The following is a 144,179-nucleotide window of genomic DNA, read 5'->3' as shown; positions in this document are numbered from 1 at the left end:
CCTACACCTGCAAGGATTTGAGCCACTACTTGCTCCCTTTTCTAGAGTTCTGCCTGTACTCACGTATTTTTTTACTTTGACCATAAATATCAATCTTCTGACTGTCTAAAAAGTATTGATCACATACTTGTCTTAGTTTAATTACAGCACTGACAGTTACTAAAAATTAAGCTTGTGAGATCAAAACTACCAGATAAACAAGAAAGCACTTGCTGAAAGTAAACAGCAAAAAAAACCCCAAAACTTTCTATCAAGTAAATATACCCTTACATTTTGAAGTGCTGTTGCAGGAAGAAACAAAGCAAATCTATTCTTAATTGTTGCCAGAGCAGAATTAAGACAGTAATAATAATTAATAATTAATAAATTACTCTGCAGGTGCAAACAATATTTTCTTGTTATGCCAGCTCTCATTAATTGAACAACACTTTCCTTCTCAGGTACAATCACCTCTCCTAATTTATGATTTAAGTCAAAAACATGGAGAACAACTTTGAAGGAACACTTTTACTCCCCTGTGCATGACAGTCTTGTCCTTTTGCTTGTTTTGTATTTCTTTCTTATGGCAATTGATGGTTACTGCCTGGGATAAAAATACAGTACTAGACTATCCATGACCCCACTTCTTATGGCATACACTGTTCTTTTCAAAGTATTTCGCAGAAGAACCATTAAAAAAAAATAATACTATATTACACTCAACTATCTCAAACAAGAAGCTGGGGTACACTATCTGCGTCATAAAAAAATAATATAGTTATTCTAAGAATGCAAGGACTCTGGTAGTGCAGGCATGCAGGAAGGAAAAATCCTAAGTAACAGAGATAAAAGCTTGCAAGTGAACCCATTCAATGGTTCCACATGTGCTGAAAGTTTAATTTCTTGTGTTTTGGTTAGAAATTCGCAAGGAGTAAACCTCAGTATTGGCCAGCCAAGTCAATATCAGAGATAAGAGCCAAAGTATCCCAAACTATGCTTTAACATCAAGGTCAGAAAAGCTTTGTTATTTCCAAGCAAAGAGTGTCTGCTGCATGTCTGTTTTGACTTGTGATGCAGTTTGTCCAGGTGGCCACTCTCATTATAAAATAAAGCTACCTCAAGACCTAATTTGCTCATTTACAAGATCTACAAAAGGGTTGAGAAGTACCAACTAAAGCTGAACATATCTCTGAGCTTTGAAAAACTGTGCCTCTTTCCCCTTTCTCTAAAGCAAAGCAGAATCTCGGAAAAGATGGTACTGGAAAATCTGAACCCAATGCACTACAACATCACCAGCCTAGTACCAAATGCAATGCCAGTGGCCACAGTTCCCATTGTCATTCTCATGTGTTTTCTGTTTCTGCTATGGAATCATGAAGAAACTTCATCAATACCAGGTAAATTAACTTTAGTTATAGTATCAGCTAAAAGCTGTTAAGAGTTGAGGGTTTGGGGTTTGTTTGGGTTTTTTGTTTGTTTGTTTCTCAAATTTAAGTGAGAAAGTAATACTGAATAATGATTTTATGCCAAGAAAATTTACTAAGAGTCAGTTTAAATTATACAGCTTTTTTAGTAGATTATGTATTTTTTTTTCTCCATGCTTGCCACTGGAGACCCTCCAGAACAAAACGTTAAATTGTTTCCCTTTCAGAGGGCCCCTTCTGTAATGGTTTGAAGGCTTATGCTAAGTATGTCTGATTCAGCCTATCTTTCATTAGATGCAATGGAATGAGCTACTGCATGCATCCCATGAAGGTATTTGACAGGAATAATCCTAAACCTGTGGCACCTGAATGAAATTCTGAGAAAAGATCCTTGCCAAACATCCTTCAATATGAGTTCATCAGAAGTTAGAGAACTGGGGAATTATTCACAGAAGGTTATGCTTTCTATTTGAATACTTGATTGGATCAACAAGAAGATTGAACTAAATTAATATGCTTTAAGTTTATATGTCTTTACGTCTGGGGTCTTGCAATTCCTGTTAGTAAACAGGGTAGCTATGAGCAACTTTTAAATTTTTGAACAGCATACTAAAGTTTTGTAAGTACTTACTTTGTTTTGGTTTATGGAATTAAATTTGTGTTTTACAGACAAAAGGGGCAAATTTAGCTTTTCCTGAAGAAGGAAGCTTCCTTTTAAAAGTAATAAAAGGCAAATTCTCTCCTGCTCTCTCCATCTCCTTTTTAGGGAAACTAGGTGCTGGGTTACAGCAGAAAGCTTTAGTTTAGAACTATATTGACAAAATGCTTATTAATCCATTATCAGCTCCTGCTTAAGCATGTTTTCCTAAGGTCACAGCAGTTAAGTACTTTTTCCCTTCAAATATTTCTTTTCTCACTCTAGTATTAATGACTTTAAAAGAAATGTAATTAATTACATGAAAAGTATTGACTGTTACTCTGACACCAGCATAGAATCTCTTTCAGGATCTCTCTCTCCTTCTCTGGAGACTTTCAAAACCCAACTGGATGTGCTCCTGTGCGGACTATCCTAAGTGATCCTGCTCTGGCAGGGGGGTTGGACCTGATGATATATTGAGGTCCCTTCCAACCTCTGATATACTGTGATACTGTGATCTGTGGCAATCAAAAATGAATAAACCATGTGCATTTTTTCTAGATAATTTCTGCTTTCTAATATCTAGCTATGTCCCTCCGAGTGTAAGCAAGGCAACTTGAAGTTATATAAAGAAGTAATGATTGTCATTAGTTGTATATAAAGGACTATAGGCTTCCACAGGTAGTATGTGAGGCTTCAACAACATGGTTGGTTTTCCTAAGAGAGAACTTCAGAACAGGACTGTGTATGTGAATTGTCCAATGCAGACTTTGACAGTCATGCTAAAAAACTCCTTTCAAGTGTAATGCTCAGAGGTATATACTTGTCAGTGAGCACTGTGGCACCAAACTTCTCTTACCCTACTTCTTAGGGCCAGGATACTGCATGGGCATTGGTCCCCTCATTTCACATGGGAGATTTCTCTGGATGGGAGTAGGTAATGCCTGCAACTACTACAATAAGACATATGGAGAATTTGTGAGAGTTTGGATCAGCGGCGAAGAAACATTTATAATTAGCAAGTAAATCCTTATTTTCTATCCTTAATAGTATAAAGATTTTTTTCATATTTTTACAACCTCTTTACTACTTTTTTTCCCTAAAGCAGAATTGAAGTTATTATTTTCAGCAATTATCCTAATATAAACTTCTTACTTCCACTGATCAAAGATCGTTTCCTAATCTTTTGTTTCTTTAAAGACTCTGCTATGGAAGTCCACGAATTCTTTGATTTTCTTCATGGAAAGGAAGACTAAGAACTGTGGCTCAATCCTAAAAAAAGTGAACTCTTTTACTATCCCGTTTAATACAGGCACAGGAAGCAAGGCTGACTGCAATGCAGGATCAAGCCTAATTTTAGTTTCCTGTATTCTAAAGTTTCTTCTTCAATTGCTTGAAGATTATGGCTTCAATTGAACAAGTTAATTAAGCAAATGCATGTCCAGAAGTAAAGGATGATGAGTAATTCCACTCCAATTAATGGGATTACTCATAGACTTTGATTACACAGTATTAAACAATGCTAAACCAGTCTGTCATTTTATTTGCTCTACGGGATGGGTGGTTGCTTCTTACATTGGATCTTCTGGGTTCTTGTGAATTATGCCTTGAAAAAAAAAAGTAAATTGTTTATCATGTGTAATTGATAAAGGATCACAATCTTTTTATCAGCAATATCAATATCAGTCAATCCCTACTTAGCTTTTATCACATAGAAGCTTTTGAAAGACAATGTAGTATAAATGACTGACACAGGATTTGCTGTGTGAAGCAAGTCAGCTTCATCTCTGTGGTTTTACCTCTGTAAGAAAAGGTAACTCTGACAGGAAAACTACATTCCTATTCTACATAGGTGTTGCATGTATCAACTAATGCACCACAACGTTTTGATAATGTAAAATTCTATGCACTCTTATTGCTGTCTTCCACTTTCTCCACTACTAATACATCAGAAATAAATCGGGTTTGCTGATAATGCTACAGCTGCATGAGACTTTACACCCAAATACATAATTTTGCTTCAGACACGTTTTTCTTGAAAGCATTGGCTGTATGTGGAGAACTAGTGTTTAACTTTTTCTAAAAACACAACAACATAAAGCTTTCAGTGGATCATAAATTCCCTGCAAAACTAAACATAACCTGAATTTTGTAAAAGCATACAATTCCCACCAATGTCATTTGAATTTTTGCCATCAGGTCTAATCATACTGAGACGCTAATACATAGAGAGAAGGACCTGCAGTCTTGGTTACAATAGATGTCATCATTTGAAAGATTTTATTAAATAGTTTCATAACGAAAATCTGCTTATGCAAGGTCATGTCCAAATCCGACCTTAAAACATCATTATGTCCTTTGCCTAGACGTGTGTAATAGAAGGAAGTAAAATCCTGCACCTTCCCATTCCTGAGGACAGCTGCCATAATTTAATACCATCTTTTTGTGTTATTAAAAATACAGGTGATGTTCCTCGAAGTGCAAAAAGCCTTTAAGGAAATTAAAAAAGACAGCATATGTGAGGAAGTGTAGAAAAAAAGAATATGCTGAGTTCCTTGGAAGGTTTGCCCTTCAGACACTCTCCTCAGTTTTTTTACACCAATCCACATCTGTCTATTTGTACTATAAGGCATCTCGTTGTTAACTTTACCTCTGGACATGCAAAACTGGTGGACACCAATACTGCTGAAGTCAATAGCAAAAGTCCCATTTCCATTGCCTGACTGAAAAAATAAACTAAAACCACATGAGAAGCCTGGGATGTGCTCCACAGAGTATGCCACATGGTAAAGAAAGTAGCATATTGTTTCATTTCAATCTCTGTTTGGATTTTCTTTCTTTTTGATGGACTTCATTTAATAAGGTTTTCATCATCTCAACATTTCTAAAATACTGCCTCCCTCTAAAAAAAATTATATCTTAAAACAATAAAGCTGGTCACTACCTGTTTGCCTGCATGTGTTAATAAACCTTGCCAACATATCTCCTTAATAAGTCTGTTTAGTAATATTTATCCTACACATATCATCATATTTTGATGATGTATATTTAAATGATGCATGTATATTTACATTTTCTGCATGTGTCTGGGAATGACCAAATGGCTACAAAAGCATAGCTGTAATTTAATATCTATCATAATGAGGTTATCAGCTGCCAAATATTTTAGACCTCATCTGAAATATCTGACATTGGTCATTGCCTGGGTAAATCTTATATATCTACATGTTCCTATGTACACACACTATTCAGACTCAAATCTTTTGGTAGGCCTTTGAACTTTAGCTGAAAAATAATTTAAGATCTGAGAGATCATTGCTCTAATATACATTCTGAAGGCATTTATCATCAAGACTTTTAATCATGTAAAAGAAACAACATTTAATTTCAAGCATTGTACATCTTGTCAGAGCAAGTATAAAATGTCAGAACAAAAATTCTGCATACAATCCAGGAAACTGTGTTTTTGTGTTGGGCTTTTTTCTCTCCTTGTTTCTTTCTCAGATCTTCAAGTGTGTTCCATGTAATGAAACACTGGCATTATGTTTCTCGATTTGGGAGCAAACTTGGATTACAGTGCATCGGCATGTATGAAAATGGGATCATATTTAATAACAACCCAGCACACTGGAAAGAAATTCGACCCTTTTTCACCAAAGGTAAATCAGCGTGCATCGATACACCATATCACTACAGCACACAATCTATCTTTTCTGAAATGTTGGTTGTCCTTTTCATAATGAAATTACAGAAATCAGTTCTCTTTATGTGTCCCATATAATTATTCTATTGCATATGCTCTTTCACCCTTTTCCTGCATGGTATGCTATTTTACATCATTATCACCAATGGATAAGTTTTATATTTTTATATATATATATATATATGGTATGAAAGTTAACCAGTCTTTTGATCATCTTGCACATATACACATATATTTCAGCTCTGTCTGGTCCTGGTCTTGTGCGCATGATAGCAATTTGTGTTGAATCAACAATTGATCACCTGGACAAACTACATGAAGTAACCACTGAAGTAGGAAACATCAACGTGTTGAATCTTATGAGACGGATCATGCTTGACACATCTAACAAACTTTTTCTCGGGATCCCTTTGGATGGTATTAACAAGTTTATTTTCACACCTTATGATGGATCTAAAGCACATGTTCAAGGAAAACTCATTTACATCCCTCAGAAGTTTTGTTTCAGACAACAGAGCAAGAACAAACTCTTATATCATCTTATAAATAACTGGAATTGATTTATGACTAATTTTAGTTATAAAATAATTTTATGTGGCCAAAAATATAGATTAGCTTGTCACACTCCCTTTATAAATAGTACCGTTTAAAGCAATTTTTATGCAGAGTGGTACAATTTCAGCATAACATGCAAGTAATAATCTGAAATCTTTCCACCAAACTAAATGATTGCCTTGAAAGTTCACCTGACACTACGTCCTCTGTTATTTCTTCATCCTCAAAATCCATATGACACAAATAACATTATCATGATGTCTAAAATATCCCATTTTTATATGATGCAAGAGTTCTGCTTCTACTCTTCTGTGGGAAACTATTAGTTGTAGTTGACTCACCAATACCTCCTTTTAGCTAGCTATCAAGAGGGGTTTTTAATATTTTTAATACCTTTTCTACAGTGTACTACAAGGGTTTCCTAATACAATCTACCACTATTTATCCATTTATCAAATTCCTGTGAACTTACATAGAAAACACAGCCCTATTATTTTTTTTCTGAAGCATTTGTGTTATTTAACTATTAAGATTCATATTTTATACTCTTTTTTGTTAACCTTTATTTCAGAACATGCCATTGTACTTAAGATTCAAAACTACTTTGATGCTTGGCAAGCACTTTTATTAAAACCTGATATCTTTTTTAAGATTTCTTGGCTGTGCAAGAAATATGAAGAAGCAGCGTAAGTATCAAGAGTTTTACAAATCATTTGCATAAAATTCTTTCTTTCTACAAAGAAGATATTCCTTGCTGTTTTATCTGCCTCTTAGAAAATAAATCATGGAACTTGCAAAAATGGCTGGCTGCAGCCATGCATCTGCAGAGCCAAGACATCAAGAAATCAAGATTTACCACTGATGCTACAAGTGACTCAGAAAACAATTTAAGCCCCTGGTCTATTCAATTCTAGTTTACTCACCAAATATTAGTTAATGCCGGCTCAGATGTGAAACTAAATTTAAATCCCTGGTGCAGTTGAAACAGACAAGGAAAAGTGATTGGGGGCACAGGTGAAGTTATATTTGCTATCTAGTTGAAGGTAGTCAAACAGTAGGCCCATCTCCAGTCACAGCACTGTCCTAGAAAAGCTAACCCCTGAGCATAATCCTGGTTTTTGGTTCTCAATCTGCATTTTTGAGTCAACAACTCATTTTTGAGTTAAAATTTGGTGCTCAGCATAATAATTCATTTCAAGTGTTTTCTTCCGGAATAAAAAAGGAATAAAATCAGTTTGCCATCCAAAATGCCTCTTCTATTTTCATGATCTCATTTGCTGTCTTCTGCTGAAAAAAGACTGGCTATAAAAAGAATTAGCTATCAGTTTGTTCAATTATTTTATTGGAATTCCATCTAGTAAGAGAAAGTACTATTTATAAATCATATGTACTAAATTGTTTTGATAGTGCTATATTAGAAAAGTTTTAAAGGAAAGATGGAGATTCAAATAAGGTAATTGAGGACCTTCATGAACTAGAGACAAGACCTACCTTCTCTAACATTTGCTTGCTACTTTTATTACAGTACTAATTAGTGCTTTATCCTGTAATTCTAACAATGGCCCTCTGTGACTTTTACTAGAAAGCCCCTGCAGGTAAATATTGATGTTGCAAAAGCAATCCAATTAAAATGAACTTAAAGCAATACGAAGAATCACCACAGATATGATGTCTTCTGATACTCTTCTAGTAAAGTTGTAAAAAAGGACTATATGCTATTTTTAAAATATGGAATATGTTATAAATTATGATAACGAGGTTTAAAGTTTTAAATGCATTTACTCCTTCAAATTTCACTACAAGCCTAGTGAAATTTTCTGTCCCAACAATAAAAAATAACAATGGTAAGTCTAAGGATTGCAATCAAATGCTTTACAAAGGACTTTTTAAAAATAATTGCCTTCAAATATATTGCTAATTGAAAATCCCAAATAAGATTATAAACTTGTGGACCTTGCCTTTTTCCACCACAGAAATCCAAACTGTTGACGGTTATTACTATTTGAAAGTTATTACTATTTAAATATGGAAAATTTAGATCAAAATTTTGTTGACAGTTGTACATATTTTTAACATTTATCTACATTTTTCTAACAATTATGCCTTGCATTCTCTATGTATATTTTATTCGCTGATAAAATACAGTATAAAATAGAAGGGAATAAATTCTTTGGAAGTCTTAATAAATCTTTTAAAGCTTCATTCATTAATAGGATTTTCATCCTTTTCAGTCTATCTTGTAGGAAGAAAATAAGATTTCATTCCAAATTAACAAGTAATTATTGAATAACATGAAAATATGCCTTCCCTTGGTATTACCATACTAAACTATATAACTACTCTTAGGAACACTTAATTTCTGCCATTTTTAGAATTTATTTATTTATTTATCATTAATCTCTATGTTTCTAATCATATCTTAATCTGAAGACATTTAATATGTTGGATTCAATCTGTTTTCAGCAAGGATTTGAAAGGAGCAATGGAGATCTTAATAGAGCAGAAAAGGAAAAAGCTTTCCACTGTTGAAAAGTTGGATGAACATATGGATTTTGCATCTCAGTTGATTTTTGCACAGGTATTGGCAATGTACTTGAAATACAACTACCTTTGATATTATTTTTATTGGGTTTTACATTCTCCTGTCACTAAGAAAACAGGGTTTGCAACTTAAAATTTATGTGTCTAAATCTGAATGCCATTGTAAACGGATACAAATTAGCTGGATTTTTTGAAGTCTCCTTTCATATATTGAAAAGTATTTTTGGAAATAGGTGCTTGTTTGGCATTTTTCATGGCTTAAATAATATCTATCTTGCATCTATTCCCAAATGTCCTCTAGTCTTCCCCTAATCCCTGTATTTTATCTTGATGTATTGCCTTTTGTTTGCAAAGGCTTCAAATGCTACTTAAATCTTATCTTTTTAAATCACTGACAGCTCACAAACTCTCTGAGGAAAGACAATAAATCAGTAAGAATCCAAGCTAAGAATAAACTCTTGCTTCTCTGTAATATAATATACACCCATCAAAACATGAATTTTCTGGTTTTCTCTGAAAGAGAAAAAAATAAATGCTATTTAACCTATGAGATATAGAGATTGTGAAGATTTTTGCTTCTGTTTAAAGCAGATATTCTAGGTCCTTCCCTTTCTACTGCTACAGGACCTTTGTTGACATCTGAAGGCAGCAATCAACATTTTCCACAAAATTTCAATTTTTTTTCAGAACAGAGGGGATCTGACTGCTGAGAATGTGAACCAGTGTGTGCTGGAAATGATGATTGCTGCTCCTGATACTCTGTCTGTGACTCTCTTCTTCATGCTAATGTTGATTGCAGAGCACCCCACAGTGGAAGAGGAGATGATGAGAGAAATTGAAACTGTTATGGGTAAGCAGAAGCTGTAAAGTCATTAAAGTGGGAATGTAAATTTACTTCAGCAGTGATCTAATTTTGATTATTCAAAGGCTGAAAATTCTAAGTGTTTCCTTCTAACAGAAGCATTTGCCATAAAACATGATCTAGCATTATATATAAAAGATTTTGTTCAGGATCAAATGAAAGAAGAGGAGCAATTTTGTACAATAAATTCAAATAGAACTCATGAGAACTGACGATCTATTAGAATGTCCTCACCCCCCAGAAACAGCAGCGCAAATCACCTCCTAAGTCCCACTGAGATGATTGTCCGTTTTCCTTGAAATAGCAAAAAGGGACAGTTATTTCAAGTATTTCTAAACACCAACATTTCTCTGTGTATGTATAGAGTTTGTCTAAGTTTCATTACAACTGCAGAATAGCAAGATTAGAGAAAATTAATGTGACATTCTGCTGTCACTTGTTTTTATACCAAACTGGTTCTCTCTCATGTGCTAATTACTAAGTATTTAAAACACAATCAAGATATTCCAAATTTGTATTCTCCCCTTATCTAGACTTCATTGCAAGCCAGACACTGAACTAATATAGAAACTAATTTCAACGACTCTTATTTTAGATCTACTTCTGGTCATTTAAATGCTGGAAAATATGCAATAAAATATTTTAGTCTTTTTTTTTTTCCTAAGGTACTTTTAATAAACATTGTTTTATTGTGCTCATGAAAGTCGAGTACTCAAGTATTCATCTTCCATACTTCTTTTGATAGCCTTGATTTCTAAGGCAGTAGAATATTATTGCCTTTTCCTTGAGCAAATGACCACCTGGGGTAGCAAAGCTCCTTTTACCGTGAAAACCTACCACTGCAGTGTTCAGCCTGTATTGAACTGCTTGTGGCTTCAAAGTTGACATAAGGCTCCCACTGGCAGTACATTATGCCACTGAAAATGCTGCAGATGGAATCAAGCTGGAAGTAAGTTACACGTAGCAACTGTAGTCAGTCCACAGCAAGACCTAGTTGTACATCCAGCCAAACCGAATCACATGGTTAAAATTTCAGGTCCCTAGACAGTTATCTTCCATCTACAGGCTATTCCCAGGTTTCATTTGCTGTCAGCTCTCAGAAAATTTCTCTCGTGTCTTGCTGCTCTCAGTCACACAAAAGTCAGCAAAAGACTTTCAGAGATTTGTCACTGACGAGAAAGCAGAACAAAGATTCATAACACATTAAGAAGGAAAGATCATAAATTAATTAAAGTTTATGCTAATGAACAATATACCAGGTTTCACAAATATGTAAAGCTACATAAAGCTCCTCAGAAGTTGTTAGATCCTTCCTACCATTTCAAAAACTGAAAATCTTTGCAAAATGATTTGGTATTTGTACAATGAATTTACTAAAATCACAATCAACTTCTTCAACATCTGTTTTATTCTATAAGGTGACAGAGATATACAGAGTGATGACATGCCAAACTTAAAAATTGTGGAGAATTTTATTTATGAAAGCATGAGATACCAGCCAGTTGTGGACTTGATTATGCGAAAAGCTCTACAAGATGATGTGATTGATGGCTATCCTGTGAAAAAGGGGACAAACATTATTCTCAATATTGGACGTATGCATAAGTTGGAATTCTTCCCAAAGCCAAATGAGTTTTCTCTTGAAAATTTTGAGAAAAATGTAAGTTTTCTATCTTATTTCTCACAGGAAATTATTATTTATTGCCATGGTCTCTTCCTCTTACTTTGATTGTAAGCGTTTGTGACCATAAGACTGTTTGTCCTTTGTCTAAGTCCTTAGCTATACAACTTGCTTATTACTGTAATTAAAAATGGACAGATATTATCCTATCAAAGAGTCTTGTAGTTAAAAGTATTGTATAGTATAGTACAGTTAAAAGTATAGTATAGTAACTCTTGAGAGACTGAGAATCTAGCACTCATTTTATTCTTTTGTTTCTTTTTATTTAGGAATTTTTAAAAATATAAAATATATAGACCAAACAGAAATTGTAACCAACTCAATACTGCAGCTGTTAAACATTTCAGTCCCAGTTCTGCACAGCATTCCAAATGAACTTATATTCTACTTGCAAAAAGAACTAGAATTTTCTTTAAGCTACATTATTGAGTCCTGCATCAAAAGCAATAGGTGAACTTGTTTTCCTACTTGTAATGCCCTACTACCATAAATCATCCTTCAGATTATTTACTTTCATTTAGACCTCTGCTCTTTTGATTAAGCAACTTGTTTTGCAAAGCTGTATTTTTTCAGCAATAATCATCTGGAGAGCTAAAACTGTACTGAAAGGAAACAGACTGATTCCATGGCACACTTGACTCTTGGTTTTTGCATGCCAAGCAGTGCAGATGGTAGCAGAAGATACCACTACCCATGTGACAGAGAGCACGAAATATGAAATACTAAACTTTGGTTAGCACTCCCGTGAGGGAACTAGAAAGATCTCTGGAATTAATAGCTGAACTAGACCGCACAATCAGCTTAGCTCTATGAAGAGCTAACTGTAGAACATTAGCCTTATTATCACAGAAGCACACGTTTTCCTGACATGCAGGCTTCTCATAAATTTTCTAGTAGCTTGTCAAATATTAAGGTTGAATGGGGATGACAATAAAGTGTTAATGTTTTCTACAGCTTAGTTCTCATTTTGCTTAGGAAATAATTATATTATCTCACCACTTATTTTTTTCTTTTGAGATGTTAGCAGTTGCACACATAAGTGTCCACGGACAGCAATTTCAAAGAAACAGATGACAAAAAATGGACTTCCTAGTAAAAACACCTGAAGAAATAATTAAGAAAATAAAGAAACAAAAGATAGGAATGTTCAAGCAAGAAACATGCCTCTAACTTTTACGTTTTTCCTATCAAAAATCTAGAAGTACTGTGCATGCCACACACAAATTGGTTACCATTTCTAAACTACTATTTGATTATCCATAGCAAACTCTGCATGCAGTATTAAAAGCAGATCAAGAAAAAAATTAAGAAAAAAGTTTGTAGAAAATTCAAGAAAAGAGTACGTGATTAAGTTTATTGCACTAACTATTCACTGTGAATAGTTTCCATTTTGCCATCTGTTATTTTCACTCTAAGTATTTCTATCAAAACTAATTTCTTACTTATAAATACACTTTCCTATTGTAAATACTTCCCCTTGGCTAAATATTTAACATATTTTCTATCTGACTTGATGCATTCTGTTTGGCACATATTCTAGCAGGCACAATTTTCACACAGTTCCCCAAGTGAATAGCAACCCACACCATCATTTTTTTCCATTTTCCCAGGCTGAGCAGTTGCCTTTGAGCTGTACTGCCAGCTGCTATCCTTGCTCTGTGTTATAAACACTTGAATTTACCTATCATTTTTCCAAAAGTACAGCTCAGTTTCTTAAAAAAAAAAAATTAAACAAACTATTTTTCTCAGTGTGAAAATTTTGAAAAATGAACACTTTTCCCAGATAATAAAGCAAACTTTTCTACTCTATTCTTTGGTTAAGTAGGAAGTCAGACACAGCTAGTATCTTCTTACATTTAGAAGAATGCTACACAGATGAAGAAAAATAATTTCTTTATAGTCCAACTTGCTTTTTCTTACTTATAACAAGTACCTTTGTACCTCATGAGCAGTACTGTTCATGCTGTTTGGACTATTTTGGATACCTGATCTATTCAGAGTCAATAAAAGTAGCAGAAACTGGCTGTGCATTCTTCAATAGTACTGGTAATCCTGCATTTCATAGTTTAGTTGATAGGAGAGGAAACAATCATTTTATGTGTTATCAATTACAAAATTTTCAGCATTGCATTTTATGCCAAATTAATTTTCAGGGACACTACTTTTGTGGTAGATGTATGACTTGATTATCTTTAGACAAAGCATCAGCTTGTATCTTAGACTTTTATAAGCTTTGTAATGAACATTTTCTGAAAAAGTTTTAAATTATACTAATGCATATCAAAGGGCAAAAGTTTCACTCCATTTCACAGCTTGTGGTAAAAATTTCTGTAGTTTGAAGGATGAACAGACTGAAATAGATGGGCTTCAACTGTTTAACAACATTCCCTGCTATTTTAGCATTTAAAATGGCAAACCTTCTGTAGGTGTTTGTATTTCAGCCTGACTCAGGTGGGAGGGCTGTTCACTGTAAAGGCAAGTAATTGCTCCTAAGAGATTCTTTATACAAAATTTTTCAGAATATATTTACTACTAATTTCCATCATAATTTTATTTACTTTTACAAAGAAAAAACTGTCTTAAAGTTTATTGCTCATGTTATTCTGTGCAGGTTCCTTCACGCTATTTCCAACCATTTGGATTTGGCCCTCGGGGCTGTGTAGGAAAGTTTATTGCCATGGTAATGATGAAAGCAATTCTGGTGACACTTCTGAGACGGTGCAGAGTGCAGACAATGAAAGGAAGAGGTCTTAACAACATCCAGAAAAATAACGACTTATCCATGCACCCAGTAGAAAGACAGCCTCTGCTGGAGATGGTTTTCACACCTAGAAGAAACCCAAACAGCATTCAGGGTAACTAAAAGGGATCAGCATCAGCATTATAGTTAGAGGGTTTTCTCAGCAACAACCCCTGAGAAATATTCCTTGGTAAAGATATAGAGTACAACATTTTCTGCCCTAAAAGACTACTGCTTCAGATGACAACTTGTTCTGCCTGCACAGCCAAACCATCTTCTGAACACAACTTCAATGTAATAAAGACTAAAATTACAAAATAGTCCTGTGATGCCACACTATATGCAGAATTCCTGGCATCAAGTTCAGACAAAGTTATGCTTTGCTTTTCAAACAATATAAGTTCAGTGGTTTGGGAGTCAACAAAAGAATATGCCTGAGGTGTGTTTAATTCCAGAACTGTGTGTGTCCCCTTTCCCACCACCTTCCCAAAGCTAGACCTAGCAGTATTTAACTACCACAAAACCTCCAATTATCTGGTTTATGCAAACATCTGGATATTATTAAAGATGATTTTAAGACTATGAAACAATTTCAAATGTATAACTCATATATAGGTTTGCACAAGTCATTCAAACATTTTTCTTCACTGTGTTCTGCTGTCAATTTACAAACAGATACCAAAGACTGACAGTGTCAGATTTTATTGATGGCAGTAGTTTTCATAGCACTAGGTAACGTGACTGCTTCTTGCTACAGAGGTACAGAGGACCTGTAAACATCTTAGTGAAGACCATCCATGAATAAGGCAATAAATACAAAACATTACTAATAGGGTAGTATTACACATGTTGTGGGGGACAGCACTCAGCTCCACCTATCTGCTTAACTGTAGAAATTTTCCAATTCATCTCACTTTGGTAAAATTCTAATTCTCTCCAGTACCAATCCTGTTTCAGCCTGTTTTCAATTATTCAATTCTAATTTAGAGAGTAAGATTTTGCATTGTTGCCCATGTTTCTACACCACAGAAGGGGAGAAAGTCTCTCTCTAACTGTCCATATAGCTTTTCCTGCTTCTCCTAAAAGAGGACTAGGCTGTATCCTGCTTTCAAGCATCTTGCTGCACGCCTACTGATGTAAAGAGACTCAGCAGCAAAAGATGAGTATTACTGGCTTGACAGGTAGCTTGGTTTGTTTGGAGGGTTTTTTTAAAGGTAGTATTAGCTTCATTCACCTACCCCAGCAAGATGCAAATTTCATTGGGTAAATGCTCGGAGTTTTGTAGTGGCAAAGGAGAAAAGTTCTCAAATAAAAAGCAGTTTTATAGAAAATATTTTTTTAGGATTTTTGCATACACAGATTTTACTTGTGATTATAAATTACAGGCTTAGCTTTTTTTTACATAGTCCTTAACAGGAAAGCTACAGAACTACCCATTTCTTGTTGAAAGCAGACCTATCTTAAATCTGTAGAATCTTGACATTCATTGATATCTCTGCTAGCATAATTATGAGTTGTTCATTTGCTTAAGAAAAACAAACAAACAAACAAAAAACTTCCTGGCTTAATGACAACATTCCTCAACAGAGACTTTCCATTTTCAGTAAGCCTGAGTTTTCATAGTGTGTAACACAAAGAAAAGGGTTTTCTGGATAAAGTGCCTTGATAAAGCCAAACAACTAATGTACAACAGGCTTTATATTAACCTTTTCTTCCAAGTCACTTCAACTATAAAAAGAAAAAAAGGAAAAATTGTTTAAGTTCTTACTTAGAAAATCTAATTAATTAATTAATCTGTTCCCTCAGACCACTGCTCTCGGGTGCAGGTCAAGGAGAGGAAGATCTATATCTAGAGTAATTTAAAACAAACAAATAAAGGAAAACAAACCAACTAACAACATCAAAACAAAAAAAAAAACCAAAAAACCAAACCCACACACAAATAATAATCAACCTTGAAAGCAGAATCATTTGTTGTAGCTAGGTTATTTTTGCCTGTAAATACAGACAAAATTGGGAATTTAAGATGTATAGATGTAGTATTCAATGGTTAGACTCAGTGATCTTAAAGATCTTTTCCAAATTAAATGACTCAATGATTCTAGGACTTCTATTTAAGTCATGAAGTGACATAGTGATATGTAGTGGAATATCTAATGTAAACTCCATTTCTACATTCTCTATCGTCTTTAAACTAGGAAATTGTTAGAACAATTGGGAAAAGGGAAAAATTAATTAAAAACAAAAACCACAAAGAAAAATAATTGAAAAACACCTCCTGATTAAATACTGTTCTTGCTCATTCTGTATTGAAAAGCACCCAAAAAGGTACTTCAATGGACAGACATTTCTCATTTGTATGAGAACTTTAAAAAGAAATCCACTGTAAGGTCTTTTCTGGGGGTGAATAAAGTACTATTTTATACACAGTCTCATCTTCACTTCTTTCACACATTAAAATATTTTTATAGTGATAATTTACTCCCTGATTTTTTCATCTCATAATTCTAGGTCTCCACCAGAGTAAAATTTTTCACAAGGTTGAAATTATTGCTTTTATCATTCAAATTTTGAAGTAATTTTATGAAATCATATAGATACATGGAAAATGCATGCTGCTGTGACTTCTTTAATGTAATATATATTGCTGAATTTGTAGGCTGGAATTTCAGAACCATGATTACCATAATTATTCTATGGGTAAAATAAAGCAGTTTCAGTTTTTACTTTTTGTAAGCAAGCCTGCAGAATAATTTCCTGTTGTATTTTACATAATTGTTTCTGATAAGCTTTGCACAGTATTTCTGGGCCTCAAATTTCTACACTACTTAGTTTTATCCACATTTGGACTGAGACCTGTTAATAAAACTGAGCTGTAGGCTAACCTGTGCCCACTCTTTATTATGGCTGTTATGCAGTGGTCTATTTGCATGATTTGCATGATAAGGTTCAACTCCCTTTCTCATATACTTACTCATCTGAGAACTGCAGTTGGTGAAGCAGTGTTTCAAAGCTTGCCATGTAGACATAAAGTTTAAATTTTTTCAATGTTTATATGCTGTTGTACAAAACAGAGCTCTGATTTTAAATCATGTTTTATTACCAGGTACTGTAAAAATTTAAGTGACTTTTAAAACCACATCAAATCTATCATCATCGACTAGTCCATTAATGTTCAATACATCAACAGACCAGACTTGAAGACTATATTTTATACATTGCTGTGATTATGGGCTGCTCATAGCACATAAATGTAGATGTTGTTGAAAATAAAATAATCATTAAATAAAAGTTGTATGCACAAAAGTTTAGTTTTAAATCATGTCTTGCAATCAAAGAATCACAAAAAAAGTACTTAAATGTATGAAAATTGAGCTGATTATTAAAGCATTAGATACAAGGATGAAATCTGGGATATTCAAACTTGAATTTCCCACAAATTTCAGAGGATATAGTGTTGCAAAGATATTTTTAATAACAGTAAGAAAGTGGAAATAGATTATTTCACTCAAGACTGCTTGCCTAGGCATGCACACTATTGAGGCTTTTTTAAAAAGTGAGAAGAGGTAGTTAAGGGTGATTCTTAAGATAATAGGGATTCCTGGATGTAACTAAAAGATTAGCTTCATGATACAATCAAAGGACTCAGCTATCTGTGAAAAAATAATCTAAAGTAATAAAAAATGAGACAAAGTAAAGAAGTAAACTGACTATGTAGTTCAAAGTATAACATATATTTCACTTTCAAACAAAAGCATTCAGAGCCATAATTCTTGGCTAAGTGACAGGAAACTGAAAGATGGTAAATGGCAAACTTTGTTATTGTAGGTCTTTAACTTTTGATATCTATTTATAAAAGTGAGGGGTCTGCACAGTGCTTGAAGTCCAATGTTTAGAAACATAGACCTTTATTTTCACAATATAGACAAGCACTCCATTCCACACATCTACACTACTGTAACATTCAAATGCACAGACACATTTAAAAACGTGTCGTTTTTAGAATTATATATTGTGAACTACAGTAAAAAAAATACTGCTTTCATAAAGGGCTAGGGTGTTATGCTGTTCATATTTTTGCTTCACGTGTTGATGACTTTAATTTGGTACAAACATAATAGAAAAGATCTGAATTAACACTGCACTCTGAGCAAGGTCCAGCAGGTGGCACACACAGAAAATTTATTCATGCATCAAGAGCCGCTTATGTATTATTATCAAAGTCCCTCTTGATATATAACAGCCAATAGACTCCTACGGTCTTAGTTATTAAACACTGTTTGAGAAAGAGGTGGAGTAATCCGTGAGTCATTGAGGAGGTGGAAAGAAAACTAACCATCATTTATTGGCATTTTTCCAGTTAGTACTGGGATTAGAATATTATTATCAAATATCACCTTTTACTTCCACTGTAGTGGAATCTGTATGCATCATTTGGCATCAATATTGAGAAAACCCTGTCTAGTAAGTTTCAAAATGTTTTCTGAGAAATTGCATGTCTCTGCTGGTATTTAAGTATAGTTCAGTTAAATTTAATTTGAAGCATTGGTACTAACTCATTTTCTCTTTACTTTTGTGGTATTTTACACTATTGCTTGGTTAATTTCATTTAATGCCTCTATAACATTCTTCCACAGCTCACAGTAGAACAGGAATCTCTAATCTGCCTTTCAAGGAGAGCTGATTTTTTGTATTGATCCTTCAGTGAGTAATGCAGGTCCCAATACTTCATGAAGCCTCACCACAATTCTGCAGAAGTTATGAACTTATCAGTCCAAGAACTGAGCAGGCCTTCATAATACCTCTTTATTCTTTAAATAACTGCTGGTCATAATCAAGAACCAGTCACTCAGCTACAAAAAACAAAACAAAACAAAACAAACCCAACCCCAACAACAACAAAAAAAACAACAACAAAAAAGGACACATTTGGCACAAGGTGCACAATTCTATTAAACTGTCTGATCTGAGATGATGGGCAAGCTGGATCAATGGGCTAAGGCCAGTCGTATGCGATTCAACAGGCCAAGTGCTAGATGCTGCATTTGTGTCTCAACAACCCCATTCAATGCCACAGGCTTGGGGAAGAGTGGCTGGAAAGCCATACAATGGAAAAAACACTTGAGGGTGCTGGTTGACATCTGGCTGAACATGAGCCTGCAGTATGCTCAGGTGGCCAAGAAGGTCAACAGCATCCTGGCTTGTATCAGGAATATTGTGGCCAGCAGGACTAGGGCTGTGATTATGTCCCTGTACTCAGCTCTGGTGAGGCCACACCTTGAGCATTGTGTTTAGTTTTGGGCCCTTCATTACAAAATGGACAGAGAGGTGTTGGAGAGTGTCTAGAGAAGGGCAATGAAGCTGGTGAAAAGCCTAGAGAACAAGTCTTATGAGGAGTGGCTGAGGGAACTGGGGTTGTTTAGTCTGGAGAAGAGGGGGCTGAGGAAGAGGCTCAGAGGAGGCTCTCTTCAACTACCTGAAAGGAGGTTATAGTGAGGTGGGGCTCAGTCTCTTCTCCCTAGTATCAAGTGATAAAATGAGAGGAAATGGCCCAAAATTTGTACCAGGAGAGGTTTAGATTGGATAATAGAAAAAATTTGTTAATGAAAGGGTGGTCAGGCATTAGAATAGGTTTCCCAGGGAGGTGGCAGGGACACCATCCCTGAACGTATTCAAAAAACATGTGGACATGGCACCTTGGGACATGGTTTAATGGCCCTGGTAGTGTTAGTTTGATGGTTGGACTTGATCTTAGAGGTCTTTTCCAACTGAAATAATTCTATGATTCTATGAAAACCTATTCCATCAGATTGCAACCATTTAACTCCCCTTTAGTTCTTAGAAGAGACGATTAGCATCTCACTCAATAGTTTATACACATATCCTTACCTTGTAATGATACATAGATGGAGCTGAATTTCATTCTCCATTTAGCAGCCATGTAAAGACCTCTAGCAAGTAATTATAGAGTAATAAATATACACGCAGAAACTGCATCTTCTAACAGATATATCAGAATTGTACAATCCTAGCATGGCTTAGGTGGGGCAGGACCTTAGAGATCATCTACTGCAACCTTCCTGCCATGGGCAGGAATGCCTCTCAACTAGACTTGGCTGCTCAAGGCCTCATCCAACCTGGCCTTGAACACCCCAAGGCAGGAGGCATCCACAACCTCCCTGGGCAACTTATTTCAGAATCTCACCACTCTTGTAGTGTAGAACTTCTTCCCAAGATCCAGTCTATGCATATTTGTATTTATAGTCAGTATTTCATTCCACCAAATGCTAGAATATTTTTCAGTGTTAAACGATATATCAAGAAAGACATGAGAAGAGTATAAATCAGTATTATTATAGTATTAAGTATAGTGCTAACAGCATTAAGAAAATTGCTGCTTACTTCCATTTTAGAAAGCACATAATTAAATTTTGGTAAAGGATTAGATCCAACTACTGACTGAATACTAAAGCAGCTGCAAATGGATCTTTTTCTGTTTGATGTGAAGTGAAATGTGTTCAAATGAAATTTCACCATCTCAAACTATATTAATTGGTCTTCCACCTTACATGAAGAATAATGCAAAAATGATAAATTCATACTGCAGAAATGTTATAAATCCATTATATTACTTCACCTAACAATCTCAAAACATGTTACGAGTATCAATTAAGTCCTCAAAACAGAGCTTGCAAAACTCATGCCAGGGTAACCCAGGTTACAGTAAAAAACAATTTACTGTGTAACTCTGGAACTAATTAACTGAGGGCCTCTTCACTCAGACAACAATCTTTCATCAAAACCTCAAGACACTAAGACTATAAACTAGTTAAATTGTCTTTGCTTAGATGCCAGGATATATGGCCAGAGTCTGCATCTATGAGGATGCATGTATAGTGTGAATAAGTAAGATTACGTATACCGTAACTCTATATCAATGACATTATCTAGCAATTTAACCCAAGGTTAGTAGTACAGGAAATATATAATAAATTATAATATTTTGGTTAGAACATACAGTAAAACTCAGAGATAGCAGAAAGTTGCAGACTAAAGTAAGCAAACTGTTACTTCAAACGTGTACACAGATCTCCAGAGAACCTACAGGTGAAGAAGATAAGACCACCATAAGGAATAACATCTTGTCAGAATTTGGGACACTAGTGTTTTGCAACAGTCAACCTAGGGAAGAATAGCCATCAACCTTAGGACTTCACAGATAATCAAGATGCAAGAACACTTCAAGAGGGATAGATACTGCTTGCTAAAAAATACCAGCTGTGGTTTATTATTGCTTGCTTATTGTTGTTACCTAGGTTACCAGTAAATTATTGACTCTATACTGTGTATTTTCCTTCGTTGCTAGCAAGTACCCTGCTTAAAATAACAAGTGCAAGAATCTCTGGGTTTTTTCAGCTGGTTGTTTTTTAACAGCTACTTAAAATCGTATCAAAGAATGACAATTCCCAATTTTCAGTTCCAGCTATGCACTAGAGTTCTTTGCCATAACAGGATAATATCACCCAGATAAACAAAAACTTGTTGCAATTCTTTTAAATTTGAGTTGTTTATCATCAGTCATTTCTGAAAAGTGCCATGGGAACTGTATCACAAAGAAGAAGTTTATGCAGACACAAAAAGTATACTCCCTAGCAAGTATTCTCTCCTGGTATTCTCTCCTGGCACTTTCTGTGCTGTTTGGAAACCATGCTCATCCTGAAACACCCTGTGGAAGAGCTTGAGTTTAAGAAGGCCAAGGCCAAGCTGCTACCACGAACAACAGAATCCACGTTTGGGTCATTGTAAATAAAATATTAAAAAAAAAAAGAATGATAAAGATAAATACAAATATACCAACCCACAACCCACCACATTTTTTGAAAGAGAGAGCAACGATACAGTATGCAGTATTGATGTGCAGGAATAGTCACCAATCTCTATAAACTATTGAAAGCTCATATTTGTCATGTTCTTTAAAGTTGTTAAGCTACAGGTCATCAGTTTGTGAACAGCTTAAAGTGCGATATTCAACCTACTTAAATTTCAAACCATGTAATTAGTTTTCTGTTTGAAGTCGGCTAACACGACTCTATATTGAATTTTTTTTAATTAAACAATTACATTCCAATTATTTTCCAATAATTCAAGGAGTTCTCTGTAGAAGAGAGTGTAGAGGCACCATGAAGAGCAATAGGAGATTAAACCAATCCAAAACACTGCTTCAGAATTTGGCTTCTGAAGAGGCTGATTAATTAGCATGGTGTTTCTGTGACACCATAGGCTTTCAAACAAAATACTGCAGACTGAACTTGGATCAGAGTAAAAGCCTTTAATGAATATTACTGCAGTGGAGCTTCTGCAAGTCTCCACTATTTATACATTAGACTATTTATACATTAGTCCACAGTTTGAAAAGTTGAAAAATAAACTGTGGCATTTATTCGCCAAGTTTTTTTAGAACTTACAGCATGTGGTTTACAGGGGTTCATTTCAGTATTTTGAGAAGAGTCTAATGACATGGCATCATTAGTCAGTGGGATTTAGATGTTTAAGTGTTATGATCACTCCTGAGAGCAAGGACAAATTAATTCTATTTTAAAATTCATAGTGAAGTTACCACTTTCTTCTAATTGATTAGTAATAAACAGCAGTACCTATGTACAAGAAAAATCCTAGAGTCATCTTTCATCCTGTCACAGGAGATATTTTTATGATTTGCTTCATCTCCAAAGCTTTGCCCTTATTACCTCATAGTATTTCTGAAATACTAAGGCTGTACTTTGTGCCACAATCTGGGTTTTTTGCACTAAGTCCAAGCATTTTGGTTTTTTTTCTTTCCTTTTGCAGTGATCACTCTACAGCAATACATATTTTACTATTTTATAACTACTTACTATTTGTAGCTTCATTGTGCTATTTCATTATACTAATATTTTTATATAGCATTCTGAATCCTTTCATGTACTTATTCATCCATTTTTCAGTTATGTAACAAAATACTGCTTTATCAAGGGAGAAACCTTCAAGAGCAGAGGCTTAGGCCACACACTACACAGTATTTAGTCCTTAATCTGTCTTTTCCACTTATGAATACCTGAAATAACATAAGTGGTGTATTGGAGCCTTCCAAAACAGTATGCTTTTTATTCATATGGTTTTAATGTATGCTTGGAGATAAAAAAGAGATCACAAGAAAGAAGTCTGTTGGTATAATGGAGAAAACAATACTTCGATTCTGGGATTCTGTCACAGTATGCATCTGCCCTGGAGAGAGTTAGTTGAAGCTCTGAAAAATGCAGCCAAGGGACAGACTAATACTACTACAGCACAAGCAAAATGAGCCCTACTGCTGGAGCTTATTCCTTAGCCTTCTCAATCAGCAGCAGATAATTCCTAAAATCAGGCAATTGCTGATGCACCAGTAAAGATTCCCAAACACTCAATCATTTAATGCACTGCAAAAGGAAAAAAAAAATAGAATTCATTAGGAAGAACGTGTGATAAGAAATAAATACATATTTTGAAGATTTTAGAAGGTGTTTTGTTGTCCTTAGGAATGAAATCCACTTACAATGGAATTCATTATATTTTACCAAGCTTCCTCCCAATCCGACTGAATTACATTTAAGTGGCCTGCTGAGAGAAGAAATAAAATCCAATGAACCCGAAGCCTTTCTGTTTAAGCCTAGTTAAATTTCTTTAGTTTTGGTTGAAAGTAGATTTTAAATTAGCATGTAAAATGGGTTCAGATTCTGAACTTCCTTTGAGAAAAAGGTACTCATGTCTGATATTGGCTTCAGATCCATTTCCAGCAGATAAAACAAACAATCAAACAAACAAAAGAATATTTAAACCTCTTCAACTCTCAGGAATTTAACTTCTGGTTAACATTCAGTGGCACATTTTTACAGGTTCCTGTAGTAGCCAGACATCTAGATTAATCTCTATTTAAAATTTAAGGTATGCTACCTAGAAAAGCTAAGAATTCAATTAACACCTCTTAACAGATATTTCTGAAATCATTTTATGAACACAGATAAGTTCTAACCCTGCAACATGTATCGTTTTATGTGCTGCACACATAGATTAGAGCAGAAATCAAAGAATGGCACATACATTGTTAATCCCATTTATTCCAGAAATAAGGATTATACAGTTGTCCGTTCTTTCTGTTTTCTCTCTCCCCACGTTTTTGCACTAAATATTTAAAGATGAAGGGAAGAAAATTTTACAAATATTCTCATTCCTACACATTTTAAAAAATATGCAGCAAGATAAAAGGGAGAAATGCTGCAACTAAAAAACAACCAATGAACCAAATTAAAAAAAAAAAACAAACAACAAAAAACAAACAACCAAAAAAAACCCAAACAACAAAACCCAAATAAATCCAACCCCACTCTTAATTTACTATGCATTGGAACACGTCTAATGGACATGTGATGGAAACTTAATAAATCCAACTTTCTTGCTCACAGTTCATTAAACAAGAGAAAGTTGAAGAAATAAATCGGACTTTCCCAGTCCGATTGCCTCAGAATTAGTTGGTTTCACCAAACAGAACTTTTGTGTCTTCTTTCAGCCTTTTATGTACCAGAAACTGAAACTGACTTTGTAATCCCCAAGCAGCAGCAAAGACTGAAATGAGATAGCTAGACAAAGCACTGAACTTCTTGAGTAAAAGGAATTACTTATATTGAGAAGAAACTGTAAGGACATTAGAACCTACCTGTTAGCTTCTAGAAGATGACAGAGCACCACATGGATGAAATTAGACATCAAGAATCGTGCTTAGACAACACACTTCTCAAACATCCTTCAGTCTAACAACCCCTCACTAGTTAAAATACCAGATAATAAATATAAAGCTGGGCCAACCGTGCATTAAAAATTAACTGTACAAAAGAAATTACATTAAGACTTTTTAAAATTAATTAAGGAACAAGTTCTGCCAGATCTGTTTTAAACCCTCAGCTCCCCAATATCTCTCTAGAATGAAATACCTTTTAAAGACAAACAAGAACAAAGCATTCATTGAGAACTGATGTAAATTATTTTTCAGAGCAGCCATCATTATTAATAGCAATGTTTTTTCCAAGTGGGCATAATATCTTTGCGCATAGAACAATGACTCATAAAAATAATTATTTTTGTGTAGACTAATGCTTGTGTACAAGATACACAGCTGATAAGCAACAGAGTTGTCCATGACAACTCTACTGTTAGCTTATTATTAAAGAATATCAAAGGACTGATTATGGAGTAGTGATTCTATTAAGTATGTGTATGTATGTAAAAGATTGGACGCTTTTTATTTACCTGTTACAGTCAGTACCAAAATCCCACGCGACTTCACTGCATGCTTGGTCAGGATACACACAATAAGAAATACTTTTTGGAAAGCAAAACTTTCCAAACATTGCACAAAAACACTGGTGGGGGCTGGGGAGGTGGGGTGTGCAGAACCAATCACAAGGTCTCAAAAAGTATTCTTAGAGATGCAATAAAATTTTTGGCTCAAGACAGGCACCAAGACAGATAATCTAAGACATCCTGGCTGTAATTATTTTCTAAAGCTAAGTAAAAAAGCAATACAAAAGCCTAACCAGACTTTATCCTGCTCATATCTTAACGAAAAGGGGTTTTAGCAGTACCTTTACTAATGATATTATATGGTTACTCTTTTGCAAGAGGAAAGCCTTATGTTCATAATTCTGCAGCAATATTTTCTCACAATATAAATTATATTAGAGAAATATATGTTTCTATAGACCTCTCCTTCTCAGCAACAAAGGGCCTTTTTCATATTTTCATATCTAAAATTGAAACTGAAAGCAACTCTCTGCTTATTTACTCCAATTCACCAGTTTTAAGCCTTTGGAAGAAGATATTGGAGAAACTGTAACTATAACTGTACCTGAATCAAAAGAGGCCTTATTTACTCATGCAAGACCCATAATTGTTACTATATTTTATTCCTCATCAGCTTTCAAATTTTGCATTTTTTTACTTCATATCCAGCATTGTGTAAATAACTAAGGTTGCCATTAACATTTAAATAAGCAAAGGCACCACAATTTTTTTTTTTAAAAATAAAACCCAGATTTTTACTCTTCCTTAAAAATGTCATTGATGTATAAGCCAGTACTCCATATATATACTACTCCATAATGCTTCAGCAGAAGCTGACAATTGTATTATGCTTTAAGCTATTTTATGCTTAATGCTTAGACAGTGGATCAATATATACCTATTTGCCTGCTGCATTTCCAGTGCTCCATACACGGCAAAGTATTACAGCTGTATTTAGTGCAAATTACTTTTGCATACAATACACTGAGCAGACTAATATTTCAATGTCAGTTCTTCTGGTAGCAAAAAGAGGAGGGTTTTCCTTGTCTAGGTCCATGACTAATACCCATTCACATTTAAATCCTATTCTTAGCAGTATGAAATGAGTTTAATGGTGAAAACCTTTGAACTTAACTGTCTATTCTTTACATCACTGTCTAAAAGTTATTTGGAAGGCAGGTGTGAGCATGCTTTGTCCATGGTTCTGAACTGGGAAGGAAACAAGCCATTTCATGAGATCCACAGTGAATCACTCCTCAGATATTATTTCCTGATACTCAAAATGTATCACTCTTCCCCAAAGGCTCAAGATGTGAATCACATGGACATAGAAAGATACAGACGTCACTGCTACAGCACCTATCTTCTAGGTAGCCTGAATCTATCTTCTAGGTAGCCTGAATCTATCGTTTCCCAAGCCCTATTCAATGCTGCTTCCCCAACACTTGGACTTGAAATCATTTCTCACAATCAGACACATGAATGGAAATTTTCAGATAGGCTCTAGATAAATGAAGACCAGATAATCCAAAAACTTGCCATATCAAACTTTCTAAGAGTTTTTGGGTTTGTTTTGGTTTGTTTGTTTTCAGGTAGATGATCAAAAGTGTTGAAATTTGAAACTTCTTTATGCTTGAACATAATGAATTATCTAAAACAATAGCATTGAGTGCTCAGGATTATTATATCCAGGAGAAGGTCTAATCAATGCAACTACTAGAAAAGGAATATTGCATCTTTTGATAACTAAGTTTTATTAGAAAGGGAGGAGCAGAGGCATAGGATTAATTTGAATTATTAAATTGATCTATTATTTCCTCAATCAGAAAGAACGATAGCAAATGCTTGGCACTCTAAAGGAAATGTAATTTTTGAGAGAAAAAGTTAATACTCCAATAAATCTTGTTAAAAGAAAAAGATCTTTCTAAAATCAATCTTTAAAAAAAAATAAAATAAAACATTTAAAATTGCATTGAATAGTCTATTACATTTCTTTTCTGGCTGGTCATCTCACCAGAGATGGTTGGTCAAGCTCACCAAAGCATTTCCCACCTACTGAACACAGTAGAAATGCTATCTTTTCAGACTAACAATATAGTTAAACAATCTCTAAACTATGGATCAAGCTGGAAAATTCTGATATCTTGGTAAATAGGTAAATAAGATTATTCAGATATGCAACATTAATCACACTTTCTTGACTCTGTAAGTCCTAAAAAAGACTGATAATCAACACTTTGATAATGAAGCCAGAAATAATAGTTCAACTGTCAGTCCTTACTAGGCAGCAAAATAATTGCTCAGTTGGAGATAATTTAACAGTATATATTTGGTTCTTTCACATGAAAGAAAAACATTTGTGTAAGAGTTTTTCTGCATTTCAAAAACAGTCCTTACTTGTGAGGTTAGTAGCTCATTGTCTCTTCAGAATAAAACACAGTGTGAAAATAAAACCCCCATCAAGGTAGCTAAGATCTACATGCACACAAAAAAGGGCTTTGCGTGGCATTTCCTCTTAAGCATTGTGCTGTGATATTGCTGACTTGAGATTTCAATATCAAGTAAGGAAGAAGAGTTTTGAATACTAACTATGTGTATAAATTTACTTCTGAACTATGAGGAAGGCCAAACCCTGCAAATTTACAAAGTTACATTGTGTAAAGCCACTCACATTTTTTCAGGAACAGAATACAGTGGACATTTTTTAACATAGTTGTGATTTTCCCTCCTCTCTACTTGAAACAGTACAGGCCAAACCTGAAATAATTTATCTAAACTTTCTAATTTTCCAAGTTTTGTTGAATTCAAACAATTTCAGAGACATAAAAATTTAATGAGATAATGGCTCATGGAAAGATTAACAATGTCCTGAAAGTGGAATTACGTTGCATGCCTTTATATATTGCATTTATGCAATTACGAGTTGTGCGTCAGAGATTAAAGGTGAGCTCAATTCATTGGCTATTATGCAAAGAAAACGGACCAGCAAAGAAATTCTGCTACAGGATAAAAACAAAACACATCGACTGAGCTTTTTTTATCAGTTTCTATTTTTATTGTGTTCCTATTTCCCTTTTTGTTCAATAATGAAGGGGAGGGGATGTAGATGTCCAAGCTTGAGCCCCCATATGTAGAACAAAGTTTCCATTGCTGCACATTAGCAAACTGGATATTAATTTCTTCCAATTTTATTTAAACTTTGCCATGGGACATCTGTTCTTGTGTGCTGTGTTACATTGTTAACACTTTCTACATACTATTACAGGAACATGAACAATCATTCTGAAAGAATGTTCCTGCATTATCTGAAGTATTCTAGAATGTGCTTTTTAAAAATTAAAATGCCAGCACAGCGCTCTCATTATGGTAACAGCTGAATTTATGTTTCTAAATTGAGGATGTAAGAAGAAACCAGATGTAGCGCAAGACATACTGCAGTAACAAACATAGGAACTTAATGGTCATGTTATAACAGAACAAATAAGAGACACTTTCTCCCTGCTAAATCCGTGGATTTTATGAAAAGCAAATGGGACCTAGCACAAAATCAGATTCTTCTCCGGGTTATTTATTAGGAGCCAAAGCCCAAGTGCAGTACACTTTTGTACAGCAACATTAGCCCTATTTGTTCTTTTTTTGGTGAAAGGGAGATTGATCAAAGGTGGAATCAATCATCCTGATTCCTTTTTCACTTTAATGTCAATAAATTTCAGTTTATATAATCGAGGCTGAACCCAAACCAGATTTTTGTCTGAAGTGCCAACATTAACACTGCAAAGAAAACCTTATGGTTTAATCCATCATACAACATTCAGTTAGAGATGGGTGTCAATTTCTAACAAAGTACCATTTTATCAGAAACTGTTATTTGCCTAAACTGAACATCCTTAGAACAACATCATTATTTGAGAAAAGGAAGACAATCACCCTCAAAGTAAGGTTGGCTTATTTAAACCTGTTCTCTCTGTTGGCAGAAACTTAGACTGAAGTCTCTAATGATCATTTCCATGATCTTTTATTTTATAGTTTGGGGTTTTTTTTAATGACAGTATAAAAAGGTTTCCAGACTAATATGGATTGTGCTAAAACTCAAATCGGGGAAAACAATGACAAAACATTTTGATTAGATTCCTAAGCATCAGTTTAAGATTGCAAATATCTTTCACTGATGAGATCAAGAACAACTGCATTGATAGCCTAAATCCAAGGCTGTATGCCGGATTAAATGTGTTCAGGGTTTTTACCAGTGCATCACTAAAGCCACTAGGTCAATGGACCAGGGCAGGAAAGAAAACAAAGATCCAGCTTCCAAAACATCTTTATTTGGATCCTTAAATATTATATCTTCCGTGGCAATTTGCTTATGCACAAAAGAAAGAAAGTGTACAGAAAAATATGCTTATGCCTGTTTTGTCCAGTTTATAGGAATCAGGCTCTGGATTTTTATGTTGGAGTAATAATAATGAATACAAATGTGATCCCATATTTCAGAAGTGAAACAAACCAACAAGCTCTACATTAAAACCATCACATTTGCCATGCTGCTCCATGCAGTAGGGAACCTGCCCTCTAAGCCTGCTTTCCCCAGCCCCTCTCTAGTTCCAAACTGATCTCTTTCTCCCTACCACACCACTATATATATTCCCACAGTCACCCTCAATCACCATTTCACATTGTGTTACTCACTACCCTGGTTCCTCATGCTACATCTCAATCCACTAGCTGCTTCTCATACACCACTGCTACAGTGCCCAGGCCCTGGTGCCAGATTTAGCTGGTTATTTTTGCCATCTGCTGAATGACTAGGATACTTGCAGAGGGGCAGGCAGAGCACAGTACTGTAACAGGTGCACATGATGGCCAAGTCAAGTGACCCGTTACATCAGAGGGTCACCATTCATCAGGCTTCCTGACAGAAGCAGTACTAAGGCTTCAGTTAAAGTTACCCAACCACCCCAACTCATCCCTCACCTCCAGTGCTGCCCTACAGCTTACTCTTCCCACAGTATGCCACCTCTATTTACAAGTTCTTTGGCTCTGAGTTTTAACAGCAGTGAGAGGGTCACAAACATTCTACCTTTCTGCGAGACCAATAGTTCAAACAAATCCTGATTTCCAGGAACCGCTCCACAAGAAGGTCCTGCTTCTATCTTTACCAGAAGAGCTGTTATGGCTTTTAAAGGAAAACTGATAAACTCTTCAAGCATTTGTAGCAAGCCATTGCTGCCCACTCCAACTTATACACCAACAGAACTTTGGGCTGGCACCAAAAACGATGAGCTATGCTCCTTTTTAAAACAAATTTGGTACCACACAACAAAACATTTGCCATCCCCAAGTGTTACTCTGAGGAATAAGGCAAAGAATATTATTCCACATTTTACTTTTGATAAAGCCTTGTCATACATTCAGACCAAAAGAATGAATAACTGCAGGAGAGAATACATAATTAAATTTAAAACTTTGGGGTTCTTTTTTTTTTTTTTTTTTTCCCAGAAAACTGAGTGCAGAAATTGGCCAATGTTCTACTGAATTAGATTCTCAACTTTTTGGTAGAGGAGTCAGGTCCTGGTTTATGTGTTAGAAATCCTCAAGCTGTTACGCAAATTATAAAGACATACTTTGATACTACTATGTCAGGTATGATTAAAATGTGGCAAAGTCAACGCAGTGTATTTGCTCAAAGCAGGTATAGCTTTAAAATACAATATCTATGACTAATGAACACTCTCTGTGGACATCTATTTTAATGTAAGAGAGATTTACCCAAAACAGGTTTAATTTTTTTAAAAGTCTGATATAATTTAAATAAAACAAAGTTACTTTAAAATACCAGTAGTAAAATAAGTTTAAAGCTTTTATTTGATTCAAATACATTTTTCAACAAGTAGAAAACTGGGGAACATCTTTCAGGCATTCATAATTCACTGAATTAATAGAGTGGCTGAAGCTAAAAGTAGAAGATTACAAGGCAGCTGAGAACTTTGAACCACATATGTATAGAATGAGAGCTAATCCTCTTCTACACAGATATCTCTGCATTGATCACTCCACTGTAGCTAGGATACAAGAAAGGTGCATACAGTCTGACACATGAGCCAAGGACATAGTCGTTGTTCAAAATAAAGTACTACTTACATTTTTCAAATAGCATTCACAGCTGCCTTGTGGCATGTACCTAACAAGCATTCTTTATTGCTGTACTTACATTACAGTCTATTCTAACTGATTTAAAGTTGATAAAAGTCTAATTCAATTGAAGTTGCATTATCAGTAGCACTCATTTGTATTGCTTTTTGCTGAAGGAGTTTTATGTTAGCAAAAAGTAAAAGCTGAAAAGTTTTGGAAGATATGCTGAAAAAAATCCTGTCAAATCCGACTGGACTTTGCCCACCTCCACTACAAGACAAATGTATAGTGCAAAGAGTTAACATTTCCACTGAGAGACCCTCATCTGGACAAGAAACAAACTAATTAGATATGCCTTTAAACTTGCTAGCCTGCCAATAATCCAGCTGTGTTAAAATGGCAGACACAATGGTATGGGAGTGACATCCCCATCATAATAAACAGCTAAAACAGAGACAATTTCATTACAAAACAAAATGAACATTTTGTCAGCTGTTACTATAATACACAACTGCTGAAAATAGGGTTTCACAAATAATGATAAATATTCATTAGGACATCATTGAAAAACATGGCTCTAACTGAGCTGCCATTGCCAGTGTGTCCTTTTTACAAGTCATGATACCTTGTCCCTGGATACTAACTCTTAAGTGATTCTGAGCAATCACTTGTCCTAAACATCAGTAGAAAATGTGCATGTTTAGCACTTCACTACAGAATCTCAATGTCTCACAGCACTGTGCTTTTAAAGAGGAACAAAAGGAGAATAGGGTCTACAAAGGCAGATGGTAGGCAGCCAGGGAGAAGTCATGCTGGGTTGCTGACCAGCTAAAAAAAAACAGAGGAAGATGGTCCAGTAGACCCATTGTGGAGAAGACAAGATGAGGACTTGGCAGGAGGTAGGAGGAAATCACACAGTTTGCCTCAGTTGCTGCTACCTCCATTCCCTGAAGTACAAGGGGTCGGAACAATGTGGAAATTGGCAAAAAAAATGGTAGCCTTGGCCAATTCACATGACCAACAACACTTGGCACAACTGCCTCTTTCCTCTCTCCTATTGTCATTGCTTAGGCTGCCACAGTTCCCATAAATTGCTTTAGCTATTGAAGGAATATGCAGGTTGAGCATGCTTTCAAAGAAGGGATTAGCATATCAACAAGTATTATATCCATTTGATCAGGTGTAATGACGTTCTTGAGAAGACAAGAACAACAATGTCTGCATTGAAGGTCTGTTACCCCTCATTATGTGAGAACTGCAAATACAAGTATATGCTTATGTACTTATACTGCTCCTGCAATCTCATAAATCTATTCATTAACTCTGAGCTATACTGATGGCACCTTTTATGCATAGATAAAACTAAAACAGGAGTTCCTGCTGTTTCCTTAACCTGCCTGAGAGAGGCAAATGCCTGTCTCTCTCTCTGACAGTTGTGTAATCTCGTATTAACATTTTAAAGGAACTAAAGTAGTAGAAACCTCCTCAATTATTTTAGCATGACATTTTTCTGCCAGTTTAGCTGTCCTTACTGATTCCTGGGTGGAGGTGGCAGGTCTTAGACAGCATCGTGACAATAACAGCAGAAGTAGAGTGACAGCACTTACAGAGAGGGAGGGCAGAAGCAGGCCTGCTCCTTTCAAGCGACATGAGGTAGGCTTAGCTCTGCTACCACTCTGTATGCTGACACACTGTGTAAGGAAAACTCATTTTGTGTGGTGAATTACACTGGTCCCTATTTATCAAAAAAAGAAAACAGAAAAGCCCACATGCCATGGCAGAACATATTGCAGCATTTCTATCACTGACTTTCGAGTTCTCCCATTACAAAGAAATGCAGTCAATCTGTCCTGGCTTCCACACAGATAATATATATTTACATATGTACATATGAAGACATGTGTGTATATGCCCTGGTTCTGCAATGATCACCTGGTTTCTATGTGCCACCACCATGCACAAAGGTTTAAAAGATGCAGATGGAGCTATACATCATTATGAAAAAAAGATAGTTCAAATAATTATAACAGCATCCCATCCTTTGAAACATAGGTTCTTACTTTGTAAGAAATATGAAGCATCAAAACTGCCACAGCTGTCAGACTGTCTGCCATGGATAGCCGGACAGGTACAATTCTAAGCAGCTAGCACAGCCCTCCATCTGCTGGCTACCCTTAGTGTAGGTGGTTTGCAAGTCACTAATCAAAAATTGAAGTGGGAACTCTCAGTCAGAACTTAGACCTACTACAAGACAAGTTACCTTCTTTGTACTATACTCAAGGAGATTTTTATCAGCCAATGGATTATACAAATTACAGAACCTAAAATTTATAAAGATACAGATCTTAATAAGAAAAAAGTATGCTGGAAAATTGAATAGACTATTTCATCTATTTACCAATCAAGACCAACATCACTGTCAAAACTATTTTTTCTTTTCCCTATATTTTTTGCATAAACATTCTGCACTGTGTCCTAATTGGCCACTGTCTTATCAAATAGTCTGGCAAGGTAACAAAATCAGAATACTTAGAGAATACATAATTCATAAAAGGCCTCTCTTTCTCAATAAGCTTTACCTATGAAAACACTTTAATGATAGCATGTAAAATTTGACAGAGAAGAGGGTAGGTAAAACCTCCCCGTTACCCTGAGTAGATTACCAAGAAAGAGAGTGAAGAAATGGGGGAGAAAAAAATAGATCACTGTCTGTGACAGGAGGTTGAATTTTCAACAGTCAAATATCTGAGACACAAAATTCTCCAGATTGTTCCAGGAAGCAAATGTAGTACATTCCTCACCGATCCCTGGAACTCCACCAATCTAAGTGCACAGGCAAGAACAGAATTTCTTCATAAATCAGAAATAACAGAAACAGTGAATAAAGGCTGAGTCATCACAACTAGAACTTCAGCTTCCACCTACACCTCTTACACATGCACATAGAAGATGAACATCATTGTTTATGAACACTGACACATCTTAATATCAGATGAGTCATTACACAAGGTATTTCAGGATTCATTTTATCATTGCATGTGAGAGGGATACAACAAATCGACTGCTTAAATCCAACCCACATATGCTTTGTCCAATGTTTTGTAGGGTTGCCTTTTTGTATAGTATTTTTCAACATCAAGAGCAACTCATTTTAAACAAAAGTCCCTTTCTTGTTACCTCAGAGTTGGTTTGGCTAGTGTTCAGTGTGATACTCTTTGGTCTGTAGTGTTAATTGTACATATCCTTGTACTTCTTACATTTATTTTGATTTATACCTCTTAAATCCATCTTTAAGTTAAAAAAAATTTATGAAGTTACACCATCTCTCCTAACAGCTCCAGTAGTTCACATCAAAGTTTTATTGCAATGGTGCCTCAACTGCAAATATTTGAATCAGTCCTCATTCCTACTGCATGATGCTGTGAGGAGGGGACAGCAATACCACAGACCCCATGCCTCCTTCACAGTGTCATTAAAGTTCTTGACTCCAGCGAGTCATCCGAACAAAGAATACTGTTCTTCAGTAAAAACATGAGTAGCCAGGTACAGTTTTACCCCAGATAAGATATTTTTATCTCCACAATGACATCAGATACTATGTTAGATTTTTCTCTTCAAATTACCAGCACACACTTAGAACTACATCGTACCTAGCTGATTTTAACACAGCTCTGAACACTGTTTTGGGGGACACAGTCTCATTAATAGGATGGTGTTCATTGGGCATAATTTTATGTTAATTATGGAGTACAGTCCCAGTTCATTGTCCTTCAAAATGGTGGAAACTTTGTCTCATCTCTTTATCTAATGAAACAGCATGCTTGCTTGAGTACCCTGACATTCTCCTGCAGCTTTTCAATTTGTAGACTCTCTGATGGCCTTCTATAATGCTTAAAAATCTTTCATTATAACACCTGCTGCAGCAGCTGAACTGTCCTTGGGCTTGTGATATCCATGATGAACCTCTGCAGTGATTCATCTTGCTACTCACCGTTACTGTTTATACAGAGCTGAAAGTGTTGTTATATAACCAACCCATGACGGATACTATCTGAAATCTGTTGGTTTACTTTTGTTCTCAGTAATTAACTGGGCTTCTTAGCCAAGTACAGAGAAAGAGGGCTGTGATTCTCACATTCTAAAACACATAGTGCTGCCTCCTCTTCAGGTTTTGCTCCACATGCTGCTGATCAAATCATCCCACACTAGCATCCTTCACATCACTCAGCTCCCCTGTCAGAGTCCAACGCCTCTGTGGTGTTCAAGTGCTTCCTGTGAGATACTGAGCCTCTAATTGTACCTGCTGGCCTGAAAACAGGCAATGATCAGCATCTCTTGTGACTAGAAATTTACATGGTATTCTTTTCAAATCCAATAGACATTCTGATATTAATTCAATGAGATGCTTGGTAGGAACAGTTGTTAAACTAATGACTGGGTTGTCATCTTTGTCTCTAAATTGCCTTACAGATAGTGGATCTGATTCTCCCCTGCCTACAATTTCTGGTCTGATTTTTTAAGTATTACTTATTTTAAATGTGCATAACAAACCAACTGAGAATACGCCCCACTGACAAATATTATAGCTTCTGTCTTTAACAAAAAGAAACCTTTCAAGAGTTCTACTTTGAGCAGGTTTGACTGGTTCTGCTTTAAGCAGAAGGTTTGGATGGTCCACCTCCTGAGATGTCTTTCAACTTATATTATCCCAGGATCCTAAATACTTCTACTACTACAACTTGTTCAAATTGATTGTCAGCCATACACACTACACAGTTAAATGTAGCACTGCTGTATTGCGCATTGTATAATCTTTTTTTCATGGCCCTTTTCTTGGTATATATTTCACAAGAGTAAAGAGACTGAATGTAATAATAACGTAAGTTGAGACTTCAAGTATATCAGTGTTAAGCTTCCCCACTGCAGCTCTGTCCCGAAATACCACTCTACTTGAGGTCTTCAGCATGGAGGACTGATGAAAGAAACTCAGGGTATTTTTCTTTCCCTTCAGGAAGCACTTAAGGATTTCTTTTTGTTTCTCTAGATCCAATAGGAAAGTACTAAAACGTAGTTTATGACTGCAACTTGCTTGTCTTCTCTTTTTGCCCTGGTCCCAAACCTTGCGATCCTTTTCAACCAGATAGTAACTTCCTCTCCACCCTTGCAGAACATTGATAGCAATTGCACCAATTCTAATGCTCAGTGAAATGGTTGTTTATCACAGAATCATAGTGGGGAAACAAGAATGAAATCATTAAGTTTTTTTGTAACTTCTTCCTTTGGGAAAACGAAAAAAAACAAAACAAAACAAAAAACAGGAGCTGCCAGATAACAAAAGGATTCTGCCTAAAAGCACACAGTCATGAAGATTGCAGCTGGGGCTTTCTTTCAAAACATCCTAGCTTGAATGCCAAATCTTGTATTGGTATGTTTTCTTACTGATTGCCAATGGCAAGAAATGTGGAGAACTCACTGAAGGACTATGAATAGTTGTCAGAGTCCTTTACATTTCCATCTTCTTGAAAATTCCACTAGTATTAGAAGAAGCTTTTGTAGAATCATAAAATGGCTTAGGTTTTATAGATGTTCTCTAGCCCTTCCAGCTACCTTAGCTGCAAAGAGGACCCAAGATCTACAATCCAAAAACCTCTTCCTACAAAGGTAAACACTCTAGAGATATACCTACCCCTGGGCAAATTTGTATTGCCCAAGTTGAATTCAAGTCATTCATATATTGTATTTATGGGTACTCTTGAGTTCCTCAGTGTGTGCAAGAGAAATAATTCATGTGAAAGTGGTCCAGACAGCAAGTTCCTAAGTAATTTCATTCCCTTTACTGGGACTGTTGTAGGACTATATGTAATCTAATTGCCTATGTTGCGTGTTCCTAAGACTAATTCATAAAATGCAATTTTATGTCTGGGTTGATGACATTTAGTTATTTATAGATAGGTGGGTAGCAGAGTGCTTTTTGCCATGCCTTAAGAAACAGTCATGAGGTAATCCCCTCGCACTGTCGGATGATGATGTTTCCATACTGTTCTAAAAATCACATCAAGCTCCACAGAAACCACAAATGAGTACAGTAACATTCTGTGATTTCAGCAGTCTGTGGACATTAGTAAATTATTCCAAAAAAAAAAAAAAAAAAAAAAGAGGCAGCTTTCTGTCTTTATGGTTTTCTCTCAGATTATGATTCCCTTTAGTCCAAAGGGTGATATAAATTTTAGCAGAAGCTCTACACCAAGACTGTTCTCAGCTGTTACATCACTATTTCACTCACAGGTGCATCATTCCTGGACTGAAATCCACACTACTGATTGATTCAATCACCTTTACAATGTGCAGATACATCTTTGACCTGTAAAATGGGAGGCACAGCATCCAGCATAAAAGAGAAACCACATCTAGCCAGCTGCAAAACACCACATGCTTTAAGGCTTTTACTGATAAGATCCAACTTGAAAAACATTATTATGTTTCTACACGAATGTGCAGCTACATGGATCTCAGAATTTCTCTTTTGTGGGAAAGCATGATCTACCATGCCTTAATTCAGGATGTCTAGTAAATTTTATAATGAGGATAAGTACTAGCCTTCAAAACACAACATGATCTGAAGTATTTGGTGGATTTTTTGTGTGTTAAAGAATAGAAGAAACAAATATAGAAATAACCACAGAAAGAATCTACTTTCTAGTATATGAATGTGTGTAACAAACATTGTGATTATAGGAAAAAATGTGGATGTTTGCATAAAGAACAGGATTAGAAAATTTAATGAAATAACTGATGCTAGCTACAAAGCATTCTGGAAATACAGTACAGTATAGGTCCCCCATAGTTTCCTAGCAACTAATTTTTATCTGCATTCTCAGAGCATCACAAGTTGTGGAATCCTCCTACACATAATTTGAAATCATAGATGAAAATGAGGATGACCCATCTTCCAGACTAGGAGGAGAGACCTGTTTAAAATCTTGATGAAACACAACTCAGTAGCAAGCAGCATCTGCTGTTGGTTTAACCATATTTTACTTGCCTCTTAGGTCAAAGGCTTTAATGTAGTAATCAGGTAATCAACCCTTGTAATGAAGAGCATAACTCAGTAACACATGGAAAGTAAGGAATGTGACATATTTTAAAATAACCTCAGTGACCAACACAAGAATTAAAAATAATTTCCAAAGACAGTGGCAGACAGGAAAATGGCTATTTTCCCAAACACAGAACAGAAAAAGCAGAAACAAAATTGATGTTTTGACTAATCAGTCTCATCCTTTAATAGTATCCTACCTGTCATGGAATTTAAAATTGCAAGTAAAATAAGCATGTAATTTATCAGGGCTTTAAAGTAATAATGTCTAACTCTCTGCTCATAGAAAACAAGTGAGGCATATAACCTAACCAATAAAACGTCTACACAAGATTTCCTCCAATTTTCCACCAACCAAATGAACAGATATATTTTCAATCTCTTACCACTTACAATGCCAGGTTATGAATGCAAGAGTTTGCCAACCTACAGCAAATTACATGCATAACTTGCAAGACAGGCATCCTTTTAAAGCACAGGACAAATTACCACCCCACAAGACAATAGTTGTTCATGCTCTGACGGTAATGGTGCAGAAAGTTTTTTATTTTCCCTCCATTTTTTGGTGGCATCAGTGTATGTGCATATATTTCATGAAGCAACCCAAAACCTGCTACAGTACATTTCATGAGTGTATCAGCCTACAGGTGATGCTTCTCTTTAATACATTCAGTAACAATGACACTTGGATATGAAAGACAGAATGCCATGAACTATGATGAAAAATATTAGGCAACAACACTGGAAACAGTACATCCTAGGGTAGACATTATTTAAATAACATGAAGGAATTATTTGTGAGGAAAAGAAAATCCTACATTTTTACATTAAAAACCAAAAAAGAAGATGCAATTCTACCCAAGTGTCTTTACTGTCTGAAATAGACAAGTCAAACAAAAACAGTAGTGCAGAGCAAGCTCTGTTAGATCAACAGACAAAAGAGAGTGTGCTTCCTGCGATAGGTTTTAAAGCTCAGTTTGAAGGCGGAAACCCTGTGTAGCAAAGCATAGAAGCAGTTTGCCAACCTTTTATTTAGCAGAAATGGATAACCTAGCAGTTCAGGTGAAAGTCTGTGCTCCACATTTGACTTGAAATCACAGCTTCCCAGTACCTCATTTCCCTCTCTCTGAAAGAGAAATATTATTATCCTTATTTCATAATAGTTCTGTAAAGATAAATATAATAGACATAGATGGGTAGTTGGGTTACTTAAGTATTTAGGATACAATGAAATTGTATTTGTGTGAACATGCAAGCATGATTTGCAGGCAGAACAGCCAAAAAGCCTGAATCCCAAAAGCTCTCACAGGCAGATCTCCAGCACTCCAATACAATGAGTAGGCAGAGAAGGATTTCAGATAAATTCCATGTGGAATGAAGATCAAGACCAGATGCAGCTGAAATGTGGAGGAGCCATACAGCAATGTAGCCACTAGAGACAGCATCATATAACTAGAAACAGACGAAACACACGGGACAGGTCCAATCTGCTGCTACCAGCTCCCCTGGTAAGTCAAACTCTTAAGAGATTTGCAAGCAAATGTATAAACTGAGCCTTGGCAAAAGACATTCCGGTATCTAAATACTTTAACAATCTTTAGGTCTACCTTTGTAATAGAGGAAATTATTACAGACACAGAGCTTCAGCTTATAACTATAAATATGTGATTGCACTATTTGCACTAAATGCAAAAATTAAGTAGTGAAATGCCGACTGCATGGAGTTTCATTCAATGTGCATCAAGCTAGTACATATAGTGCTGTTAACAAACCTTCTGTGCTTTCCTCTGCACCAGTATTATGAGTGGAAACTATGAAGTTCAGAGCACATGGAATTTTCCAGGTCACATGTTAAATCAAGCTCCGGACTCTGCTGGGCAGAGAATATTATAAAGGAAGAAACCTGAATTCTAACCATATGTTTTGAAATGAAACAATATGTTAATTCTGTTACAGCTGAAAACTTTAATAACTGCTTCACAGTTTGCAGCAAGGAGGGAAAGTCATCTTGAAGCAGCACTTATTGTGGAATAGAAAGTAATTATAGCACAGTAATGGGATGCCAAATGTATGTATCACAAGTCTGATACAATATAATATTGGTTAAATTATACCATTTCAATAATAATGTTAGTGTTGTTATACAGGTATTAAGTGAGATCTGGGGTTCACTTCAATTATTCCATGCCAAGACTTACGTCTGTCAGAGGATTATGAAAAATAACCTGTTCTTATACCAACTGAACTGTGATCAGTGGCAGAGAAATGTGATTGTTCAGAGTTTAACATTTAATTGCAATTATAGCATAGGTTAGTCAGTCAGGAAAAAAGCCCACACAGAAAACAGGGTAAGGTCGGTGCCTAGAATACCTTGGAAGCACATACAGAGCTGCGTTGTGTGAGGTCATTCCACAGCCCAGAATACACTGTACCAGGCAGCCCCCTTTGCCACTGAGGGGGCAACAGGAGTTCCAGTGTACACACATCCACACATCTCTGTTTTTTTCTTTACCTAACTAGAGTTATTGTTATAGTTTCAACAAATTATAGACAGTTCATAAAATAAATCAATTGTACTCACATACAAACTTACTCTTCGTATTAAACAAAAAAAAAAAAAAAAAAAAGAGAGATAGGCAGAGACGGACTAAACACTTTCCAGATCTCTGATCCTGTTCTTAGTGTGCTGTTATTATTTTTTGTGACTTAAACTTGCAATTTTTCTGTTGCTATGTTGTTTACATCATGCTTGGAGATTCCCTACACCTTCTGCTTTTTAGACTTTGCACTGGCTCCTCACAAGAATCCTAAAATCACTTAAATGTAAATGTTTTTTCCTTATACGATACTTATTTATGGGATTCTAAGCAGCAGTATGAAATTTAATGAAAGCAATTAAAAACAAAAGTCAGAACTCATTTTCATGGAATAAAACCCACATGTCCAATAAAACCCAAAATGTATAAAGGTTACAGGCCCAGGGCATGACTGCATTATCAATTTGCTTAACTAACTTTTCACTCCAGAGGCTGAGATTTTTGTATGTAAATTCAAAATATTGAGGTGTGTATTCCTGGGCCAGAGAGATTGAGGTCTTCTATCTCCTTGGGCTCAACTTGATTTGAAGGCAAGGGAGCATGCCAGGATTCATCTTAGAATGTAAGGCAAATTCTGGCTTCATTTTTACTGTTGTAGTTCTGGTTCTAACACTCAACATTGCATAGGAGAAGGCATCACTGAAAAGAATTTGACAGGGCCCTTTACTTTTGAAAAGCATGTAACACCCCACCTTCTCTTTCCTCCCCACCCCCCCCTTTTAAAAATGTCACACTATACAGAAAAAGTCTTCACATTTGTCAAGAATGTTGGACATAGTGTGACATTAAATAACTTCACATATGCAGCTTCAAAGCAGTGTGCAGGCATTGCTTTCTCCAGTAACACGGATCTGCATGAGTTTGGGGGAGAGAGTTATAGCGTAAAGAAAGATATCCATGATCAACAGCTGCAGGCATAAACCTCTGCTGCAGACTTCAATAATCTGTAGGTAAATGTTTGAGGCACTGGATAGCTTTTAGGATGTGACATATCTATGGATCAGCTAGATCTACAAGGTTTGGTTTAGGATACTACTTGGTTCCCAGTTAGAAAAGTACTTTTACTGCTACTTTCCTTGGATTTTGGTGGTAGAATTCAAGTGATCTTTGGCCTGTAACAGCAAGAAAAAGCAGAAAGGAGTAAAAGCAAAGGGAAAGAACAAACTACCTAACCTCAGAGCTGAACAAGTGGACTCCACAATTTGAATTAATGGATGGCTTGGGACTGTAGTAGCATATAGGACACAAGCAAAGCCTGCAAAATTCAAACTATAAAGTTTTCAGGCTCAACCACTCAAAACATTTATCATACCCTTTATTTACCAAACATCGCACTGCCTCCCTAAGCCTGTCAATACTGTGCAATCAGGCAGCAGAAATATTCCTTCCACTATTCTTCTGGACACTAATATACAACAAGAACTGACACTTCCAGTATTCTAATGACTATTTTTTGAGGAAATCGGTAATTAAGGAGAGCGAGCTAGAAAAGAGCCAAGGCGACTGTCGAAAGTCAAAGGAGATGCCCGCAAGAAAAACAGAGATTAAAAGACAAACGGAACCCACAGTGGCAGCCAGTGTAAAAGACTATAATTTCGGTCCTTCTTGCGCTACTAAGTTCTCTCCTAGGAGCGGCTCCTGCCCTCCGCGGAGCGGGGAGGCCGCAGTTGTCCGGCCTCAAGTCCCAGCTGTCACCCCGGCCACCACAGCGGCATTCAGCCGGAGGGCGCGGCCGAACCCCGGAGGCTGGAGAGATTGAGCCGCCTGAGAAACCAACTTGTGTAACAGCCTCGGGTAAGAAGCCGTTTCTCTGCCGCGCCCCCGCTGCCTCCTCCCCTCGCCGGAGCCCGCCCGTCTCCGCTCCTCCTTTGCAGCCAATGGCACTAAGCGAGGTGGCTGCATGTGGTGGCGCGGACCAAGTGCTAAGGCAGGGAGCAGAGGAGGAGGCAGCAGGCGCTGCTCGCCGCTCTCTCCCGGCTCCCGCTCTCCGGCTTCGGGCACCTCTTCTGCCAGCGGCTGCAATCCTCACGCCGCCCTCCCTTGCGCTGCCCCTCGGTCCCTCTCCCCGGCTGGTACCTGTAGCATGGACTCGGACTCCGGGGAGCTCAGCGAAGGCGAGCTGGTCTCACCCGCAGGTAAGAGGAAGGGCTGCTGCCTGACGCACCGGTGCTGGCCAGCCCCACGAGCGGTGGGCCGGGGGAGCGGTGGCGAGGAGGAAGGGGTCTGTCCCTCGCTGCCTCCGGCAGAGGGGCTGCGTAGGCGGGGCGCAGCTGCCAAGCGTGTCCCCGCCAACCGCCCCTGAGCGAGCCGCTGCCAACCGCCCCAGCACGAGCCCAACCGCCCCAGCGCGAGCCCAACCGCCCCTGAGTGAGTCGCTGCCAACTGCCCCAGCGCGAGCCCAACCGCCCCAGCGCGAGCTCCGCGGTGGCCGGCGAAGCGAGCGGCAGGAGGCTCCTCCAACGGCTTCTCGGGCAGAGGCACCCCGCGAGGCGCGGGGAGGGGTGCGGCCCGGGTCTGGGCTCCTCTTTGCCTTCTGCCAGCGGAGAGAGCTTCCCTGAAGAGTCACAGTCGACCATGACGCGAGAGCCGGTTAAATTCGGTGCTGGCATGGGTCTGATGCATTGTGCTTCATAGCCAGAGGCAGCAAAGTTTTTTGGGTTCGGTTAGGGCGGTTTTGCTATCACTGCAGGACTACAGCAGTCGCCCATGTCATAAAATCCTCCGACTGTTTTGTTTGGAAGGGACTTTTAAGATTAAATCCAACCGTTAACCCAGCATAGCCAGGTCACCACTAAACCAGCACCACATCGACAGGGCTTTTAAATCTCTCCAGTGATAGTGACACCAGCACTTCTCTGGGCAGCCTGTTCTTAAGGCTTGACAACCCTAATATCTAGCCTAAAACTCCCCTGCTGCAACTTGAAGCTCTTTTCTGTTGTTCTATCACTTGTTACTTGGGGGAACAGTCCAAACCCCATCTCATTGCAACTTCCTTTCAGCTAGTTGTGGAAATTGATAAGGTCTTCCCTGGACCTTCTTCAGGCTAAACAACCACAGTTCCCTCAGCTGCTCCTTACAAGATTTGTGCTCTAGTAGACCTCTCACCAGCTTCATTGCCCTTCTTTGGACACACACCACACTTCAGCACCTCAATGTGCTTCTTATAGTGAGAGACTCAGAACTGAACCCAGTTGTTCATGTGCAGCCTCACGTCTTCCTCAGAGACCAGCACACAGGTCCCTCAGGCTGCTGGGCTTTTGTTTTCAAGTCCTAATTTGTCACCAAAAGCTATAGAGCTGCTGATGACTAGCTGCTGCTGCCCACATAGTTCTTAGATGAAACAGAAGGAATAAATAAATAAACCCCTCTCCTGCCATTTCCGAATCTCCACATTCCTGTCCTCTGCACAAAACAAACCCCTGCTGATGTGCTGTAAGCAGAGGCTATCCTGCATGACCAGTAAATGGCGACAGTAAGCTTGTATGAAACCGAACATATACAGAAGTAGGTTTGCTCTACCAGTACAGCTTGCATCCACTATGGGTCTGCAGAGAACTGCTGCCAGCTGAAGGCCACCCCCATCCCCATGAACATCCCCTCACCTCCAATGCTTCTTCAGTCAGCTGTGGTGGTACCCTGCTATCAGCAGAGTAGACTGCAGTGGTATCACACACATGGCTAGCATGTGACAGGCACCAGGTGAGCACTGACACTAGGTGCTGAAGGGACCTTTCTGACCTCCAGCTTCTCATGGTAGAGTGGCAACACCTTCTCTGAAGCTATTTAACTGGCATCAGACATAAGTAAGCACAACTGTAATGGTGTCTGAAATTGACCTAACAATCATAATAAATCCAAAGTTACCAGGTTATGTTACAAGATCTTTGAGAAAAATAATTAAATTTAAATTAAATTAAATTTTGTTAGGAGTTGGAAGGGACCTCCAGAGATTGAGTCCAAACCTCCTGCCAACGCAGGATCACCTAGGCCAGGCCAAACAGGAATGCGTCCAGGTGGGTTTTGAAAGTCTCCAGAGAAAGAGACTATACAGTATTTCTGGGCAGCGAAGTGCTGGTGTTTTCTTGTCTAGTCTCCCAGCAGAACAGAATTCTGTAGCATAGTCTTAAATCCAGTTGCGTTTTAAATATTAGGGGTATTTGCTCTTGGTATCTTGGTTTGTGTTTTCTTACTGGAGATCTAGAGAATGAAGTAAGACTAGCAACAGGTCACAGAGCTCTTTATATTTATAAAACTCCATTAGGCTGAACTTACTGACAAAGACCACCAACAGCTATACTTTTTCATCCAAATATTCAAAGCAGTGCACAAAGTGCAGGTTATGAACATTACATTTATAGACAAATCAATGTAACATAGCTCTTGCCAACAGCTTACTCCTGTTCTGAACAGGATTTTTCTTTTAAATAAATTAAAAATAACTATGCTTAGAGATTGCCATAAGTGCTTTTTATGCCATCACTTGCTATCTGCCAAGAGTTGATGTTCATCAGTCTCCTCTTTTCTATTCTTTCTTTGTACTAAGACAAGAAAAATCTGGTATTTTGACTATACATGGCAGATGCCTGTGCAGTGGAATAAAAACAGAATAGAGGGAAAACTTGGTGGGCTCCCCATCCTCTTCTGAGTACATTTTTTTGCTGGATTTTGTTTGGTCTTCTTTTCTGTACTCTGCCATATGTACAGTGCAGTATCTCTCTGTATGTGGGTGTTCAGCAGTCATGCTGTCAGTCACTGCTGCAGGCACAGAAGCTGAGAGGCTACAGTGTGGGATTAAGTCACCTTCTTGTTCAGAGAGGTGCACCACTTCACAGATCTCAGTGACCAGGAACATTCTCCCTGCAGTTTATTGGGCAAGCAGAGTGCATTGAAGAAGTATTTTGGATGAATGGTAATGGTTTGGTTGTGATTTTAGAACATCTGGGATTGTGTACTGAAAAGTAACACCAATTTGAATGTTCAGTTTACTCTCTTCCATTAACTGTCTTCACACTTCCAAGTCTGCAAAGCAGTGACTTCAGTTTATGCAGCTAAAACTTCTTGGGGCCACCTTATGCTTCTTAGTTTGTCCAACTGCTCGAACCCAGTGTGATACAGTTTACCAGTAGGGCTCCACAACATTAACGGAATGCAGATGTTTAAAAACATCATCAGTTCCAGGGTTTGTACCACTCGTGCAAAACTTATTCAGACTTTTTTCTCTGTGGCAGTGGAACAGCACCCCTGCCATTCCTGGGACTCACAGGGGAGTGCACAGGACAAGAGGCTACCATGTATGCCTCCACCATCTGCCACACACACTTGGCTTCCAAAAGCCAGCTGGACCCTTACTCTGAGATCCCAGCAGCCTCATTTCCTTTAATATCCCACTTAAAACTAAGTCTCCAAGGAGGAAAAAATATTTTTGCTGTATTTATTCTGGATGTGTTGTCACAATAGCATCTTTATAATTCTTCAATGCAAACAAAAAACTCTTTATATGTGAGTAGTGCAAGATGTTAGCTGTAATTTAAAAGAAACAACAAAAAGCACTACACCTCTGCACAAAGGAATATCCAGATCTGTGGCCTTGACTTCCACAAGTCTCCTCACATCCATGCATTACTAACTTGCATTTGAGTTGCCTGTATATTCAGAAAATTCAGGGTTTCTTTTTGTTGGATTTATTTTGTTGTTTGGTTAGTATTTTCTTTCCATGTGAGAGACCCCCAGTAAGAGCACTGAACAGGTCTTCATGATTCTGAGGAAAATTAATATTGTAATGCAAAAGAAAAAAGTTACATGCTTACTATCATTATCCTCAGAGAAATTTTTAGAGTTTCACTGTACATGTGACTAGTCACCTTATTCTTCTTGTCCTATAGATAAGCTTTTAAGATTATCTGTTCTCAGAAGTTCTCAAAATAGAACTTGATTCTCATTTTTTGTAACGTCCACCTATTGAGAGCTCTTCAGTAGAGCAATGGAATATTTTTCACAGCTCTTTCATAGGCAGCCTACCACATAGAAGTATGATCCTCTCTGTCATCTTTCAGAGGAACATTTCACAAAAATCCGGGTCATCACCAACAGCGATGATTTTGCAGTGAATTTGGAGATTCTGCATGTAGAGAAAGAAGGCAGCAAACCCTCATTCAGTGTGCCTTGTCCTAGGCTCCCCAGTTGAAACAGAAAGGAATTTGGCCGTGTAGCTTTTATGTGGTATTGATTTAAGGCTTTCTGCAAGCTACTAAGTCAGAACATAACATTTTCATGTCTATATTAATGGAAATACTATGTTACACTAACTCATATCTAGAGGCTACATTGCTTGTATGTTCTTTGGGAAAAATACAGATTATTTTTATGAAGTTTAACCTATCCTGGAGAGTAAACTGTTGCTGGTCTCTTTGGCTTTCCTCCCACTGAAAGAAAAAGACATTTGGCCCAGGAAAGAGAGCAGCTTGCTCTCCAAGTAGAGCTCTGAACTGGTGACAAGATTTTTTTTTTAAACATTAACACTGTGGAGTCTACAATTTTTTATGATGCCAGGGATAACAAAATTAAGACAACCTTATCACCAGGCTTGCATCTATAAAGGCAGTGGGAAGCTTATTACTGTGTTCAATAGGGCCAAGATCTTACTGTGCAACTCCTGGCAGAAAAATATTAATGTGTTTACAAATATTTGATAAATTATCTGAACTCTAGCCTAGGCAATAAATACAAACTTAATAAAAAACAACAACAGGTTTAAACATTATTTGCTATTGTAAAACAGGCCTAACAGTCAAGAATTCTTCTGGAGCTGTAATTTGCAGTGGATTTGCACTGCTTAACAAATAGCCTGTTCTGCAGATTCTTTATCACGCTATGTGATCTGCCTGTACTTTCAGGATACTAAACTTTTAAGCCTGTTACATATTTTAATTGCTGTTTTACAGAATTTAAATGCCATTCAAGTGCTAATACAGTCTTGTAGATATATAACAAATTAGAAAGTGTTACTTTTCCCTCACCTCTGCATTGAGGCAGCAAGGAGCAGATGGGGTGAGCCATTCTCAGGGTTTAACCTATTGCAAGCACTTATTTGAAGCATCAGTAACACACTCATCTGATATAATGTGCAAGCAGACGTTTTCTAACTTTTTGCAACATCACACCGGTCATTTGAAAAATGTTTATCACATGACAAAAGGTACATTTTGGCCCAGGGAATATGCATTTGTGTGAAGAAGGAGGGTCTTGATTTAACAAAGCCTGTTTTGATTCGGCATAGACAATTCCAAGTCAGATATGCAATCATGTTTATTGGGCTTTAGACAAGCCACCAGAATGACAGATAACAGCATGTTGTAAGTATGGAAGCTAGGTGAAAAAATAAAATAAAATTTTAAAAAAATCACAAACGAACAACAAACAGAACCACAACCAAAAAAACTCTTTTGAATGAAAGATGCAGACACTACTGGACACTTCTTGTATGAAGTGCTTTCTAGCACCTGTCCAATAAAGGGCTCTGCCTTCCCTGCTGCTGGAAAACTAAGGGAAAAAAAAGCTAGTTGAAGAGTGATGGACAGGTGACAGACATGAACCAGCATGTCATGGGAACCCACACTCCAGACTCTTACAGGGCTTTTTAGATCACATTGCAAACTGAGGCAAGCATGTGTCCAAGTTTCTCTGCCAAGACAGAATGGGTAATGCTTCAGGATGAGCAGGCGGCAACTGCTTTTATGAGCAGCAGCTAGGGCCAGCTCATGAGCCAACAGCTTGGCTGGGTGATAGGGTTTTTTTTTAATCTCATTACTCTTCCCTCCAGGAAACACCTGGACTGTTGATTTACATACAGTCCCTTCTTTAGCACAGTGACTGCCAGTTTGGGAGCCTTGTCCAACTGGGGAAAAAAAAAAGTAAAAGCTTCAAAAGGCAAAAAATCTAACCATGCTGTGACAATACCGTAAGTAGTCTCACTTTTGTCAAGTTGAACAGACAACTTGGACAAGCAGAATAGAAACCTTAGTTGAATAAGTCAACTTGTTCAGGTTTCTGTTTTTAAGATCAAGTGGAAGTAGGAACTTCATGAGGCACTGGATTGAAGCCCAAGCTCACCTTATGCAAAAGCAACATCTATAGATGAGACTGCTAAACAGCAACAGCCAATAGCATACGAGGTAACATTCCTTCCTGTAGCTTTGATAGTTTCTTCCTATTCTTGAGAGTATGATGTGTAAAAACCTGGCAACAGAAGGATTTGTCACCATGGGTGAAGCAGAACCTGACTCCTAGGTAGGGATAGGAGACACAGGAAGGCTGTTGTCTTATTTAGAGAATATTTGATATTCTCGATCGGATCTACTCACTTACAGGACAGGATATGCTAGTGCCACCCAGATACACAAACAGCATACAGAAGTCAGGTGCAACTTTGCCAGGTCTCAGATAAGCTGTTTTTCAGGCAGGGAGGTTGATTTTACAGTTATGTGAATGACTTTAATCCCCATTTGAAGAAAGAAATATTTTTTCCTTTCTTCTCATCTACCCCAAAAAGTCACGGTAGGAACAGTAAGCCACCTAGCTTTGTTGGTAATGGAAGAATAAAGCTATAATACCTATAAACTCTAGGTAAAAAAGAAAACAGCAGGCCAGATAGATGAGAAAGAGTTCTTTCTGAAGACCCAGTCTGCTTGAGAAGCCTTTGGTATCTGTCATTTTACCCACGGTGTCAGCCTTGGGGTGGAAGGTCCTCCCAGGTCCCAGGAAGCAGAGGAACACTCTTAACTTTCTAAGAGCACTTACTGTTTTTGCTAGTAAACTAAGCAGGATCTGGCTGTGGGCCCAAGCAGTGATACACAATCCTCTAAACTGTTTATATATTAATATACTTCCTGGCACTGTTTCAGCCCTTGCCTGATAGCATCCCACAAAATGTCCTGGCATGAGGCAGAGGATAACAGTGGCCACTGTGAATTAAACAACATTTGGAGTGTGGGAAATAATTCATCTTGCATCCAGATGGCAGTATGAGGCATGCTCAACAGGTTCTGTCCCAGTTTATTTACAGACATGGACCCTGTGGTCAGAGAAGGGTGCAAAGGTTCTTTGCTATTACTGTGATTTCTAGTCTGTTGCCCAAGCCTGTCCAGGCTGTTGGACTGCTTGTGGACCTTTCTCAGGGCAGCTAAGATCTGGGTTTGGAGCCTTGTCCAATTAAAAATGTACTTGCTGTTTGTCTGCAGAAATGTCTCTGCCAATTAGGTTATAGATTATGGGAGGGTATTTTACAGGCTCACAAGCCTAGCTGAAGGAGATGCATGGAAAGATGAGACTAACTCATTGCAACAATTACGACTTTATACCCAAAGCTCAAGCACCATCTTGAGAAGCTAAACAAAGCTAAACCATTGGCTGGTAGCCAAAGATTTTTCTACTTTTTAAAGGCAGCCATCTAATGAAAAAGGCTAAGAAAGAGCAGAAGTTATTTTGCTGTCCTTTCCAATGGTCCCTGCTTGCTAGAGATTCTGTTTTAAGTCAAGCTTTACCAGTTAGTTCTGCCTTCCTGAAGAGGATCAGAGTGGCCTGTTTGTACAGACGGAGGTTTTTGGCTAACATCTGTCAGTGTAACAGGAAATACAGAGCAGGAAGATTATTTCCACCTATGATATGAAACAAACTTCACCATGAAGACATTCCTTTTGCTCTTCTTATTGGTACTAGTTTAATATGAAAGGCAATCTTCTGAAACATAAATAATAAAAATTAGCAGAATATCTCACTACCGTCAAAGGGCATCTCATTTCTGGCATTAACTATTTCTCCAAACAGCTTGTAAAAAATACAAGAAAAAATGGATTTTCTTTCCTTCTTATTGAAGAAATATATTAACACTATTCTTGTGTTACTGTTCCCTTTCAAGTAGTTTTTTGTTTACTTGTAGAGCACATAGTTTTTGTAGTCAAGTCACTGACAGATGCAGATCAAACAAATACAAGTTTATTGGGCTTTTCAAAGGGAGGGAATTTTGAGTTGTTTTTGTTTGGGAGGTGGGGGGGTTTGTGGTGCTTGTGTTTGTTGTTGGATTTTTTTGTTTTGGTTGGTTTTATTTATAGTAAGATAACCATCCTTCAGATTATTTTTTCAATAAATCCTCTGTGCCATACAATGTTATGTCAGGTGAATGTCTGCAGTTTGTTTATTTGTATGTATTTTTAACTTTGCGTATCTGCACATCATTTCCTCTTCACTCCCAGAAGTCAGAGGGAAGTTAAAGATAATCAAAAGTGACCTTCATATTCACTTCAAAACAAGTTATAGTTGGTGCCTCACTATTTTAGAATCATAGAATCAGTCAGGGTTGGAAGGGACCACAAGGATCATCTAGTTCCAACCCCCCTGCAATGGGCAGGGACACCTTACACTATATCAAGCTGGCATTGAGACATTACTTCATTAATAATCTTCACTGTTAGGAGAAGCGTTTCATGGTAGATTCAAAAATAATCAGTACAGTTATTACGATGCACAGCTAGGGGATTTCTTAGCAATAAAGAGGCAGTGAGGAAAAAGATTGACTTGGATTAGAGATTTAGGAATGGGATAAAAAATTCACGCCTGAGTATATGTAAAGACCACTTCCACAGACTTTGCAGAGTGCCAGTATGCCTCATTCTTACCTATGTGTACTAACTGGTGCCCTTTAAATATACTGGGATCTGTATAACTGACAGAGGAAGTTTTTAAGTGATTAAACCTCATCTCTATGAGAAATCAGCTTATTACAAACCTAGCCTGTCTCTCTGGCTTCTCTCTTAGCTGTATTTGTTTCTAAAAGAGTACTTCCATATCAGTTCTTAAAGGTACCAGTCTTCATAAGAAGGAATGGCATAACACTTTGTATCTTTGAGATTTTTGCACCCCTGCCTCCCTCACCCAAAAAAACCCCAAAACACCAAACCACAGCAAGAAAACCCCCAAAACCCACATGCATCCCCCCCCAAAAAAAAAATTACCAACCCCCAAAAACTCCAACCAGATCAGTAAATTCATTGAAAACAGTCACCGCTGGCATTTCTCCACAAAGTATTTGCCTTCACAGAAATTATACAGAATTGATGAAAAGCAAAAAATAAATCATCTTAAGGAAAATTAATACCAATGTTCTCCATAAATCCATTCTTTAACTTCAAAATCTGGGTTAAGTCAGATGCCTGAGAGCTTAGAACAGTCCCAATACTTAATTGTTAACAGCTAGTATCTGTCCTCTAGACCAGGATATCTCTTGTAATTTTGAAACTGATTTCCAAACTGAACTATGGTTCTCTTTAACTGGTTGGTATAGTTCATTTCAAGACAAAGTTGTGCTGGGTGGTTAAAGTATAGTTATGAAGAGCCAGAAAATAGCAATTTTCAGAGTTAATGTTGCTACATGCGGCAACTTATGCCAGTAAAAATGGATGTTTTGACTGCATCAAGAGCAGTGACTGGAACTGCACCCTGGGAGGACACACAGAAATGTCTACAAATTAAAAACAGGCTGGGCACATGCAGTGTGCTGTGGCATGCAGAAGGCGAGGAAGATCAGAAAGCCTCCTTGCGCCCTCCCATTGACTGCCATGTGCTACGAAAAAAGCTAAATCCCTTGCAGGAATGCAGATACCAAGATTTTTGTCTATATCCTCCATCTTCCAAACGCAAAAATCTTTTTCAGTTCTTCCTCTCTTCACCTTGTCTCACCTTTTACACCAGAATTTGTATTCTTTCTCCACATACCCAGATAAAAATTTCCAGCATATCTCATTTCCCCTGTGCCTCAGCCAACATGCCATTCCTTTGTAAGCCTCAGTTCTTCCAGTATTGATCTGATTCTTCTTCCTTAACTCATTTCTTCTCAAATATTCTTGGGTTTATGATTTCTGCAACTATGAAAGGGAGTAAATGCTGTCAGGTTATATTTCATGAAAAGAAAAACTGATGTGAGTAAGGTATTGTGTTCTTGTTGTAATTAGAGGTATTAGAAACAGATTTGCCCTGCCAGAGGAGCTAACTTGCCTCCTCTAGCAAATAAGCAATACAGACAGCAGGCTTACAAATGAGATCAGTGATATCTTGACAAGTTAAGCATGCTTAGAACAGGAAAGTTAATTTGATTTTGAAATACTGAGAAAGGTAAATGCAATATGTGCCAGAAAGAGAGAACACAGCAGCATCTCCACAGATAAGAAGAGCTTCGCTGTTGTTTCCAGAGTGCATCCATTCCTGAACAAAGGATTACTTGGAGAAAGAGTATACCCTCACTACAGTAAGACCAGGTCCAGTGTAGCATTGTATTTCTCTCCAGACACAGCAGCCTGTAACTGTCGCTGATCAAAGGAGGTCAGAGGAGGACACTGCTTTCTAGTGGCATAGCTTAATTACAGGGAATAAAGGAAAACAACCTATCCTTTACAGTACTGAAATGAACCAAGGCACGCAGATCTCCTCCATACAAGTTTAACAATATATTTTCTTAAAAGTTCTAGTTATTGTAAATGAAAAGATACTGTTAAGGGAGACAGAAGTTGCCTCTAGAATACAAGCAGACACTGTAAACAGCTGTGAAGAGGCATTGAAAGCAAGACATGCTTCTAGGAACTAAAAATCTTCACCACAGGCAAGAATGTGTGTTTCAATGTTTTCCCACCAATGAGACAAGGATGAGAGGACAGAAATACACTAAAGGAGACGTTAGGGTATGGACTCAGGCAAAGGAATTGCCAAGAAGATGTAAGTTCAGCAGAACACCAACAGTGCCTGCATCCACCTTTCCACTCCACCACTAAGCTGAACCAAACAAATCAGAGCTGAATCTGCCCTTTGCAGGTCCAGCAGGGTGCCTAGAAATGGGCTCCCCATTTTCCACCAGAGCATCTCTCTGGATTGCTAACCCTAAATGTCAGATCCACCTCATTTGTCCTTAAGCAGCAACATAATTTGTGTAATTTGCCAAAACGCAAGAGCACACAGTCTTGCCCCGCTTGATAGGGAGAGAACAGCTCTGCCCTGGTGCAGCACAGCAGGGGAGGCATGCTCACATTTTGGAGTCAAGATGTCAAATTATCAAGCACTATGTCTACACTTGCCCATCCCTGTACAGAAGATGAGTAACAGCTGCTGTTGCACTGCTTGCAGTTCTGTGTATTTACCTTTTAGAACTTCTCTAGGAAAATATTGCCTTAGCAACAGCTGAGCAGTATTAAGATAGAGACAAGTGATGTGTAGGAAGAGAATTTAGAGCAATGGTGGGGGAGCCATTATTCACTGTTTTCCATATTTTCATAGAACGAGATTTAATTTCTGTGAAGTTACTGCAGTCAATGGTGGGTAGAAAGGTGTACGTGAAATACCTCTGGCTGTGCACTGAAATAAGGTATGACTAGACATAACAAGAAAACAATGCAGGCAACCACAGTCTGTGAGGATTTTTGATTACACACTCATTACTGAAACAGATTTTCTATACTTGCAGAGTTCCTCTTTCCTCATAGCCACATTTGATGGAAATTCAAATAGCATCTCTGCCATTAGGTTAAAAAAAAAATTGGAATACTTTGTTTCTTTCCCCACTTTTACAGATATTAAAGCAGTAGCTACACTCGTTCATGGAGGTTATAATTTAGGGACAGTTGGTGCCTATGCTTAGTCACTTTATCAACAGCTAAAATACAAACTCTCTTTTACAGTTCATACGTTATTAAAGAGATTGAAGACAAATGTTTAAGTACATAGCTTGCTTCTAAAGCAATGTGGCTTTCCATGATAAAGTGATACAAATACACATGACATCATAAAGCTCATAAAACACAGCAATTTTGTGCTAAAAGTTTTACAGTTATCTGCTTGAATTCGTTTGGTTTTAAATTTGCCTTGGTCTAACATTTTTTTGGTCTGAAAACATTTTTTTTATACAAACAGCATGTCATTGAATATAACTGTGTTTTTTATATACATACGAAAAATGGACAAAAGTCATTTTCCTTAAGTAAGGAAATGCTATATATAGAAGAACAGCTAAATACTTTCAAGTCAGACTTCAGTAGGGTTTTTTACATCATCCCTAGACAAGCAGAAATACAACAAATAATATAAAATCAGTTTCCTCCATAAGAATGCACAGAACATCAGAAACAGCTTAGTAAGCAGTGAGAACAATATTCTGCAGAATAGAAGTCATTATCCTCTTGGTTTATCTTTTTTGCTCTACTAATGGTCACTCCCTATTACCACGAATAGAAGGCACACACATCACTAGGTAGAACTTTGAAACTAAGTTTCAAATATTTTTAACAAATGCCAAGAGCTGAATAAAGTGGTGCAGGCTCTTGAGAGGCACAAAGTGGACTAACAGATCTGTGAAGAAAAAAAAGAAGAATGCCACAGGGTATTTTTGTGCCATGAAAACTGCACAACTGAAAACTGGGGATAAATCAATCTGTGCCTCCCCATAGTTGTCCCTGGGGAGCACCATGGCTGGGAAGCTTCCTCCCTAGCAAAAACTGCACACAACAACACTGCTGCTACTGCTCTGAAAAAAAAAAAAAAAAAAAAGTAAATCTGCATCTTGACTTTTTGCAGTTCTCTCAGGTCTCCAGGGTAGCACACCTGGACTGTGCCAGGAGTTGGAGTAGCTTTTCTTGTTGGGCTTTTCCCCTTTTGTTTTTAGCAGATTCACCAAAAAAAAGCCTCAAAACCAAAGCACAAGCCACGTTTCTATATGCAGATACACATAAAATTGGTATTTCAAGTTACTTTCACTTCAGCTCTCACACACACACCCCTTTCATGATGGCAAGGGGGAAACAAAGGCTAGCTTGCCTAAAACAGTTTTCAGTTAACAGTAAATAAAAATTTATCTCAGGACCACCTGTGACAGTGAAAGTGGCACTTTTACTCAGGCAGAGCAGAGGAAACGTTAGACAGCTGCGGTTAAAGGGTATAGGGAGTTTACTCCTAGGATATGCCCAGCTGTGTCAGAGTCCAATAGACAAAATGCTGATTTGGGGTTTATGCAGCTCAGAGCTGTTCTAACAGTACACAGGGATAGGCATGTGCAGTGTAAGAGAAGACAGCAGTATTTAAGAAGCTTCCCCATATTTCCACATACTGCATTCATATTAAGCCTGGACTGCCATATTAACAGTTGGTCCACCAATTTAATATGTTTTAAAAGGTATACAAATGACAGATGCCTTGACAGCAAACTTTGCCACTTTTTATTTCTGTTAAGTAACACCTTGCTGAATTTCAAAGCAAACAGGATTTGAAGTTTAAGGACATTATGAAGATACCAGTCTAATTTCTTTATGCAACCTCCCATATGATATCCTTCCAAAATCTGATGAATGAAGTACTGGACTGACAGCAGGGTCTTAATCACAGCCTTAAGCAAGTATTTCAGTTGAATCTATTTCTCCTCCCATTCTTGGTCTGCTTCGTCTGTTTACTTATGCTATTTTTAGGTCAGGAATAATTTTGAGTTTGTGCAGTAAGTACCCCAAGATATTTTATTAAAAAATAGTAAATACTACTATCAATGCAGTGTATGGTGACTGCAGGTACCTTTATAGGTATATTATGAGAGAACTTCCATTGATTAAAGGAGCTGCACCTATGCAGGTAACACATCGTCTTAAATACAAATAATATGTATGCAGTCAGTATGGTCTTTCAGAAGTCCTTCATAAAAGGCTTCAGTTTAAGCACTGCTTTATCTTAGGCACACTTGATTTTTCATCTTATTAAACAGAGGTTTGCAATGATTTCTTTTCAATAAGCAATGCTACTGCATCTCATAAGACCATAAAGGCATGTTACAAGTAGAAGGAGAACTAACTTTTAGTAGTTCAACTAAAGAGAACACACTTCTGTTCCCTTCTCTCTTCCCCCTCCTCCTCCCCCCCCACTTCCCCATTTTTTTCCATTTGCTTCTGATTCTGACTATCTAACTCCCTGGCAGTGAAAGTATGTTTGGAATAAAAATAGAACCCACAATTTGAAACTATCGTGTGTGCTTTATTTTGCTTTGCTCTTCAATACATGAGCCTCTTACTGAAATGAGGAAAGCCTTTCATCCAAAGAGAATTTATCAGAACAAGGGAAGTTTTGCAGAATTCACATGCTCATGACTGCTGACATATTTTCTGATACAAGTCTTTCAAAATACAGGGTGGAATTAAGCACAAAGAGGTCTTGATCAGGTCATAGAATGGAAGGTTTCTCCCATGACTATGATGCACAGACCACAGTTTAAGACCACAGTCCCCCTAAGAAACCCATTTTAAGAGTGAAAAGTATTCCCCACAGCATGCAGGGTCACTCTTATTTTTTTCATAACCTGAGTTTCAGTTCTTCTGCATAAAACAGTTTGTGTGGACTTGATATATATAACCCCACCTACACTGTAATCTTCTCAAGAATTGCTTCCTGCCAAGCTCACTTGTGTGCTGGCCAAGGAATCTGGACATTTTCCTACCCTGTCTGTTAAGACTTTTCTGCAGGAAACACTTTCCAGGGTGTGATTTGGGGGCTTAAAAATCATCTGCCCTCTGTTGCTTCGTTTCAGACAATGCTTTAGTGGAAAGAAGAATAAGTCCTGTTCTAAAATGACAATATCTGTTAATCTGATACTAAAACTCAAGTTCTAAAAAGCCAGATGAAATGTGGCATGAAAATCAGGTCCAAAATCAGGTCCATGTGAGGCATGACCCTTCATCAACAGAGCTCTGCCACTAATCTTTCTTGTAGAAACACAGACTGAAGGTTTACTAGTAAACAACTGTAGTGGATTATGTTATTTTCCATCTCTCACTTCTCAAGAACAGCTTTTTTAATCTAGAAATGAAATCACTATAGGACCACATTTTCTCCACACACACCTACTGGAAGATTACTAAAATTAATTAAAGCACTCCAAGATCAGCCTGCAGAACAAAAAGCACTCAGCCTATCTGCAGCCATGGTGATTTAGTTCTGGCAGTAAGCAAATCTTTCTAACTTTAAGAGTTGCAAGCACTGCATTAAGCTGTGAAGGGATGTTTGTCTTCAGGAACAGATTAGACTATCTCTTCTATCCTGCTAGCCTTATCTCAGAGAAAGAAATGGATTAAATGGGTGATAAAAAGTTTGTTCCTTCCACTTCCTGTTTGCGATGCTGAAACGATACACAGCAATTCGAAACTCAGTGCGGTGATTTTTAACAAATTTCTACACCAAACCAATTTGTTATCCTGACTTTGCTTTCCATGTGAGCAGACAGAACAACCTTCCCCTCACAAAAAAATTCATCCTTAACTCCTTCTCATTTTCAACACCAACAGTCTCTTAGATACAACCTCAAATCTTTGTTCCAAAGAATGTCATTGCTTTGGTTAATATCTGTGCAGATAGCCCACTGATCCTAAGAGTAGCCAAACCCTTGCTGGCTGCAACTTCTGAGCTTCTGCACCTTGTTCGTTGATCAGTTCCCTAATCACCAAGTTGCAGGTGATTTTAATACAAACATCCATTTCCAAAGTGTAAATGCAGACAGCTCAGTTGCAGAGGCACACAAAGACACAGCTGGAAAAAAAAAAAAAAAAAGAAAACCACTTGATTATTTTTTATTCCTTCTCTGCAGCAAGATGAAGAACCACAGACTGTATTTAACCACAAGATCAGGGTGCACCATGTGTATGTATCTTTTGCTCTCATATTCAGATCATATTCACAATCCATTCTCATCTCCGTAGATTCAATTCAAATTAATCCCTCCCAGCATCACCTCAGGTATTACTGATCCTTAATTGGTACAGCAGGCGCTGTCCTACAGACTGTGAACTGCCCTTACCTCTCTGGAAGCTCATGTTCTTCCAGAAGGCAGGTGCAGCCACCTTCTGTGCCAGCTGGCTTTGACTAGTTTTTTTTCTGCTTTCAAAGTCATCAGCAAACTATATCCAGGTCTGTCAGCAATATCTTGTATTTACAAATTGTGCAGCCACTAGCCATCATCAACACCTAATGGCAAAATTTCCTCCCTTAAATAATACTAAAACATAACCATCTCCAGTAGATAGATTCAGATACATCCTGCCTATTGCCCACTAGAACCACTTTGTGGGTGTAAGTTACATGTGGAAAAAAAGGAAGATGGATTTCTGCTCAATGAAGAATTCATCATCTACTCCCAGCCTACAGACTGGTGACGTGTTGTTTTACAGCTTAGCAGTGCAGTGAGGCCAGGAGGCAAATTAATACCAAGTGCAGTTGCTGAGGAGCAGATAGGCTTTCTAGCAAATCTGACAATGTAATTTCGTACATTAAACATCTAGGGGGTTTATTTTAATCTTGCTACAACAAAGCCATATATAGCAGGAAAAAGTCTTACAAAAGTAAAACTGTTCCTGAAGTGAGTCAAGATAGACTAAACAAAACCGTATATCTTAGGAATCTGATCTTTTAACCAGGAAAAAAAAAGTCATCACAAAGTAATTTTAGAGTCTGTGAATTGTGGTTAAGCCTTACACCTTTCTCCATAGTACTATAACTTGAAACTCTGGAAAAATCTAAACAGACTGAAGGAGTGGGGGGGGAAATTACTTTTTCACTTGCAAAAACAGGTGAGAGAAATGAAGTTTGGTAGATTTTATGTTATATCTCAACAGATGGAATTTTCCAGAGCCCTGTTGTGAAGTCGAGCCTCATCCTGCCCATAAGGGAAAGACTTATGAAGACACTTAAGTCGTCTTCCCACAAACTTGGTTTCCATGCAAAGTAAGGGAGACAAGATGCTTTCCAGGTGCTCACTCAACTGAACACTGTGAAGACCAGGTTGTTTTGCTGAGTCTATAGCCAGGAACACCAAATCATTCATCCAGTTTTTATGAATTTAAAATCTGGCAAGACTAGGAAAATGGACTTTTTTTTTCAGCTCCAGACTACAAAAGGAGAAAGAAATGTGAGCTGCCTTATGCAGATAGGACTCCAAACCAAGTACAGTCTTGCCTTGAATTTACCTTCAAGCCAGCCTTTGGGAGCAGTAAGTTTGGTACTTGAGAACACAAACGTTTTCTGAAGTTCTGCCATATGAGAGAGAGAAAGGAGAAGTAATTTTTCCTCTCAAAGACTGTGCTACAAAGTGGCTCTGGGCTATAGCACATCACAGCAAAATTACTGAAATACAATGCATGAGCAGGAGTACTACAGAAAGCTATTGGCATAATATTCAGCTATTGTGCTGCCAGAAATAAACTAATCAAGCCTTAATCATATTCATTTGAATATTAAAGGAGAAGTTAAACATTCATGTACCTCTTAGATGAAAATAAAGTACCTCAACAGAAAGCAGTTAAAATATAATGGAATGGTATTCCCAGGGACCACATGAGATTGCACTGCAAAAAAACCCACTATTTCTGTGAACACCACTGGAGTGTGGAGCATGTACTTGCTTGTGCTGGGTAACCCAACAGTTTCTTTCAGGCTGCTCAAGAACATCCCTGCTTTCAAAAAGCAAGCAGAAAAAAAACCCCAAAAACACACCACAAAACCATACAAACTAAACAAGCAAGAATTGAAACAATGCCAAACTGTCTTTAACATTAAAGTCACAGGGTAAACAGGAGCCATTTAAATACATCATCAAACAGCCTGGGGGAGGTGTCACTGCACCATGCCAGCAGAGTTGACTCCTCAGTTCACACAGGACTTTGCAGAATGCCCCACCAGACACCACTTTAAGTTTATGATGAAAGAATTGCAGCTTCAGATTATCAGCTGTTTAGATTGGCTTCTTTCTCACAGAAATCAACAACTTACATAAGCAGTTGGATCCATTCTCAGTTCCATGAGAATGAAATGATGAAACAGAACTGTAGCAACCACCCAGACAAACAGTGGTTCTACCTGCACCTGCTGCCAGAGCAACAGAGAAGGACCGCAAAAATCCTACCCTATAAACACCCTAAAGAACTGCATCCTGGAAGGGGCTGTGACCCTCAGGTTAGTCATGAGACTATCGGTACTTACACAGCTCTCCATCCATTCCAGTTGGGGCTTTCTCAGCTCCCAGAGGCTGTCAGAAGAAGCAGTGTCACCATGTGTACCTCCTGGAACTGCACGTTCTTTGTATTTCAGATGCATAGGCCAAAATCTGACTAGATGATTTATGTTATTTTCAGCCTCCAGTTAATTTTTGGCCTCACATTGCCACTTTGAAGTCGGCTCTGTGATTTCCCAGTTTGGACATTCACGTGCACAAAAAGCAGAATATAAATAGGATCTCAGAGACCAATCCCTTCCAGAGAAAAAAAATAAATCTTCAGTATTGACAATGTCATCTGCAAGGAGCAATTGCAGAGTGGGCTACTTAGCAAGGCATAAAAAAGATTCAGCAAATATTAACGGAATTTGAGTTTTAATTAGACTTTCAGCTCTCGGAGGTTTTTTAATTCTATATATTTTTGAAAATCAGTGATGGCATTATAGTATAAAATTGGCTAATACAATAATACAATTGGTTAATATATTATGTATCTCCAGAGTACAGTAAAGCAATTTAAATGCTCAAAATACTTTATTAGCATTACGGGGGGAAATATAATTACCTATTTTGCTATTAATAAAGTCAATTTCCTTTATTGTAATACTGAAGCAAGGCTTAACCTTGCATTTTTGCTTCAGTAAAACTCCCATCAAGTGAGAAGTTAGCACTAGACATAAGTCATTATGCAGAAAGGAAGCAGGAAAATATTTTTCTAATAAAATTTTACAAATTTTTTTTTAGTAGTTAGCAGGTGTTAGCATCTCTGTGGAAATTAAATGCTTAAATGCCATCTTAGACTGTGAAAATCATGCTGCTAGAGCCTGCAAGGGACGTAGTACTGAAGTAGGCAAATGGAAAATTAAAATTAATTTACTATCCCATTAGCAGTTTAGTCTAGGTGGAAGTTCTCAATCCAGAAATTCTGTTATTTGGGTCTCTCTTTCACATCCTTCACCATATCTTTTATGGTTGCTAAGAAACAGCAGCATTACAGAAGAGTAATCATTCCTACTCCACTCTAAATTGTAGCCAATTAGCCAATGTGTGAAGTAGGATTCCTAGCATGAGAAGAGGGAGATAAAAGTCATGTTTAAAAGCACAAACCAATACAAATGAAGAACTGTAGATTCATTCTAAATCAAAATGTTCAAAAGGGAAAAAGATTTGGAAAGTTTCCATTTCCCAGAATGTTTTATAATACTCAAGTAGAATAAAGGCACTGTGGTTAGCTGTGTCCCAAAGTCTGTCCTTCTGCAGGCCTTAATGAAAATTCTCAGCTTGAGCACGACATTTGATGGGTATGAAGACAAAGATGATGTGATTAGGTAAATTTTAAAAAAGGGATTTGTTCCCTGACGTGGATAGCATGTACAGCAGGAAGAGGTTTACAGCTTAGGAGAAGGTGGGAAGTAAAGCTTTTAGAAAATCTGAAGCTTTATATGGAAATTTGAAAAAAAAATAAACTAGTACAAATTATTAGAGAATAAAAATGTTTAGGTTATGCAAATATATCTGAGTAGGTGGGCTTTTACGATGTATTGTAAATAAATTGTTTGACAGAGGCCACATTGTCTGTGACTCAGAAGAGAAGCTATCATGATTTTTGGAGCAACTAAGTGCTATTTTGGAAGTGAGTGAACAAATAGTTGTTGTCAAAGGGCCAGAAGTTTAAAGAGCAGGGAGTGGTGCAGCCCTGACCTAGGAGTGGAGGACGCATCACAGAATCAGAGAATACATATGGTTGGAAGAGACCTCAAAAATCACCTAGTCCAACCCTCAACCCAACACTGAAGGGTCAACATTAAACCATGTCCCTAAGTGCCAGGTCCACAGGCTGCTTAAACACCTCAGGGGACTTTGACTCCACCACTGCCCTGGGCAGACCATTCCAATGTTTGAGAACCCTGTCTGTGAAGAAATAGTTCCTAACATCCATGATATTCCACAAGCACATAACGAATGAATTGAGCACAACTGGGGGTAAAAGGGGAATAAGGCTTTCCCTTCACCCACTCTTATCTCAGCTCTGACTGTGAAATTCATCTGGGTGAAAAAATAATCTCTGTAAGATGCACTTCAGAAGAGGACCTAAGGTCCTATACTGCTAAGGGCTTATGTTGGCCTCAATCAGTTTGAAACATTTTGCAAGGATTCTTTATATGTTCCATTACTCCCAGATAATATAGGATTAAGCAAAATCTTAAATTCTAGCCTTAAAAGATTGTTCACAGTCGATTGTCATTGGTAAAATCTTTATAGAGGCTTCTGAAATGGCAGTTTTTAAAAGCATGGTGGGTGGATGTTCCACAAAAATCTGTTCAAGATGTGTGCTTAAAGCACATAAAGCATTTTAAGGTACCATTGCCCTTTGAATGGCATTGTGAAAACATAGTGAGGTGTGGTATCATTCAATAATATGGTGGGTTTTGCTGCTGATTCCCAACCCAAATCCAAAGCATCATTTGATTGTAAGGAACATTATTGGAGGGACTGACTGCTCTACCTGAGCCTACCACAGTGGCTTTAGATTATTTCTTACAAGTTTAATCAGTGAATAAAACTAGGCATGAGTTAGAGTAGTTCAACTCTAATAATCACAGAGTCATCTACTGTCTGGTGATTGTTCTTTGGCTAATGCCTCACAGACTCTCCTGGCTTGCTCCTAAGGACTTTCCAACTAAGAAATGCATTCACCAGGAGCAGTTGGGGTTCTGGCTGCCCATATATGATGTAAAGGAAATGCAGAGAACTACCAATGTGTTGTCTCCATGCAGAGATAGCTGCAATGTCCTAAAAGCTTTAGTTTAGGTAGCATTTTTATGCCCAGAATACTTGAGGTCCTGAAACCAACCTGAGGAAGCTTTTATTAAAAAGAGTAAATAATTCTGTAAGTGCCAGTCCCACAGGGAGCAGCATGGCAGGGTAATTCCACTCTGGAGAAAGGAAAACTCTGTGTGTCCAGCTGTGCTCTGCCTACAAGTCCATGTACTGTGAAGCATTGTTTCAGGGAGGTTCTCTTAAAGGCTGGTGGAGATGCAGATGCGTAACAAATGGATTTGGCTTCCTGAATCCTCTGGCTAAAACTCCTACATATGGCACGAGCAGCGACAGGCAGTGTTACAGCTTTTGAATTGTAGTAGAAGGAGAGGAGCTGGCAGGACAAACAGACACTAGGAAAGGACTGCATTCCCGCGTTCCCAGTGGCACGCTCTTGTAGATCACTGTGCTCCAGTGTTAAAGCTTTCAATAGCAAATATTGGGAAAAGGCTATGGAATAGACTCTTGGCTTGCCCTTGACAGCACCAGTCAGACCCACTAGCTGTAGATTCATTTTAGAAGGAGTAGCACAAAATAGGCTGCCGTTCAAGTGGCAACTGCAGAATATGCTTGTGTTGGGCTATTTCTGTCCCCTTTGTACAAGAGTAATTTCCATCATTTTAAATAATTTTAAATAACACAATCTGGTTTCATTTTCCAGCACTAATGGAGAAGAAACCTTTATTTAAATCTTGTAAACAATCACCTGTACTTGATGAACCTGTAACAAAGCTAAATAAATATGCCAGATACTCAAATGAGCTTGTTTTGATTCCAAAGTGCTGGGAAGAATAAATAATCCTGATTAGTTCTTGGAGTGGCAAACTTCCAACCCCAGCAATAAAGGCAGGTTCTAAATACTGTGGAGTAGAGCAGAGATAGTCCTTTAGCACAGAACAAAATGAAGTCTGCAGCAATGATGACTATAGCCAGCCCTAGGAAGGCTGATCTGCCAAGGAATAAGCATTCATAATCTACTGCAGTGATTTTCAATGTTTTGTTTTATTTTGCAGATTTACTTTTCTTCAGTTGAAAGTGCTTATATAGTAAATTTAAGACCATAGATAATCATAGACTCATAGCATGCATTGGGTTGGAAGGGACCCTTAAACGTTATCTAGTCCAGGCCCCCATGCAGTAAGTAGGGACATCTCCAACCAGATCAGATGATTTCTTAGTTACCTTGTCCAGTGACATCTTGGAAAGAGTTCATGGACTGCTTTGGTCTAGATATGTCCACCCAGTTCTACAGTCTAGGTCCTAGCCTGCATAAGTAACTTTCTATAGGGTGCGTTACCTAGGAAATAGATTTAAAGCTCTGTGGAGAGTTGTGACATTTTTTCTCTATAGAGAGGTGGTCTAAGTGCCCATGGTCTAACAGCACATGGGCAGTGGTGCATAACTTCTGTAACCACCTGTGTTTCGTCCAATACAAGTAGAAAAGGGAATGCTTTATGGTTTAGTGGATTTTTTCTGATCTCCAATTTTGTTTTTAATTAATCTGCCTTTATTCCTCTGCTAATAAAAATTAAGTCATGGAGTTAAATCTATCTCCCTGCATAACTTGAACAGCATAGGCACTACCATAGGGGTCAATGTTTTATCTAATGCACTGAGGTTTGCCCTTTTATTAAAACAGTACTTATCAAAGAATGAAAATATAAATAAGATATCAGAAGATATAAGCTTTTAAGCTCCATATAACAACTGCTCCTAAATAAAAGCAAGAACTTGAGCACTAACAGCAGCAGCTATATGGCAAGAAAGAAACCTTTCATGTAGTGAATACCTACAGAGAGACTTCTACTAATCACCACCACATGAAAGGATACCAAAGAGGAGATGTGTGAGACTTCAGCTGTATGAGGTTAATACATTATCTACTTGACTAATGAAAGCAGAATAAAGAACACAGGAAATTGAGAAGTTAAAAAAAAAAAAGTCAGCCTGATTTAATTGGAAAGCATCGCTCAGATGGCTTCTTCTGTAATTGTTGGAAGCCATCCCAATTTTTTTATATATTTAGAAGTGATTTAATTCAACTCATAAATAATTTCATAATAAGCCACACTGCTCTCAAAGTATGTGATTTAATGCTGCAAAGCTTATGAAAAATAGGACTGTTCCCTTTGGGCTTCATACATTTAGAACATTTTATGACAACAATAATTTTTCCATTGTATATTTTAGAAGCAGAGCATCCGGGCAAATGCATTTGGTATCCTCTGAAAGGACAAAGGCTTTAGACAGTAGGTAATAACCAGTGCTAAAACAGTTATTGCTGTCAGTCACGTGGTGTCACAGAGGTGAAATTACAATGTCATTAGCAAAATCTACATAAGTGTATGCAAGATTAGACCTGATTAAAAAGCAGTCTTTACACTGCTGAAAGACTAGCAAAACATATTGGTGCTGTGTTATCATTAGGAATGAAAGCTGTGAGAAAATTTAAAGATACATGTGTGTACATAGGTATTTATGCCTATAGATACACACAAGTTTTTGCTGAGATTTGGGTTGGATTTGCTTGTTTGTTTTTTTTTTCCAAAAGGACACTGAGTCTACAAGACCAAAGTCAGTATCAGCTCTGTTAGTTTGAAAAGGAGCAGGGCTGGATTCTCTATTGTGCAAGAGGAACAACTCACATTTTTCAGCCAAAATCTCTGCAGCAAAGCTAATGCAAACAACAGACAAGGGAAAAAAAGGGCTGACAGGCTAGGAGACTGGCAGGATATCATATGGAATTTAATTTAAAAAAATATACATTTCCAACAATATTTCAACTAGTCAACATCTTTCATCAAAAGAGGTTAATAACTTTCCAGTGTATATAAATGCTAAAGATAGCCCACAATATAGGAATTCCCTTGTTCTAAATTTCCTAAGTAGATACAGCCACACTATTTGTCCAGTCTTAAGTCTCTATGTCTAGAGTAATTTCTGTTCTTCAGTCAACCTATTAAAAATAAATCTGATGAGGGCAGTGCTCCCTCGCTTGCTATAGAACTTCACTAGTTTATCAGTGCAGGTGGAACTATACCAGTGCACATCAGAGCATTTAGCTTCTTATTTTAAAGAATAAATAGTTTCAGAGGCTGGGTCTTTACCTTGGGGCGAGAGATACAAGAAAGACCACAAATTCTTTTTGCTTCAAGTGTTACCTTTTTCTATGACTTCAGTGCAAATTTCAGCAATGCTCTGACTGATCTTTGGATAGTATTCAATATTGCTATTAAACATTAGATTGCATGAACAGGGTTACTTTAGCACAGGCAAAAATTTAGGACATATTTGGAAATATACAAGAAGCGGGGAGGGGAGTACTTTTTAAATTGAATTTCACACTAAGGTCTGTTCATTTTACTCAGAGCATAACTCTATAAAATGACAAAGTTATTTGCATGAATAAGTTAAGGAGGGCTTGGCAGTGAAATCCCTGGCTATAAAAGAAGCATGTTTTGATTAGTTTCAACTTGCTTTGAGTTTAAAAAAAGTAACAAATAGTGCTGAAAATCAGCAAGGTGCCAAGACTGGCAACTGGGAGTCCCTTGAGCCCACAGCCATTCTAATCAGGGTACAGCTGAAAAGCACTGTTTGGAGAGCTGTTCTCTGGCAAGGGAGAAAGGAACAGCTTTTCATTCATTTTCTTCCCACTTCAGTGGGTTAGTCAGGACTAACTGAGAAGAATAGGCTCATTGTGACCATTCAAAGAATAAGCATTTTATATTTTTATGTGGAGCTGCCTTTGCTGGTGTAACTAACCTCTTACAGTTAGTTAGGGCTTCAGAAGCGTTACTTTGCTTCACTGAGATCATTCAGTTAATTTCTGTACATCTCAATTAGGGGAAGCAGACCAAACAGCTTTACACTATGGAACTCATTCATGAGCTGTGCTGCAGTGTAATCCTGCAAATGGTGCACAGAATCAGAAGAAACTTTGTCCACTAAATCTTTTAAATTTCCACGTAAACATGTCTGTTACCACAAAATGCAGCTAAGTATTTTCCCTTCCCCAAATAAACACGAGGTCTGAAACATAAAGCCAACAGTGGTCCTCTTAAGCTGCAAGACTAAAAATTCTGCAAAAGGCAGCAATTAGAACTAACTGATGCTTTGGGAATTGCTGTAACTACAAAATAGCTTTGCTTGAAAATACCACACTGTGTATGGCATGAGAAGGAAAAATTTAATTGTGAAAGGGAAGCAAGGAGCCCTTGGGATTCAGTGTTTTCCTTCCATGCTATCCAGAGGGTTGCATCCCATACTAATGTTTCTGTACAGATTACTCACCAGTAAAACAAACAGCTCCTTTGCTGGGTCAGTGCTCCAGAGCTACCAAAGTGCAGAGGATGCCCCACTTGTTAAGATTTTGTGCAGGCTTTGTATCTTATCTGAGGAAACCAAGAAAGTGGGGCTTAAAGGATATGAGGGAGTCCTTATGAAAGATAGTTTCTTTTATGAGATACCTTATTGAGAAGCCTCATAGTGCCCTGTACCAATCTGCTAAGCAAGTACTACCCAAAGCAGTTCCTGGCTACACTCATTTGCCTTGGGCCGGAGTGGTAGCACAACTCATGCCTGTGGCAAGAAGAGTTGCAGGCACAGTGTCATAAACGTGGTTGTGCGTTTGATGAACGGTTTCCACCTCTGCATCATTACTTCTAGTGTACTGAGCAGCACATGAAACCTGTTCTGAAGCAGAGAGCAGGAGAGTGTCTACTGAAAGATAGCTATAAAAAGAGACATATGAAAAGACACTGTTTTGTGGAAATGAAGGAGGAAGGAAGAGTCCATTTAGCTTGCATCTCTGCCACCAGTGAAAACCAGGCATATTTTGCAGAGGAGATGAACAAAACAGGAGATGCTGCCATCAGTGCACTACAAAATATCTGTTAAACCAAAGAGCAAGCTAACACAATGTGTTGTTCAACACTCTCCATCTAAACCTTCTTCACCCAAGCAGAGATGTGTTGTTGATTTTCCAGGTCAAAGGAATACTTACAAACAACTGGGAAAATAAGTAAAATCAAAATTTCATAGAAATATCCCCTTAGCAATTTCCCATATTAGTTATTGTCAGAGATCTGTACTGGTTTTGTCACAGGTTGGGGTTTTTTTCAAAGACAAAAGTCCATTTTTCTGAGAAAGGGGGAAAGATTACACAAGCAGAATTTAAGAACAGTATGATTATAATTGCCCAAAGCTATAGTTAAGCAAAACACATTAACTAGCAAATGTGATCAGAATGAAATAATATAGAATTAACAGTTTCAGAGATCATGAGAGCTTGGTAAAATTATCCTATAATACTTCAGAACTTTCTGGGGTTTTTAATCATCCACTGCACATATTTCTCCCCTTCTCTCTCTGAAGCTGTTTTTTCATTAACTGCTTTGGTGACCTATTCCTTCTGTCTCTTCACTTGTGAAGCTAAAGCAAAGATAATGTTGTTAAAATCCACTCCTAAATCTAACCATCGAGACAAGCAATTTATGCTCTCATATTCCAGATGAATTGCTTTAAAACAAAAAAAAAAAAAAAAAAAAACAACAAAGAGGAACAAGGCAAGACCAGACAGTAAGATTTCAGCTTATTCTGTCTGAGACGTTGTCATAGTGAAAAAACAAACACAACTAAAAGAAATCAGAAAATAGTTCTTCTCTATATTTACTGATCCAGTCCCCAAGTGTGAGAAAGACATATTTTTTAAATTCAGGACATGAATTCAGGCAGTAGCCACCATGCAATGCACAGCTACCCTCCAGTAGCTGTGGGAAATTAGAAGAGTAATGCCAAATAATCCCATAGAGAGACAAGACAGTCTGGGAAACATGATGCTGGGAATCTCTTAAAAAAAAAAAAAAAAAAGCAGTTGATTGGTACACATCCCCTTTAAATAGCAACTTCCCTGTGAAAGGATTAAGAAGGAGCACCTGCTAGGTATTAAGTCAGAGTTGAATAAGTACTGGTTGTAGCCAAACCTAAAATGCATCATGGAAACTAGGGAAGCCTTTCTGGAAAAATAATCTCCCTGACATTATAATGGCCAGTTTTGGCCATTATCACAGATATCAGTAAAGACTTTCTTTCATGAAACACTGAATATAGCAAAAGCATTCTGAACTATGCAAAATGAGACAGAATCATGTCCTAAATCTCCTCATTCATATGCAACCTTAGGATCTACAGGTATTTCAGAGGCAGATCATCATTCAGCCAAGGACTTTCCACAAGGTAGCATTTTCTTTACCTTTGTAAAGGAAGAAAAAATTTCTTTAACTCTTTTGTTTTCTGTAGTTTATCTGAGCAGATATCTCAATAACTTTTTCTTACCAAAATGTCTTGGCCATTTATTTAAAATTTTGTAAATTTCTCTCTTGAAATAAAACAAAGGATCAATACATAGGTAGTAGATAAGGCTTGCTTTTTAAATACAGAGCTTTCTATGTAAATGTAATTTTTCCTCTGCAAATTCAGTGCAGACTCTGCTCTCTGCAGTATCATATAATAAGGATACATATATGCACATATATATAAAGAACACCACACAACACCACATTGCTGTTCCTTGCATGACTCAGAATAGTGACACAGACCTCCTAAGAACTCTTTTGACCATTTCAGTGTTTTTCCAGCATCTTTTCAATTTCTGCTTTCCTGAAATAAAGAGTTGCAGTTAAAGTGAGCTTCTGCACAATGGGTGGTTAGAACTACTGCTGCTAAAGTGTTATTAGAGACTCCCTGGTGACAGAGAAAGCGTCCCTGTTATCAGGATAGTCCTCCTGGCGTGACATGTTTTGCAGTGTGTATACACACAATGAAGATAAAAGTACAAACCTAGATTATCACCATTAGCACTTATCCTCTACAGGAGCTTTGGCTGTAAGATATTATGTAAGGTTATACTTGGGTCAGTCACATTGCAGTGGAAGTCCTGATGCCGTGCTTAGCACTTCAATTTAAGTCCATTACAAGGAAACCATCATTTGAAGTTTCTCCTCCCTTTCTTCCAGAATAAATTTAGGATTTCTTCTCTCATTAGTGTAAGGCAGCAAGAAACTTAACTTTTGGCAGGTATTGTTCATGCAGATCTTGAACAAAGGAGGAACAGAACTGACCTGCAAATCTACCTTACTGAGTTTTATATCCTTCCACAGGAAATAATCTTTTGCTCTTACTTTAAGACTCAGCTTATGTTTTCATTAGGCTATACTAAGGTTCTCATGGTTCAAAAATAATTTCTTTCCATTAAAGAAAATGCTGGATAAACAGTGGTCATTCTTTATGACATCATTACAGAGGAAAAGCAGAGAGAATATAGCAGGTGGCTAGTTCATGTGGGATGGATAGATACATATTAGTCTGTGTCCTTTTTTTCACAGAGATGGAAGCTATCAAATATTCCATCCTTAGTGGTTTGTTCATCTTGATCAGATGCTTGACCTAAAACAGCAGATGGCCAGTGAAGGACATACATAAGTCCAAATCAAGGCTTCATCTTAAAGGAAAATAGGGTTATAGATCACATCTGAGGCATGAGGCAACATGTGCTTTCTTCTTACCAACAAATCCCCAATAAGAGATGAACAGTGTGATGACTTCCAGCTGCGTTTACCAGCATTAAATTTTCCTTTGGTCAGAAGTTTTCCATGTAGAATCTGGGTTGGCCATCTCCCCAGCAGCTAATCCTTCTCTAGAGGCAGGGGGAAAGGAACAAAAAGGAGAATAAAAAAGAAAATTAAAAAAAAAAAACCTGAAAAAAGTCAAGGACTCCACACAGCCTACTATTCTGCAATTGTAAAATTTTTTTCCCTTTTTTTAATAACCAGGCAAACAGTAAAACATTGTTGTTAAAAAGAAATGCTAATAGAGACTTCTCTAGTTTTACTGTCCTCTTAGTTTTAAGTATTCATCTCTTTTGCCTTTTCAGTTTAAGTTTTGCTGTCATTAAGAAATACTCTTCTAGCACTTGCAGACTGAAAACAAAATTTCGCCTTGGATCAACAGTATTGACATGTTCAGCTTAGATTTTCCTTGTAAAGGCATGTGGAGTGCCTGCACATGAGCAGCTCCCTCAGTACAGCACATGCTTAATTTGTTCTCTGTTGAAAAAAAGAGAAAAAGCCTTTAAACTACAAGGAAAATGAATTTACTCATTTGCTTGTCATTGAGGATAAGCAAATGACCGAAAAAACCCAAAAGTTGTAACCCCATTGGTTTATTTATAACTAAACTATTTAACTAACTCACTGAAGATGGATTCTGCAATGTCAGTCCTGATGGTTACAATCAGACAGCAAACAAGTTTTGCTTCAGCAAGACCAGAGTGAGATTGTCTGTTAGAAGTCTCCAAAGAAATCTTTAAACTTTTAGTGGAGGGGGGGGGGGAATGAGTTCAAATGAGTTAAAAGAAACCAGAGCAGCCACCTTTCAGACACTGATGTTATCCGCAGCTCTTACTGGGAAAGGGAGGATGCCCACAGGTCTTTTATGGACTTGCACAAGCAACGTTCTGATTTGGGATTGCACCTGGGTTGTAAAGCTGCAGCTGATTGGAGCTGGGAAAGACAAACTGCCTGCTTCAGATGGCCATCAAATCCTCACTGCAGTGTTTGGGGGTGCAGAGCACAGATCTGTATGCTGTAACCTAGTATGGTAAATTAAGTGTAGTAGTTTAAAACTGGGTCAGAAAAGCTGATATTCTCTGCACCAGCAAAGGTGACCAAGCAGTACTGTCAGTGGGGATTTTGTTTGCAAAAAAATAAGGCAAAAGCACACAAGAGGAAATTGCACTTTTGCTTCCAATCACTCCTCTGTGGTACAAGGTGGGCTACACTGGATGTAACTAGGAGTGTGCTGGAGGGTGAAGAGACATACCAGTGCAGTTCTGCAGAGATGCAGTGCTGGAGCAGCCAGCTCCATCTTCTCCCTCTGTATTCGACAGAGCCCAGCCAGGTGCAGCTGGGGAGCCCACTCTGTCAGCACCAGCTTGACACTTTCTGCAGCTGCAGCCTGTTATGGGGTTTTTTGGAAATTGTTCACCTTGACCTGATTTAGCACAAATATTTTTACCTCATTTTCTTTCTGCCTCATACAAAGCCACAGAGAAATGCTATCTTGGAGTTTCACAGCACCTTCAGACCAGCTATCCTTGGGGTCCCAATTGCTTGCTTTTCTCATGGAATTTTGCACGTCCCTAGAGCACAGGCATGGTTATTTTTCATGATGTTCTTAATATATTAGAGTCAAAAATAGAATTACTCAATGTAGAATGCAAATACACTATCTCTGGAGAAAGAGCAATGTACTGCAACAACAAGCAAGTTCAAGGCACAAAAATAAACCCTCAGAATTTTCTTCCTGCGAGGAAGAGAAATAGGAGCAGGGGGTGGGGAGGAGAAATTGGTGAATCAGTCCCCAGTAGCCTGCTTCTTAGCAGCACTCTATCTGTTTAAAGCATGCATATTGCACAGAGGCCTTGTTCAACATTTAGGGCTGATATTGCCAGGCCCTGCTTTACTAACTGCATACGATTATGTTCCTGCTGGGAACGACTGGCTCCCGCATACTAAAGAGACTTCTGTGGAAGGAATAGAAAGCATTTGAGCTGCAGAAGCACAGGGAAATCGGCACCTTCTGGAAGCCAGGAGCAATGACTCTGGCAATCACCACTGAAAGCCTCAGCAACTCGAGGTGAGACAATTCTAGCTGTTGTGTTTCAGGGTGTGAGGCTGGATCCTTCCAGGATGTGTAGCTGGATCCCCCATGATGAGATAACACAGGCTGGATTTATGTTAATTCAGTCCTTGCCATTTGGGGTTTTCTCTCTTCAAGTTTTTCCTCAAAACAGAATCTACCTCTTTGGAAACTGACCATAAAGTAACACGGCTAGCAAGTTCTACAGATCAGCTTACAAAGAGAAGTTGCTGCAGTAATTGTATCGGGATAAAACCAGGATAGCTGCAAGATCTTGAAGAGTTTCTCATAATTTGAAGGAATCTCGGTGGCAAATGGTATTTTGGCATGAAGATATTTTCTAGACGATTGTTACTTTTGCATGGAAGTCTCTGATGGTTGAGTCCTTTTAAAGAAGCCTATGAGGCTTTTTTCCTTAACAAGATAATTGGTTTATCATTCATTGTATGCCTGGTGCTCCACTGGAGGCTCTGTCCCATCTAAGCAATAAACAGCTCCTTAACACCTTTCAAAGAACTTGTTACTGTCTTCATGTGAATATTACATGGCCAGACATTAAAACAAGCATAATTTTCCTATAGAGTTAATAGTTATTTGTCTAATTAGGTATTTCTGCTACAAAGTCACTATGATACTTTTTTTTTTTTTGTAAGTGTAGTGCCTTTAAAAGGAAAACATAAGAAATGTAGCAATTGTGGAGAAGACAAAGGAGATGAGACATAAAATGTTTCAAACTGAAGTTAAACTCTTACTGCCCAGGATTTCCTATATAGCATATACTGGGGGAGAGAGGGGAAATCATTGACGGTTTGAAGGTCAAAAAATCCTAACCAGTCAGGGTGGTCCCTAAGCCACAGTGCCACCAAAGCACAATCTGCTGGGTTTTGTGAACGATCAGCCCCTGATGTGGTGGTTTGGGTATATCATCATGCCTGTCCACTCTAAAAGAGTTTGTTTGGTTGTTTTTTTTTTTTTACCAAAGCTAGCATTTAAAGAAAAGCCCACTAACATAATCGTGAATTGCTGTGTCAAATACAGGAATAGGAGCAACAAGTCGTTACAACAGTGTAGTAACCAATCTTCCTGAATTCCCATTCCCTGAGGATCAGCCCAGGCAATGCCTTGCTCTGGTATGGCTCTGGCTCTTGCAAATCCCTCCCTTGTCAAACCTTTGCTGTCAGCATGGGAGATTTTGCCTTGCAGTGTCAGGCAAAGGTAAAGCAGTGTTTTCTGAGGTAGAGATGTTCAGTCTTTTCAATGTATTTTACACTCGATATCAACATAATGAGCTGATATTGAAAGACTTTAAACCTGTTTATAAAATACACTGCTCTGTTTATCAAAACCTCTTTTAGTAAAGCTTAAAAACCCCAAACACCACAGTCATTTACTATCACCCCTGGCAGAAGGACTTACTAATTTTTGTAACAACCATCACTTCCAGATAAGAGCAAAGCCCAGTTCATACTCTGTGAGGGTACCTCCGGGTGCTGTGTAAGCAAACTCTGCCTTGTTTACACTCATCAATTGCCAACAGTTAACCAGATGTGTTTGCTGCCTTGGCAGATCTGCCCTGAATGCTGCAAAATGGGAGGTGAAAAGCTTAAACAGAACCCTTCAAAGTCACTCTTCAAAGACACCCTATTCCCTATGCTGCCTGAGGGAACCTAATTTATAGTTTGGTTCTGATATATGCAATCATTTTTTTTAAAGTTAACAGCTTTATTAGCCACTTCTGAGGAAGTGACTTTGCTGCTTGCATGTGCCAAGCTCATACTTGGCAGGCTAGTCCTGAGGGCTGGGTCCTTAGCAAAGCAGTCACTGCCTGCTACCACTGTTTTGTTTGTGGTGCAGGGACACCGTGCATAGAGATGACCCTCAGCAAGCCTTTTTGTCGGGAGTGGTTTCCTCTCTCACAAACTTCAGGATGTGAGTGTAATGTCTCATTTGTAATGTCAAATAGCAACCATGTGGACTTACAGCATCATGTCAGCTCTGCCATACAATCAAGGGAGCTTGTGTGAAGGTTTCCACACTGGCCAGTTTTAGCCACGGAACAGTGCTGTTAGCCAGACACCACTTGCCAGCTACTGCTTGTGGACACAGGAGAAGAATACAGCAGTGTAGTTCAATTCCTAGCTAGCTGCTAGGGATAGCAGAAGAAAAACTGAGCCAGCCCCATTCTTGGCAACTCTAGCAGAGCTGATGGAAAATGCAGCCGAATTCCTCTCCCCCTGTATCTTATATCTTATCTGTGGAGGCATCACTGCACTGAGGCAGGACTTATTCTGCATTGCTCCTCTTCTCTTTACAGAGGGGGCTCCCCAGCCTAGCACCACCTCTGCCGAGTATTAAGAGGCACACTCCAGTACATAGCAACAATATGTTATTAGTAAAGTAAATGCCAAATACAAGCCAGCTGCTGAAATGAGTATGATTAGGAATCTCCAGTCACTACATTCCCAGACAGTACTTTTTTGCAGCATGATTGCTGCTCATATAAAGCACTGAAAGGAAAAAATGGTCTTTTTTTTTTTTTCCATTCAGTCATGTTCCCTCTGTACAGAGCTGTTGCTGCCATTTCCAGCGTGCCTAAGTTTTGCCTTCAGATGTTTGAATGCCAGTGCATTCTCCCAGGATCATATAATTATCAGTCTGTAATCTCTTGTTCCACTGCAGAAACGAGCAACCCTTTCATGTTCATTGTAACAATTTAGAGGTGTTAAAAGTTTGAGCACCAGGCCCCGGTGCTTACACATGTTTAAATTGGCCCTCCTTGAAAGCTGATATATTCCATCTGGTCTATGGGATTTTTTTGGCTTAAAGTTACTGGAAACACTGAATGTTTCTTCTGCAGTGATCCTGTAGCTGTCCAAGAGCAATATGTATACTCACGGCTCACTCCCTGGCTACTCTGTATGAAAATGCCATAGGAGAGAGGTTTTTAGGGCATTTTTTTTTCCTGTCTGCTTTTAGAGCTATTTTAAAACCCTGAGCTCTGCAGCTCCCTTTCCTAATCAATCTTACAGCACGTAAGCAATACTTAACAGCAGCTCATTACCTCAACATTTTGCTTGAATGCTGCAAATGAAGCAACTTGATTTTTTTTTCCTACCTTCTCCTTTTGAAAGCCACACTGGCTTTTCCTTGTCCTTAAAGCTTTGCATAAAGGATTGGTAAAACTCCCTACTCTTGTGCTTTCTAAACTATTTGTGTCAAGAAGAAGAGACATTACAGGTTATAATGAAGCAAGCAAGCTGCCAGCCCAATAGATTATCAACAGCAGCAGCACTGGGTTAACTGGTCAGATACCCAATGCTCATTTAACTCTTTGCAAGAGGTTTATGAGACAGCTGCCTCATTCCTTCTCACTGGCATTCCCAGACTCTCCAGCCTCAGGGGCAGGTATGTCCCTAGGTTAACACACACAGATGCATTCAAACTGGGTCACACAACTCACCAAACCAGCACATTCCTCCAACGATTTTCACTACCCAGCTATTTCATACTGTTACAGACACGGAGAGTGGCCTGTCCCTTGGCTTAGTCCATCTCCCACAAGCATGAGCAACTGCTACCAGCTGGAAAGCTGCCCACATTTCCAGCAGCATTGCTGACTCCTTAAAGCCTGCCTTTTGCTGCAGAGGCTGCATAGCATTGAAAATTGAAGATTCAGGAGTATTAAAAATATTTCAGCCTCTTCATCATCTATCCTTTCCTATATATTTCCTTCTTGTTAAGATTGAGCCCTTTGCCTACTTTCAGTACAGCTGGAACACAGATGCAAGGATTTTTCCTGATTCCTATCACCTCCCGTTCCTACCAGGCTGGAGGAGCCCACTGCAGTCCTGCAGCCTCATCATGGTTTTAGCTTAGTCCTTTAACATACAATAGCTCAACTCCTCTCTTCAAGATGCTCTCAAAGCTCCATGCTCCCCACACATCACTTCTTAACAACAGCTTGAAAACCCAACCCACCACCAGCTGCTGGGAGCTGTGGCTATACTCACAGTCACAGGCATGAGTCACTTCAGAGCAGGTGAAGTCAATGGCTGAGGTAACTGAATTAACTAGTACAAGCTGCAGCAGGCACTACAGTAACAACTCCCAGTGTCAAATGTCAGACTCCACATGTGGCAGACACAAAGAAATTGCTTTGTATCCCTTCTCTCCAAGCAAGCCTGCTAATTCAAAATACACTGGGAGAACCCCACAGAAACTCTTCAGATTAACTTCTACCCTCTCCATTTGTGCCTGAGAAGCAACACTCCCTCCAGCGCTCACTTCAAGAGGTCTTACAGCCATTTGCCACCTGGCTGCAAAACTTTATTGAGGCTTTGAATAAGAAATAGCTAACTGGGAGGGAAATAGCTTCATGTGTTTGAGAAGTTTGTTTCCATGTTCACATAACTGCTTTCAGAAAACGTTGCCCATGCTCTCTCCTGGTCATATCAGAGCATGTTCTGGCTCATTGGTTCTGCCATGTGCTTTTTACAGAGTGGCTGAATGGATATTTACATGAAAATGGTATTGCTAAGCATTTAGTTCTAACCATTTTGTACTTGGTACAGCCATCTGGAATCAAAACATTTTGAGACTATTACAGACGCTCTTGCATTTTAGTCTCAGAAACTCTTAAATATAAAATATTGGATCCACTCTCTATAGTTGCCAAACTTTTCCCTCACTTCTGTTATTAAGCAACTCTGTTATTAAGCAGTCCTGTTATTAAGTTTAGTGGTTGTGAAACATCTGTGCCATATCCAGCACTGTGTGCCAGAAGCTGGGCTGTCAGTGGTAGGGAGTGGTGCAGCATTCTGACTGTGGGCTGTCCAAGCATGGGGAGTCTCTCCCTTCCATCCCACCTGCAGCTGGGCCTGAGCCATTCCTTCTTTGGGTACCACAGCTCTGGAGATCTGCACTTTTTAAAAGACAGAAGATTGCTATGGGGTCAATCTCATCACTAGGGGCTTTTAAAATAGCTTTAATCATACACAGCTCTGTAGAGGACAGAGAAGGAGAGAGCAGATCTGAAGGCAGAACTGGTCTTTTCTTTAGTAAAAAGTAAGATGTCAGACCTTCTATAATGGAAGCTAATCATTACCCAGCAAAGCAGGATAGTCAAAGGTTGTTTTTTCCTCTTTTGCTTTGGTGTAATGTTCTTGAAAGCTAATAGCATCTTTAATGTTGTTGCTGAGTTGTTTTGCTGGACAACAGAAAGCAGAAAATAGAACTGCTGTATGTGGGAGGCAAAGATGTTGTGTTTGGTGTAATGAGCGGTGTGCTGCAGTAAGAAAAGACTGCTACAGTAAACCTACAGTCTCCATGAAAGCCTGAATTTAATGATGTGGCTAACCACTTGTGCTCTTTGAAAGGCAAGGCGTCACCTTGGTGTCTGAGCACTACGTGATTTTGGAGGCAGGAATCCAACCAACCAGTCCAGTCTCTCTCACTCCTTCCAGCACACGCTGCTGTACAACTATGCACACCCTAAATTTAAGCAAAGCTGAGCACAGCCCTTTGCAAACAAACACCACACTGTTGTCCAGGCTGCACGGATGGGCTGATTGCTGTTGTCTACCTCCCCCTCATCACAGGCACGTTGTCTGACCCCATCAGCAGGTGTTTGGGCAGATGGAGACCGCAGGCTGCAGCTCTGCAGAGTGGTGGTCTTGATGTTCAGGCTGACAGCTTGCTGGCACAGCTGGGCTGCACCAGTTGTCCTCCTTTCTGAGCTCCTCATCAGTTTCCTGACATGGTGGAGGGAATGTGGCAGCAGGATGCAGCTTCTGTATTAAACATAGGGCACCACAGTATGCTACAGCTGCACAAGCATGTCCTGTGTCCCCACAAAGTACTGGTGGTGAGATGGATTACCAGCTATTACAGATTTTACAATACACAGAGCAACAGCAGACATAGAAGGAGGTGAGGGAAAGGGGTGTGTATGAAATATTTGGATTTGCCTGGTTTCTGAGGGCTCAGAGCTCACATGGCTGGCACAGCTTAGGTGCCAGAGATGCCATGGTGAGACAGGAGCATGAAGTGGTGAAGGGGGTGACAGTAGGGACAGGAGGCATGCAGAGAAGAGCAAGATATAGGTAGAGGAGGGGGAGGATGTTGTGTGACAGAGAAAAGGGCAATGCAGTCTCTATAGAAAAGTTGAGCAGCTCCAAAGTAATAGCAGATTATTTTATTTTCCTTCTAGAAGGACAAGAGGGAGTTCAGTCTCATGCTCTTAAATAGCAGATCCCACACTTGGGACTTGTCATGGGAAAATGCTCCAGCCTTAACATCCAGCTAGGCTCAGACTGATGCTCTTGGGCTGTGTTGCCCACTGCCAGAGCTTGCATCTTCCACTGTTATCATTGTCCGAGGTACCAAATCCAGGGCTGTCACAGGGGAAGAGAGCCCTCTTGGAAGAGTCTGCTCTCTTCAGTTTTGTAGATGTGAGCCAGGACTTTGAATACAGAAACACACCTCAGAACCATTTATTTTTTGGTGCCAGAAAAACCTCACTTCTGATAAGCTCATTAGCAGCTTGCGCTTGCTAATTTAGCCTCACGTTTTGTCTCTCAGAACTCACATAGATGTGAGGGCAGTTGCATGTGTTTGAGAATGTGCCAGTGGCTGGGCTGGTCCTGGCTCTCCCACAGATGTGCTGGTGTACCAAAGACACAGAGCATGTGACTGGGGACACGATGCTTTCTCTGTGCCACACAACTGCTGGCTTTGCTTTGAGCCACAGAATTGCGACAGCTTTGCAAAGCTCTCCCTGCAGCAGAGCTGAGCACCAGTGGGAGCCAACTGGGCTCTCACCTGGTGAAAATGACATGGGGAATAAAGTGCCATTACCATCAGTAAAACTAATATTCTAAAAATTTACTGCAATTATTCTCAGGTTTTGATCAAAACAGATACTGAACAACTTGATTTAATAACCAACACTTACTACAGAAACAGACACTAATATTAATATTCCATTTTACTGTGTCAAATGCACATAATTATTCATCACAGATACTATTTATATACCCATGTACTGCTAAGTGAAAGAATGTTTTCATCCTTATCATTTTTAGATTAAATCACAGTTTTTCTGTTTCCTCCAGTCAACTCCTCCAGCTCAACCCCACAAATTTCTCTCCAAATGACAGCCAGCCCTTTTAAGCACATTGAATTATTTTTTCCAGGTGGTGGTTCAGTTGAAATTAAGTATTACTCTCTCATATTACTCAGCAATACAGCTGTAACACACAAAGAAAGATGACAACTTTAATATCCTAGCTAATTTGAAGAACAGGATTTAAACAGAAGACTGTTATTCAAAGCAAGCACTGGTCCCTAGCACCCCTTTTTCCCCTGGATGCAGGGTGCATAGGAAGGAAGGAGAGGCTGTGGTGAACACATGGCACCACACTGAGAGTGGCTGAACAGCAAGGTAACTGCATTCATGTGCTGAAGGCTGGAAAGGGCCTCCAGAGCTTACCCAATTAGCCCAGGGCCCACTCAGGCTCCAAAATCAAATCGGGACTGGAAGCTTGGGTTTTTATTACTAATCTCTCAGTGGTTTGATTTCCCAGAAAGCAGTGAAGGACGTGATTACCTCCACCCCTCTTGCACCAGCCAAGGCTCTGGTCTCCCAGCAAGCAGAGCAAGGTCCTCAGCTAGCAGGGAAAGACAGGCATCTCCTTTGGGTGAGCAAATACCAAGAGGAGATGTGAGGGGAAGGCTCATACCAAAGTGATCACTGCTGTCGCTTGGCGCTCACTTCACTGTCTGTAAGCCTCAGCACATGCACACTCACCACCGTTCACCTACAGCAGTAAATTGACAGTTAAAAACCAGTATTAACATGAAAAACGGAGGAAGGTCAAATTAATCTCTACCAATAATTGTAGAAGTTCATCAGATAAAATCCAGCAGGAGTAGCCACGTGCTCAGGTGCTATGCCGGGTGACACTTGCAGAGATGGTTAAAAGGTAAAAAATGCAAGATACTTTCTTTGATCAATCTGAAGCAAATATCTCAGGTATCTTCACCTGGCAGGAAGCACATGCACTGAAGCACCAGCATTTTGCAAAAATCACATTGTATCCTTTTGCAAGTTGGTAGCAAACAGAAAAGGCATCATTACTAGAGACTAAAGCAAAATCAAGGCATACTTACCAGTCTGCTTTATTAGCCCTTGTCTGAGAGGCTCTTTGTCTGACAGTGGTACAACATTGCCTCCCAATGACCAAAAGTAGAACTCTTCCAGGTTCATGTATTTGTCTCTGTACCTCATTTTGCTTGTCCCTGCTAGCTTGTGTTATTTCGAACACGGCGTCTCAATGGATCGCTCTGCCAGGAAAGCTTTAGTGTTCAACTTCGACATTAAAAGACTAGCAAAGGACTTGTATAGATAGCCCCTGCCAAAATACTCTGTTCTTCACTTTTAAGCAAAAAATCCTTAGTGACAGCAAGATCTGGAACATGGATGTCTGAGGCCCTAAGGATACCTGGAAACAGTGCCAGATGTATTCCCATTGTTGGAATCATGACTATATGCAATGATCAGTGGCACATGTAATGTGTCAGTTAAGTGTGAAAGTACTGCTCTTCTTCACTGATATGAAAATTATTCACCAAATAATATTGTTTTCTTCTCTGCTATCCTGAAACAGGTCCTGATTGTTTCAGTTCCAAGAATCTCGCGCTGCAAGCCCAGAAAAAGATCCTGAGTAAAATGGCAAGCAAAACTATGGCTAGCATGCTAATTGATGACACAAGCAGTGAAATCTTTGACGAGCTGTACAAAGTAACAAAAGAACACACAAGAAATAAAAAGGAAGCCCATAAAATTATGAAAGACCTGATTAAAGTGGCTATAAAAATTGGGATCCTCTATCGAAATAATCAGTTCAACCAAGAAGAGCTGGAAATCGTAGACAAGTTCAGGAAGAAGCTGAACCAAACAGCCATGACAATTGTCAGTTTCTATGAGGTAGAATACACTTTTGACAGAAATGTTCTTGCAGAACTTCTGAATGAATGTAAGGACCTTGTGCATGAACTAGTAGATCGACATCTGACACCGAGATCCCACGGGCGCATCAACCACGTCTTCAATCACTTTGCAGATGTGGAATTTCTAACTGCCCTGTACAGTCTCGATGGGGATTGTCGGCCGTACCTTAAAAAGATCTGTGATGGGATCAACAAGCTACTTGATGAGAAGATCCTTTGAAACTGCATTCAAAAACAAGAAACTAACCAAAAACTTCTCTCTAGAACCAGCCACCCTTCATGAGCCGTGATGAGCAAGTGAGCTTCCTTCCCACCAGTCTCTTACTGCATTCTCCAGCAAGAACCAGAAAGTGCTCACCAGGCTCATGACGAAATGGAAAACCTAAATCAGAAAGCTATCAATTTTAATGTCTTGTCCAAATAATTCAGTCTAAGGAGCAGAGTGAACAAGGCTGCTGGTATATGTTGTCCAGAAACAGGTTGCTATACACCATGATCTTACTAGATTTGTGAAAAGAGAGTCAACTCTAACGCATGGCTATGCAAAAATAGACAGATGAAGGCAACAGAGCAATGCATGGAATCTACCCCCAGGCCCTTGGTGTGTATGTTTTTATTATTTCCACGCTAACTGAAAAAGCTAAGACAGAAAGTAGGGCTGTAATGGATTAAGCTCACTCCTTACAAAAGGATCAGGAATCAGTATGAGAAGGCATCTCTGGTTTTACATGGTATTTAAGTATAAGTAGAGAATAACAAATAATGCAAACTAAGTAGAAGTGGGAGAAAACATCAAGAACTGCTCTGTGAAGCAATATTTTCATTGAGAGTTTTGGTTTATACCTGCTAATAACAGAGAGGTTTTAATTTTGAAAAGCAGCTTAGTGGTTCAAGCTCTATCCAGAAAATCAGATAAAGTAGTATATCAATTTCCCCACTCAGGGTTTATGCATTTGGTACCATCAGATGAGTTTAGGCTGAGGGGTTTGCTGCTTTTTATGCTCTTATAAAATATTCTTTGTGAAGATTTTGAAGTTGTGCTTGTGAAGAGTACAACTAAGACATCAATGGACCAACAAATTGGTGTTTACATCCCCTACCCTTAAAGTATCCAGCCTAGATAAAACTGTTACTCGTGTCCATGGTGTTCATTTGTGCCTACAGTAGAACAGGGGTGTGAGAAAAAGGAACCCCACCCACCCTGCTTGCAGTACCATCCCAATGTTGTACATCCATGGTAGTCTGAAGAGAATAGGCACAGTGACTCGTGAGCTTCGGGAGTGATTTTTTGTTCAAAATTTTTTTCAGTGACTATTTTTTAACCTTTTTTAAACAAATCCACTGATGTCTTCAAACTGAAAAGTTTAGCAAAGAAATACTGGCTTCTGTACAGTTTTGTTGGGATGGAGGGAGAAAGGGAGCAGAGCAGGTGAACCACCTTGCACTTGGAGAATCTCGCAGCTGGGTGGGTGCTGACTAAGTAAAGGAAGCATATTTGTAAATCTTTCCTTGCTCTTGACACCTTCCATATCACATATGTTATAATACAGAGATGCATGTACTCAAAAATTATCAAAGGCAAGAAAATATATTTGAAAGCCACCATTCCTTTCTAAGGAAAATTTCTAGTATTGATCACTTCAGGATAAGGAAATTTTATGTTTCTCTTAAAAACCATGGTGGTAGAGAAAACTGTTCAAAATTGTATTATTCTTTCCTCACTCCAGAATAACTGTATTTGATCTCTTACAACAACTACTTTGACCATCACACTGCACACAAACCTTCATACAGTTGAGAATACACATACCCAGATCATGTGGGTTGTGCTAGATGGATTTTATCTGTTCCCAGAACTCATCTTGGAGCACAGTAAAAACAGCAGCATAAGACATTAGCAAAGCAGTTTGCAATGATGTACATTTCCCCCACATATTTCTTTTAACCATAAAAGGTGTATTTAGTAGCAACGAAGGTGGGCAATTCCTTTGCAACACAGCACAGTAATGGAATGCCAACATCAGGGGTTGCAGGTGCAGCCATTTTCAGAGCCATATCCACGTGCACCATTAGCTGCATCTTTTCCAGGCTTGTATTTGTCAGTTGATGCTTTTGAACTGTATTTATTGTATCGAACACTCTTGTCCCAGTGCACATGTCAGATTTTGTGTATTTGTTTCACTTGTAGCAAACAAGTTCTTTTCTTAAAGCCAGAAAAATAGATTAATCAACATTCAAGATGTCCAAAGGAAAAGGATATCCTGTATCTGTGACTTTTTTGTCTGTGTTTCAAGTATCAATATTCAGATTCTGGTATTTTAGACACACTGAATGAACAACATCTGTTGTTTTATTTATAAATCTGAGTAGCCTTAAGGAAAAGAGAATGTTTTCAAGTATTTCTCATACTTGCATATCCTGTATATTCATTGTTTACTTTTGTACTTGTAGCTCGGTATGTAATAACATTGCTAAAATGTGGGCAATGTTCAGGTCACCTTAAGTATATGATGTATTATCATATTTGTGGATTAAAAATGTGTGATTAATGCCCTGTTGTTTCCTTTTATTTATTCAACCATCCACTGTAACTGAAATTAAGCATTAAGAGGAGTGAATTTGTGTGAACTGTTACCTTCAACTTCTGCAACCCTAATGCTCTTTGACAACCAGATTTTGTGAAGGTAGGGGGTAGACAGAGGGATAGGTTAAGGGTTTAGAAGAAAACTGGGAATCCACATTTCTGTTGCATCACACATACAACACAAGCATGCATCAGAAGCAAATGAAATCTGTGTTTCTCTACAAAGTTCTTAAGTACTTGAGCTAATAAATGATGTTTACTCAAGGTGTTTAGTAGTGAGGTTCAGTCACTGGGCCCTGAAACTGCCTCGCAAGCCATGTGTGGAAAATGGCACAATCTTCTTTCCTTCAGGTACCAGCTTCTCCCCAGGCTCAGTATGAGTGGTGCCTGGAAGATACACAGGCAGCCTGTGTCAGGACCAGAGCAGATGTAACATACTAAAATCTAGCTCTCTGCCAAACACCTTCTTCCAAGTCTTCCATGATGCAATTAAATTACATTTAGATAAACTGAGCTAAGTTAGACAGAAGACACATCCCTGACATTTCAAATGCCTGCCCTAAACATGGAGGTGTTAGAACCTACCAGAATGCTCTACCAGCAGCAAGCCTATTTTCTCCTATCATTTCTGGAAAAAGCAAACTATTTTGGCTGAAAGAGCTCAGGATTTGCAAACAACTCTCATAGCAATTTTACTGGAAGCAATTAAAGATTGGCACAAAGAAAACTGCCAACTACTTTAAAATAAGAGTTTAAAGCAATCTTCCTAAGTGGTGTTTCAAATCACATTGCTGGTAAAATATTGCTGTCAGGTTAATTTTGTGAGTCATATCATGGCAGAAGACAGTATTTTTTGCTTCATGACTGCCAACTTCATTGCATAAAGCTAAAGAGAAAAGTGTTAATGTTCAAGAAACTCTCAAGGAAGTGGCTGCCTCTGGCATCCTAATGACATTGTACAGGCACCATGGCACAGTATGTCACACTGAACATTTTAAGTGATTTCCCTTTCTTTGGAAATGGGACAATCCTTCCAAGGTCTAGTAAGTCACAAAAAAAGTAAATGGGAACATCACAGAAGATCCAGATACCTGCTAAACGATGAAAAAATATTTCAGAGACAACAGGATCAGGATTCCCAGCATTGAATTGCTAAGGTTCTCAAAAGCCTAAACTCCTCACATCAGCCAGAACTGCAGCGTGTCATGCAGTGGCACCAACAGCCACACCACACAGAACAGCCTCATGATTTCAGTCAGGGCTGCAGCCTTCAATTCAGCAATTAGATCAGAATTCACAAACTCCAAATCTTTCCAACACTATAGCAAATGGTATGTTACACTACCATTGGATTTTAAAAAATTATTTTGTTGTCACTATGACTAACAAGAGACACTAAAGTCTCCTGTGATACCTACAAACAAATCTCATAATCTGGCAGTATTCCAAATAAAGTATCAGATAATGTGAGCTGGCAGGTTGCTCTTTCACTCTTTTTCTACCTCCAGTTGTATTAGGACAGGTTAAGACGGCGTGTATTAGAGCAGCTTAATTGGGAAATGGGCCATTTGCTGGCCCGTGAATATTCTCTGCTACGTAGGCAGAACACACTGCTCCGAGATAAGGAGCTGGCAGGAGGGAGTCTTGAAGGCAAGGTGGATTAGGAAAGCACACAAGGATGGCTGGGAGAAACAACAGCTGGAACTTTAGTAAGGACCCCCACCTGTGCCTGTGGTGCCCCAAGCCTAGCAGAATCATTCACTCTTATGTAAGTGGAGGTGGGGTTTGGCACCTCTCCCTCTATGTTCTGGCCAGATGTGCAGGGACAGGGGCTGGGCCCCTGTACAATAAAAGGGGAGACTTCTCCCCAGGAGCTCGGACAGCTGTGAGATCGAAGGCCTACGTTGCCTCCATGGGGACAACTGTGAAGACTTATGCCTACCAGCCTCCAGCCAGCACAGCTACCATGAGAAAAGCAGTAGCAGCTGGATCCTCGCTTCTCTGCTTGCATTGGGATCAGTACGTATGTCATTATTGGGGATTAATAAAGGGACATGCTGAGCACTTTGCTTGTTTTGAGTCTGTGTGTGAGAGTGCCTTTCTCCACAGGTCTGGCAGGGCCAGACCCACTTTGGAATCTAACTAGAACACCAGTTAAGGTGCAGGACATTTAAATCATCAACAGATACAAGCCTTTTGCAATGTTACATTCTTCATCACAATAACATAGAACCCAGTACTCCACAAGCAGAAACACTGCTACATGTGGTAGCAAAGAATATTTAACAAACATCAAACCAAATTATTTATTTTTTAAATGAAAATGAATTTTATTAAACAACAAGAAACAGAAAGATGGTGACAGATTAAGACAAATATCTGGGACAATCTAAAAGTAAAGGCTGGCACAGGTACAATTCCATACAAACTCCATGACGTGTGATGTTACCATAAAGCTCTTCAAATCTGCATACCAACAACGCACATTATTCATACGGTGAAAAAGGTTGCAAAGAACATTGCATGAACAGAAGGCATTAGTGTTGTTTGCTGTTCTTTTTAAACACTAGGACATTGAACAGCTCATGACTGAAATGCTTTAAATGCATAGGCCACAAACTAATACTTCTGTTATACTTCATATGATTACAAAAGTCCAGTTGCATAACACAAGTCTGATTTTCCAGCAGGGAAATAGTTCGCTGGAAATTATTCCACTATAAATGAGTTTCTATTTATATAAACTGTCTTAAAGTGTGCAGTAAACATTAAATATGCAGAACATTCAATGTATTTACAGGTTCAGTGCACTTTAAATTCCTCAGTAAGAGGGTACTGAAACAACAATAAAAAAGGAGCTTTGCTTATAAGATTAGACTTGTGATAACACAAGTGGTTTGACTTTACAAAAAACAAAGCCACACATAGACATAAAAGAAACTCACAGCAGAATATTCTTATGATTTCATGAATGTTAAGCAAAACACTTGCAAATAAGGAATACTCTATTTTCCTTTACAAACAGTGCTTATCAGGTGAGAATCAGTAACACTGAAATAGAATTTCCTTGCTAATATTAAACACAAAGGAGAATCCATTTATACCAAGTCTGATCCATGTGCACAATCTTTGACGTTTTTAAATAAAAAACTTGAGCAGCTATAAATAATATTAAACAATAACAAAGTTTTCATTTAGCATCTAAATAAACTAAGTTTGCTGGCTTTTCAAGACTGTGAGGTTATTTCAGGAAGGAAAAAAAGAGACAATCTAAGTAGACACATTTATCATGTATGCTGCTCTGACTTACATCTCTTACACCTTACTGCAGTTCCTAGCCATGCTCACACAACACAGCCATGTCTGTGCAAGTGAAACGTTTGAACAGTCATACTGAAGCTATAAATAATTAGAAGTAAACTCAAAATTTGCTCCATGTCCAACGTTTGTGGGCAGAGACACTGGCCAGATTAAACTTACAGGATTGACTAGAGAGCAATGAACATGTCCACTAGGCAACTAGTCAACACATCCATAGCCAACTATCCCCAGCTCAGTGATCTCAAACCTCATCCACATGAATCTTATCATCAGACATGCACAAATATTCAGTCACAGACCTCTAAGCAAAGGGAACGTGGCTGAAACATGAGGCAGGAAGAACTGCAGACAGGAACTAACCTGACAGGCCTAAGATCATTCCCCAGGAGGTGCTTCCATACACTTTCACATGTCTGTCTCCTATCGAAAACCTATTTAGATGTTACTATTTAAATGGTAAGGATCAAAGACTATGGGAAGTGTGTTGCTCACTAAAAACCTTCTAACTGTGTTCAAAACATGCACTTGTTGCTACATAAGTTACTTTATACAATCACCATTAGGGGTCTTGTTGCCAGCAGTGCTTAAAAATAGCTTTAGAAAAAGAACCCTAAAATCCAAGTAAAATTAGATGATCCTGTTAACTGATCAAGTCTGACCTCGTAATGGAGATACGTTTCTTTAAAATTATATTTAAGTAGTTGATATAAGGAATAATTGTTGGCATCTATAAAAGCTGCATAATAAAAATAAATACTTTCAGTCATTTACAACAAAATTAATATACATTTCACTTAAACAAGGAACAATAATGGATTACTTGTTAGTCACTGTACAGTCCTGAGCATGTTTTTGCAGGCGTATGTTAGGTCATCATTCTGCGCCCACAAGTCCACATGACAAATGCCAGCTGGACAGAAGTTTTAATACTAGCAGTATCTTAATTTAGCTTTGGTAACTATCTGTGCAACTGTATATATCTTTGATTTCCTTTTCACACCAAACAGATTAAGGCAGGCACTAGAGTTACTAGGATTTCTCCATCACCTTTTGACACTGATAGAGCAAACCATCTGGAAGAGCAGAACAAGGTGATCTGAACCATAGAGCCAGCATCCCTGAGTGAGTGCGACAGTGCAGCAGGCAGGGTACAGATGGAAGGAGCTGGCATGCCAGTATGCCCTCATTACCTTAAAACAGAGGCCACAGAAAAAACAAACAATTAACATGTGACAAAAGCTATAGTATAGTCACCAAAAAAAATATATCTTGCTCTCAAACTCCATTCTGCTGTTCTCTTCTACTCTTATGCCTACTCCTCTAATGTGTCATCAAAATCATGCCTCCTGCATGCAACTTCAGCTTTGTATTTGTCTTAAAGCTATATTCCCATTTCTCTGTCCTGTTCAAAGCTCTTCAAAGCCCAATTCCTTGTAAAATCTACACTTTGCTGTACACTTGCACCTTTATACCAACCTTCACATAGACCCCTGAGTAAGACAAAGCCCACAGGACAACGCACTTGTGCTTAATGTGCAGCTAAACATTCCCTGCCTTAAAACATAAGATACCTGCTCCCATGCTTATACTGCTAGAACAAATGATGGGTTGTAAGCAATCTTACAGTACACTTTCACTCACCTATAATGTCAACTATGTGAAGTTTCAACTTCTGCTGCAGTGCATTCAGAGCTGCTGAAAAGGAATCTTCAGAAGATGACATTTTAATATTTTGTTTCACATCGTTGGAAAGAGACAACCACAGCTTTCCAAAGTCTTCTGTAGTCATTTTCATTGGCCTAAAATGAAGTTCACCACATATCTCAGCAAAGTATTTCTTAGAACAGATTTAGTTACATAAAAAACTGCATCTGGAAGCAACTGGACAATAGAGCAAGCAATAAGAAAATACAGACAACTTGAAACAAACTCTTCCTCTTCCCAGCTTAACATTTTTAAAAGTTTCCATTTCTTGCCTTTTATTTCTAAATATATGAATGGCCTTGAGATATCTGCCCACTGAAAGAGACAAAGCAAGTCCAATGAGTGGTGGACTTTATTATGGAAAATGAGGTGGATTTCACTATAAACCAGAGAAGTCTACTGGAAAAAGAACACTTGCTTTTTCTAATCCTAAAATAAAAGCAACGTTCAAAATTGCAAAATATGAGTTTTCTTTTATTCTTCCCTTGCAAAAGTCATGAGCCTTTTCATGTAATGTTTGGGTCTCTGTACCCAAATCAACTATTTCAATTTGACATTTACATTCTGCAATATTTTAAAACTCTCTCAATTCTGCTGGTCTCCTCAAAAATGCATTCTGTAGTTCCAAGACTATTCTAACCTGCAACTACTGTCAATATTACAGATCCCTGGATCTGTAATTACTTCTGCCACTTTGCCCCTTTTTTATAAGTGTTTAAATAATATTTTACTATCTTTAGCAGTCATCCCAATTAGATTAAATTTAGTTACTCAAGATGAAGCCTTACATTTTCATAATCAACACCCACATTAGCCAGCTCTTGCCTAATACCTGAGTACACGCATTTTTTTAAAACTACAGCTTATTTTATTTACCTGATGAAGTCCAGCAATGATAAAGTTATTGAAAATTCAAGGTGCGTTTCCATCTCTGACTGGTAACTAACAGAGCCAGAAAGATTTCCCATTGTACAGAATGTGTCCATCAACACATATTTCTGGCAGAGTTTCACACTTTTAGCTTCAATTACAGGAAACTGGTAGGTGGGACTCTCCAAAACCTGTATTATTTTTTAACAGAAATATAGAACATAAGTCTTGCTGTTAAGTTGTATAAATGGCTAATATACAGCTATAGAACTGTGTAAGTGGCTTTTATGTCAATTGATTTTTCTTGGACTATTTTTTAGCTCTCATGCAAGATAAATTAGTCACTAACATCTAAAAAAATTCTGAGAATTAGAACACTGGAGAAGTTGATCTCTTTCTTCCAGCTGGCTTTTTCCCATTCACCCTCCTCCCCCCTGAACAACTGCTCAGAGAAACCAAGAACTGATGACCAAGAACCTGAACCTGTAGTTCAGCACCAAAATAAACTAACATATAAAGAGCCAGCAACACTGAAACATACCCCAAGCTATGTGCTAAATGCAAGTTGAGAAATCCCTAATCACAAGGATGACTTTAAGATTACTCAGCAGTCCCTGGCCTCTCCAAACAAACTAGTAACACAGAATCAATCTGTGATAGTGGTCTGTGAGGAAATTGAAGTGAATTACAAGGCAATCTAGACATGAGATGCCCACTTTCTATCAATGGTGGGTTTGACTCAAGCCAGAAATGGAAAGGAAAGAGACTTCATAAATCAATTATCAGTTCTTTGATTACGTCAATTCTAAAAGAAATATTCTGCTATATTCTCTTTAGGAAGTGGTAACTGGATGAGTGCCTCCAAGGTTTCATAATTCTGTGCTTCTTTCTGCAAAATCCATGGACAGTCACATGCCAATAGGCAACTCCTAAAAAAGCTTTCCAATTATTCAAGTGATTTTAAATCAAGACTGCCACATGCTTTTATCACCCATAGTTAAATCCCTGATGTAGCTGATGTTAAAAAAAATTACCAACTTGTCTCCACCATCAAGTGGACACATGAGAACACAAATGAAACAAGTGGCATCTTTAGAAAAAAACCCAACTAAACACAACCAGCCTGAAGTAATCTTACACAAATTATGTGACAGAAGAAACTGCATCATGGCTGCCTATCAGACAAAGACAAATAAATGCAAACAGTCACACCCAGACAAAAAAAAAAAATATGCAATGGTTTCTTCGGCAACTTAGGCCACACCATCCTGAGTAAGAATGGCTAGGTTTACATTCAGTCTTAAAACACCAGGATGAAGCTGAATTTGGAACTGAAAAATCATAAATTCTTGTTCTAGAGAGGCAGGTAGTAGGAAATGAAACGAAGGTGAACTTAAGCAAGCTGTTAACTTCTGCACCAAATGAAAGTTTTGTACTAGGATTTCTTTCATTACCCTTCAAGATCTGTGTAATAGCCATACCACAGGTTTTAAGAAAATGCTTTGGGTAAAAGGCATGGTTATTATCATCTTAACCAAACACTGCACACTTAAATGCAAGTGAAAAAGCAAAAAATTCCAAGTGAGTTTGAAATATAGTGGAAGGTTTCTTACCTGAAAATGTTCTGTTTCTTCAAACACTACGTTCACAGCATTAAATGCCGAAGTGGTTTTATTTGAAACAAAAACAGTGAGCAGCAGAGAGTCATCTGTCCACACCTTACATAAATACAGAGCTAAGGCATCACTCTGACAAAGTTCCACTACTTCAGAATGAGGAAGCTCTTCTAGCTCTTCTGGTAAGCAAAGGACCAAGGGTATTTTACTGGCACTTTCACAGTGAGCACTTACAGAAGGCTGAAAAATTTCAATATTACTATCAAACAAAGATGACTGTGACATCCTGCTATCTGAAAGTCCATCATCCAGCCCAGATGTTTTTAGTGACTGAGGCGTTTCAAATGCTGTATTATCTTCTACAATATCTGAGGAACACAGGGAAGCTCTCCTTAACTTTGTGTTTAGACTTCCCTCTTCCATGTTAATAGGTACTGTATCAAGTAAGGGACCAAAATCAGAAGCAGCACTATTTTGGAAGTCTGACATCTCCTCACTGCTTTGAGTTGCATTTATCTTTGATTTTCTTTTGAACTTCTGAGTAGCTGTGTCTGCTTTCCCCATCTGGAAAAAAAAAATGGGCAGGGAATTTTCCAGCAACTAGCTACATTACCATTAACAGCATGAAACAGAGTTAGAAAGGACAGATAATTATCAAGAGATCAGTTCAGATGACAAACACAAATTCCAAACATTGTAATGGATCCACTAACAGGCTTTTGTTGTATTTCTTACAGGGTATTGGATTACTCTTTAATTCAAGAATGACTCTAGGTTCTCTAAAACACAAACTAAAAGTGCCCATTAAAACGTAAGCACAGGTAAACATTTTCTAGTTAAACCAGTAGGAAATACTGATATTTGAGGTGGTTTATAAAGTAATGCTAGTCTTAAAAAGATTACTTAATGGTGAATTCTTTAGTGTTCTGCATGCTACCATGCATAAATAAAAAATGGTATTGACATATGACACCAAACTCCAGCCTTACTGCCAAGTGCATGCCAACAGCTCTGCGAGGTTGGGTCAAGGAACAGTCTTTAGGGAAAACAGAGATTAAAATTTGAAATACAACAAGTAAAGAGAGGATTTTCAGTTACTGAATCAGATCTGCATCACAGGTTGCTCCATCAAGTAATATCCAATCCATTTCAGGTTCTTACAAAAGCGATTTCCAAGAGTTTTTCCATTACTTGGGTGCCTCTGCCTCATTTGAATACAACACTAATCTGATCTCAATTTGCATATAAATATCTGTAACTGTAAATAAGGCAATATACAAACTTGAAACTCAAGTCTGAAAAAGAACCACTTACCAGACTGACACTAGCACTTGATCCTAACCCAATAAACAAAGTTGATGCTAACTGCTGCTTCTCTTTGTCTTCCTCAGAAAGGCTGGCAACTTGATCAGATTGTGATACCGGAGGATCACCCATTTGTCCTGCTAACAAGCTGCCACAAGAAACAGTTTGTGGCTCATCTTCTTTCCCTGCTTTGCTTTCTTTCTTTGGAAGATATCCTTCTTTTCCCCACAGCTTGCATACTCCTTCAAGTTTCAGGGTATTTGTCCTAAAGAGGCACACAAAAAAAGTGGGAACAACCCTATGAACACCATGCTCACAAAAACATGCCAAGACTCTAAACACCTTTTAGAACTTTGATATACAGAGTGAGGAGTGGAATATACATGAACAGATGTGCATGAAGCTAGCAGCACCGTTTGTTACTTTTAAAACGCCCTGCAAATGCAAACTTGGACTCAGTCCTAAGCACAGAACTGTACTACATCAGCATTAGACTGTGCTTGACAACTCCACCCACAGTTTCAGGTTACTTTTATAGTGTATTTGAATTTTTTTTCCAGTTAATACAATAGACATAGTAACTGCCTTTCTGTCCAGGAGAGAGTTTTTGGGAATCTCTAAGCATATTCAAATAATTCTGCTGTTGATTCCTTAAAAAGTAACTTAAGTTAGAGACTGAAAACTAGAAGACCCTTAGAAAATATTTTTATTTCTCATGAAAAGTGGTCATGTACTCAGACACTCTGAAATCTAGCAGAAGTTAATTCAACAGACAGAGGCAAATGCTGCAAGTCCTGCATCTAAAAAGCCTCACTCTAAGTTTCTTACACAAACTGGTTAAAGAATCTGGAAAGAGTTCCAAGGTTTCCTATGTGCCAGAGTATAAATGAAATTAATAATTTGTATGAAACTATGGGTATGAAATTTAGTTGTGCTCTAACACTTAAAGAGTATCTTACACTGCAAATCTTAGCCTCACTTCTATCTAAAAAAAAGTTTCATTAAAAGGCAATTATTGTAAGGCAAAAAATTGAGTATAGTCTAGGGAAAAGAAAGCTAGAGAAATAAACACTTAATCATGTAATCATCATGTAAACCTGTTCCAATTTTACTGCACTAACTATCACTAAATTTGGTGTTTGTGAAGAAAGCAGGAAAGCAGTTCAACAGTGTTTGCTTCTTCCTAGTTATTTCAAAGAAAATATTTGAAACAGAAGCGTCCAAGTTGCACTGTATTGTCTTTTAGTTCCATATAATGAAGCAAGGACTCCTGATACTGACAAGAACAGAAGCTAAGATGTACCTCATTTCAAAGACAAAATTAACTTACTCTTTATGCCCCGTCTCAGCACTATTACCAGACATATCAGAACCAAAAGATAAACCAGCAGGGGACTGCCTGCCAGTGACGCCAGATGAGGACACACTTGAAGCAAATGACAATCCATAAGGTTCAAAATTCAGAGCTGCAAGACAAACAGAATCTACATTGAAGCACTAAAAAAAAAGAGTAGGAAAGAAATCTATTTTCTGAAAATAGATAGGCTGTACTGCTGCACTTCTCAGGCTTCCCATTCAGGATCCTATCCTCATTCAAAATAGATGTTTCTGTTCTCAGGTTAAGTTTTCTGGTCATACAGAGAATTATCTAAACCACTTATTCAATTAGTATTTGGTTTTATGCCAAAATTAAAACAGAAATAGCAACTTTACAGCTTATCGCTAAAAAAATATGCAAAGGCTTAGTATTTGTAGACAGAAGTACTGTGTTGGATCTAAGTGAGTGAGTTTTCCATTTATTCACAACTCTAAATAACATTTTGAGTCTACAGCATTATGTCCATACATCACTGCTTTCCAAACATACTTGACACCTTGGGTGACAAAGCACTTTCACTTAAGACTTGGAAATAAGCATTCACAACTTTATCTCAGAAAAGTGCTAAATTCTGTCAAACTACACATGTAAGCAAAGACAATATTATTTATTGTATATATTAACTGTACAGTCAAAACCTTTTAAAAAATTAATTATGGATAATGTAGTACACAAGACTCCTCTCACTAATTCCTCAACAGTAAAAGAAAGCATTAGAAAAGCTTTCCAACCTCAGTGAATTATTCAGAAGTGTCTAAAAGAAATTCTTATTTGACAGGCTATAATAAAGTAAACAATATTTCTATGGTAAATAAAAGTAAAAATTAAAAAAAAGGCATTATAGGTAAAGTTTTAGGTTGTTTTTAGATAAATGAAAGCACATAGTGCTGTCTTTATCTGTACCTATGCTAGGTAAATCATAAGCTAAGTTCATAATGCTTACTATGGCAAACTCTAATTCCATAGTCAAAACTAAGTGCTTGATATAGTGAGGTTATAAATAAATCTCACAAATTTCAAATCTCACAGATCAGTAGAGGTCATAGTAAAACGTTCTCACGTACAGAACAGCAGCCTATGACACAGAAAGAGTTACATACATCTCAACAGACGTGGAACAGTCTTGTGAGTGACAAGAGATACGTTAAAATTAAGAAAATATTACTTTAAAAAAATAACTTCAACTGTACACTCAGATTGATTGTTAATACTTATCAAGCAATTTACCAGCTACTTCATAAATGCAGTAAATTAACAGTCACCTTTTTCCTGAGAAAGTTTTTCCTGTTGTCTCTGGTGATGAGGCTTATATGGTGCTGCACCACAACCAAGTCCCTCAGCCACAAAACCATCCAGAAAAGATAAGGAAGCATCTACCTACACAGAATTAAGGAAAGTGGGAAAGCAATGAAAATATTTTCTGTACATCAGCCTGATGCTATCAGAAGAATACTGTGTCTTATCAGTAAATCAGGATGTTCTGTCTGATATCTCCCAGTAAAGTTCCTGTATTAAGAGAAATTGTTAAGTATATTGAAACAGACTTTGTTAAAAAAAACTTTTGTTAAAAGCTATTCCAGCTTACTAACTGTGTAGAACATTATGATTCATCACATATGCCTCAAAAGGTATGTTTCTGAACACTCACTTTAAGCAGACAACACTGGCAGCAGTGAGAATTGTTAAATGTCATTCATTTAAAAAACATTTTTCTTTCAATATATTCAACTTCCTGAACTACAAAGAGTTTCATGAAGCACACACATCACAGCTGTCTTACCACTATGTCATTGCAACTGGCATCAAATGGAAGCAAGTTTTTCATCAGTGCTTTGTCTTCACATAGATGCTTCAATTCAAAGGCATACTGTCTCATGCAGGTATCTAGAGAGTTGCTGAATTCTTGGATTAGTTTGTCAACTGTCATTGAACTAGATACATGTGATGCTATCTTGGAGACTGCAGCCATTATCCACACTTTAGTTTCAGAAGTAACAAATGTTTTCTTCAGCAGACTGTGTAGCTTTGTCAAAATAACTTCTGGATCAACATCTGTAACAAGGTTGGAATATTCCCCCAACACCTGTTCACAAGGAACAGAAAACACGCACTTAGTCACACAAAGAAGTGCATTCAGTTTTGAAATTAGATTGTAGTACTGAATAACACCATAGTAAAATCCACCCCACATTCAAGAAACTAATGTTAAAGGATGGTAAATTATGTCTTTACCCTTTGTGATTTGAATGTCAAAGGCTTGAAATTACCTTTGTGTTTACCTCAGTAGACTCCAGCTTTTAGCTTCTTAAAAGGCAAATAGCTGTGTCAAAAAGACAGCTAAACATAACAATTTGGCCCTTACAAAATATTATTTGCTCATACTGCAGCCTCTTCTTTGGGTGGAAGTGGAAGCTTACTAAGGTACCAGACAATACTACCATAGCACTTGGCAGTCACCTGCAAGGCTAAAAATGCATTTCACAATCATATCTGGCCCAATTTTGACAAAGACAGAAATGCTCTCAGAAGGAGGTCAAAGGCATGTGGCTGCTAAGCCATTACAACAGTCACCTGCCTTAAGGGGAGCAAGTCAGCTTTTCCATAAACTATGACAACCTAAGTAGTTCTCAGGCATCAAAAGAGATTGCTAGAATTAGGTTTCAGCATTGTTATCGTCTAGTAAAACCAGAATATTGAAGACTAAGCATTTGGCATATTTATTAAAAACACCAGCACATTTGACAATTTCACTTCATCTGTGTATTCAGTATTTAACTGAATCTGTGCGTTCAATTTTGACCACGTGTGTACCTTACCCAACTCATAACTTGAAGGAACTTTTGTGGATACAATGCGTCTTCCTCTTTAAGTAACGCTAAGTAAGACTGCACTGCATAGATCCGTAGCTGATCATCTTCTTTTCCATCATCAAATCCTATATAGAAAACAAAACACGCTTGGCCTGAAATGCAAGTAACACCTCCCATCAAATATCTGAAAGTGCATTTTAAGGAAAACAAAACAAAACAAAAAACCCAGACAATTGAGGAACATATCTAATTCTTCAGAGCATTCAGGGAGTTACTCACCTTCAGCCAACAACCTCAGAAAGTTGTTTGGGATATCAGGATGCACAACATCACCTCCAACTGAAAAGACTGCATTCATTGTTTGGATGAACCACTCATTGTCAGGGGCATATGTGTCCTGATGTTAAGGAATGAAGTGCTAAGGCATATCTTTTCTTTCCTTTTTAGTGTGTTTCCTAAGGAAACCAATTTTCCACAGATACGCTACCCAGCCTGATCTCCCCAATAGCTGGGGGTCTGATGGTCAAATATCAGCTCAACCTAACTGAAGAGGAAATATTCCTGTATCTTTTATAAAGTGTCTCCTGTAAACACATTATGTGACAATACATTATCACACAGGAATACATACAGAAAAATCAGGCAATGGTAAGTCTAACAGCAATATCCACCATATGCCAAATTCCTAATCACAACTCTTGTGTTTGGCATAGTTAAATAATCTTTTATTTATTTATTTCTGTGAAAGTGCATTATTATTCTGAAAGTCCATAAACCAGCAAAAGAGACCTCCGACAGGAAGATCACTCCTACAATTACAGAACAGCGCTGATACATCTCTCACAGTACAGTGGTGTAAGACTAAAAAGTTTTAATTTAAGAAAACAAGGGTTTAATACTAAAATCCAAAGTCAAACTAAAGTGGTTTGAGTTCCATTACTTTCTCTCAGTGAAATACAAGAAATATTGTGGTCGTTTTTGTATGCATTTTCTTTGTGTATTTTTTTGGCATTTGAAAGACTGGAAAGCACAGCTGTAACACTTTCAAAAGATCATAAAAGATGCTTTGAAAGGAACAAATGCTACATTCGCCTGAGCTCTGACTCCAAAGTTTCAGAAAAATAGAAGGCTATTTCTCAGCTAATTCAGAAAAACAAAAGGATATTTCTCAGCCAGTTCTGCTATTTTGCCAGCTAAGTTGATGATAGCGTATTCTTCTTTGCTTTCTTTTAAGTAGTCAAGCATTTTCTGAACTATAACAATGACATTCTGTCCATTTGTAATTCTATAGAGAAGCTCTAAAGTCTGAAAGAAAAAGAAAAAATACATATATATATATACACTTGGGTCTGATGACTGAAAAAAGGAAGCAGGGAAACAGAAACATTTTAGTATGATGCCAAATTGAGCAACTGTCTTTGGCAAGTCTTAAATGAAATAAAACTACTTATCTACACAGCTTGTCACATTGTTTTTAAGTGCTCTCTCAGTAACTGAGCCTTTTATACTACTCATTTTGCATCACTCATCTTAGCATTTATTAACTTACTGATCTTCAAAAATTCACTGACCTCCCTTTTAATAATAGGATCTGGATGATCCAGACATTCAATTATTGTCATCTGGTGCTGAAGTGCTAGATTAGGATCCTGCTGGATAACATAGGTCAAAGCCTTTAAACCTAGAATAGAAATGATTTGAAATTATGCAAGAGTATGTATGCTGCTATGACCAAATTGAAAACATTTCCATGAAATCAGGTATCCTTACCTAAGTATTTCAAATTAATTTTGGGTGACAAAACAAATTTTCCAATGCACTTGGCAGCCTTTTCAAGTAGTTCAGATTTGGGATAAATGGTATAAATTGTCTGGACACATTCAAATAAGATAGCTGTGAGGAAGGGAAAAAGACTTGGAATTAATGTGTATTAAATACTTCTATAATGTTAATGAACAAACAACCTCATTGACTCTATCAAGGAACTGCAGTGTTGTCCCACCCACACTGAATTTAACTGCATAGTTAAATTCATAAATAATGCCATAAATAATACCAAGATGAAAGACTATCTTCTTTAGTACATACATCTTTTGTAATTAGCCTTTGGCATCATGCATACAACTTCCTGTCCTTAAAGTTCTTCCCAGTCTTGAAATCCACAGTTGCTCAAGAGACTGGGCTAGGACAGTCTCTATAAAGCCAATGGGCAACTAAAAAGGATTTGACACATAATATTTTTCAATAATTCATCTGATTGCTGCTACCAACAGCCAAAATCATCTCAAGAACATACCTATTTTTAAAACAAACAAACAAAAAAAGAAAACTAACTAAACAACAAAAAAACAACAAACAAAATTCTGATTGTTGTTTGAGAAAAAGTAAACTCAACAATATACAAGAAGTAATTAATCCTCTGTAGCAGCAATTTGGGGATAGTTTCAGACCAATTTGCTTTCACTGTGTTAACTGGCATTTAAAATCATGATGTAAATTTCAGTTGTTCTTGAAATTCAGTCTCTAAATGAACTGATAGATGACTACCTACTACTCTTAAGCATTACAAAACTAAATCTGAGAAAAGCTAGCATATTAACAACTTAAATTCAATGTTTAACTCTTAGCAACTGCAAATGTTAATTGCTTATACATAAAGGCATCACAACCCCCAATGTCTTTTCTTGTCTAAAAGAACAGACACAGTAAACAGAATGCACTCAATGTCTGAAGGTTGCTTCCTCATTTACTATTTACTAAGAAAAGAATACTTCCCAAAGCTCCACTTTCTGAGTGGAAGTGAATTTTACACAATGCTTTACAAGATATGTATCAAGTAAGCATTAGACATCTAGAGCTTTGGGCCATGTTATTTTTAACAATAAAATAACAGGAGGTTTAGGGTTTTATAATAGTGAAATCGCTCTTAATGTAGAGTTCTAGTTCTAGAACATCAGATCTGGTTGCTTGGGGAAGAATTAAGACCTAGGGAAGGGAAGACAAAGAAAAATCCAAATAAATGATTCAACCTTTTTTTAAGGAAAGAAATGGACAGTCCAATTATTCCTTTTGCTTTACTCTAGCAGCAGATGCAAATACAGCTTTCTCTACTCAGGAGATAATAATATTTACAACTGACATTTACATAGCCTTCTACCATGTTCTAGAAATTTGAAATGTGTGCCCAAAACATCTCCTCAGAGGAATCACCATCACTGAACTCTGGAGGTGCCATTTTTATTAACTGTGGCTAGAGGAAAAGCTCGACACAGCTGTAAAAAAAATGATGCTGTCATTCTTGCACACTTTTTATTGCTTCTCTCAGGGCGGTGAAGAGAAGATGTAAGCAATTCTCACCAACAGAGCTGCATCACCAGGATTTTTCTTTTGTAATTTATTTCAACTTCAGCAATATTCAGTAAGAGCTTTCATGAAGAAGCTGACAATGCAAACACTGTATAAAGGCTTTTGAGTCAAGATGAATTCCCAGTAAAAAAAAAAAAACTGGTTTACTTCAATAATAAAAACCTGCACTGTACAGCAATGCATCAACTGTTTTACAATTTACTAGCTGGACACCACAGAATACAGTTGCTGTTTATTAAGAATACAATTAGATTTTTCAAAAGTACTGCATAAATATCTTAGCACAATCAACTACTCACATTTTCATTGTTTCCAAATACTGATAATTACATAAAATAACTTCACCCACCATATGTAATATTATGATTTATCTCTGCTCTTCTTAAAGATTCATCTAGGACATCATACATCAATTCGCTTGTCCTATTTAACAAGATAAAATATTTAAAATTATTTGAGGCACTAACAAGCACATTGCCTTATTCTACCAAATATTTCTAACACTAGCATTGAAATCTCTAACACAAATTATTCATTTCTACACTTGCTTTAACATGAAAGAGCTCCATAACATGTTTTTAAATGGCATTTAACAAGATGTTGTGGCTTCCTAAAGAAATAAAGAAAAAAAAAACCCCACCACTTCCTTCACTACTTGTAAGAAAAACAAAGTATCAACAGGAAAAGGATGACTGACAATGAGGTCCTCACAAAATGATGCCGCTTTTTAAAATATCTTTACTCTGGACTTCCACAGTTGTTTTGTGACCTAGTAACGGAAGTCCCAGCAAAAATATCTTTCAAGCATATTCCAACGATAATTGACTGTTTAGCCAATCTAAGAAATTAACTTTTCATGCTAAAAAGTATCTGCTCATTGTGTTGGTTAATAAAAAATATTAAAAGGAACTCAGTAGTGAAATCCTCTCATATATATAGTAACAACAACAAAAAAAAAGGCAAACCAAATCAAACAAACTAACAAAAAAAACCAAAACCCCAGAAAGCTGTTTGAGGTACAGGCTATGACTATATTGTGTTAACCTTCAAAATATTCATTACAGAGAAAGATTTTTTTTACCTTGGATCATCTTTTCCTAACAGCCCCAGTATTCTTAGAAGCTGAATTTGTAGCCATGGTGCTGGCACACTGTGATAGTTGAAGTCAATAGGAAGCTTTCCTCCCACTACCTGCTTTAGGATTGTCACAAAGCTCCCAGTCAAGTCCTTGTACCCAGATGAGCTTTCCTACATAATATGAATTCAAATTCAAATATTTTGATAAAGTATGTCAAAATAAAAATAATCCACAACTTCAGTAATATCAAAATACCCTCTTCTCTCATCCCTCAACACCTGTAAACTCTTCACTTTAAACCTCTGTTCTTCTCTCACATATTTGCAAAGGAGGGAAGGCAAGTTGAGTTGAAGGCAATAGTAAAAAAAAAAAAAAAAAAATCTATTTACAAGCAAATTTGAGCAAACCCTTTAACGCACTATAGACTTAGATCCTTTAACAGACATCTATGATCACACAGATTAACTTGTCTAACAGTAACATTTTCTTTCTGCAAAGCTTCTGTACAGTACACTATGTACTTAAAATAAAAACATTTAAACTTTAAAATTGCTCCCAAGTTCAGTTGTGCCCCTAATTCTTTGCCTACCTTAATCATTTGAAGATAAATATGCAAAGAAGCAGCCATGACTCCAGCATCCCTGTCACATAAGGCTTTCCGGAACTTATCATGAATATGTTGAACTTGGTTAGGAGCAATGAGATAGAATTTATATAAGGCCTGAACAGCTTTTCTTCGGATAATTTCCCTGAAAAGAAACAAAATTTACACAAAATTAAATTATGCTGTTTGTGTATTTTAAGTACTTGACTTAAGAAACTTTGCACTTGTTAGATCTGCAGAGCTGTGAATCTATGTGGCCAGCAATCAGAACATCACCATTTCAAGACAGGTGAGAACTTATGTTTTACAGATTTTATGAACAACTTTGCAAGTCCCACCTAAGTGAGGAAGTAGCAAAGCAAACTTAAAAGTGTAGTAGAGCTTGATTCAAAAGAATGGCCACCAAATAAACAATGCAACTGGCCACTAATCTGTTGTGGTCACATGTGCAGCTCTAAAAAAATACCTGTCTAGAAGCTCCTGAGTCACTTGACTCTACAGTTCTCTTTGTAATCAACACAACACTTATAATTTCTAATATCTCATACAAAGGATAGCATTAAGTAAATTAAGAATCAATACCCTTGAATTCTTTGATTATCTGCAGGTACAATTTTATCAAAATATCTGTAAAAAGCTTTATCGAAAAAACATATTAGTGAAGTATTGAAGGATTCTAATCTGGTTCTTCACTTACTCTACAAATATATTCTCATCCACATATTTTTTGAAAGGACTCCAGTAGCTGAATCAGATTAAAAAGTGGTTATGAAAAAAAAAATGAATACCTATCTAATATTTTGTCAAGACTATAAATAAATGAGACAAGAGGAGCAGTTTTTTGGAGGTACTGTCTAGAAAGATCAGCTCAGAGAAAAAACACACCAGTTTATCAAAACTATCAACAAAATTAAGACATTTGATCATACACGGCAACTTGAAGTTCTGTAAATGAATACATACTTTGAATGCTGGAGCTTATCTTCTATTAGGGGAAGAACAGCTGGAATCATCTCCCGTGGAAAGATCTGGCTCACAATGGTTAATGCCATGCACACCTCTACTAGATTAGTGCTCTGTAAGTCCTGTTAAAAATCATTGAAAGAATACAATAATTTTTTATTTAGACTTTTAAATTCTGCACAGACACCCCAAGTCCTTCACAAAAAGGCTGGATCTAACCCATCTGCACAGCCCAATTGCATTAAGCATCACTGGCAGCCATTCTGTTGTTGTCTGCTTGCCTGTGAGAAGTGTCAGCTCTCACTGAGCTAATTGGGTTCTCCTCTTCTCTTATACAGGGAGAAGGAACAAGCAGCTCCTCACATTCATGTTATAGAACTACATTCATACTTTAAACATATGCAAGACTAACATGTGCAAGACTAACACATAGAGCTACAATCAGTGTTCATTTACTGAAATAGTTTGATGATTGTACAACTATGCTGAGTCCCCAGTTGGATCAATGGGATGAGGCACTTCTCTCAGGATTCAGAAGTATTCTCTCTAGTGCCTCTGATCTAGCCCAAAAAAAAATAAAAAAAGGAAAAAAAGAGCAAGCTCAATAATACTGGTGATTACAGATCTGCACACCAAAACAAAACATTACCTACTCCCTAAGAAGCGAATGCAAACTACATGAAATATTGTACAAAAGAAAGAATAAAAATTCAGTCTGTCTCAAATGCAATTAAAAGTAGTAGATATAGCTCATTGTAACCTTAAGCCAATAAAAGGACAGATGAATACATGAAATATAAGACTAGGGTTATTTTTTCAAAACAAATGAAACCTGAGATTTCCAATTGACATCATTATTGGGTTCTGGCCATTTGTCCCAGATAGATTTTCATCCTTGTTTTGGTTTAGTTCTTTGTGGACTCTCATTTTTCACTTCTTTCTATATGTTTACTAGTTTCAAGTAAGATTTTTAAGGATTATAAACCAGTTTTTAATCACAACAACAAAACAAGAATCACTTTCAGTATATAATTTATGTGACTTTGGCCCACTGTAACATAAAAGTAATCACTACACAGAAGAGTTACAATAAGCCACACTTGCCCCATAGAAGAGGCAGTAATATGGAAGATAACACCTGTGAAATATTATTTGGTAACACATTTTTAGTGTCATTTCGAAGCATATTTCCATTTTCTATCAAAATTATTAAAAGAAATCAAAGAAGCCAATAGATACTTGCTGTCAGCTAAAAGGAAAAGTTTACACTGAAATATGCACGCATGGCTCCTCTTGGAGTTGAGAGTGTATATAATTGGCACATTGTATAAAGGAAACTTTATACTATATCTCCTTTGAAAAAAAAAAGTAAAATACATCTTCAACAGCAGGAACACCAAGATTAAATCAAAAAGCCAGGAAAAGCTATTTCCAATCTTCATTGCTAACCAAAGAGTTCGCAAATTTAAAAGAACAAGACAGAACGTTATGTGACACAAAACTGAAAGAATTGGTCCCAGTTTACCTCCAGACCTCCAAAAACACTGTACCTTCACAACTGTGTTCACAAGTAGAAGTAGCAGTTCATGATTTTCATGCAGAAATAAAGAAACTGCCAAGTAACCTATAAAAGAAAACAATCTTCATTACTAATTTCAAGCAATAATCAACTTTAAGACAGAAAACTTAATAAGACTTTCTATAATGCAAGAGTTAATTATAAAAACCCAACAAATAAAAACTCCTCTGTTGGGCAGCAGTTGCGCATGTTTTAAGTATTGGGACTTTCTTTTATTTCCAGACAAATCAGCTATATTTAAGTTGCATCAAAGCTCAACAAAAGACAGCCAATAATTCATAAGCTCTGAGAAATAAGAAATCAGCCAAGAACACCATGGGAAATCTACTATCTTCTCTGCACAGAAAAAAACATGTGTTACTTCCAGATTAAAACAACACAAGTGCACCTCCTTCTCTTTGTTCAAAAAATAAAGTTCATTTTTAAATAAAACTAATATTCAACTTGAACTTGAAATACAGACGAGTGAATTCACCATCTTATGGAAAAAACTCCCTTATTTCTTAAGAAGGAAGAAACCATTCCAGAATCCCAGAAAAGAAACTCGACAGAAACATTTTTCTTCAAGGCCTCGTTTCCTTTTAAATTAAGGAATTTAAAGTTGGTGGTGGGGAAGGTGAGCCACAACTCATGACAGTATTTTTATTTCAGAGATGGGTCTTAAAGGTCTTGGTTCATTCAGAGCTTAGGCATCTAACAGAAAAATTAGGCACAAATAACTGTATTGTCTGGGCTATCAGACTGATCTGTCTGCTTGTGAATCTATAAACTGGATGAGCTAAGGACATCTGCAAAAATGTAGTTCATTCTCATTCACTGAGGCTCATATTGGGTAAAAGAGTAACCCACCTTGACTAGATCAACTGACAACAATTCCTTAAGAAAAACTTTGGTATACTGCATCAAGAATTGACAAGGTTATCCTCATCTGTCACATATAACTGCAGAACAACAACAAACCCCACAGACACTCTTTATAAGATCCTTTTACCAGATCAAAGCTGAAGGGCATTCTGTGTCCAGAGAACACTAAGCCACCTACATTCACCAAAGTCTAGCCCTAGTATGGAGAGGTCTCAAATCAAATAATAAGAGGACACATTTGATTCTTGACACTTACAGAGGTCACAAAGTTTTCTTCAAAACAGCTTTGGTGAAGATAGAATTTCTTAATCCCTACCAGAGCACCTGTGCACTGGTTTTCATTACTTGGGGATAAAGCAACTTTAAATCATCACTTGTAATGCATTCTCTCAGAAACTCCAATACTTGAGTGGATGATCCAGGTGAAATTCAAACAAAGGATATCAAACAAGCATATCCCGCAAGATATTGCCTTCCTTCTGTGTATGCAGACATAGTATTGCTTGGAGTTAAACCATTTTCTCTGCAAACAAGAAGAAATGTCTTCACTAGGCAGTTGATCAGCAACTGCAAGGAAATTCTCCAAATGAGACAGGCTGACAGCTACTTTAAACTAAACTAGTGGAAAAAGTTAACAGCCACACTGCCAGGTAAGGAAATCACATGAGCATGAAATTTCAGAGAAGTCTGAACTAGCCTTTCACATCTCCTCAGAGCCTTCTGCACCACAGCTGTAAGGATCTTCCCATCTGCCTCATTTCCTACAACTGCTTCTAAACTAAAAAAAAAAAAAAACAAAACACTACAAGCATCAAACCAGTAAATATTTTTCTGACATTAGTATCTTGTACTACAGCACTTGAAAAAGAAATCAGATCCTGACAGAAAGTAATTTTCAGCTTCATGTGTTTTTTAACAAAATTTCTCATATATTTCTTCTTTACGGGTGCCACAATTCAAAACAACAAACAACTGACGGTTCAGAATAATTTCCCCCACCTTCTGTTCTACAAACAGATACAGCACAGCTCGCTAATTAGGGATTTGGTTATTTTCAAAGAGGAGTGAGAGCCTATGAAACAAGACCCAAAAAGTAAAATGTTTTAAGTACGCACAAACTAAGAAATTTTAAAAATACAATTTGGAATATTAAGGCTAGAGCAACAGGGACATACCAACTCTTTTCTCCAAAAGATTTCCTTGTTGTGCAAGCTTGATTGCGTGGATATATCCAAAGGAAGACTCATACCCCAGCATTTCACAGTAGATGAGTCTCACCATACATTCTTTCATCAGTTTCTGAAAATCAAAACTAAAATTACTGAGAATTTTAAGCTATGTTTATAATCCTCTTCATTGCTCTAATGAAGTAGATTTTATCTGATAGAAACATACATGCATTCACTTGTTTTCTAAAATCTTGTAATTTTTCCTTTGCTGTGATGCTCTTCAGCAAACCAATATCAGTTCTTAACTATAAGTGCAGAACTCCACATACATTGCCCTTAAAGATGTTATCTTGTTTTAATTAGCATGCATTGTGATCAACAGTAGATTAATTACAACTAACAAAAAACATGAATTACCTAAAGCGTTAGGTGATGACACTGCTAATGCAAATTATTTTTTACCAATCACTACACTACTGCCTATGACAAGTTTTCTCTACAGGAGAGGTGAAAATTTATTTTTCCCTTCAAAAAATTTCTCTTATGGGACTGAGATATGCATTAACCAACTCAAACCAGAAGGCATCAACTCAGTGCATATAAGCACAGCTTCCTATACAGCACAAATTCATTATAGGAACAAGACAGCCTGCAAAAAAATCTAGCTTTTTCTGTATGCATTACGTCAAAACTAGAGAACAGATGCCTCTAGGCACCATGTTGTTACCATTTGTTCACACCAAACAGAATCACAGTCTCCTCACTAGTATAACTGTGCTGCAGAACCACAAACATTGGTTGGTTTTAATGTTGATAATTAAACATCTATTATCAATCCTAACTCGTACACTCCACATGGCAAAGAATTAGAGCACTGCTTTTCTTCACCTTTGGTCTGCTGTTCCCACAGCCAGAACTTACAAGTGTTGTTGTGGGGGCTGAAACTGTTGCTTTCAAACTGGTGAGCTCCTGCTGGATTAGTTTTTCTTCTTCCTAGAAAAATTAAACTTTTACTATCAAATAAACTTTGAAGCAATATATGAAACAAAATTTTAAAAAATGGTAATTTTAACAGTTCTACCAAGTCTTCTCAAAACCAGGATATACCTCATTTTCAGTACTCTCACCAGGCTGCTTGTTTCAAGCACTGCAAGCAATACTTTATTGCTTGCATACTATGTCCCCACAGAACCACATTACACAGCAAGAATATCACAGAATCACAGACTGGTACGGGTTGGAAGGGACCTCTGGGAATCATCTAGTCCAACCCCTATGCTAAAGCAGATTCACCTCAAGCAGGCTGCATGTCCAGGCAGGTTTTGAATCTCTTGACAAGAGACTTCACCACCTCTCTGGGCAGCCTGCTCCAGTGCCCTATCACCCACAAAGGAAAGTTTTTACTTCTGTTTAGGTGGACCTTCCTGGGTTCTAGTTTGGGCCTGTTGCCCCTCTTTCTGTCACTGGGCACCACTGAAAATAGACAGATTCCACTGTCTTGACACCTGCTCTGTAGATGTTGATCAGCACTGAAGAGAGCCCCTCTCAGTCTGCTCCTCTCCAGGCTAAACAGCCTTTCCTCATCACCTGCTCATCTTCATCTTCTACTGGACTCTCTCCAGCAGATCCCTCTCTTGAACTGGGAAGCCCAGAACTGGACACGGTACTCCAGATGTGGCCTCACTAGGGCAAAGTAGAGGAGAAGAAGCTCCCTCCACCTGCTGGTCACACTCTTCTTAATGCACCCCAGGTAACTGCACTATAACCCAGCTACTGCGTCCCAGGCCCACAGCACACCCCCCGCCCCCCCTCAGCGGCCCGCAGAGCCCCGCTGCACCCTGCCGGCACCTCACTGAGGCCGCGCGACGGGAAGGGGAAGGAGTAAGGCCCGGCCCCCACCCGCTTGGACGCGGCGGGAAAACCAGGACGCCCGGTATGGCCTGCCCAGGGGGTCGCCCGCAGCCCGTACATGCTTGGAAGTGAGTGCCGTGATGCTCCGGATGAGGCTCCCGAGCCGGGAGGTGACGGAAACCCTGCCAGGGCCCCCAGAGCCCCTCAGCCCGACGCCCAGGTCGTGCTGTCCCAGCAACCCGGGCAGCACGCTCAGCGTCCTTTCCACTACGTCGCTCATGGTGGGTCTCGCCGCGATCCCCTCGCCGCCGCCGCCCGGAAGGGAGGAGCCCGACCGGGCCACAGCCCCCGCCGGCCTCATCGCGTACTTCCGGGGCGCACCCGCCCGGCAGCAGGCGGTGCTACTCCGCCGCTGGGGCGGGACGGGAGGAGCTCGCAGGCCTCAGACCGAGGGAGCCAGGCGCGAGAGGGCGCTGTGATGGGACCGCCCCGCGAGGGGTGGGCGGGAGGCGTTCCCGCAGCGCCTGGCCCCGCCCGCGCGCCGCTGCCTTCTGGTGTCCTCCGCCTTGTCGCGGCCGACATATCCCAGGCTGCGTCGGCAGCGTAGCGCTGGCAGCTGAGCCCGAAGATGGAGCTGAAATACAGCCTTTTGAGAAGGTCAGGCGAGCGCTGTCCGGCCTCCTGGGCTGGTGCCCGCCGTCTGCCGGTCACTGATCGTCGAGATACGTGCAGATCCCCGCCAAGGGAGTCTTGCCCGGCCGAGGAGTGCAGGAGCAGAAGCCAGCCTGACCGCGTTCACAGGCATGTTAGGGGTTGGAAGGGACCTCCAGAAATCATCGAGTCCAACCCCCCCTCCAAAGCAGGATTATCTAGATAGGCCGCACAATAATGCATCCAGACGGGTTTTGAAAGTCCGCAGAGAGGACTCCACAACCTCTCTGGGCAGCCTGTGCTAGTCAGCAGTAGCTCTTTTGTAAATCAGAATAACAAAACAAAGACATTCAAAGGTGGTTTTCGAAAAAACAGTGTGAAATATTCTTCAGGCGTGGGTGGAAACGTCTAGAGACTGGTCTGGGCAGAGAGGGTCCCAGAGGAGCTGTTCCTGAGGCAATTTTCTCTCTCTCGGCAGGTGGCAGGGTTTAGTGTCCTGGGAAGATTTTTGTCACAGAGCTCCTCTGTATTCACTATTTCTGTGAATTAAACAAAGGACGTTTCACACGTGAAAAGTGTGGATTTATAAGATTAAAGATTACCATATTTTTCTGCCTCAATAGATAATACTTCTGACATTTTCTAATATTCTGCCTTCCAATTTAATGTTGGGTTTATGTCACCATAGCTGAATAGGAGTAGTTGCAGAACCTAAATAAACAGAATCTGTTTTACATTTGGTACCCAGAGAAGTGATTTCAATTATGAGTAAAATTCCTTCTCTGTTAGTCAGGCACAGGCCATATCCTAGCGCTGCTCTGAAGCACTGTGACATGCCTTCTGGTCCATACATGGCTGTTGCAGGAGTTTGTGGCTGAGACAGAACTAAGCACACACTGGCAAAGCAATGAATTGAGCACATGAAAGAAGGGTACCAGGTAACTTCCACAGATATTTCACACTGCAAGGGAAAATGGGTGAGATAGAGATGATTCTACCCCTCTACTCCACTCTGGTGAGACACCACCTACAATGCTGTGTCCAGCTCTGGAGGCCTCAGCACAAGGACATGGGCCTGTTGGAGCAGATCCAGCAGGGGCCACAAAAACGATCAGACAGCTTGACAGACAACTCTGTTTTGAGAGTTGAACTTGTTCAGCCTGGAAAACAGAAACCTCCAGGGAGACCTTTCAGTACTTAAAGGAGTCTATGAGAAAGATGGGGGCAGTGTTTCTATCAGAGCCTGTTGTGATAGGACAAGCAGTGATTGCTTTAAACTAAAAGGGGAGATTTAGATGGCCTAGAAGGAAGAACTGTTTTGCAATGAAAGTGGTGAAACACTGGCATAGGTTGCCCAGAGAGGTGGTAGATGCTCTATCCCTGGAAACATTCCAGGTCAGGTTCGACAGTACTCTCTGCAACTTGTTCTAGTTGAAGATGCCGCTGCAGGGGGGCTGAACTAGATGACCTTTAAAAGTCCCTTCCAACCTAAAGCATTCTATGATAAGTGCATCTCACAGCATGTTTACCTGATCTGTTAGGATATGCCTTTACAAATTTGTGTAATTAAATCTTCAGCCAATTGCAACAAGATACATTCAGATAGTTTTTACTGTATTTTTTATCAGAATTGTTTTTCTCTCACTTTTTCCTGTGAACAAGAAAAAAGCATAATGCCACTTAAATATATGAGTCAACCGTCTCGCCAAAGACAGCATACTAAAATAATACTGTATCTATGTAGGTCTGGATGCTTAATTCCATTTTAGAAACCCAGGTAAGCCTTTTCTAATTACACATATTTTTCTGAAACAAAATTGCTTGATATTTTCTAATTTGTATTTCAGTTCAAAAGTGTTTTTTTGTTTTGTTGTGTTTTGTTTTTCTAGAAAAAGGGAAGAAACTGAAGTAATCCTTTTTAAGCTATGTGTTTCCAAGGAAAAAGTATCCCTTCATCTCCAATATGCATCTGGTCAGAAAATCAGGCTGAAGTTCAAAGATATAAATTGATTTATTTTCAGAAAAGGAAAAAAGTGGGGGTAAAAGGAACAAACCAAGGTCAGTAGTTTAAGATGAAAGATTTAAAGATTTGGACAGGTATTTTTAAAGTTCATTTTACAAAATTAATTGGTTGAGAATATCTCAGTTAAGAAACCCTCATGTAAAGACATCATCTTATGTTGTAGAAGCCCAAAAAGCTTGTAAGCTTTGCAATACAAAAAAATATAAGTTCAATAAGCATTGGAAAAGCTGCTGATGAAGCTAATAGAATACACTGAATAAATGCTGAAATATCAATAGCTTTGATTTTTTTCTTTTATTCAGTTTAGGGTCCTTCACTGTATATGGTATACAAATAAATGCTGTATGTAAAATGACTTGTACAAACCCTCAGGTTTGCACATGATTAATTTCTCATACTGTTGATCAGGACTATTCATAGTGCACACATATGTGCAAAACATATGAATTACTGTCAGGTGATTATAGATGTATCTACTGTCTTGCATATAGATCACCAGTAACTCTGCCAACCTTTTTCTTTTTTTCTTTGTAAGCACTAGAATATTTACTATATCATTTAGCATGATGTAAGTATAAAAAGCAAATCCACAGAATTAAGGAATGTCTACCATCCAGGCATACATTTGGCAAAGTGAGTTGTTGGGTTGTTTGTTTTTTTCTGCTTTCATCTGCCTTCTGTTTTCATCAGCTAGATGAAAAACCTGGAAGTGCAGTTATAAAACAACTGCAAAAATAGCACTGAAAGGCTGCATTTCAGCTGTTCCTTTAGGCTCCATATCAACTACATTCACCACAATAAAAACATTCTAATTGCCATTCCTGTAAGTTTGCCTTGGCATTCAATAGGCAAGTGGTATTCTTTCTGGATCATGAATCATCACTGGAAATAAATAGTTCTATAATAGAAAATGGGTTGATTGTATGTGAGCCAAAATAGAATCCAAAATAGAAGAGCTTATGCTCTTCACTGTATTGTTTCTGCATTGGGAAGAGGGATGTGTAGTAGTAGATGATGTAAATGATGCCAAACGAAACAGAGATGTAGTGAGAAGCCAGAAGTTTTACCCAGTCATTTTTCTATGATTAAACATTTTATTTTAGCAATTAGCAGGTGATGAAATTTCTGATGTTAAAGTGTTTTCAGCATGTATGCAATTATGACTACAAAATTATGAGTTTTTTTCTGAAGAAAAAACACTATGATTTATCTCCCATCTTGGAAGCGGATCTAATAGTTCTGAAAAGAGCTCCTGCTGTGATCCTTTGTTCTGCCATAAACCAGTGGAAATGTCTTCCTCACATCCCTAAGGATTTGTCGATGGTCTGTTTCTGCAAAGGCTAGATTTTAATTTCTGAAAATGCTTAGAATTAGCTTACATGGTTATTGTCACTTGTGCTATTGCTTTTTTAAATTCTAAAGAGTCGGATATGCTGTAATTAAACTTTTAATGTCCTCTCTTTGTAGTAGAAAGAGTCACTGATGCCTGTGTCTTTACTGTGTAATTAAGCCCTGTAGAAAGGGCTTAAATAGAAGTAAATGATTCGCAGGCCTCCTCTGCAGGGCCGAATTTCCCTGTTGCAGCTTACAAAGCGTGTGCAGCCCACCTTGCCGAGCCGAGCCCACTTCAGACCAAAGCCTTCCCCATAGATGCACTGTCGGGGAAGGCTTTGGGAGGGGTTGAGCTGCTCGGATTTCTTGTAGCCTGCTCCCGGAGTTTGCCTGGCCACTGAGCTGCGGGGTCCAGCCCGGTGCGAAGAGAAATGCCGTCCCACGCTGTCCGCACTCGGGCATACAGGCGACACGGGCCCTCCCTCAGGCGTGGTGGCAGCGCAGCCGCTCCCCCCGGGACCAGGCGGGAAGGAGCCTCGGCTGCCGAGGCCGCGGGAGCGGAGCGGGACGCGCATGCCCAACTGGTCGCGGCCCTCCCCCGTCTCCTCCCCCCTTGCCCGGGGCCGCCGGCGGGGACAGGCTCGACCATTTCAGCGGGCGCGGGACCGCGGGGCCGAACCCGAACGGCAACCGTTCTCCTGAGTGCTGCGGCCGGCTGCACTTCGCGACTTCAGCACTGCGGTGTGGACAGCGCCCGCCGGAGGCAGCTCCGCGACGCGCCCGGGCAGGGAGCGGGAGCAAGGGCGGGAGTGGGGCCAGGGCCGAGACTGCTTAAGGGCGGCGCAGGCAGCGCGGACAGGAGCTCTTCTGGCAGTGGCCCCCGACCCTGGGCTGGACTCACCAGCTGAGGGGGCTGGGTAGCAGCAGGATGTTCCTCAAGCTGGCGGTCGTGGTGCAGGTGCTGTCACTGCTGGCGAGCCGGGTGCATGGCTTCCCGAAACCCGGGGGCAAAGGTAGGCGCCTTTCCTAACACATTTTCTTCGTTTATCAATGAGATAAGTTTTGCAGCCTACAGATTAAGGAAAGTAAAAAGTTTCCTTCAACTTGGCTAAAAGCAGTTCGATCATAACAAAACAGTATTTCTGGCACAAGACACTGAATTACTGAAATTACAATCTAATATTGAAGTGAAGAAATGGGTGCTGGTAGAGGGAAAAGCCCTCAATTTTCTCAATCTTTTCTAAGCAGTGTTTTCGTCTACAGCAGCACAAGGCTCTCCATCTCACTCCCTGTATCCCCTGTATTCTATATGTCAGAGATTTTTAATCTCTTCATTGTGCCAATCCGATTATTGCTATTTTAGTCTCTTATAGCATTTCCCCCCCAATTCGTTTATGAGTTTTCTTATCAGAAAGGAGTTAGTGCGTCTATATTTATATTTCTATTACATCTTTTGCAGAACCTCTCCCTCAGCCCCAAACAATCATGCTTTGTTTAGATGTTTGATTTTGTTATTGTATTCTCATTCTTCTGTGAACACAACTTTTTTACAAGAACTAGCAGTAGTTTTCATATTTAAGACACCATGTTTGATGGGAGAATACTTTAAATTATGAAAAAAACCCGTGCTGTTTCTTTGTAGTTGCATGCATCATGTAACTGAGTGTCTGTGTGTGTTTGTTCTAGATAAAGCTATGCACAACAGACAGTTAAGTGTAGAAAGACCGTTGGAGGAACAGGTAAGTGATATATTTTTTTTTTATTACAATGGGTTTTGATTTTGGTCTTCCCATAATATTTTGAGCCTTCAGGTACCAAATCCATGTCTAAACAAATTAGTTAAAAATAGATATTGATGGGATTTGGTACAAAGTAGAGTTTCAATAATTTTAAAGAACTGGCATATGGAGTTTTACTGTCCATCATTCCAGAAGCAGATCATTAGCTCCAACAGCTCACAGATGTGTCACCCCTTTTTATTGACATCTGGTGGGAATATAGCAGGAGCTGAGACTGAAGAAAGCAAACGTATACAGCTATCACAGCTTCTCATAGTGTCCAATTCTGATTAGAGGATTTGGTGGTACTGCTAAAATATGGCAACTACATGATTATGTTCTGCTTATTAAGGCAAACTTCTTATTAGAAGAGAAGACCAGGCATTAAGGCTTCTGCTGATATTGATGAATTAAGAGATTGTTTATTTTAGTATATTTATTTTTTCTGTGTTTTCTTTGTTTGATTGATTGATTTTTGTACACCAGATTGCTGAAGCTGAGGCAGACAAGAATAGGAAAATAGCTTCCACAGGTAAAACACCTTTCCTGGTTTTATAACAATATTCATAATGGCATTCAAAGATGTATAAGATTTTGTTATGGATGTATTTTCCAGAAAATAATCCAGAGTTCAGAAATTATTCCTTTATTGATGACCTGAACCTTCTAAAATCAGTAGCAGAAAGAGAGAGAGATGAAAAGGAGAGGGAGTCGATTAGAAGCTCTTTGTATGAACAGCAGCTGGCGATTGATGATGCAGACTCCACCAAGAACCGCAGGCTTGTGGATGACTATGACTCCACTAAAAGTGGGCTGGATTATAAATTCCAAGGTATTCTATAATCATTTTTCAGTGACTTTTCAGTTAGACTTCTCTTGCAAACTGATTGCAATCATGAATGTTGTATTCACCATCAAACATGAGCTCTATTTGTTACTGGAGTGCAATTTCCAGTCATGGAAGCTTTGTCGTATTACAATTAGGTTTTGAAAAACAATAGAATAGAAATGCTCTTGATTTTCCCAGTCTTGTTCCATGGAGGAAAATCCAACTGTCTAACCTGCATTATGTTTTTTAGCAATTTAGATCTGATGGAAAAAATTAGAATGTATACTGAAATGAAAATGTATTTATTCTGGTTTGAAAGGAAGAAGCACTTTTATAGAGAGCTAAATCACACATATTATTTTTTCCAGATTTTATGCACGTTAGATAAATTTCCTCAGTATGAATCTAAAAGAAGTTACCAATGGCCAAACAATACTTGCCTTTACAACAGAAGTAGTTAATTGACTTGTAGTTTGTGAGACCTCCAACTTGCGAGCAGCATTTAGCTCAGGATATTTTTAATTGTAACAAAGTACGCTGATCACCAACCGAAGCTTACTTACCATATTCAATTTCCCATCAGTCATGATGATATTTACCATAAGTAATGATTTTATAATTAAAACTTCATTTGCTGAAATCTGCACAAGTAGTTAGTATGCTCTTTGTCATGATCCGTTTTGACCTAAGTGGCCATACAACGAAAGCAGATACCAGGAAGATGCATGCAAGTAGATATGCGACAGTGTTCTCTGTCTTGCAATTTTTTTCTGTGGACAGGATAGTATGCTCCTAATACTCCATCTGTTCTTTCAAAAGAATCAGTCAGAATGTCGTTTTTCAGATATCGAAAATGTACACAAAGAATTTTTCACTGGTACTGATCTAATGGATTTTCCTAATGTATCTAAAAAGTGCTGAAGTGCTTTGTTCTGAAGAGAAGATATGGACAGATATTTTTTTACATGATGTCTAATCCAAATGAGTTAGGACAGTCAGCACAGTTAAACTGTAATCCTTTTAGATGATCCAGATGGCCTTCATCAATTAGACGGCACTCCTTTGACTGCTGAAGACATTGTTCAAAAAATCGCTGCAAGAATTTATGAGGAAAATGATAGAGGAGTATTTGACAAGATTGTTTCAAAACTTCTAAATCTGGGGCTAGTAAGTATCTTGTTAATACTTCATTCAGCTGTTTTGTGGCGTAGTTTAATGCTCTCTAGAAAAACAATTTTGATGAACACTGTGTCCAGCTAATAATGCTGACTTGAGTGAAAATGAACAGGAAAGCTTCTTGACTCATTTGGGCACATTGGTTTAGTTCCGCAGTAACATAGTTGTTCCTGTGATGGCTTTGCACAAAGTAGACCAAAATACAGAATGTTTCTGATGCTGAGAAAACACTCACTGATTGTACTCCTCCCATATCTGCCCTCATTTTTCTTTTAATTTCTCTTCTGATTCTCTTTGAGTTCTTTTGTGTTATCCTTTTTTCTTTTCTTTTTGGTGTTTATGGGGAAAGGTCTGATCTCATTCCTGTCTACTTACTTATTATTATCAGCAACAGACATATAATGACCCTGGATAATTGAGGATACATTTCTCATTGTTAGTGAGGTTCAGGAAGGCTGGCTTTGTTTCTAATCACTGGATGTCTCAATGGTTTTAGCCATTGCAATATGGGATTCTTACATTTTAGAATACTGACCTTTTCTGCACTAGATTTTGCAATTAACTATTGCATGGAGAATCCCTCTGATTACAAATGGAACTGTGGGATAGCTGAATGGTAGAGTCTCATTCAAGTTACAGCTGTTATGAACTGAAGAGAAAACATTTTGATGATGCCATAGAAAGCTATTTGCCTTTTCCCTTTCTGTATTACTGTCTTCTGTTGTATTTATTCAGTTGTACAGAGGTATGGGGCAGCATATAAACATTTATATAAGCACGTACACATATGTACACATATAGGCATACTGCACTTGCAGCTCCAGCTTTCAAGCTGGACTCCATTGTGTTAAACCCTATATGGGTTTGTTCTCCTGTTGGAGGTTATATGTGGGGGAGGAGGGTAGTTTTTAAGTGCTTTATGTTGATTTTGTGTATTTGATGTGTATTTATATAAATATAAATATATGTATATATATGTGTGTGTATATGTGAAGGTATTGCACCTAATTTGGCTGTGCTCAGCTTTGAAGCAAACTTATTTGAAGCGACCTATTTACAAAGCTTGGGGGTTTCAAATTGACATTTAATGTAGGAAAAGTATAGTATCAGTACTCTGCACAAATGTTTTAACAGATCACAGAGAGTCAGGCTTATACCCTGGAAGATGAAGTGGCAGAGGTTTTACAGCAACTAATTGCAAATGAAGCAAAGGAACGTGAAAAGGAGTCTGAAGATTTTGATTACCCTCCAAGCAGAGCAGACAGTGATACAAAGGAAAAGCATCAGGAGAGAATGGTAATTTCTTAGCTAATCATTTTGACTTGCCAAATGGTACAGTAGACCAATACATTGCTTTGCTTTAGAGAATAATTATTTCAATCTAGAGTCTAAAGCTGTTCTTAAAGAAATTCCATCAAACATAAAAACAAATTGTGAATTACTTTGCGGTTTAAACTAGATGCCAAATTGAAATAACTTTGAGAAAATAGTATAGTTTTCACCTCATAATTAGGATAATGTTTGCATAAGATTGTGATGCTATTTATTGCTATTAACTCTGTCACCAAAAGCAGTGTGCTTATAGATATTATTTTTTTAAAATCTTTTGTGGAGTCACCAAGCAAAGCTGATCAAGATAGTTTCACTAATGGAGAAACTGATGATACGCTGGATAATACGTGGGCATCATCTAATATCTTGGAAAGAAGAAACGAGCTGCCTTCTGAAGATAATTTTGAAGACCTCCAATATTTCCCAAACTTTTATGCACTGTTAAAAAGTCTTAACTCAGGTGAGTCCTTCATGTTTTTACAGCAATATTGAGGAAAAAAAATAGAAAATTAGCATTCTCTCTCATTTCTCTTACTCTTTTCCCTTTCCTTCCCCACAGCTTCCCTAGTTGAAAGAGACCATGTGCTTTAGACGGTCAATATGTTCTTTAAGATGCATTGCATAAACCAGTTTGATTAGTGAGTGTGACAAAACACTAAGAGGAACAGCACTCAGAATTGCAAACAATGTGACCTGTGTAGCCCCTCCCATCTCCCTTCAGGACTCCTGAACTCCCCCTTCAGGAGCCCTGAATTCTTGTCATTCCCTTATGGGAATAATGAAAAACTGGGAAATCATTTTCTCCAGAGATCTTTCCAGTAACATCCATGTTTCCCAAGCCAGCAGAGATACAAGTAAACCACGGTAGAATGGTACCAGTAAATGAGTCTGAGTATCCCAGACTTTTCAGAAACCACAAGTTTGCTGTTTATTGCAATGAAAGCTCTGCATGTCTCTTCCTATTCCGGTGCTAGACATCATCACCTTCCAGTTATTGCAGGCAGGATTATGGCATCTCGCCACAGCCCCTTTGTCAGCATGCTCTACCGTACACCCACTCTCACTCTCTGCAGCCAGCATATCCTCTGCTCTCTCCAGCACAATCAGCAACAATTTATTCTATAGACTACTTGTCCCGTGGGAGCCTTAGCCTTGCTTCAGGCTGTCCTCATAAACACCCGAGTGGAGAGCTAGGATGGAAAACTGAGGGCATATTTTGCTCAAGTCCAATTTACAAACTTCATATTTTTCTTCCTGTTCTTTTCGTTGTTCCATGGTAGTTTTGCACGCTAGTTCTCCTCTTTCTACTCACAAAGCAGAAAGGCATGCTGGGCTTGACAGGTTATCAAGCAAACATAGCCAGGTCCCATTGGGTGCTCTTCTCTGCCTTGGTCTCCTTCTTTGTGCTGTTACCTGCTGGCTTGTATCAAGCCAGAGGAAAGGGCATTCAGTCGCATACTGCAGATGTGTGCTAAATTGCAGGCAACAACATAAAACCTGTTCAGCAGATTTCCAAAGATCCTGGCCCTCTTCCAAGGCCAGGAGTATGTTCCTGACTGTCCCTGTCTGATGGTGCCTCTGTCTACATCGGGTCCTTCAGTGACAACCTGGGGTGCAGGAAAAGGCATTGTTAACTGTGGGATGGGGAAGGTTCACCTGCTAATGTGGGAATAGCAGTAATACTGTTCAGCAGAGAAACACAGCAGAAAAAGAAGGCTAAGAAGCAGTAATCTTGGAGATAGTGAGAGATATGCATGGGCAAGAAAGATGAATTTTTTGTATGTGAAAGATGAATGTTTGTATCATTATTCTGAGTCACGATCCTCCCAACCATGTCGTATTATGTTTTCCCAGTACCCGAGTCATGGTCTGGTGCATGATAACAATCTCATTTGAGATACTTTATGTTTTTGTCATTGAACTTGTGTATCTTATAGGAGAAATTATCTCTGAGTTATCTTCCTCATACAAGGCCAGACTGATCTACTTACACAAATAAGAGAAAAAGGCAGAGATTGTAGAAAAATGCCTATATCTGCCCTCTGACCAGCAATTCATCTCAGCTTGGTTAGTGTTCTTGTCTGTAGAATGGAATTAATACCACATGACTTCCATAACATAGACCTTGAAGATGAAACACTATAAAGAACCAAACCCTGAAGTTTTAAAGTATATTCAGCTGTACTTTGTAGGAGCAGTTTATAGGAAAACATATATAGGAATTGTCTTTGCTAATCCATCTCAGCATTTTTGTTTTTAAAGAGCAGGTTATTTTTTGTGCATGAAGTTTGTGCAGAGTTTGCAGAACTGAGTTTTTTCAAGTTGCCATAAGACTGACTAGTTTTGCATTATCTCCTCATGCAGAGACGGAGGCAAAAGAGAAAGAGACCTTGATAACTATCATGAAAACCCTGATTGATTTTGTGAAGATGATGGTTAAATATGGAACAATCACACCAGAAGAAGGAGTTTCCTATCTGGGTGAGAGTACATACTTTATGCAACAGTATTACTGATGTTATGTTCTTAGTCTACCAGCAGTGATAATTGTATTTCCATCCTCCTTACAAGTCCTGTTTCAGTCTGGTTCATTCAAAATGTTACAGCTGTACTTTGAAATGATTGATCATTCTTTATAGCAATGTTAAATTCCATGGTGCTTTAGTATTTCCATCTAATGAAGGAAAGGTTATTTGTCAGATAGTATTTAAAGGATGGTTCCATTTTCATGCCTGTGAAGTGTACTTGATTTCAATGGCTTTATGTCAGGGAAAGATTAGTGTTTTGCTGAATTATATCAAAATGGATCAGATACCTGTGTTTTTTTGAAAAAAATCCATCACTTCCAGCACCTTTAATCTGTCATCTGTAAATACCTGGAGTAGATGTGATCTAAGCCTATGGTCTTCTACCAAGTAAAACTCCTTCCACCTGTGGAAAGTGTTACATCTTGGCATATGAGCAGTTTTTGAAGCACTCTTTCCTGGATCCATTTTAGGATCTGTGGCTGTGCAGATTTTGTAAAACTGCTGTAATTTCCTAAAAATGGATTTTGTAAGAGCCTGGAGTTGGTTACTGTTTCATTTTCTCACATGCATCTCCTGGCCTTTGCAAACTCTTTTATGTCAACTATTGGTAAACAAGTTAAACAAGCAGAGCTACAGAAGAAAAGCTTATCCACACAAGCTCTGCACAACCTTTTGATTTTTCTGAAGTATTCTTGGTCTAGGTTAGCCTGAGAAGTTTTTGTTTACATCAGGCAATTTCTCAGTTTAATAAATCAGCCTTGTCAGAGATAGGACTGACAGTGATCTTTCATGACTTCTGGTGACTTATTTGATAGGGGCTGCTGCAGATACACGATTGATGCAACTGTAACTATACAGATTGGTTATCCATTACTTGGCTACAAAAAAATCCAATGGATTATGATTCACATTCAATGCATGATTGCACTTGCTCTGTGAAGGATTCATTATATCTCTGACCAAGATTATTCTTTTATTTTCGGTGAGAATTCCTTGCATTTTGGAATATTTGGGCAATTTATGCTACAGCTCAGTGGCTGCCAGTGCATTTAAAGTCAAATGCACACGAAGAAATGGTTGATTGCAAGCACAGTGGTTTCAGTGTCATTCTACAAATGAAGATAATATGGCTTCAGCAGATACCATCGTCACTGATAGTGTTGTGCCAAAACTTCATAGACTACGTTCATCCCTGATGCAAGACCACTCAGATAATGGAATTACATTAGGGATATATTTTTCATGCTAGAATTCAGGGCAATTGCTCACATTGGCTTTGCTTTGACTAAATAAATACTGTAACCCTGGAAACAAATTACCATGATGACGTAGTACAGAGGGCAGGGATTAGGTTAAGAGTTTCAGAGATCTGACTTAGTCTGAATTTAAAGGAAGACTATCAACTTGTATCTGCAGACTCTGTCTTGCAAATGAGTGATTTATGCAGAAATAGATTCTGTACTCCATCAAAGCAACTTGCTGTAGTGGAAAAACCTTTCTCATAGGTCTCAAGTTGCTTCTGTGGTATTCTTTATTTAGTCTTGATGTTGAGAAATTACTTTAAAGCTGACCTTCATTTATTGAGTTAATATTCACAATTATTCAAAACTGGAGAGCTTCTTGCATGGCAGCAGTTTTATTGCCACCCTTACTCAACTGAAAATTACAACGTAATATACCCTGTAATACTTGAATAGGTACAGTGTTTCTTGCTGCAGTTTGGCTCAGGGGATTGATGCCTAGCTATGTTTATTTATAGCAGATAAAGCAATTACTATGAATGTCTGTCAGAAAAAAAGAAACAATTAAAAAAAATTGGCAGCTTTTAGTTGTTCCCTCAGTCAAAAATTAGTGAGCAGATCCCATGCCAGTTGGTGGAAAATACCTACTGGGCCTGTGATTATATCCTTTCTCTATTTTATTACAGCAGGAAACTGCCTGAATTACTTTTCCCCTCTTTGTGGCTGAAGCCATGCATAAGCTATGTCCCTGAATTATACATTCAAAATAATAAATCTTTTACTGAATCTCTGTCACAAGCTTCTGTGCCTCTCGCACAGACGCAGAGACAGTGAATTTGAACACGTATACCAGTAACAGCTGGTTTGGGATTTGGAAACCACAGCATTATGTCATCATTTTTTCCTACTCCAGGGGAAAGTATCTTACTGCTGCAGTGAATGTCATTAGGTTTAGCTTTAAGTTACAAAGGGTCTTGCTATAGTGTGGTTCAAGAAAAACACACATGCACCTACATAAAGAAATGCAAGGAGGAGGAAATTCATGTTTTCATACACATATTAAGTATTATGTAATACATATTTAAAAGCTTTCCATATGCTAAATATAATCTGTAACACAGAACCCAAAAAGCGAAATCCAATGTATTCACATATACATGAAAGAGCAGAAAAAGCTTTTACAGTATGTATTCAGAGTGTATAGCTCTGGAATCATTAAAGAGAGACCGTAATAAACTGATATAAAATGTGGATTCAGATGAAATTGTTAATTTCTATTGACTGCCCTAGGGTGGCAAAATGTCACTATTTTCAATCGCTTCTTACTTTTTTAACTATTAATGCTGTGTTTTGGCATGCTGGGAGCAAATTCTTCAGTGGAGTGCAAGGCTCATGATAAGTTTTTAGCCTGTTCAAAGGCTTTCAGAAATCTTTCTAGAAATCCTATTCACCATCTGCAGGCTGAAAACTGATTTAAAATAATTTTTACAATTCAAAGACTTGACAAATGTTGGTACAGAAAGCATAAGGTGGCTTATGAAGTTACATCCAACTGTTGTATCAACTTGTCCACTTGTGAGTTAGTTGTCAGCATCCAGCAAATACTGCTCAAAAGCAGAACTCTCCTTCCTTGACCCAACCTGCTAGAGGCACAGTCTGTTATCACTGAACAGCTTGAGCACTGGGAAGGACTTAGGGCAGATAGTGAAACACTGAGTACTCCTGGTAGGGGTGCGCTCTCAGAGTGGAATGAAAGAGTTGGAGCTCTCCACATAATGACTAGTGGAAAGCAACAAGAAGCTTTCAGTGATGTTATGAATGATTCAGCATAAAATATTTCATTGTTCATGCATTCATGCTGTTTCTGTTGCATAAATAGCTGATACTGAATTTTGCACGCAGAACCGAAAGGACTACATCCTTCCTGGTGCTGAGTGCTTCAAAAGAAAAAAATGCTGTCTGAGTCAGTAGCAAAACTCATTTTGATTTCAGCAGAACAGGATAAGGAATGCACTGCACAGATACCTGTACTGTTTGAATATTAGTTTGTAAATAATATCCTACTTTTCCTTCTCTTTGTTGAGTAGTGTCATGGTGGAGATTCACTCTGATAGCTTTTCTGACAGAGCCACCTATCATAGACCAGACAAATACTAAGGAAAATCTTCATCTGTAGACAAAGAGAATTTTTCATGTGTGCTGATTGACTTTTCCTGCATATGCTAGGCTATCTAGCCAATTTTAAAATGAAAGCAGATCAGTCCACTACCAGTCTGGTAAAAGCATTATTTATAGTAACTACGTAAAGCAAACTATGGGCTTCTAATAAATTTATTTTAATAACATTTTTGTCAGTTTAGAAGCAGGAACAAATGCTTTCTGCTGGTTTGTTCTGATACATTTGTAAAGCTTCTCCCACTAATAAGACCAAAATAATGAGTGATTTTTAGAACCATTCTAGAAAATATTTGTAATTATAGGCTAGTGGACCATAGCAGAAATAGATCTTTCAGACATGAGAGATAATTCCTAAGAGGCACCAATGTGTATGTATGAATTCTTTTTACATAGTGCATTAATTATATTCTCCTGTTGTACACTGCTTACATGAGCAGATTTGTAGCAAATTTATCCATTGCTGCCCCAACCAAGTGAAAATTGTGTCATCCAATGAATCCCAGAAATTTAAATTAGTCATGTGCACACTGAATTCTTCTGGAGTTCTCATTGACATGTAGCACAAACTTCTGCCATCAGTACTTCTCTGCCTCACAGATATGTAGAAGCTTCATCGTGATACTGTATATAATGCATATTTTATCACATCTTATGAGGCTGGTCATTTTGTTTTCAGTTTCTAAATCACGGCTTCTGTATCTTCCACAAGTGAGCAATGTTTCAGAAGAGAAAGAGTCAAAGAAGTGGGAAGAAAATTAAGTTTAAGCACTCTGTAGCTTTGCTCTTTCTGAGGGGGATCTCACTTTTCACCTCCTTGTAGTAGAGCATTTAGATTACTGGAGCCACAGTGTACAACACACAGCCCGCAGCAGACCGGTTCTGGACAAATCTCCCATTGATTAGGGAGAAATTGCTCCAGGTTATCAGTATGCAGTGTTTCGGTTACAGCTGCTTTCTTCCATAGACCAAACCAAAGCTACCTCTCACACATCCTCCCTTTGGCTCTGACTCACTGTCAGAATCTACACTCTCCCCCATGACTGAGTAGGAGATGCTGTTGGTCAGAAATGGGCATGAACAGATGTCTCTGTTTACCTCTTCTACCCCCTCATAATTTGTTCTTTACAGACAATTGTAAAGAAGACCAAATTGCAGAACACTCTAGCAATAGGGAGATGATGTTTCATTGGTGAACTGTCGCTGTACAAACATTCGTTTGGTCCTTTTTCTAAAGTTACTGTTGGGACATTGTTTGCTGTAATAATCTCTTTTAGAAAGATTGAGACTGTGTGAAAAAAAGTCCAAAGGGAATTCTGCCTCTAGAAAGTCCCCGAAGTTGATTTTTAACATGCCCAGCTCTCCATGCTGAGAAATGTGAAATAGCTGTTCTGCCTCTCACATTCATGCTTGTACCATCCACACCTCCATTTCTTATGAAGGCAAAGCTCTGCAGTTTCCTCAGCATAGGCTAGTGCATAGCAAATGCAGTCTGGCCTTTTCTTGGGAGAGGAGGACTCATTTGAATACTGCATCTAATGGCTGAAGTTCTCATCAGCACAGATGCTGCAGGCCAAAGATCTAATGCTGATATTTGCTTAGTTAGGCATGAACAGGCATAGAGCCAAGAGTGTGAGGCAAAGAGCAGATCACAGCACAAACTGGCATCAGCTTTCCTCTACTCACTGTGTCCAGAAGCAGATGCTCCCTGATGCAGCCTGTGTGATTTCGAGAGGGTGAGAGAAGGTGTGGCTAAAACAATGCCAGAGGGTGCAAGTGATATATGGACAGTGTCATGTGGACCTTTTGTTCTTTCTTTCATTGTGACCTGGGAGATGAAGGGCCCTGTCAGTATTTCACACAGGGAACGGTTCATGCATAATACCTTCTTATACCTTCTTTTTCTTTAAATGTCCTTTTTTTCCCTTCTTTTTTTTTTCTTCCTTCCCCAAAGGGTTCTTTGTTGCTACTGTAGGTTTTCTTCAAGCCATTAAAATCGTTAATCAATTTTCCTTATCTGAATTTCTCTTTGGTGCTTTTCCTTGCCCAGTATTACTTTATCATATGACTGATGTATACAGCTGCCAGTGGGAGTTATTAAATTTCAGACAGCTCTCTTTTTTCTGCTATTTCTTTTGTATCTGATGAACTAAGGTGACATAGATGCCAATCTACTATGCTATTCTAAGAAAGACCGAGGATTCTCACATACCTGAAAAGTAGAAATCAGGGACACCTCAGATGGAGGCAGTGGGCCAAATACTGAGGAACAGCAGTGATGGTATAAACTATATGTGAATAGTTAAGCCTAAGATGAATGTGTATAAGATAAAAGGATGTGGGAGCAGAGTGTACAAAGGTCCCAGACAAAACTGGAACCTGGGAAGTATGTTGATTGCAGACCCCACTGCAACTTCCAGCTTGTCTTTTCATAGCATCGTCTCATGACTCATCCATGTTTGTCCCATGCTCCTTCTACATTTTGTAGAAAAAAAGGATGGGGTTTTGCTCCTAGATCTTATCTTCTTTTTTCCCCCCTCATTCACACCTTCCCTGCATAGAAAAGAAATGGGTACATATGGTGTGAAAAGTCTATGACAGCTAACTTCACAATTCTTAAAACACAGGACCTTTAACACTACAGTGAGATGTGCAGCACCTGAGGGCAATAGCATAGCATTTCCAGTATCCATAGGGTCTAACTTCCATCACATATTTTGGGGGGAGAGACACAGTAGTTTTAGTATTACAGATTCTTTTTTCTACCACATTACATGGTCATCAAGTCATGTATACAAGAACAAAACCGAATATATTACAGTTCATTTGTTTGTTTTTCTCTATCTACCCTTTAAATTTGCAGCTATTTCTTGAAAATGTATCACCTCTTCTTTCCCTCCACTGCCTCCATTATGCATTCCCTGCTGGATACTTTGTAAGAAACCTCCATCTCTTGTAGTGTCTCTTTTGACAAGTACATTGCTTTGTTCCTGAAAATCTGGGTTTTCCATTCTACCAAATGGTTCATGTTTCTAAAGAAAGGAGGGCAATGCTTTTGAATTTTTCTCACTGTATTTAATACTGTATAAACTTCCTCCCCACCCTTACTTTCTGAATTTTTTATCTCTCTGTTGACAGCAGAGCACTGAAACCATGAGTTGAGATGATGATGTGGGTGTGGATAAAAAGGGTGTCACTGAACTTTCAAAACTAAGCTTCATCCCACTCCTGCAATAGAAGTAGTTGTATTTCACTCTCATACCATCATGCTTCTAAAAGTGCATGTTATCAAAAGACTTAAAATGGGTGCACAGGCCATGCAGCAGCCTCAGGATGGGAAAGGACTAGGGGAAAACAGCTTCAGAAGACCTGGAGTAATACAAAGGAAATTCCTGTAGAATATTTAAAGGATAAATCTGAGAAATAGTCTGTGAGGTAGGGAATTTAATAAGTGTAATAAAGACAACTTGGTCAGAGCTATGTTCACCCTAAAACACATCTGTTTAATTGTGTTTTACTTTTGGAGTTGCTTTTAATCTGCTTGTCAAGTAATACTACTGCTGTTTTTATTTCAAATCACTCTGGCCATCTTGGCTGAAATCCATTTACATGTGATACCACTCCCTGGAGTTTGTCATCTGACATGTCATTCATCATCGCAGCATTATGCTTCAGACACGCGATCATGACAAATCACTCAAATGCGAAGATCCAAAAAGAAAATGCTTTATCTTGACATGTAAGGCAGGGAGTTAGAAAGGAATAGGGAATTTGCAAGGCTGAGACCCATCTATAATCCCACAATGGAGAGATTTCTCTTGTTCTTCACAGTTTAAGCAATTTTATGTGACACATACATGATACACCTCCAAGCTGACTAAAGGTCAAACACTGCTTTTAGTTACTTTGGTGGAAATCCAGTGGATGAGAGTTCTTTCACCTGCACTCATATAAACTAAAAAGGAGGATTTGGCTAAAGAATTAATCAAGTATGCTATTCCCCATAGAACAGTCACAAGTGAATGCTGAGATGTCCTGAATTTTGTCACAGATGGGAAAAGGCCTTATGAATTCTTAAGGAGCATCTACACCAGGAGACAGAAGAGCCTGGGAAAACAGTGGGGTTTTAATACCTGACATATCACACAAGCAGTTATCAGCACAAAGCTTTCTAGCTGATGCTGCTGTAGTGTATGAGCTCATTAAAAACTAAGTTTTTGCTATCATTGACATTGATTTCAGGTACCATGATCATCCTTTTTTTTTTTGCTTCAATAAACACAGCTGTATAAAAACAGAACAGCAAAGCAGGTCTTTCTGCAGAAGTTCAATGACATGAAATCTCAGCTTCATTCAATTTGATGAGAATGGGATGTGAAACTGCCTCCCAGGTGCAAGACAATTCCACAGATGAAAAAACCCTTTGCAGGAAAATTTGCAAGACTACAGAAAATGCTGTGATCTATCTGTACAGAAGGGTCCATTTCAGGTTTCTGTTACCAATTCTGTTAAATAATCAGGTGGGGTACATTAGTTATGCCTCTCTGATAAGAACAAAGTAATGCAACTTATATTATTTCACACAGTAGCCTTTTCCATGGATTTAAAGTGTTCTACTGCAGTGTATTCTCCCAGAATAAAGATAAGCATTCTTATTCAGATTTGTGGATGCCTAACTTGAAGGGCTTCAGTGTTTCAAAAGTGCTGGGAATTTGAATTTCAGATGCAATTAATAGGATCTGTTGGTGTGCATCCCATGTAGAAACTGGGACTAAGAAATCTCAGAATGCCTAGTCAAAATAGGAACCCTCTTGCAGCGTGAATGCTTTGGTGAGTCATCTCAGATCAAAGAGCAAGCTAGAAAGTGAGGCCAGGCAGAAACCAGATCTTCTGACTCTTGGTGTCTGGTTTGAGTGATGAGATTATACTGCTCTGCGGAAGCCGGCCACCAGAGGAGTGACCTGTTTTACCAGCAGAGGTCACTTCCATTAGCTCAGTCGTTACTGTTCTGTTGTTTTAATTAGTGCCATTTGAAATAAGTGGCCAGGTCTGTGGAAAGGTCAGTACCTTTCTAAACTCTTACTCTGTAAAAATTATGTTGCTAGGGAAACAATATCAGAAAAGTAATCAAGCCCTGTTAGACCTCCAAATACAAAATGCAGTTGCTTACTGCTGGCCAGGCACATTTCTGTTGTGAAGATGAATCACTCCATCAGCGTAACTCACTGCAAAAATTGTTCAGCCCTGGCCTAGCCACATATGACAAGTACAAGCATGTTTTGAAATGACACCAGCTGTTAAAGACATTAATTCCAAAGTGGAAAAAAGGGCAATAAATCCCATTCAAGAACTGGGATTCTCTGGTTATATTATCTCTGTGGTATACATGTAGGTACACCAGATGGCCTCCATAAACATGAACAGGCTTCACTCCTCTCTCTCATGCAGAAAATATGGCTGCATACGAAATCTTGAGGTTCATGTTGATGTGCCACCCAGCTAACAAGATACCTTCAATATTTCTACTGTAAAGTGTTGTCCTTATTAAAAGGCCTGTTGTATAAATTTGTCCATATCTTTACCACTAAAATACAGCTTTAAAAATGGAATATAGTTGTTATTATGGCCAGTCTGGTTAGTGGCAAAGCTTGGATCATTAGTGGTTAACATTGCCCTTTTATACTTCATATACAGATGTAGCTGTTCAATGCATATGGCTGGAAAACAATGCATATTGCCATGTTAACATACTTGACAAAGTAGTAATAAATATTGTGTATTACTCATCTTGAACTCAAATGAAATGGTTAGCCAAATCAAAAGATTCAGAGAAACTATAGAATTCCTGATGAGATTTATAGAAGTAACTGAATAATGGAGGAGTATAAATCTTGTTGCCTTCAGCAGCACATGCTGTATGTGGACATGTGTATGACTTTTAAACACTGCCGTCTATCAAGATAACAAAGACATTTGGAAACATAATCAGTATGCAGACATTTAAATCTTAAAGTGTCTAAGCGGGTTAGAAATCTGTCTTCTGGAGTTTTTTGGTTTTCTGCTAATACAAGCTTACTACAGCAGAGCCTAAATGCAGAGACTCTTAAGGCAATACAGAAAAAGCATTTGTGACTCAATACACTTACATATGTGTGGCTATGTAAACACTTAAATACTCCTATTTATTTTAAAACATGGTACTTACACTTAAGGTTAATTTAATAAGTCCTGCTGGATTAAGATCTAAAATCAGAAACATTTTTCCATTTGCTTGAATTAGTGAAGGAGAATAATCTATTCACATGAATTCACAAAGGGTTTTTAAGTTCTTAGCTCTGTATCTTATCCTAAAAACTGTGCTTCTTGCAACAGAGAAATCTTTATATTCCTGCTGGAATACTAGTCTTTTACTGATTCAAGAAAAAAAAAAGTAGTATCTTAAGCTCAGCTGAAAGCACCGTTTACTGTCCTTTCAATAAGCTTTGGATCAAGGGATTAGTGAGGCATCAATACCGCCACTGTAATTCTTGCTTGTTTTTCTCTTCATCAGTATGTCTGATCCAGCTTGTAACCCAGCCCAGACCCATTTAGTTTAGGGCATACGGCAAGGTCAGGAATCACATTAAAAAGGATATGCATCAAATGAAAACAGTTTTCACACACAAAACAAACAAACAAACAAAAAACCACGCAAACCCCAAACAAACGAATTAAAAACAACCAAACCTAATGCGATGTAGGATTGACAGGCTGCAATCAGGGAGGGTGCCAACAAAAACTGCTTACATTTTAATTTTATGTAAATAAAAAATTAAGAACACTCGAGCAGACAGGATTATGTGATTTCTCATCAGATGGCAGACAGAATTGCTTATGGTGATCTGCCATGAAGAGAAATGTGCTTGCTGGAAAACTAATCTTTAGGTTTCAGTGCTGAGTATCTTTCCAATGGATAAAATGGATGGATAAGAATTTTGTACTTACACAGAAAATGTGATCAGAAATATTTATTAGCCCTACAATATCTATTCTGCCACAGTTACCAGATCTCATACTAAATATTTTTGCTGTTTATATAAAGGGAATATTGACAATTTAAACCCAAGTCTTTTCAAAATATCTCACCAACTAATTGGTACCTATCAAATTTTGCATCCACATTTAACTAAACCTTTAAGCAAAGAGCTGAAAAAGGGAAAGGAAATTCTATACCTTGTCCGAAATATGACTAAGGAAAAGTGGCAGATTGGACAATGACCTGTATTTGTGAATGCCTATTAAGTGTTGCATCAGAAGGACTCTTTTTTTTTCAACACATAAGCATACAGTGTTTATATCTGAAACATTCATCTTGAGGAAAAAAGTGGTTTTGCTTCCAAATTAGATGAGTTAAGCCCTAAAATTTACACAGAAAAATGTTTTCTAGATTTCTAGAGCTTTATACACAGCCACAGCTATCTACTGGGTTTCCAGGTAAATTATTGGCTTCAATAACATGAAAAATATTCACCTTAATCAGTTCAATTTACTTATTTATTTTACCCAAATAATTCTAAACTTTATATTAGACTTCATTTCTGACGAGACCATATAAAATCCAGACAGATAAGCAGTTTGGGATAATATTTTCCCACCAGCATAAAGCATGTGTTTTATAGCCTTATATTCTTCATGAAGTTAATGGAAGCCTTTCATTGCTTTCATCAGAATAAATTGCTACAGGTACTTTTATTTGTATTTTGTGACTTACATAAATAATTAGATAATACGTATGCACACATTTGCTCTCTTTATGAATGTTGCCTCTATTTGGTACACTTACTATCATGATTTAGTTGTTGGGGTTTTTAATAAGATTGATTAAAGTTCTGGTGTTGGCTCTGCATTAATTCATCAGAGACAAAGATGAAGACTATTCTTTTAGATTTCCACTTACCGTTCAAACCGATGTTGCAAACATAGTATGGATTCTGCATCATAGATGTTGAAGAGTAACTGAGGTTTGGGTTTGTTTTGTTTGGATTTCTAGAAAACTTGGATACAATGATAGCTGAGCAGACAAAGAAGAAGCTTGAGAACCCTTCCACTAAAACCAGGACAAAGCTACCAGCAGGTACTTATTCCACACATATTTTTTTTTTTAACATATTCAGTCAAAAGCATGCTAACCGCTTTAGAAGCCAGACTGCTAGTTATAGATACAGTCCATCAAGGACCTGTAGCCACAGCTTGAATGTGTAAGTACATAACAAGAGAGGATTTTTTACTTAACTGCCCAGTCTTTGAGAAGTATATATTCATGATTCTTTTCTTCAGTGAAGCCCAGACTTACACACATACCAACACAGGAGGTATAAATGCTTTTTAAGACTTAAATAATTTTAAAAAAATCATTCTTTGTCAACTTTGGATCTAGTGAATGTAAATTTTGTATAATTTTTCTCTTCACAAAGGAACATGCTTTTAGGAACTACATATTATTGCATTTTAGACACCTATATTCAGCTACTGTTTCTGAGAGCAGAAACAGGCATTCCTATTTCCAGAGGTCTGGGGTAGAGATGACCTTTAGAAACTACTCTTAGCTAGACTCCAATGAGGATGTTCCTCAATCATCAGTCAAAATGCTTTACTTCCTAAAGATGGTATTCATGTGACTTAGAAGTGCTTTTGGTACATTCAATATGAAAATGTTTATTGCTATTTCTTTAGACAAGAGTAGCGAAGAAGCAGACAGTACAAAGGAAGAGGCAGCTAAAATGGAAAAGGAATATGAAATTTCAAAGGATTCTACAAAAAATGAAGAACAAAATGCAGCAGGAAACAGTGAAGACCACAAAGGTACAAAATAGCCATTGCTATTGCTTCATATGTATGCTCCAAGTGCTCGGAATCTTTTCCTATCTTTGGTAGTGTTTTTCCATTGTGTTAGCATAAGTATCTTGGGTTTATGGCTTACCGGGAGTCAGCACAAACCAGTTTGATTTGGAAGTGTAGTTTTTTGCTTACTTTTTAATACATGAGACTATATCTCTTGCTGAGTAAGGCTATAATCTCTCACAGAATTCGTAGCCCCTTTTGAGAGCAACATGAAATGCATTTTAACACAGTAGGGCAAAGGATTTTGCTTCTTTGCATCTGTGGCTTTTCATTGAAATCAGATCAGAATATTCAATGCCATGCTACATTAAACTGTATTAGTTGAAGTTTCTCTATCCATAGGGTGCAAATCAGCTGTTACACCTCAAAGCAAATCTTCAGAGGACAGTGTGCCTCATTACAGTGCTGAACTTTTGAAGGAGGATCTTTGTTGGCGCAAAAATGTTTCAGTGCGTGATTATTGCTAAGGATTCAGCAAAAGCCTCTACATTTTGTAGTCAGTGGATTAAAATAACCCTTGCTTATAATCGGTTTTGCACTGATGCTCTTCTATGCTTGTACTTTTTTTTGGATGCATGTTTTCACTGCAACATGCTCAGTAATGAATTGTAGTGATCAAGGCTACACTAGATGGTAGTTCATTGGTCATCTGGTTCAGTCCTGTGACCAGTGCAGACATTTAAACTATAAGTCACCCACAAATAGAAGGTGGAAATTTTTTCCAGCAGTTGTTATTTGAGCAGAGAAGAGGCAAATAGCTCAAAATGGCTGTCTGATTTCACAGTAAAGAAAAATTTTCTCAGCACCCATGGAAAGTGATAAATAGCATATTTCACTTGCCCGTTGAAGATTTTTCTGTTCAGTTTGGTTCATATTATTTTCTCCTCCCTTCAGAAAAATGTTCAGTCCAATAGCTTTTTAGAATTGGATCAGTATTTAGTTCTTTGTCTGGTCATGAGCCCTTTGCTCTTTCACAGAGTAACTTAACTATAAAGCTAACTCTGCAGTCCTGACTCAAAAATTATGACATATCTATTACTATATCCACTTACTAATGGGACCAGACATGCATAGCTGCAGTAGTTGCCTTCTGCATGCTAATCAGAAGAGTTTTTCTTTCCTGACAAATGTAAGAGCATTACATCAATAAAGCTCCAACCAAGTTAAGAATTCAAAATCCATTAGCTGGAATATTTCCTTAGGGACCTTATTAGGTAATCCTTGAACTAATTCTGTCCTGTGTGCTTGCTGGTCCGAAAATAGCCATTGCTTTAAAATTTCAGTTACAACAAGGAGATATCATGGTAATTTTAATACATCCTTTTCTTCAGGAAATATAAGTAACTGTATTTCAACTTGTCTTTCCAGAGTATCGCAATCTTACATTCACAGTATCCTGTTAGTATTACTGTATGGAGTTTTCTGACGCTGTTGTATATGAGCAGATACTCAAAGCTTTCAGTCTTATTTAAGTCATTGCTTGTTATCTTAACAGCTCCATCTTTGCTGAGTTATTATTATTATCAAAAAGCTACAGGTTGCCTTTAACCCACATATACAATATCTATGGATACCACCAAAAGTTATTTATACAGTTATACAGATCAAAAAATCCATCATCCATAAGTTTGTGGATGATTCATCTTGCACACACAAAACCTGCTAGCCATCTGTGGGAATTTTGCCTGACTAAGGTTGACAGGACTCAGCATTTAAACAGAAACTAAGAATAGTTTTAATCTGCCTTTACTGTGACCAACTTCACCCAGTTAAGCAAGCTGCATCAATCATTGATGCAAGGGCCTGATTTCTCTCTCCTTTTCTCCAGGGAAAGCTGAGGCATATTTGGAAGCAATCAGGAAGAACATAGAATGGCTAAAAAAACACAACAAACAAGGTAACAAAGAAGGTATGAAGTAAAAAGCCTTGACGGTGGGCTGGGCACCATATACATTGCAAAACATGTAATTTATATTGTGTCATATAACTTAGCATTATATTGTAAGTTAAATAATAGTAATGTGAAACTGTGTTTTTCTAAATTATAGAGATAGTGGTATTATAGTTATATAGACCATGTCAAAGTTAAATCAGTTAATGAAAATAGTACACTCATGTAAGCTGGCTTGAACAGCTGTTGGCCACAAAACACACTATGACCAAGCAGCTAGAATTTAGTCATGTGCTGCCCAGATAGTCATGGTGGTCTGCCTGTGACAAGCTAACAGTATGTCACTTTTGTCTAGTGCTTCATTTCTCAGTTCAACATATCTTTTAATTATGATTTTATACAATGAGGTAAATGTATTTTAAACGTCTGGATGTGTCTGGAAAAGCTCAGTGCATCTGGCTAGCACTGTTCATGCCAACAAAAATAGCAATGTGTTTTGTTTCACAACCATAAATAGTTAAGAGACAAACTTATGTCACTAGCACTGTAATATATTTGGTTTCAGCCCAAATCACCTCTAATGACTTGCAGCTCTCACACCCAAAGCTGTGTGGAAAGGGAGCAGTGACTGAAGCAGTGCTCCCCAGCTGCCCCACCATTTGACTCTTCTTCAGAGGCAGGGCTGTGCACGAGCTGGTAGGAGGGAGTTAACATCAGCAAGATTTCTAGCTTATTTTCCACAGATCTTTATTTAATCATATCATTTTTGCTTTCAAGATGTAAAAAAACCCCAAACAAACCAACAAACAAACAAACAAAAAAATCTGAACAAAAAAACAGCAAAAAAAACAACCCAAGCCTCCTATCCCTTTTATCTGCCATTTTTCAATCTTCTGTTGTCACCCCTCTCTAAGTGAAGGTTCCTGACCAAGCCATCTGTCCACCAAGGCATGACGGGCACCTGGCAATCAGGATTCTTCTTGCACCAGACAAGCAGAGAGGGATCTGAGATGTGATTAGCCTTGGGTAATCTAGCCACCCTCTCTGTGGGCTGAAATGTGTATTCAGAAGTAAGTGCATGCCTGCAGCCCAAAACAGTTATTTTCCTATACAGCAACTCCATCACAGGAAGGACTTTTAAACAATTTTTTCCGTCTCTAAAATTGTTTCCACAAAACAGCAGTGATGGCAGCTAGTAGCAGGCATAGATATTTGCTCAAGAGTTTTCCTGCTCATTCTAACTCATGTTTCTGTTTATCAATGTACACATTATAGTAATAATCATGTGTGATTGCCTTTCTGTATTGCGCATACTAACTGGGCGGCCCCTCACTTCTCTTCATATTAACCTTTTCTCTGCACTGCTGCAGTCTGAAAGTGGCTGTGACTGCAAGTCAATGGCATTTTATCTGCCTGTGAATGCATTAAGATGCACGCTTCCTGCGTAGATGGATTTTAATTTGCACTAAAATACTTTTGTTGTCCTCTGGCAATGGAATCAAGCCTTAAAGTGAGTGTAAGTCATGACAAAATTAGAATAGCATTCTTGCTCTCCTGATGCATTATCTTTATTGTGCCTTTCCATACATTTTATTTTTGTAAAATGCTAATTCAGCTCTCCTGGGATGATGTTAAAGGAAGTGCAGTTAGAGTAAGCTTATATAACCATGAATTCATTGCACCATGTTTCTTCAGTACAAGATTAGGTGCTATTGATGTGCTCATCAATCATTTCTTGATTTCCAGATAGCACCTAGCCTCTAGAGGAAAAGTGACTCACCAAGTAATTTGTGTATTAAAATGGCCACTCTATTTCACTCCTGCTCATGGATTGCTTTATTCCCTGAGTATCGTTGAAGAGGTTTAGGTTTTCTTCAGGGAAAAGGTTGGAGGCAGAAATGCTAATCTGCATTTTCCCAGTTTAAAAATATCAATTGCCTATAAAGGAGACAAGCAAACTTGAGCAGTCTGGTTAATTTAAAGAGAAAAGGCTAGATTTCAAAAGCCTATATGTTGTCTTGACAGGCTTTTGCATCCAAAGTTGGTTTTGTATATATACAATCTTTGTGGGCCTGTCCTTAGTATCTCCCAGACCTGGCTTGATCTTTAAAACCAATGCTCTTTAAAAGCAGCACCTCTCCTGTATAAATGATCACTCCCACCAGCAGCCATCAGCTGCTGGGTCTTCTATTTCATTTCATCTCCAAAGAACTGAACTGTGAGTCACTTAACTAATATAGGCAAATAGCAGGTTCAGATTTTTCACAAAATACTTAGAGAATTTATAGTTTCACAACACTAAAAGTAGCCATATAGGAATTAAAAGAAAATCTAAAATTAATTTCCATGGAAAATTACTTGATTTGAATATGCAAAGAAGTCCTTCCTTAATTTACTGTAGCAGTTTTGTAGCTCAATATAATGCTGCAGCTGTTGTGGTGAATATAATAAACCAAAGCTGATTTTTCTAATTACTGGACAAAACTAATAGGTTGTAAATAAGTATTAGAAATTAAGTATCATCAATTTCTAGAAAAAACAAAATTAAAGTGCCATGAGATACATAAATCAGCCAGAATTGGATAATATCTTAATTGTTGTAATGTCCTACAGAATGTTTAGTAATTAAACCTTCACATCCCTTTATAATGATCTTAGACTTGCAAATAGTATTCCAAAAGGAAAATAAATTCAGGAATTTTACTGTGAGTAATGTGGATATTAATTTAGTATCTCTTCTTCCATTCGTTTCCATTCCATGGTATCTTTCACTGGAGACTCTCATTCTGTCAGCATGAATGAAATCTTGTTATTAAATTGCTGGGTACTCTCTGTCCCTATTACTCAAATAGGTTGGAGAGCCAAACAGGTTACATTCTGTTAAGTAATGCCAGTAACAGGCCAGACATGAAATCCTGGCCTCAATACAGTAAATGGCAAAATTCCTATTAACTCAGATATGGAGAGGACACCACTGCAGGAGTAGGGAGTTTTGAACATCAATTTTCTGTATTACTCACTTGAAAGTGTCTTATACTGTTATAAAAATGATTGCAAGCATTAATTTGCTTCTTAATGTCTTTCTCCCTCTGGCCAAGTTTGGTCACTCAACCATAAAAAGAGAGAAAGTCATTATTGTCTGTTTCACGAAGAATGTACCATTTGAAAGATGGCTCTTCCACTTACTGCTGCGTGATGATACACATCGAACCGCATTACAAAATCACGGTTAATATATCCTGAAGCTCCTGCCTGTGGACTAAGTAATTTATACTGAAAACCTCAGGATGTATCTGGGTTTGTGAAAGATACTAAAACGTTTAACTTAGTATGAGCCCTTAAGACTGATGGTTTCCAGACTATGAACTTGTGATTCTAACAAATTAAGTTTTACACTTTACATAGTAAATTATATAACTGAAACTTGTGTTTCTATATGAACCTGCTGGATCTGTTGCCAGAGTCACAGATACTCAATAGGTTACTTTTTATCTGTTATTTGGAAGACTGCTCTGCAGTGGAATTATCTTCTTAGAAAATAGTGATCTTTTCCAGTATAGGAGAAGACTGTTTAATATGTATGGTGTGAATAATGCTGCATACATGCAACCATCTATCAGAAAAGCAGAAAGGGTCTTTCAGCATTGTATCGCAGACTGACATACAAAGATTGTTGAAAACCACTTTGACACTGTCACAAAGACTACTCACTGCAGTATTTTTCATGTCAGGCTTTTATGTGCTGTATCAAGGTAAATAATAGTACTATTTTGATTTATTTTCAGGAAGTTGCTTTCTTGAATTTTAACCTACAAGTGTTTGTAGTATGTGGGGATTTTACTGGGGTTTCACTAGGAGACAGTCGATTTAATTCTTTCTTTTGTATTCGTTACAGCTGTGAAAATAATAGGGTTTTAACGACATTTTTTTGCTATGCAGACTGGAGCATCACATCCCTGACCAGAAAATGTTCTTACTTTGGCATTTGCTAGCAACCACTCAAGAGGAAAAGATAATTATTCCTCTTGAATACTAAAAGCACCATGATATGTAAAAAGACTTAGTGCAGATGAGGTTTTTTTGTCTTTGCAAGTTGCGTTTGTAGTGAATTTTCTTCATGTTGGATAAAATCCATTTGTTGGATAAACTTTACAATGACATTGTTTCTTTGCTGAAGCAGTATAATGGAAATGACTCACTGTGCGAATGACTTCTTATTTTTCAGACTATGATCTTTCAAAGCTGAGAGATTTCATTGATCAGCAAGCTGATGCGTACGTGGACAAGGGCATCCTGGACAAGGAAGAGGCTGATGTAATTAAACGCATATATGGCAGCCTGTAAGAAACTAGGGGCTGCCAAACATGTAGAAAAGTAGTATAGCTTCCCCCACTCCTGGCTCAATGATTTATGATCTGTTAATTTGAGGATATCATTAGAAATGCTCTGTTTATATTGTCCTGACAACTTTCTAGACAGAAGTGAAGAGCTGTAGTGCTCCACACACTGACAGCATACTGTATTTTCCTACACTCACTCATCAAACTAAAGGCCAAATTCTAACACTGAACTTCTATTTGATAGGGTAAATATTTATGTAATGTTCTCTTGATTTATTATTTATGTTTGGTTTACTTTTGTAGATAAACCAATCATTTCTGATGGAAAGATCTTTTAAGGCTACATCTTTTTTGCTCTCGCTCCACTAGCTTTCTCTAGATGCAACTATGTAAAGGGCATTATTAGAAAATAGTTCATAGTTCTCTAAATAAAATATTTGAAGATAATTTACCTATTAAAGTTTTCATTAATCGCAATATGATTTTATATTCAGAAATCTTGTTTTAAAGTACCTTTTTTTTTCTTCACTCCTTTTCATTTCTTTATGTAGTATTCTATGACTTGGATTACAGTGTCTTTAGCTAACTGATAAATCTTTGACACAACTGCCTTTCATATTACAGAGCTGTATTCCCCCCATTGTGGCTTCTTTCAGCATGTATAAGGATTCTCTTTGGTGCACCATTTGGTGATCGTGCATGCATAATTAGTTGAATACCTGATGTGAGTAGCCTGATAACAAGTGTAAATAGCCATTACTTTAAAGGAAAAAAAAGGGGGGGGAGAGGGGGAAGGAAAGCAATTTGAGTTATTTTGCATGGGAAGGGGAGTTTGCAGCTAGAGATGGGTTTAGGAATATGGGCCCTGCTTTTCAGAAACACTTAACTCGAAGAAACTATCATATCCCATCACCTCTGAATATCAAGGCTGTGGTGTGTGTACTGACTTCTGATCTGTGTGGAGCAGTATTCTTTTGGGCATATATATGCTATCATACCTTCTAAAGAATGAAAACCAAAAACACTCACCTCATCTTCCTCAATTTACAGAGTTTTTGAAGAACAGTTTATGACATCTTTTATATTTAAGCAAATGGATAATTTTATGTGTGAGGAACACATGAAGCAAGATCAAAGGTAAAGAAGTTTTTTAAAAAGTAAACTGAGTTCAAGAAGATATAAGTCCTGAGACTTATCCCCTGCAGCAGCCATTAGTCTAAGTTGAGCTCCAGGAAAGACCTGTTCTCTTTAGTTACAGGTTCTTCATTGATAATTGAGGTTATCCCTGCTCTGATTTGTTTTAAAAAATCAGAATACTTCTGAGATTGATAGAATCAAAAAATAGTAGCAGATGCAGAGGTCAGCATCTGCCTGCCAATGAAGGGAGGTGCTGACTTAACAGCACTGCCTGCGCAGCACCAAGTTCTATAAATGTTCAGTGGGCAAATAATTTTCTTAGCACAGCTGGATAGTAAAGAAGAGGAGGAGATTTGAGCCATGTTTGTTAGCAAAGCGAAGGAAACTTTAGAATCCCTGCAAAACACAAATTATCAACTGAATGTTATCAAGAGAACATTACTGGTAAACAAACATTAAATGAATATGATAGCAATGAGATGTAACAGTGTATCTATTTGAAAACTGATGATACATAAACTAATGAATGCTTTCTAGCATGCAAAAGTACAGCATTGCCTACTCATCCACATCCTGATACAGATCATTGAATTGCAGTATCAGTCACTAGTGGTGGTATTTATTTTAAGGTAAAAATTGTATCCAGAAATGTAGTCAGTATAACCTTCCTGTCTGAAAAATAGTCCCTTAGAAACACTGTGGAAAATAATTAGGAAAGAAATAATTCCTATTTTGAATTGGTATATTTGATCTCATCTGAACCCTCTATTTTTTTTTATTTTTCTTTGCTGATGTTCCCAAAGAACAGAATTTCTTCTTGTCCTTATTCATCTCAGGTTTTTTTTCTGCAACAGCTTGTGACTTACTTTCTTAACATGACTATTGCACTGGAAAAGTGAACTTTTGGGTTTATGAAAGAAATCAGGAGACAGATAACTAACCATAGACTTTTACAGTGGAAGTGGTGCTGATCTATGATCTGTGCTGAAAAAGGACAAACTTTCCTTCCCTGATGGCTATTTCCCAACCTTATTTTCATCTCCTGACAATATAATGAGTAGTATAATAACAATTTCAATTTTTGTTGGAAATTAGGTTCTTATTTTGGCTTCTCAGGAGTCTGGCACTAATGGAAAGATGTCATCAACTGGCAACCTGTGATTATGAACAGTTTGTGTACACAAAAAGGCTAGTACAATACTTTTAACCACTCAGGTTTACAAGTTTTATAACTTCAACAAAGCATAGCTATCATAATTTAGGGGGGAAAAAATTCCAAACACTGTGTATGACCTGATTCTAGTTCAGAGCATGCATGTTCTTGGACCTGTTTGTGCTTTCCCTGCTGCTGTGCATCACTTGGGACACATGTATACCAGTTACATCAACCTGATGACTAGCTGATAACAGACCAAGCCCTCAGACAGAGGTATAAGCAACCTCAGCTATATTCTTCAGACTAAATTCACCTCCCATCCTGCCCAAGCCCATTCAGCTTTTTATTGAAATGCCTCAAATACAGGTGCCATTGCTGGTACAGCACATTAACATCTCCTGGTAAACCACACCTTTCAGAACTAGAACACAGCCAGCCTGACGAATCACTGTAATCACCCTGCATTTCTAAAAGGCTATGACTTACACTGAGTAAAATCAAACAGAATGCTACAAGTTTCAACCTGCACTACAGATCAGTCTTTATTTTGAAGGGAACACTTGGAGCACATTAGCACTGGGCAACTGCAGTTAGTGTTCAGTATATAATCAGTAAATTGTATTCTGTCAATGCTTTCCTTCTTCTTGATGAGAAAGGCATTTTCAACACCTACATACCTCTGGTTCTAAACTGTTTGTATCTCTGCTGGATCCCTCAGAATTCCTTCACTCCCTAAATTACCACTGAAAATGTAACAAGTACAACATATCACATTTTGAGCTTTTCTATTAGACTATTGTTTCTGATACTGTACTTTATTAAAACACTTTACTACAAGCTACAGTGGTACAAGGCTGCTTTTGTCTGTTCAAGAGAATGTGTCTTTTCTATCTGATGCCCAGCTTCTCGAGGAAGTCCTGCTCCACAGAGCAACAGTTCACCGAGATGTCTGCAGGAAGTGGGGTGCCCTGCTGCTAGAATGTGAGATGCAACTACAGCTCCTGCTGGCTGAGTTAACTGGACTTCCAGGGCTTTAGTAGCCTCCAGCCACATTACAAATGAGTCTCAAATGAAAATTTGTTATCAGATATGTCCCAGTTTTCATTTGGAAAGAACAGAGTCTGGGTTTTGATTTTTCAAGCTTTAAGAAATATTTAAAAACAAACCCACAAACATGCATGTTTCCCCCAGAACAAGTGCAAAACGTGGAATTTTATTTGCATTGTTTGCTTCACCTCTGCCTGAAAGCACCCCACTCCAGCCCAAAACCACACCTTATTGCACTAGTAAGAAAATATAAATACAGAATGAATTTACAAGTGTAGGAAGAATCAAAGCAGAGTGAGAAGCAAAACATGATAATATATAAACAGTATATAAAATGTACAGGAAAAAAGTCACTTTATTGAGTAATACTATGACAATGTGGATTGATATGAAAACATAAGTTATTTCAGAGTCTTAAAAAGTCCCTTTTTTTATGGAGTGGGAATTCCATAATCTTAAATTCCAATCTTAAATTCCTCTGAATACATCACAGATAGGCCATTTCTGGGCACCATTTTTTCTCAGCTGCTCCCTTTTCCTTAGGGCTGAGCAGAGCTGGGGTACCCTGGGTGCCTGCAGGGAGAGTTGTATGACGAGCTGTGGCACACAGGTGCAGCCCAGCCACTAGCAGCAGCGTGGGGCCACAGGACCTCATGCTGAGGAAGGGGTGTGAGAAACTTGGAGGAACAGCAAAGCCCTTTGTAAATACACTTTAGCCCTACATAAAAATGGG

At 38.1% G+C, this 144,179-nt stretch overlaps 4 protein-coding genes across 4 annotated transcripts; 3 read left to right on the top strand and 1 right to left on the bottom strand.

The window, feature by feature from the left end:
• The first annotated feature begins 1,063 nt into the window (after positions 1 to 1,063).
• LOC128972144 (aromatase) lies at positions 1,064 to 14,245 on the top strand. The gene is made up of 9 exons (XM_054387990.1): positions 1,064 to 1,376; positions 2,912 to 3,062; positions 5,545 to 5,699; positions 5,984 to 6,160; positions 6,870 to 6,984; positions 8,762 to 8,876; positions 9,527 to 9,689; positions 11,120 to 11,361; positions 13,994 to 14,245. The coding sequence occupies exons 1-9, from the start codon at positions 1,232 to 1,234 to the stop codon at positions 14,243 to 14,245; spliced, it is 1,515 nt and encodes a 504-aa protein (XP_054243965.1). The 5' UTR covers positions 1,064 to 1,231.
• A 19,006-nt stretch (positions 14,246 to 33,251) lies between these two features.
• On the top strand, positions 33,252 to 83,088 carry TNFAIP8L3 (TNF alpha induced protein 8 like 3). Its single transcript, XM_054388168.1, has 4 exons — positions 33,252 to 33,256; positions 42,915 to 43,274; positions 43,325 to 43,431; positions 82,526 to 83,088. The coding sequence occupies exons 1-4, from the start codon at positions 33,252 to 33,254 to the stop codon at positions 83,086 to 83,088; spliced, it is 1,035 nt and encodes a 344-aa protein (XP_054244143.1).
• A 6,486-nt stretch (positions 83,089 to 89,574) lies between these two features.
• Positions 89,575 to 110,210, bottom strand: AP4E1 (adaptor related protein complex 4 subunit epsilon 1). The gene is made up of 21 exons (XM_054387900.1): positions 110,049 to 110,210; positions 109,001 to 109,072; positions 108,086 to 108,209; positions 106,018 to 106,091; positions 104,468 to 104,589; positions 103,490 to 103,649; positions 102,904 to 103,070; positions 102,172 to 102,245; positions 100,227 to 100,349; positions 100,028 to 100,137; positions 99,622 to 99,761; positions 98,736 to 98,848; positions 98,463 to 98,581; positions 97,427 to 97,729; positions 96,909 to 97,023; positions 95,599 to 95,734; positions 94,278 to 94,533; positions 92,961 to 93,527; positions 91,354 to 91,538; positions 90,415 to 90,572; positions 89,575 to 89,963 (listed from the first exon to the last, which is right to left on the bottom strand). Exons 1-21 carry the CDS (start codon positions 110,208 to 110,210, stop codon positions 89,803 to 89,805), a joined length of 3,441 nt encoding a protein of 1,146 aa, XP_054243875.1. The 3' UTR covers positions 89,575 to 89,802.
• Positions 110,211 to 114,864: 4,654 nt separating this feature from the next.
• Positions 114,865 to 140,110, top strand: SCG3 (secretogranin III). Its single transcript, XM_054387986.1, has 12 exons — positions 114,865 to 114,949; positions 115,623 to 115,675; positions 116,201 to 116,246; positions 116,331 to 116,546; positions 117,568 to 117,710; positions 118,854 to 119,015; positions 119,334 to 119,511; positions 121,416 to 121,532; positions 133,025 to 133,108; positions 133,708 to 133,836; positions 135,704 to 135,784; positions 139,992 to 140,110. The coding sequence occupies exons 1-12, from the start codon at positions 114,865 to 114,867 to the stop codon at positions 140,108 to 140,110; spliced, it is 1,413 nt and encodes a 470-aa protein (XP_054243961.1).
• The last annotated feature ends 4,069 nt before the right edge of the window (positions 140,111 to 144,179 follow it).

Source organism: Indicator indicator, chromosome 16, assembly GCF_027791375.1.
Source record: "Indicator indicator isolate 239-I01 chromosome 16, UM_Iind_1.1, whole genome shotgun sequence".
In the NCBI taxonomy this organism is placed as follows: domain Eukaryota; kingdom Metazoa; phylum Chordata; class Aves; order Piciformes; family Indicatoridae; genus Indicator; species Indicator indicator.
The sequence above is the reverse complement of the archived record's forward strand: the minus strand, read 5'-3'. Positions and strand labels throughout refer to the sequence as shown.

What these genes read in the sequence shown, in the direction of transcription:
- SCG3 (XM_054387986.1), top strand. Translation starts at nt 114,865, where the DNA reads ATGTTCCTCAAGCTGGCGGTCGTGGTGCAGGTGCTGTCACTGCTGGCG. An exon ending in CCCGAAACCCGGGGGCAAAG is followed by an intron (nt 114,950 to 115,622) that starts GTAGGCGCCTTT and finishes TGTTTGTTCTAG; the next exon opens with ATAAAGCTATGCACAACAGA. An exon ending in AGAAGGAGTTTCCTATCTGG is followed by an intron (nt 121,533 to 133,024) that starts GTGAGAGTACAT and finishes TTGGATTTCTAG; the next exon opens with AAAACTTGGATACAATGATA.
- TNFAIP8L3 (XM_054388168.1), top strand. An exon ending in GCTCGCCGCTCTCTCCCGGC is followed by an intron (nt 43,275 to 43,324) that starts TCCCGCTCTCCG and finishes CTGCAATCCTCA; the next exon opens with CGCCGCCCTCCCTTGCGCTG. An exon ending in CGAGCTGGTCTCACCCGCAG is followed by an intron (nt 43,432 to 82,525) that starts GTAAGAGGAAGG and finishes ATCCTGAAACAG; the next exon opens with GTCCTGATTGTTTCAGTTCC.
- LOC128972144 (XM_054387990.1), top strand. Translation starts at nt 1,232, where the DNA reads ATGGTACTGGAAAATCTGAACCCAATGCACTACAACATCACCAGCCTA. An exon ending in AGAAACTTCATCAATACCAG is followed by an intron (nt 1,377 to 2,911) that starts GTAAATTAACTT and finishes CCTACTTCTTAG; the next exon opens with GGCCAGGATACTGCATGGGC. An exon ending in TCTCGGGATCCCTTTGGATG is followed by an intron (nt 6,161 to 6,869) that starts GTATTAACAAGT and finishes CCTTTATTTCAG; the next exon opens with AACATGCCATTGTACTTAAG.
- AP4E1 (XM_054387900.1), bottom strand. Translation starts at nt 110,210, where the DNA reads ATGAGCGACGTAGTGGAAAGGACGCTGAGCGTGCTGCCCGGGTTGCTG. An exon ending in CCAGTTGCAATGACATAGTG is followed by an intron (nt 97,024 to 97,426) that starts GTAAGACAGCTG and finishes AATTCTGTGTAG; the next exon opens with GTAGATGCTTCCTTATCTTT. An exon ending in TCATTGCTGGACTTCATCAG is followed by an intron (nt 90,573 to 91,353) that starts GTAAATAAAATA and finishes ACTTCATTTTAG; the next exon opens with GCCAATGAAAATGACTACAG.